The following is a 120,798-nucleotide window of genomic DNA, read 5'->3' on the forward strand; positions in this document are numbered from 1 at the left end:
GTGAAAGTGCGTGAAAAAGCCGTGGACAAAACAAAAAACGGAATATCTTTAGCTGATTTAATTATTTTTCTCACCTGATGAGTCCAATGCTGCCACAAGTAAAAGCGCCAGGAGCGCAGGCGTCGCACAAACCCGCATCCTCACAAATTTAAGATTAAACAAAATTTTTTTAAAAAGTAAAAAAGGTACAAAACAAAAGTATGAACTCGTGGATGTTAGTCTTTCAGAGGCAGAGCTGCATTTTCCTTCCCTTCCCAACAGGACACTGACAGCCACTTCCTGCTCCGCATGACTGGAGGGCGTGGAGCGCAGGTGAGATTTACCTGCCGAGACTTGACGGGAATATCAGGCCCTGCTGCTCTGCTGTCGGCCTCAAAAACACAACACAAAAGCACTAGTTCGATAAGAGTCCATGTGTGACTCTCCCCTGCAGTGTGGGACAATGGGCGCCCTATTTATAAGCGGCTAAACATGCCAAAGATTGCTGGCATGGAGCTGGGAGACCCCCAAGATGAGGCTGAGGAAGGGCGTGGAAAAGGAGGACTGAAGGCTGATTTATGGTTCCGCGTCACACCGACGCAGAGCTTACGGCGTACCGTACGCGTCGACGCGCACCGTACGATGGGCGTCGCCGCGTAACTTACGGCGTCGATTTAACGTGGAACCATAAATCCGGCATAAGCACACATTTCCATTCAATATCTTAACCCCTGTACTGTCTTTGGGTCAAAATGACCTAATTCTCCTATCCTTCTTCCCTTCCTCTTTTCTTCCTTCCTTCCTTCCTTCCTTCCTTCCTTCCTTCCTTCCTTCCTTCCTTCCTTCCTTCCTTCCTTCCTTCCTTCCTTCCTTCCTTCCTTCTTTACTACCTTTTGTCCTTCCTTCTTTTCTCCCTTCCTTTCTTCCTTCTTTTTTCCCTTCCTCCTTTCCTCCTGCTCTCTCCTTCCTCCCTTCTTTCCTTGTTTCCTCCCTTCCTTCTTTCCTTCCTTCCTTCTTTTCTCCCTTCCTTCCTTCTTTTCTCCCTTCCTTGCTTCCTTCCTTCCTTCCTTCCTTCCTTCATTCCTTCCTTCTTTACTACCTTTTTTCCTTCCTTCTTTTCTCCCTTCCTTTCTTTCTTTCTTCCTTCCTTCCTTCCTTCCTTCCTTCCTTCCTTCCTTCCTTCCTTCCTTCCCTCCTTCCTTCCTTCCTTCCTTCCTTCCTTCTTTACTACCTTTTTTCCTTCCTTCTTTTCTCCCTTCCTTTCTTTATTTCTTTCTTTCTTCCTTCCTTCCTTTCCTTCCTTCCTTCCTTCCTTCCTTCCTTCCTTCTTTACTACCTTTTTTCCTTCCTTCTTTTCTCCCTTCCTTTCTTCCTTCTTTTTTCCCTTCCTCCTTTCCTCCTGCTCTCCCCTTCCTTCCTTCTTTCCTTGTTTCCTCCCTTCCTTCTTTCCTTCCTTCCTTCTTTTCTCCCTTCCTTCCTTCTTTTCTCCCTTCCTTGCTTCCTTCCTTCCTTGCTTCCTTCCTCCCTTCCATCCTTCTTTTCTCCCTTCCTTCCTTCCTTCCTTCCTCCCTCCCTTCCTTCCTTCCTTCCTTCCTTCCTTCCTTCCTTCCTTCCTTCCTTCCTTCCTTCCTTCCTTCTTTACTAGCTTTTTTCCCTTCCTCCTTTCCTCCTGCTCTCTCCTTCCTTCCTTCTTTCCTTGTTTCCTCCCTTCCTTCTTTCCTTCCTTCCGTCTTTTCTCCCTTCCTTCCTTCTTTTCTCCCTTCCTTGCTTCCTTCCTTCCTTGCTTCCTTCTTTTCTCCCTTCCTTTTCTCCCATCTTCCCTTCCTTTTCTCCCTTCCTTCCATCCTTCTTTTCTCCGTTCCTTCTTTCCTTCTTTCTTTCCTTCTTTTCTTTCTTCCTTCCTTCCTTCTTTCCTCCGTTCTTCCTTTCCTCCTTCCTTGACCCGAAGACAGCACAAAGGTTAAACATACTTCCTTTCCTTCCTTCCTTCCTTCCTTCCTTCCTTCCTTCCTTCCTTCCTTCCTTCTTTACTACCTTTTTTCCTTCCTTCTTTTCTCCCTTCCTTTCTTCCTTCTTTTTTCCCTTCCTCCTTTCCTCCTGCTCTCCCCTTCCTTCCTTTTTTCCTTGTTTCCTCCCTTCCTTCTTTCCTTCCTTCCTTCTTTTCTCCCTTCCTTCCTTCTTTTCTCCCTTCCTTGCTTCCTTCCTTCCTTGCTTCCTTCCTCCCTTCCATCCTTCTTTTCTCCCTTCCTTCCTTCCTTCCTTCCTCCCTCCCTTCCTTCCTTCCTTCCTTCCTTCCTTCCTTCCTTCCTTCCTTCCTTCCTTCTTTACTAGCTTTTTTCCCTTCCTCCTTTCCTCCTGCTCTCTCCTTCCTTCCTTCTTTCCTTGTTTCCTCCCTTCCTTCTTTCCTTCCTTCCGTCTTTTCTCCCTTCCTTCCTTCTTTTCTCCCTTCCTTGCTTCCTTCCTTCCTTGCTTCCTTCTTTTCTCCCTTCCTTTTCTCCCATCTTCCCTTCCTTTTCTCCCTTCCTTCCATCCTTCTTTTCTCCGTTCCTTCTTTCCTTCTTTCTTTCCTTCTTTTCTTTCTTCCTTCCTTCCTTCTTTCCTCCCTTCTTCCTTTCCTCCTTCCTTGACCCGAAGACAGCACAAAGGTTAAACATACACAGTATGATTATCAATGTAATACGTGTAACCATGAGCACCAACACACTCTGATAAATTAGAAATAGATAAATCCAGACTGAGCAGCAGCCAAATTTAAAGACGCTTCAAAAAATCAGTGATGGTTTGAACATGAAAATATGTAAAACCTGGTGACATGAATAGAACATGTAATTTACTGTGCAGGTTGTGAAAAACACTAAGTGTTGCAGCGATATCCTCCTGCCAGCACACGCCTCATGACACCAACATTCCTGCTCAGAAACACACCTGAGGGCTCCACCACTTACTAATACACACACTGGTTGTACAGTTTCAATGTTACAAATGCTCACTATCTTCTTTATCTTACATTATAATGCAAACCAGATCAATCTAAAATCAACAAACAGCTTTAGTTGTAACCACTCTGCATCCTTCTTTTTTTTTTTTTCATCTGTAACTCAGTTGACACTAACTAAACAATACCGGAAGAAAAAGAAAAAAATTTCCTTTTTTTTCTTTTTTAAAAGATGTTTTCTTTTGAAATCAACCATCATACAGTTAAACATACAAAAAACACTGATGGTTTGGGGCTTGTTGTTTGGTTTTTTTTTGGTTGTTCAACCAGTCTGACAACATGCAAAGTGGGCGGTGTGATGGAAGCAGACAGCTTCACTGGTTTGTCCTCGTAACAAGGGACCTCAGTGAGGAATCAGCAGCTGTCAGATTTCTGCACCGCGCCCGTGTAACTGTAGATCCAGGACAGCCGAACATTTGCTGCAGGGACTTTCAAGGCCCGTGCTTGTTTGATAGAGCTGCTGCTGGACAATCAATGAACACACACGAGGAACTGAACGCTGCATTTGGTTCAGATCAGAGACCACACTGTAAAACCTAACAGTACTTCTTAATAACAGGAGTAAGTTGAAATAACTTAAACTTTGGAAAAAGTTGTGATCACTCATTGCCATCAGTTAAGATAACTCAAAAATGAATTAAATAAATGTTTGAAGCTGGTATAAGATGTCTGTGTTTGTATTGTGTTAAAGCAACTTAAAGTTGAGTTATTTAAGTTATGAAAACTAAAATGGTTTAAGGCAATCGGATTCCTAAAATGAATTGAGGAGCTAGAAGTTGTGACCACTAGAATGTAATCATTTAATTTAGAGGAATAAAACTGAGTAACTTGAACTTAAGTGCTAACGTTTTTGTAAAGAAGATTCAATTAAGTTAGTCTGGCTTGATGCAAATTAATACAATCAACACTTTTTAAATAATTCTGAAGGAAATACGACATATGAGTCTATAATACGTATTAGTTTTAAGTTCAGTTTACTGAATGAAATGGTACTATCAAATTTATTTAACCAAGTTACCTTAACAATAAATATTTTAGTTACTTGAACCTCAATGGAATATTTTTTTATTATATATATATAATATAATATATTTTATAATAATATATTATATATTTATAATAATTATTATATATATTATATATTATATTATAATAATATATTTTATATTTATTATTTTATTATTTTTTTACACTTGAATTGTTTGAGTTAATAAACATAAAATGGTTTTAGGCAATCGGTTTCCTCAAACAGTTTGAGTTCAACTAACTTATCAGCTTTTACAGTGCAGGAAATGTTCAGTCAGGACTTAAAAGTATGAAATTTAGCTCGTCTTTTTTTCTGTTTAGGTCTTTTTTTTTTTTACTTTTTCCTCTTAAAAAACCACAACAACTCAAGTGGTATAAATATTAACATGGGGTATCATGACAAGGAATAAGAAAGCAGGTAACAAAACATGTAAAAAAAATCTATTCAGAACAGAATAACAGCAAATACAGATGGAAGTTTTCCTTCGTTTCATTTGTTTTTAAATCAAAACCCACCCAAGTGTTCAGTTACAGTCACAACAGCTGACTTGATGCTACACTGGGACTTTAACTGCTGGGGTTTCTGGGGTGGGTGTGATTTTAGTGAATAACTCGCGTAGAGCCTGAGCGGCCCACATGGAGGCGGTAACACAACTGGAGATCACAGCAACGGTGCTGGCTCTGCTAAACATTCACAAACTGCAGCACATTCATCCCCAGCAATCGGATCAAACATTACCGTAGTTATTGATTGAATTGTATGCACTTTAAAAATAACATAAGCAGAAACTGCCTAGTTAAGGACTGTGTTGTCGCTTAGTATTGTTTAATTTATGTATGCTGTTGAAAGAAAAAAATCTGCTGTTGAAACAACATTAGGTTTTAATTAGATGGTAAGGAGTTTAACCTTTGTTAGAGACGAAATCGATGTTAATCGAAGCAGTTTTGACTTGGAACAGAACATGTGTTTGCAGCAAAATGGTATTTCATGTTAAAATAGGGAGCATTTCAAAAATGTAATTTCCTTAGTGATGCTGTGATCTATGGCGATTCCTCAGATGTGAAAAACATTCAAGACACTTGAATGTTAGGATGTTCAGAAGTGCAAAAAAAAAAAAAAGCTACATTTCAGGCCCTTACAGCTGAAAGATTCGTGTTTGTTTGTCTGGTGAACCAAAAGAAAACTAGTGGAATAGGATCAAAGGTTAATACAAGCTTTTAATATGTCAAGTACAAGGTTTTCCGGCCGGAGGTACATTTGTCTCAGGCCCCGTTTACACATAGCCGGGTATTTACAAAAACGGATATTTCCCCCTCTACGTTTTGAAACATTCCATCGTTTACACGAGATCGTTTTCAAAATCTCTTCGTTTACACGAACCCTCATAACTACGCTGTTAAGGTGCCATGAGCAGCAAAACCTGCAGGGGGCAGTGTAACGAGAAGCGTAAAGTCATGCTAGCCAATCAGAATCCTGGAAAAAAACGTCAACAAATGACACGTGTGAAGCCTGAATAATATGGTTCTGCGTTAAATCGACGGCGTAGCCTACGTAGGGTGCGCGTCGCCGCGTACCCTACGCCGTAGGCTCTGCGTTGGTGTAACGCGGAACCATAAATCAGCCTGGACTGCCAAGTTACTTCCAAGACGGAACGAGAGTCTTTCGTTTGGAGTGACAGAGAAGTGGAGTTACTTTTAAGTGTGACTTTAGAATATAAAACAGGTAAAATACAAGAAAATATTGACGGTGGCCAAACAAATTGTAAACACAGGTCGCACACACTGGTGACGTTTCTGTTGCATAATGTGATGTTCTGAAACCTAAATCTCCGTTTTCCTCTGTTTAGACGCAAACGTGAAAACAGAGTTTTTAAAAATCTCCACTTTGGCCGGAGTTTTCAGAAATGATGGTTTTTGGAGACTTTGAGCTTCGTTTTCGTGTAAACGAACGGCCAAAACGCATGAAAACACAACCGTTTTTGCTCCGTGCAAACGGGGCCTCAGACCACGGTGGGTAGGAGAGAAATGCACGCCTGGTCATCGATCCAGTTCCTTTTTATACTAAAAAGGGGGGTGTTCTTTGCAAATGAATTTCATTGGTGGAGCCTAGCTACGGGAAAGACCCCCAGAACGTGTCACTTCCTTTGTTATTTCTCTCACCTGGGGTTCCCTCCCAGAACGCTGATAAGACCCCCCAATGCTAAACCACCTATTTACCCCCAATGTTTCCTCTTCAACAATGGTATGTGTATTGTATTTAACCTCTAATCTAATCTTGTCTACCCGTATTACCAGGGGGTGGCTCCGTGTCTTAATCAATACGAGGTTACTTTGAATATGAAGAGAGAGCCCACCGGTGTTATAAATTCTTTGAGCTTTTAACAATTTCATGAAATCCTAACACAGCTCTCACTCAGCAGGTTCAATGTTAAAGTCCATGGTAGAACAATTAATGAGAGGTGATCAATTTGCCAGATTCTATATAAACTTAGCATAGAAAGTAAGGAAATATCGTGTTTGGTAGCCAATTTATTTGTTGTAAATCTGATGCTGATGGAAAGCCTGTTTATTTCCCTTTTTAAATGATGCCACATTTGTAGGGAACATGTACTTGTGGGATGAGCAGCAGAGCTGCGGGTTGTGCCCATGAAAAATATGTCACATTTTCTCTGCCAATGCCAAACAGCTTATTTTGTTGTTGCTATTGACTCTTGTTTTGAGCTTCTGATAGTTGCTGCCAATCAGGCAGTTAGTAGGTTGTCTTCTACAGATTTGCAGTCAAGGTTTGCGGGACAATATGGCCGACGGCTCCCTGCCCCGACAATCTGGAACAGACTGCACAGAGCCAATCTGCAGTATGGTAGGGCTGCCAGGAGCCCTGCTGTGACCGTTTATAAAAAGAATACAACAGAGACTCACAAAACTCCTCCGTATGCTGGTCTCTAGAAGCAGATTTTTATCAAAGACAACACACTTCCAAAATGAGGCAAAACACATGACTTAAAAACAGACACCCCATTAAATGGCCCTTCTTCGCATTTTTTTGGAACCATTTGTGTGAAATAAAAGTGACCTGCTAACCATCCTATTAGGTTCAGAAAGTGCAATCATCCATTCTCCTCATTGATGGTAAGATGCGCAGTCGGAGTACAGTCCATTCCAGTAGATTTTTATCCAAAACGGAACCAAGTAAACACTTTACTTGAGGTCTGGTGGTTCGTCTGCTTTTACCCGTGTCCTTCCTGCAGCCCAAACAGCGATTGAAATATGGCTCCAAATATTTTACTTTGTTTAATATCTGTTGGTCATCAGCATTGGCTCTGCAACACATTGGCAAGAATCTTCATCAAATCTTTGAGTTGTTTACACATGACAACCAAACTCCTGCCGATTTGCCTCTAAGTTGTTAGGAAACTCTGCAACTGGCAAATCTGGCCTCAGTCAGACCTAGTTTTGCTGAATAAAGGGACTGTTGTGTTGGGCGGGAAAAAATAAATAAATCCTCTAGCACTAGCATGGCAGCACCTGTGTCCAACTGGACTCACAGCAGTCTGACCAGCACTGATCCACCTGGATCGATCATCCATCCATCCATCCATCCATCCATCCATCCATCCATCCATCCATCCATCCATCCATCCATCCATCCATCCATCCATCCATCCATCCATCCATCCATCCATCCATCCATCCATCCATCCATCCATCCATCCATCCATCCATCCATCCATCCATCCATCCATCCATTATCTATACCCGCTTTAGCCTTTGAATTCAATTCAATTTTATTTATATAGCGTCTAATACAACAGATGTTGTCTCTAGACGCTTTCCAGAGACCCAGAACATGAACATAAACCCCCGAGCAATTATTACATAAACAATGGCAGGTAAAAACTCCCATAGTGGGAGAAAAGCCTTAAGCCAAACAGTGGCAAGAAAAACTCCCCTTTAGGAGGGAAGAAACCTGGACCAGGACCTGGATCTTAAGGGGGGGCCCTCCTGCCGAGGGCCAGACTGGGGGGTCGGGGACGTCAGCAGCACAGCAGGCAGGTGGAAGCAGCAGCGGGATGCCCAGAGGGGGGTAGGGGCAGCAGGCAGGTGGAAGCAGCAGCGGGATGATCGGGGGTGGGGACCGCAGGCCAGCATGCAGCTCCCGAAGCTCCGGCCCAATCAGCAAGTCCCAGGTTAGGTTCAGGGTCGGGGGAAGGTTGAGAAGGGGCAGGGCCAGGGAGAGGAGTCTTGACGGACAAATCTCTCCCCCGCCTGACCGGGCCGTTACCCTGCCCCTCTCACTCCCACGCTGCAGGTTCCGGTGTTGTGCATTCAGAGATGCTCTTCACCACCTTTGCAGGGTCACGGGGGTCTGCTGGAGCCTATCCCAGCTAATTTCAGGTGAGAGGCAGGATCACCCTGGACAGGTCTCCAGTCCATCGCAATCACAGGACCACATATACAGACAACCAGGCATACCCATACTCACACTCACACCTACGGGCAATTTAGAATCATCAATTAACCTAGCATGCATGTTTTTGGACTGTGGGAGGAAACCGGAGTACCCGGAGGGAATCCACACAAGCACGGGGAGAACATGCAAACTCCACACAGAAAGACCCTGCTGGGCCAGGGAGTCGAACCGGGAACCTTCTCGCTGTGAGGCAACAGTGCTAACCACTAAAGCCTGAATTATGGTTCTGCGTCAAAACGACGCCATGCCTACGGCGTAGGGTACGCATCGACGCAGACCACACGCCGTCACTGACGCCGTCACTGACGTCACCTCCCAAAAATTGTAACTACGCGTCGAGGCGACGCAGACCAAACACAGACCGAGGGGGCTGTGATTGGTTCGCTTGGTAGCAACGCATTTCCGGTTTCCGGTTTGAAGCAGTCGTTAACTTTCAGCGCTCTTTTCTTCGTGTATGTGTGTCGTTGTTTTTTGGGTGTAATTGATGTCAAGACACCCAACAAAACACAAAAAATCAAGAAAAATGTGTTTTTCATGTCACAATACCTTTAAGACATTTCTTAAGATCATTCTTAAGAACATATTGTTGAATCCAGCCCCTGCATTGTAATAGTGTTCTGACTTTGTGCCACTCGTCCTTGTCTGTTTTGACCCACATGTCGGCTCCCCATGGAGGAGTCGGGGGGTCTGGAGCCTCACTGGCCCCAAAGAAGCAACACCCATAAACCCAGAGAGCGGCTCCGCTTTCAGCTGTCTGCCCTGCATGTAAAATTAGACTCTCAGAGAGCAGAGCAAAACCTGGAGGAGATGGACCGCAGCTACAGTCCCAATCTTTACTTTGGTAAGGGTTGAAACGACCGCATATTTACGGTTTTTAGAGGCACGGTGCAGGTTTAACACAAATATTTATCTGGCATGTAAATATGAGAGAGGGTCGGGTTTCACAGTTCTCTGTGTTCTCCTCTTGATGCATTCAGGGAGTTGTACGAGATGCAGGGAAGGGGTTTACGGCACAGGAGCAGCCTGTCAGGCAATGGGACATTTATTCCACAACACTTGCTTCACCTGCAGCGTTTGCAGTGAGTCCTCACAGCATGTTCAAATATCTCTAACGCTTTCATGGTCTTTTTATTCCCTTTTCAGTCACTCTCTTAAATACGGAAGAGTGTTAGGGCCAGGCAGGAGAAAAATAAAAATGATATTTTAGAGGAGGAAGATTTTTTTTTCATTATGCACTTGGAGTGAAAAGTCGAAATGTCGAGATTAATGTTGAATTAGAATTTTGAGAAAAAAGTCGAAATGTTGAGAAAAAAGTCGAAATGTTTAGAAAAAAGTCGAAATGTTGAGAAAAAAGTCGAAATGTTTAGAAAAAAGTCGAAATGTTGAGAAAAAAGTCGAAATGTTGAGAAAAAAGTCGACATGTCAAGAAAAACGTCGAAATGTTGAGAAAAAAGTTGAAATTTTAAGAAAAAAGTCAAAATGTCGAGATTAATGTTGAAGTACAATTTCGAGAAAAAAGTCGAAATCTCAAGAATATTGTTGAAGTATAATTTCGAGAAAAAAGTCGAAATGTCAAGAAAAAAGGCGAAATGTTGAGAAAAAAGGCGAAATTTCGACTTTAGTCACGAAATGTCGACTTTTTTCTCGAAATTGTATTTCAACATTAATCTTGACATTTCGACTTTTTTCTCGACATTTCGTCTTTTTTCTCGAAGTGCACAATAAAATCTTCCACTCTCAAATTTTTTTTCTCTTGCCTGGCCCTAATACTCTTCTTACTTAAAGCATTCTTTCAGTAAAGCTTTCTTGAGCTACCCCCCCCCCCCCCCCCCACCTCCACCCCCTAGTTTTAATATTCAAGTGGCTCTTCTAGTTTAAATATAATTTACACATTTTGAGGAATTTGTTGGTACCCTTCTATTAAAAAAACATCAAATTAAAAACACAATAACCCTGAAATAACTTGAAACGTAACAATCTACTGAACATAGCTTTTTGAATTGAGGTTCAACAGAATCACTAAAAAGATAGATAATAAAACTAGCCTGGTCAAAATAAGGGGATCTTCAAATTCACATTTTTTTTCCACAATATTTTGATGCAATGGCTGCAATCATTGCATCCTTGAGCAGGAAGTCACAGGGTAACACATAAACAAACAACCCCACATGCTCACTCTCACTCCTTTGGTCAATGTGGACTTACCAGTCAACACATGTTTTTGGACTGCCGGAAAGAAAATCCATGCAAGCACAGGGAGAACATCCGAACTCCATCAAGAAACACCCCAACCAATGTTTGAACCAGGAACCTTTAGTGCTAACCACCAAGCTGTTTGAATTCTAAATTTAAAAGCAAGCCAAAACTATTGTCTAAAAGCCTATTTATCTGACATGGGACTGTGTTAATGATGTGTGTCACTATCAAACTACTGAGAAATGTTCAGGGTGGTACATAGAATAATAAGATCAACCTGCTACAAAACATTTAATGGTATTTCAGTAATTAGATTTTCTTGGCGTGGACGTCAAGGGGAGTCCATGTGGATTGGCAGACTGGGGTGGTGTTCCCCCGTTTTATGCAGTGGGACCAGAGAGTGTGTTCCAATTCTAGGGGAAACACACTCCTCAGCCTTTTTTTCCTCTTTTTTTCCTTTTTCTTCTTTTTTTTCTTTCTTCTTTTTTCCTTTCCTTTTTAATCTCAACATTTCAACTTTTTTCTCGAAATTGTACTTCAACATTAATCTCGACATTTCAACTTTTTACGCAAAATTTTGACTTTTTTCTCGACATTTCGACTTTTTTCTCGTTATTTCGACTTTTTTCTCAACATTTCGACTTTTTTCTTGACATTTCCACTTTTTTTCCTCAACATTTCCACTTTTTTCTCGAGATTGTACTTCAACATTAATTTTGACATTTCGGCTTTTTTCTCGACATTTAGACTTTTTTCTCAACATTTCGGCTTTTTTCTCAACATTTCGGCTTTTTTCTCAACATTTCTCCTTTTGCCATTTGCCTTCATTCTAAGGCTGATACAAGACTTTTCATTTTTTGCAGCTCCAGACATATCTGTTTTTTGTGTTTTTGGTCCAATATGGCTCTTTCAACATTTTGGGTTGCCGACCCCTGCTCTAGAGGAACAATGTAGGTTTAGGTGTAGGTTATGCCCTATATGTGGAACACTGGACCAGCTCTACATCCTCATTAGGGTCCTGGAGAGGGCCATGGGAGTTTGCCCAGCCAGTTCACATGTGTTTTGTGGACTTGGAGAAGGCATACGACCAGGGATGGAAGGGGTCTGGTTTGGTGGCCAAAGATTTCAATCTCTGCTTTATGCAGATGATGTGCTCTTTTTGGCTTCATCAAACCATGATGTTCAGCTTTCCTTGGAGCAACGGAGTGTGGGGATGAGAATCAGTACCTCTAAATCTGAGACCATGATTCTCAGTCAGAATTCAATTTCAATTCAATCTTATTTATATAGCGTCTAATACAACAAAAGTTGTCTCCAGACGCTTTCCAGAGACCCAGAACACAAACATAAACCCCCGAGCAATTATTACATAAACAATGGCAGGTAAAAACTCCCCTAGTGGGAGAAAAACCTTAAGCCAAACAGTGGCAAGAAAAACTCCCCTTTAGGAGGGAAGAAACCTGGACCAGGACCAGGATCGTAAGGGGGGACCCTCCTGCTGAAGGCCAGACTGGGGGGTCGTGGACGTCAACAGCACAGCAGGCAGGTGGAAGCAGCAACGGGATGACCGGGGGTGGGGACCGCAGGCAGGTGGAAGCAGCAACGGGATGACCGGGGGTGGGGACCGCAGGCAGGTGGAAGCAGCAGCGGGATGACCGGGGGTGGGGACCGCAGGCAGGTGGAAGCAGCAGCGGGATGACCGGGGGTGGGGACCGCAGGCATGTGGAAACAGCAATCCAATCAGCAAGTCCCAGGTTGGTTCAGGGTCGGGGAAAGGTTGAGAAGGGGCAGGGCCAGGGAGAGGAGTCTTGACGGACAAATCTCTCCCCCGCCTGACCGGGCCGTTACCCTGCCCCTCTCACTCCCACGCTGCAGGTTCCGGTGTTGTGCATTCAGAGATGCTCTTCGCCACCGGCAGAGGATGCTGCACCATGTACAAAAGAGAAAAAAGGGGGGCCAGCACAAGAAACTACAGGAGCGATGGACAAAAATGATAGCTATGAGATACTTATAATAAATAAAAATGGAAATGGAGAAGAGAGAAAAGGGTGGAATTCCCTCTTCAAGTGGGGGACGAGGTGCTGAGATTCTCTCAGCCGGCCTGGGACGCCCCCAGTGGAGCTGGAGGAGACGGCTGGAGAGAGGGAAGCCTAGGCCTCTCTGCTTAGGTTGCTGTCCCTGCGACCTTGGATAAACAGAAGTTAATGGATGGATGGCAATGTCTTGTGACGTATCTGGTGAGGTACACAGAATTCAGAGCTTCCATTAGGCTAAAATGGAAAACTAAAATGAAATGCCATAAAACTCAGTCAAGCCAGACTGATATCTGTTTCCAAACTGCTGAGACACTGAACATGTTGCAATGTATTGATTTTCAATATGTTACGTGGTGCAAATATTCTGTGCAGATGAGGGTTTTACTAAACATACAGGACTGTCTCAGAAAATTTGAATATTGTGATTTTCAGTAATGCAATTACAAAAACAAAAATGTCATACATTCTGGATTCATTACAAATCAACTGAAATATTGCAAGCCTTTTATTATTTTAATATTGCTGATCATGGCTTACAGTTTAAGAAAACTCAAATATCCTATCTCAAAAATTTAGAATATTCTGGGAATCTTAATCTTAAACTGTAAGCTATAATCAGCAATATTAAAATAATAAAAGGCTTGCAATATTTCAGTTGATTTGTAATGAATCCACAATGTATGACATTTTTGTTTTTTTTAAATTGCGTTACAGAAAATAAAGAACTTTATCACAATATTCAAATTTTCTAAGACAGTCCTGTAGATAGAGAAGATTTGGACTTGTTATTACATAAGCTATCAGACCCCTGTCCTATGGAATGTGGAGATGGAAAATAGCAGAAACATGTTAAAAGAACTTTTGCATGTTTTAAAACGTTTTATTATAGAAATGCCACACAGTTACTTCCATTTTTGTGCATATCTTTTCTTTATTTTTTTTTTATGTCAGACAAACAGCTCAACGGAAAGCCATTTTTTACAGTGTCAGGGCTAATCTATTGTGAGGATGACTATTTGGTGAGTATTTGATCTGTTGCTTATTTTCAACACAATAGATAAGTACATTTAATCCATATCCAAATGACTTCTCTTTTTTTCTAATTGTGTAATATTTATTTCAGTTCTCTGGAGTCCATCCACCTCAAGAAGTGTGTAACGTCTGTGGGTGTTCAATTACAGACCTGGTTTGTATTTATTTTATTACATACATGAAGATGTGTGATATCAGCTTGTGTGTAAAAGAGCTCATCAGGTCCTGCAGGCTCGCGGGAAGTCGTACCACCCGTCCTGCTTTCGCTGCGTCATCTGCAGACGGGAGCTGGAGGGTCAGGCATTCGCAGTAGACTCAGAGTCCAGGGTTTACTGTGTCAGCGACTACTACAGGTGACATTACAACAATAGCCTGTGTGAAAGGGGGAGACCCTGCCAGAGATAAACCACACCTACAACCTCATGTTTCAGTTTCACTGAGAATTATTTTTGGTTTCAGGGTCCAAGCACCGCGCTGTGCTGCCTGCAGGGAGTCAATACTTCCAACAGAGGTGAGTTTCAACAGAGACGTGACGCCTTTAACCACATGAATTTCAATTATGGAAATTAACCAAACATTTCAGCTTCATGAGAATTGCTTATAACCAGTACTGGAGTTGAGGGGGATGAGGGGGAATGGCATCCATCCTGAAATAAAAATGGTCCAAATCATCCCCCCTGAAATAAAAACGGTCCAAATCATCCCCCCTGTAAAACTTTCATCCCTCCTTTCCATCCCTTATGTCATTTCATCAATGAATGTGGTTTTACTGCTATTTCAACATTTAGAGTCATCACCAGAAAAATAACACCAGAAAAATAACTTATTTGACCATTTTCACCTGTTTCAAGTAAATTTTCACTTGAAATAAGTAGAAAAATCTGCCAGTGGGACAAGATTTATCTTCTCATTACAAGCAAAAAAATCTTGTTCCACTGGCAGATTTTTCTACTTATTTTAAGTGAAAATCTACTTGAAACAGGTGAAAATTGTTCTTTTTCCAGTGAGGAGTCTTGTTTTAAGTGTAATGAGATTTTTTTTACTAAAATGAGACATTTTAACTAGAAATAAGACAAATATTCTTGTTAAGATTGTGAGTTTTTGCAGTGATCCATTTTACTTATCCTGTGAAGGACAGAGTCATATTGATAAGTTCAGAAAAGTGTTTTTTATTGTTGTGTTTTGATGTATTTGATGTAAGCCCAGTGGATATTTAAAGCTTACAGAAGGCTGCATTTAACTGCTGCTATGTCATTCCTGCAGTATTTCTGCAGGTGTTTTGGTCACTGCTATTATTTGTAATATATTATATTATTTGTAATCAGCACAAATTATCTGTCCCCATATGATAAAATCCACCATCCCCCCTGATTCTTTTTACAACTCGAGTACTGCTTATAACCATTACTTTTTCCTTTTTGATTGACAGGGTTCTACAGAGTCTATTCGAGTCGTATCATCTGACAAATACTATCATGTGGAGTGCTACACCAGTGACGTTAACCTTCTTTAAAAACAAGTGGTTATGGACCAGTTTATTAGTACTGCAATTTTTTCAGTTCCTGTTTTAATAAAGTCACTGCAGTTGCAACTATTGGTTGTTTTTTATCTATTTTTCTGTGAGTGTTCCCCAAAAAATTGAGAAATACTGCATTGAATGATTTGCAACTAATTTTAAATTAAAATTTTACTGACAACAGAACAAAGAAAAGATGCCAAATGCTGTCAGTGAGACATTTTACCAATCATTTCAATCTGATGGTTGCAGCATATCAACAATTGTGGAAATGAATGCAATGGAAAATTCAATATTTCCTCCATGAATTCTTGTGAGTACACTCAGTTAAGACCAATATTGTGTCAATGCAGTTTGGTTTAACTGTCTTACACAGCTGCAAAGACGTTGTATCTTGTCTGAAAAGCACCCAGCTCGGTTCTGGTAAAGTATGAACATGCCAGACAGGGAATTTGTTTTGAATCGGGTTTTTTTCGCTCACTGCACCTAGATTTAAATAGTTACAAACAGTAATAGACAAATGGCTCTTATTAACATATTTACAATTTAAAAGTGAGAGGTGCATCAGTATGAGGTAGACATGAGTGAGAGAGAGAAAGAGCTGGAGTGAGTTGTTTTTGCATGTTTTGTCACATTTACACAGACTCAAACACACACAGAGTTTCTATGAGTTCATGTTTGTTCTAGTTCTGCCTGGTTAAAAAAGAACAGTACAAAGGCTTGAAAATTTGTGCTACTTGTGCTTAATTTATTTTTTTATTCTGTTATTATTTTATTTATTTTATTATTTATTAAAGTACTTGAATTTACTTTAATATTATTTTAATTTTAGTTATTTTATTTTTTTATTAATTTTAATTTATTCTATTATTTTATTGATTTAATTTACCTGAAGATGATTATTTTGTACTTTTGTCTGTTTGAATGGTTGTGTTAAAAAAATAAATCAGACGTTACTCAACAGTTACTCAGTACTTGAGTAGTTTTTTCTCCAAGTACTTTTTTACTTTTACTCAAGTAATTATTTGGATGACTACTTTTTACTTCTACTTGAGTCATATTATTCTGAAGTAACAGTACTTTTACTTGAGTACAATTTTTGGCTACTCTACCCAGCTCTGATTATAACATATAGCCTATAGGAATATCCACAGCATTTCAGTCAACAAAGGTAGTCCTATCATATTCTGAGCACATAATTGTAGTTTGTAGCCTAAGTGATTGACAGGTAGTTATTTTAAATTTCTTGTAAATCTGTCTTAAAATGTAAGATACTGGTGGTGGAAAATGTTCCCTATTTTTAAATCCCAAACTTGACAGGTATGCTCTGAACATACTCGATAATTAAACGTGCCAGAAACCCCGTCCACTGCGTGGAGGTGACAGCAGCGCCACCTCGTGTCTATACTCGGTAAAACCACAAACCCGCTCCCGGAACTGTGAAAGTCAAATGGACATAAACGGGTGATATTGAAATGGCGTCAGTCCCGGTGCGGTGCTGGTTCCTCTGCACTGTGTCTCTGCTCAACCTGCTGTTCGTCTTCATATCCGGGGCGCACTTTATTCGCTTTATATCGTTTCGAGCCATTTACCATAATATCACAGGGGAGACGACTCTCTGCCGAGGTAAGTTCTCCTAGAGCTGGTAGTGGATGGAATTCCAGGAGAGGTTGTTGTCAACTCTGGTGGAGAAGTTGATAAAGGTATCGAATACTGTAGTTAATATTTAGGTAATATTAATGTATGAAACTTCCCGGCACCTGTGGAGAGGAATGAGAGCCCGGTGAGGTTCCGGAGTGATTTTAAGCAGTAGTTGTGAAGGCTGCGTCAGTGCCCGGCTAGCTCAGTCGGTAGAGCATGAGACTCTTAATCTCAGGGTCGTGGGTTCGAGCCCCACGTTGGGCGATCAGTTTTTGACACGTCATTTTACCTGGGCGTGAACGTTTTAAATAGAAATGAAGATTCCAAAAGAAATAGAAGAGGGGAGTGTCGGGTTTCTTTTGTACTTGATACACTATTCTCTTTGTTCGTTCGTTCGTTTTTATTTATTTCGAACATGTATAAAAAAAAGATAAGAGAAACAAATACAGGTGGGCATTCCACCACATAAAGAAAAAAAACACATTAAAAAACATATTTCAGTTACATGTTCAAAAAGGAGTGGGAGGAAGTATAAACTTATTTAATCCCACATAAATTATATGCCTGTATTTACTTTTTATACTATACACTAATTTGTATAAATAAATATATATCATTTTTACAAAAATAACCTGTTTAATACCAAATTTAAGCTCTATTATAAATATAATATAACTATGATATAAATATAATATGACTATGATATAAATATAACTATGATATAAATATAATACCTATATCTATACAAACATACAAAGCAAAACACACACAGCTGCTGATTTGACTTAAACACTTCTTCACTTTTATACCTCAAATAAACTATGCCTTTATATTTCTTCATAAATTGTTTAACTCCAAATTCAAATCATTCCACAGTTTGATTCCACTAACTGATACACAAAAACGTCTTTTTGTTGTACGCACAACAAAAAGCACAAGAAACTCTTTGTTTTCATTGAGGAAGGTTGCTGATGAGAGGACTCGCCATGAAATGTTTAACACTCGAGCAGTTTCCAACAGTAGCACCATTGAAAGTGTTACACCATTCATTGTGCTTACCCTAGTTATTAATGATATTCTTCTCCAGTAACTCATACAATCTTATTAAATTTGATTACATCTACATACAGACTTGTATTTTGTAAAAATAAAAATTTAATTTAATTAACCAACAATCTATTCATAAACTCACATACTCTAAATTTCATGGCCCGGTGGATTTTAAAACCGCTCAGTTTATGTTTAAAATAAATAGTAACATGCTCCCTGACTGTGTTCAGAAGCTCTTCTAACGCAGAGTCAGTCATTATGAACTGAGAGGAATATGTATGTTTATGAAAAACAAGACAAGAACGACCGTGAAACGAGATGCTTTTCAATAAAGGAGTCAATCTGTGGAACAACCTCGATAGTGAAATGAAACTGTGTAATACACTACAAAATTTCAAAAATATGTATAAAGACAAGATCATAAATAATTATAGATCATTGGCATAGCCACGTTATGTAGATTTATTGAAAAATTATGGACAGAATTATGTGTGTATTATGTCTATGGAAGGGTGCATGTATATGGATGTATGTATATGAATGCTTATGTATGTGTAGATGAGTGTATATGTATGTATGTGTATACAGGTATAAATAAGTGCATATGTATGTATGCACAGCAATGTATATATAGGTGGGTTTGGTGTGTGTGGATGAATGAATTTGATGAATGATGAATTTCTGTCCGAAATAAACCATTCATTCATTCATTAAAAAATGTACAGTATGCACGTGTGTAAATATGAACATCTTGATGCTGTTAAGCCAGTTTGAGCAACATTTATTTCTTTTTCTTATTCATTTACTTTGATTCTTTCTTTCTCTAATATATAAATACATATATATATATTTTTTTTTTTTCATGTAGTTGTTTTTTTTTTTTTTCAAATCTTGCACTACAGGACTGTCTCAGAAAATTAGAATATTGTGATAAAGTTCTTTATTTTCTGTAATGCAATTAAAAAAAATACATACATTCTGGATTCATTACAAATCAACTGAAATATTACAAGCCTTTTATTATTTTAATATTGCTGATTATGGTTTACAGTTTAAGATTAAGATTCCCAGAATATTCTAATTTTTTGAGATATGATATTTGAGTTTTCTTAAGCTGTAAACCATGATCAGCAATATTAAAATAATAAAAGGCTTGCAATATTTCAGTTGATTTGTAATGAATCCAGAATGTATGACATTTTTGCATTACAGAAAATAAAGGACTTTATCACAATATTCTAATTTTCTGAGAGGGTTAGGGTTAGGTGGACGTTGACATTGTGTTAAAAGGGTAGACAAAATCAGCTTTGGCTTCAGTCTACACCTTTTGGTCCTTGCTTGATCTACATGCAAAAAAAACTTTGTATTGACTACTGACTTCTACAACGTGACCAAATAAACATATCAAATCAAATCAAATCAATTGAAAAATGTACTGAAATGTACTTACAACTTGTTCTGGATTTGTGGCTGCAAAGACTCCGTACCATGGTCCGTGGCCCTGAGGGACAGCTCGGTCCTGAGCTGTCTGGCTGTGGATCTCTCCCTGCTGGCTCTCTTCACCGTCCAGCACAGCCTGTTTGCCTGGTCACCCGTCAAACAGACACTACAGTCGCTGCTGGGAGTCCTCAACAGGACAGCATACTGCTTTACTACTGCGCTGGCCCTCCAGGTATAGTACCACGTACTCTCAAAGTATCTACAACATTATCTTTATTCTCAAAGAAAACCATAAGTCATCAATTTCAACCATGTATGCGCTGTACTCAGTACTCGAGTTGTAAAAAAAAATCAGTGGGGATGGTGGATTTCATCATATGGGGACAGATAATTTGTGCTGATTATAAATAATATAATATATTACAAATAATAGCAGTGACCAAAACACCTGCAGAAATACTGCAGGAATGACATAGCAGCAGTTAAATGCAGCCTTCTGTAAGCTTGAAATATCCACTGGGCTTACATCAAATACATCAAAACACAACAATAAAAAACACTTTTCTGAACTTATCAATATGACTCTGTCCTTCACAGGATAAGTAACATGGATCACTGCAAAAACTCACAATCTTAACAAGAATATGTGTCTTATTTCTAGTTAAAATGTCTCATTTTAGTAAAAAAATCTCATTACACTTAAAACAAGACTCATCACTGGAAAAAACAACAATTTTCACCTGTTTCAAGTAGATTTTCACTTGAAATAAGTAGAAAAATCTGCAGGTGGAACAAGATTTTTTTGCTTGTAATGAGAAGATAAATCTTGTCCCACTGGCAGATTTTCCTACTTATTTCAAGTGAAAATTTACTTGAAACAGGTGAAAATTGTCAAATAAGTTATTTTTCTGGTGTTATTTTTCTGGTGATGACTCTAAATGTTGAAATAGCAGTAAAACCACATTCATTGATGAAATGACATAAGGGATGGCAGTTTTACAGGGGGATGATTTGGACCGTTTTTATTTCAGGGGGGATGCCATCCCCCTCATCCCCCCTCATCCCTCCTCAACTCCAGTACTGCCTGTACTGTTAACTACATAACAAGTGAATGAACTCTTGTGTAGCAGCAAGAGAAATGACCCTTCAACCTCCAACATAGAAGCAAGACACTCAAACTTAAATAGAGTTAGTTTACCGGTTGTTTCTCTATCCAACTCCCGCAGATCCTGGTTCATTACTGGCAGCCTGTGACGGGCGCCCCGTGTCTGTGGTCCGTCCGCCACGCACCCTGGAGTATCTGGTTCCCTCTGCTCTGCTTTACGCTGCACTTCCTCTGCTGGGCCATCATTTGCAGCATCCTCATGATTTTTGATTACTCAGAACTATTGGGAATCAAGCAGGTAAGGGACATAAATGGGAGCATAATTTTCCCTGAGGAACAGTGATAAAAATACAAAAAAATGTGGAAAAACGTCTGTAGCATCCCATAATGTAATAATTTCCTGAAAATGTAATAAAATTTGCACTTAACTCAATTGAAAATGTAATAGAACCCAATAATGTAATAACTTCACCAATAATGTAATAAAATATCCTGACGGATATTGTAATAACATTTTTACTGATAATGTAATACCTTATTACGTTATGGGGAATTTATTACATGGTACTCAAAGTCTGCAATTTAATTCTGGTGTTTCAAATCCAGCGTATATAACATTCTTAGATACTTAAAACACAAAATGTAGAACTCTGGACTGAAAATGAACATATAAATTACATTATTAGTTTTGGAAGAAAAAAAAAGACCCACCTGAAAATGTAATAAATTCCCAATAATGTAATAAGGTATTACATTATCGGTAAAAATTTTATTACAATATCAGTCAGGATATTTTATTACATCATTGGATTTTATTACATTTTCAATTGAGTTAAGTGCAAATTTTATTACATTTTCAGGCGTTATTACATTTTCAGGAAATTATTACATTATAGGAAATTATTACATTATAGGGGTGCTACAACGTCTGCCAACAAAAGAAAGGAGTAATTTCAGTTCAGTTTGTCACATTAAGAATGAAAGAAATGATAAAAACGTGTCAAGCAATTCCTCTTTTTTTTTCTCAGGTATATTACGAGTGTGTGGGTTTAGAGGACCCTTTGACTCCTAAGTCAGCCGGTGCCCGGCGTCTCCTCTCCCACCTCCGCCACCCGGTGTGCCTGGAGCTGTCCGTGGTGCTGTGGCTCCTGCCGGCGTTAACCCTGGACCGGCTGCTGCTGGCGGGGACTCTGTCGGCCTACTTGGTCCTGTCACACTCTCTGGACAAACAGGATTTATCCTACCTGTACGTGCAGCTCAAAAGCAAAATGCAGCTCCTCGCTGAGCCACATGGGGGCAGTGCTGCAGCAGAATCTGAGCAGGAAGACAGCAACCACAAGGAGAAGTGAGGTCAACCTGTGTCATCCAAAACTGCTACACATTGATGTTAATCACAAATGCTGTTTCAAAGCTGACATTTGAGAGTCACCTTGGTGTCGTCTCTAAGCTTGGTATTTTTTTATGATTATTTTTGGCTGTTTTTCTCACTCTCGAGTGTGGTTTTTGAAGGGGAGAGTATCGTTACATTTATCTTAATGCTTGCAGGACTGTCTCAGAAAATTAGAATATTGTGATTTTCTGTAATGCAATTACAAAAACTAAAATGTCATACATTCTGGATTCATTACAAATCAATTGAAATATTGCAAGCCTTTTATTATTTTAATATTGCTGATCATGGCTTACAGCTTAAGAAAACTCAAATATCCTATCTCAAAAAAATGTAATATTCTGGGAATCTTAATCTTAAAGTGTAAGCCATAATCAGCAATATTAAAATAATAAAAGGCTTGCAATATTTCAGTTGATTTGTAATGAATCCAGAATGTATGACATTTTTGTTTTTTTAATTGCATTACAGAAAATAAAGAACTTTATCACAATATTCTAATTTTCTGAGACAGTCCTGTATGTCTTATTTGGTTGTCTTGAGGACAAACAAAGACACCCCTTTGTTTTTACTGCGCAGACTTGTTTTTGTACATTTTTATAATGAGTAATGTTCCATGTGCCGAGTACATTTACACTTTGTGTTCCTGTTTGCTAATTTCAGATTTACCTTTCCTTGAAAAAAAGCTGTTTGTCTTAACGAAAACAGTCAGGTTGAATTTCTGATACTATGAATGTATTTCCTCAATTTTTTTACTTGTTTTTTAATATGTTGGGAGAACATGACACTAATTATATGTGACTCGAAACTGAGTTGAGCTGGGCTGGAGTTTAATTCCTCTCCTGATGTTTCAAGTAAATAGTGTTAGTTTACCAGCCGGTTTCCAGAATCATGCCGTTAATTTTCAATTCAAAGTACTGTATCGTTGGATTTTATTAACCTTGTACACTAATGCTGAAGTTTCTAGATTGTGACCTCACTGTAATTTGCATTTTTATCCTTTAGATTTCTTTTTTTTACCATTTTAAATAAATACAATGGTCAGACTCTTCTGTTTTATTATGTGTTTACTATATGCAGCAATCTTTCTTTAAATGAACAATGTTTTATAATCCTGTAATCACACTGAGTTTGTGATACAATATTAGTTAAATCCTCAGCTCTCCAGAAGATCCTCATTTTAAGTGAATGTGATATGTCCCTGGAAGTTCCCCCAATGAATTATTATTATTATTTATTTTTTTAAAGATGAGGACTCTGTAAACACACCTTCAGTTGTAATTTATTAATCCAATTAATTTATAGAAACTCAATTTTACTCAATTTGTAATGTAACTCAATTATACAGGACTGTCTCAGAAAATTAGAATATTGTGATAAAGTTCTTTATTTTCTGTAATGCAAAAATGTCATACAATCTGGATTCATTACAAATCAACTGAAATATTGCAAGCCTTTTATTATTTTAATATTGCTGATTATGGCTTACAGTTTAAGATTAAGATTCCCAGAATATTCTAATTTTTTTAGATAGGATATTTGAGTTTTCTTAAGCTGTAAGCCATGATCAGCAATATTAAAATAATAAAAGGCTTGCAATATTTCAGTTGATTTGTAATGAATCCAGAATGTATGACATTTTTGTTTTTGTAATTGCATTACAGAAAATCACAATATTCTAATTTTCTGAGACAGTCCTGTAAATCTTCCCTGATTGAAGACCATATTGTACAATCGCTACCTTCTCTGATTTAAATTGGAAAATGCACAGTAATGGATAAAAAAAAAACTAACAATGTGACCTACATGGCAACAGCAAAAACTACAAACATGCATCAACATCAATATGTTTCTAAAAAAGGGTAACTAAATAAACCCCCAACTAAATCACCCATACCATCTAAACCAGGGGTCGGCAACCCGCGGCTCTAGAGCCGCATGCGGCTCTTTAGTGCCGTCCTAGTGGCTCCTGGAGCTTTTTCAAAAATGTTTGACCTTTTTTTTCTTCTTTTTTTTCTTTTTCTTCTTTTTTTTCTTTTTTTCTCTTTTTCTTTCTTTTTTTCTTTGTCTTCTTTTTTTTCCTTTTTTCTTCTCTTTTTCTTTTTTCCCTTTTTTCTTTTTTTCCTTTTTTTCTTTTTTTCCCTTTTTTCTCTTTTCTCTTTTTCCTTTTTCCTTTCCTTTTTAATCTTGACATTTCGACTTTTTTCTTGAAATTTTGACTTTTTTCTCGAAATTTTTACTTTTCTCAAACTTTTTACTTTTCTCTCGACATTTCGACTTTTTTCCTCAACATTTTGACTTTTTTCTCAACATTTTGACTTTTTCTCGACATTTTGACTTTTTTCTCGACATTTCGCCTGTTTTCCCAAGATTGTACTTCAACATTAATCTTGACATTTAGACTTTTTTCTCGAAATTTCGACTTTTTTCCTCAACATTTTGACTTTTTCTCAACATTTAGACTTTTTTCTCAAAGTGCATAATGAAAACAAAATCTTCCTCCAGTTCTAACTAATATAGATACATGCAGCATGTGTTGCCTTCATTTTAAGGCTTATACAAGACTTTCATTTTTTTTGCGGCTCCATATATATTGGTTTTTTGTGTTTTTCTGTCTAATATGGCTCTTTCAACATTTTGGGTTGCCGACCCCTGATCTAAACCAATGTTCTGGTGGGGAAACCTTGCATCCTGGTATCTGCACAAGTGTCATTTTGGCATTTGCCAATGTGCCCAAAAAGTTTTTCAGGCCAATCATATTACCCAGCGCGACAGCGCCGTTCCTGTTCGGTAGCTCTCTCTCCCAGCAGGTCAGCACTGAGCACATTTTTTAGAAAGTGCACAACAAGCCATCGGGTATGAAGTGTTTGTTTGTTCTCTAAACTCCCGGATACCATTCTGGTAGGACCTGATGTCATCTCTGGAGGGCAATCCAAACCACAGAGACACCACCCTAAAACTCACTACACTACTGCTCACTACACATTTGCTTCTTTGCTGGAAATCAGAAGGTTATCTGGATATTGTAGATCAAAAATGTGTGACCCACTGCAAGAAAACTGCGTTGGAAGGACCTGGATCAACACAGAATAATGATATTATGTAATAAAAACATTAAATACAGTGAAATAAAATAAAATAAATCTAAGCGCATGTAAATATAACATATTTAAATCTGTGATATTAACAATTAAAAATGAAGTTTGTTGCTTTACATGAATACATAGTTTTGAACTTAATCTGCATTTGTTCAAAAAACAAGACATTGTGCATTTTTTCCTTAACAAGCAGTATTTATGTAATCCCAGGCAATCTTTTCATTTACACACAAACAACAAGCAATGATCTTGTTGTATTTACCTTTCCTTTAACAATTTTAATCTATTGGGCAGATTGACCAACGTTTAGATAAAACATTTTTTATGTAGATCAAGTAAGACTAGTCTTTGTATAAACCAATTAATTTTTTATTATGTACAAAATTAATTTGCAAGTAAAGTCAACTTAATTTTGATAAATAAAGTAAACTTAACACAATTAAGTTGACTGTACTTGCTAAATGTATTATTTACATACAAAAAATGAAGTAGTTTATACAAAGACTAGTCTTTCTTAATCTACATAATAATCTCAAAAAAAGTTGAAAAGTAGATCAAGCACAATATTTGTATCAGTGTGTGTCACTTACTAAAAAAGTGAGTAGGCCTATGGCTCTTCTTTTTTTTTCTTTTTTTTTAAACTTTATTTAAAAGAATTATCACAAAATAGTATACAGGAACAGTATACAAATAAAATACAGAACATGTGCCAGGGGTGATGTTTGTTATTCAAGAAGATTGAACATATAACACAAGTCTACAGTTTTAATGGCCTTTTCATTCGTTGATTTAGTGATTCATTTTAAGTAAAGTTCAATTTCTTTCTGGAAAACATAAAAGCAAGGGGTTTTCCTTGAAAATGTACTCTTATGAATATGAAATTTGGCAAGAAATAGAAACAGATTTATCAAAAAGTAACATTTTCCTTCTTTCTTAGGGAAACAATGGAAACCAAAAACAACATTTTCGAAGCTAAGGTATGGCAAGGTTACGAGTCACAGAACTTCCAGCAAATACTCATCACGGAAGTCTGCTATGTAGCTAATATGTGTGGTCAAGAAAATTGGAACTTTTTTAAATGCTGTCTCGCTCACTGCAAAAACTCAAAATCTTAACAGGAATATTTGTCTTATTTCTAGTTAAAATGTCTAATTTTTAGGCAAAAAATCTCATTACACTTAAAACAAGAGTCATCACCAGAAAAATTACTTGTTATTTTACCATTTTCACCTGTTTCAAGTAAATTTTCACTTGAAATAAGTAGAAAAATCTGCCAGTGGGACAACATTTATCTTCTCATTACAAGCAAAAAAATCTTGTTCCACTGGCAGATTTTTCTACTTATTTTAAGTGAAAATCTACTTGAAACAGGTGAAAATGGTTGTTTTTGAGTCTTGTCTTAAATGAAATGAGATTTTTGACTAAAAATTAGACATTTTAACTAGAAATAAGACAAATATTCTTGTTAAGATTCTGAGTTTTTGCAGTGTATAATAACTAGTGAAATCGATCATGTTGTTCTGATTTGCATTTGTATTTATTCTATATGTATTAAGTAATAGAATAATCAATACAAATAGACACAGAGTAATTCCATAAATGTATTTAAAAAACAAACATTTACATTTTCCCTTGAAGCCGAGGTGTGGCGGCTGCCGTACCTTCATACCCAATTAACGCCCCTGCTCCACCTCCATCCTCCAGCCTCCCCTCCCATCCAGCCTGCTGGACGGGGAGATGTGCCAGGCCCAGGCCAGGGGGGTGGAGGGGGTTGGGAGCCGGGCAGACGGCTCTGCGCTTTAAATGCCTTTTCTTAGGTCCCACAATATGCCGTGTGCCACTAAACTCTCTGACGGAATTGAATGTAATTATCGGATTACAGCCCTGCAGCTCCCCAGTTGGACGTAATTACTACCACACCGGCGTCGGAGGCGTTGTAATGCCCTCAGGAACACTCAGCTTTCGGGGATTGTACGTTTTTTAAAGCTTCTTTTTACAACATCTTTGTTATTTGATGTTTTTTTTCTTCTTCTTTTTGTCTTTCGTTACCGAAGAAAGGGATATTCCGTGTTGGAGAGGAGCGCATTACGCACGAATGGAAATGTGAAGTCGAGGGTTCAGAGGGATTGTGCAGAAGATTCTTTTGGTAAGTTTGGTAAGTTTTATTTGACTGATAGGGTACACCAATGAATATAACTCTAAAACAAAATTAATTTAATTATACTTTGCTACATTTATTTGATATTCTGTGTAGAAAAAGTTCAAATTTAACAACAGCCAAACTGGACTACAGGAGGTGACAAATGTATGATGAGCTACTAGTCATTAAACTTTGCAAACATATGGACTTTTAATGTATTAGAGGACTTTCTCAGAAAATTAGAATATTGTGATAAAGTTCTTTATTTTCTGTAATGCAATTAAAAAAACAAAAATGTCATACATTCTGGATTCATTACAAATCAACTGAAATATTTCCAGCCTTTTATTATTTTAATATTGCTGATTATGGTTTACAGTTTAAGATTAAGATTCCCAGAATATTCTAATTTTTTGAGATAGATATTTGAGTTTTCTTAAGCTGTAAGCCATGATCAGCAATATTAAAATAATAAAAGGCTTGCAATATTTCAGTTGATTTGTAATGAATCCAGAATGTATGACATTTTTGTTTTTGTAATTGCATTACAGAAAATCACAATATTCTAATTTTATGAGACAGTCCTGCATGTGATAACATTTCATATTAGATTATGCCCATTTCTATTAAACATGGTTTTGAGATCCTTACTTTGACTTATTTGATTTGTATTGGGTTCTTTTGGTCATTTTTTTGTTCTTGTAGTTCCCAGACTCTCTGGAGGAACCTGACTGTGTGTCCGCAGTCGTGCACCTCTTCTTCTGTTATGTCTATCTCCTCCCTGCCGGAATGGAAGCAGCTCCTTTTAGACAAAAAGAGGAGAGAGGAGGAGGAACGGGAGAGGAGAGGGAAAGAGGAGGAGGAGAAGTTAGCCAGCATGCCCGCCTGGAAGCGAGGGATCATCCAGCGAAGGAAGGCGAGGCAGGAGAGTTTGGGGGACAGAGAGAAGGACAGAGATATCTGCCTGCTGCAGGTGGACGGCAGGTCTCCTTTTGACGGCCTGAGCGACACCGACAGTTCAGTTACAATCAATCTGGGAAGCGAATTATCGCTCAGTCCGGATCCCGGGCAGTGGCTGGACGCGGAGCCCAAACCGGCCAGCCAGGTGTCTGCGGAAACCATAGTTCCCGTCCACGAAAACCCATTTATTCGCACGCAAAAAGTGTGGAGAAAGGGAAGAGACTCAGGAGAAGCAGGGAACGATGTGGAAGTGAAGGAGAAGGAGAAACTGAGCCCCAGGGATCAAGATGTCGAGGCAAGAAGAGGACGAGATGTAGAGATGAAAATAGAGAGATTTAAAGATTTGAATGAAGGATGGGAAAAGGAGAAAACCAGAGACAGGAGTCTAGGGAGAGAAAGAGAAAACAGCAGGGAAGGATGCGAAAAGGACAAACACCAATGGAAAGATTCAGTTAAGGAGCAGGAATTCTTTAAAATGAGAAAAGACACAGATGAAAAGGAACCTCATCCTCCGTCCGGCCCATTTTCTCCCCTCGTTCCCGGTCTCCGAACCATCCGTGCCGACAACATCATCATCATTGAGCAGGACAGGAAAGGCAGCGATGAGAGGAAGGGTAAATGGAGGGAACCAGACAGGGAGAAGAGCGATGAAGACCAGCTGGGGAAGAGAGGGATGAAGATGGATCTGCGCGAGATCCTGGCCGGAGGAGGCAGCGTCACCGAGATCCGAGCCACTGAAGTTCTGATCATAAAGCCCTCGGCCAACCCTGAAGAGTTGAGCACGGGAGGGAAGGGGAGGGAGGATGGAGAGATGAAGACCGGCGTGGGTTCAAGGAGGGAGAGTCTGGGCAAGGAACTGAGAACAGACATGTCGTGGGTGAGGGGAAAAGAGAAAGAGAGGCCATGGGGTCAGGCGACGGTCATTAATAAAGACGAAAGGAAGGACAGCATTGATGATAATGTGTTTGTGGACAGGGGAGGGAGGGTAAGCCAGCTGCTGAGTAAGTTCGGGGAGCACCCCAAACCTCCGTCCCGATCCAAAAGCTCTGATAATTTCCTCCCGTCAGGAGTGAGAAAATACTCAGGAGATCAAGATGACCGACAATCTGAAGAGAGAAAGACGCATGAAAAGAATATGTTACTGAAAAATGTACCAAAACGCTCCTACAGCTTCTCAGATCGAGTGATTGGTTCGGAGGAGAACGGACTAGATAACAGAGAAAGCCGGGAGAAGATACATATAGACCCAGCGGCGCCGTGGGGAGACATGGCAGACGTGGGGAAAGACACCACAGCAAAACTCAAACCGGGTTGCTCGCGAAATTTAGATAAGGACCGCTTTGGAAAGCACAGAGAGGTCAGAGCCGAAGATGAGAGGGGAGGGGTCACAGGGAGGAGAAACGAGGCAGATACGTGGATTAAACACAGGAATGATCTTAAGAGAGCAGAGCCGGTTTACACCAAGTCTGCAGAGAAAGTAAGTGATCGAGATGAAGACAAGGGGTTCACAGTGGCATCGGTTAAAAACACAGAAGGGATATCATTTGCTAGAAGAGTGCCGATTAGGCAGGATGGGAGAGCTAGAAGTGAAAGAGAAATGAAGCTGCTGACTGGAGAGAAGAGTTGGGAACATGTGGAGAGAGATTCAGAGGCAGGTGGACATACTGACGTCCATGCTACTGACACAGTTGATGTCCAAAGAGAGGATGAATTCGAATGCACAATCCAAGTTGAAGTGAGTGATACCGTCCCTGCTTCAGAAGAGTCCCTGAGTTTAAGTCCAGCTCTGGAGAGTCAACACAGACGTGACTTCCCAGAGTCCTGTGGTCTGCTCTCCGTGGTCACGGATAGGGTTCCTCATAGAAGGCCAGAGTGGAGCGGTACCGGACCCCAGGGACCTTATCTCACACACTCTGTGCTGTCCCCACAAACTGAGGATCTTATAAGTAAAATAGAAAAATTAGGAGACACAACTATTTATGTCACCGAGAGAGGAGAGAGGGCTAACAAGGCCGGACATGAACGTCCCAAAGAGAGCAAGGACGAAGTGCAAACCAGGATGGATAGTGGCTCGGAGGGTCTGATTACCAGTATGGCCCCCCGATCTCCAGAGAGGATTCCAGCCATCGGGACCCTGCCGGCACCCCTCGACATTCAAATCCCCAGGACTGTGTTCTATGTTGCGGAAGACATGTTGGACAGAAAAAAGGCAGAGGGTCAAAGCAGCGATGGACAAGACTGGGACGGAGGGCAAGGGGTCCAGAGGAGGGATAGTTGGAGGATCGGAAAACCTCTGAGCCGCATCGAGTCTCTGCGTGAGAAGATCAGGCAGAGAGAGTTGGCCAAGCAGAGACAGAGAGAGGTGCAGGATGGAGACGAGGATGAAGCTGTCGACGTTTGCAATAGACGGGCACTCGACGACAGGTATGACGAGAGGGAGAGCGGACAAGAGCAAGAGTGGGAGTCTTTGGCCTGTATGGAGAAGAGGTTGACTGAAGCAGAGAGGGCGCAGGAAGAAGCAGCACGGCAGACATCCATCACTGCGTCTGACGTCACACGGGAAGTCACCGTGTTGAAAACCTTCCCTCAGCTTCCTGTTTCTGTTCCACACTTACAAGCTGAGAGCGGAGAGGAAGTTACAAACGAATATGCCACCGCTGCCTCCGAAATTATCTCCGCTTGCTTCCAGACAGCCGAGAATGAAGACGACTCCCGTAAACATGTAGAAGATCACCTGAGGCTTCACAAGGTTCAATCGGAAAGCAGAGAGGAGGAAGAAGAAGAAGTAGAAGAAGAAGAAGAAGAGGAGGAACAAAACGAGTTCTTTGAAGAGGAGGAGGAGGAGGAGGAGGAGGAAGAGGAGGAATTCGCATCGTCTTTCAATTCTTCTCACTGTCTCTCCCCATCGCTGCCTCATCCCAACTCCCTCGCAGCCATGAGCCGGATATACAACCTGGACACTGTGGGTTCCAGATCGGGCTTGTGTCTAAAGAACAGGACAGTAGGCATCTCATCGTCTGTGAACCTTGTTAAAGTAAAGCCACTCATTCCAAACTTGCAGCAGGGGGACAGCAAAGCAGCGAACGTCGATGACGTCTGTGGGGTTCAGACGATAAAACAGCAGATAGAGCAACTTCAACTGAAGGAGCAGGAAGTACTGAATTCTTCTGCTTCGTCAAACGCTGTTCTGAGGGACAGAGACACAAAAGGGCATCAAAGTCCCAAAGGAGTATCGAAGCAGAAGTTAAAGGACGATGAAGAAACCCCAGAAACGAACCCCAAACTGTCCCCACAGCGTATTTGCCCTCCGGCATCTCAGCTCAAGCAAACTATCACCATAACCCCGTCCTTTCTCAGGAGCCAGTCCCCGGACAACTCGTTGAAACCTACGAACTGCGCCCCGACTCCTGCCTCCTCTCCGTGCTCACCGTCTCCCACCCAGTCCCCCAGCGTCTCCCCATCTCCAAACCCATCGCCCACACTCTTCACCATCAAGAGTGCCTCTGGGGGCCGAGGGAAGAGAGGGGCCACCATCACAATCACCCCCAAAAAGCCCAAGGCCGCCGGGTCCGCGGTGCCGCCGTCGACGGCCGGGTCCACCAAGGCTCCGCCACAGCAAGCGACACCCGCTGTGGCCGGGCCCGTGAAGAAGAAATACCCAACAGCTGAGGAGATTGAGGTGATCGGTGGATATCAGAATCTAGAGAGGTCCTGTCTCGTCAAAATTAGAGGGACCCCAAAGAGGGTGAGTTGTCTTTATCTTTCACTTTTGTAGCAAATAACTTTCACTTCTAATTTTAAGATGTAGAATGCACGACTTGTGGTTTCAATAGCTTGTCAAAATGATGCTGAAACTATGTCCAAATGTGACGGGGACAGGGGGGGGGGGTGTTGTTTGTTTTCACCTACGTTGTCGTAATGGCTTTTTGCCGAGCAAAGTAGCCTTTCGCTGAGAGAACATCCTTTTTATGGAGGAGTGCGATCATAGAGAAGGAGCTAAGCTGGTTAAAGCCTTATCAAGCACGACATCTTGATTCTTAGCCGTGAAATCCTGGAGTGATCTTCTTTGCCATTTGCTCCTGTACTCTAATTGAGTTGACTTTTGACTTTAGCGTGTGATAATGACCTACAGCTTTACATTGTTAGATTCTCCATCCAAGGCCTTTTCATTTTCATAAGAAGACACAACGACAAAAAAAGAAAAATCAAACTGTTTTATAAGAATACTGTTTCGGGTGCTTGGTTAGTTTAAACTTCTCCACGAAAAGACAATAAAATGCAATTGTGCAGATTTCTGCAGAGACAGAACATTTGTATAGACAACCACAATGTAACACATGCACCTCCTTCCTCTTTCTTTCTGTGAAGTTTTTTTTCTGCCCACGTAACATCACGTGCTTGCCTGTGTGAACACACGCAAGACTACACTGATATTTACAGTAATTCAGTCGGAGCAGCCTCTGACATTGCTAATGAATCTCACTGGAGTCATGCTGGGCTTTCTGTTTCTTCTCTTTTGACTCTTTTCAAAATCCATTCGAGACGAGCTCCTCTGTAAAAGAGGAAAGACAAAGTTGCTCATTAGAGCCGTAACACACCTTCTCTCTTATTACACAATCCCAGGAAGATAAATCTGACCATGTACATAGGAAATTCACCGGCAATTCGATTATTCAAATTCCTGTCCGCTGATTCAGAGATGCTCAACTGCATTTTAAGTTCCCCTTAGTGTGCATCTATGGCAAACTGCTTCTTTGTTTCCTTGTTCCAATTATCTTGTTTTGTGTTGAGTCAGCCCTCTCCAGCTCTCGGACAAATCGCTCTTTGTGTCTTCGTGCCGCTCTCCTAGTGGGAGTTTGGGTTGTTAGACGGCAGTCTTGGCAGACCATCTTTGGCCACACTGACCTTCCACTGAACGGCTGAGTCTTGCTGACAGAAGGCTGCCAACTTTTGGTTGGACATGGGTGAGAGGGAAAGAAAGAGAGGATGGAGTGTTACAAGGGGATCAGAGAAAAGCTCCCTGGTTGCTCGGCGGTGAGGGTGGGCAGGGAAAAAAAAGAATAAATGACAGTTTGTTGATAGTCATACTGAGAAGATTAAAGGCTTGTTATTTGCTCGTACAGAAACCTGCTTTCACTGTGCATGTTTTTTTCTCACTTCCTCTTTCAAAGGAAAAAAAAAAAGCCAGAGATTGACACGAGGAAGTGACGTGGCGCCCGCTTTTAAATCCCTAAACTCTTGTCTAATCGAGGCCATCTGTTTCACAAGGCTCAACAATAACTAGAAGGAGAAACCTGTAACAGAATTCATTCAGAGCTCAGGTGGCCATTACTGGGGTTCATAATAAGAACAGAGACAGTTTCTATGAATACTTTTCTTTCCACCTCCGTGGACGCGTTCATGTTTGTGTGTTGAAGCGCGATCGTCTTTAGCTCAGCTAAAGGCTGTGAGGAGATTCCCTGACCACCTGCTGCTTTCTGCCCTTCAGACGGTCTGACGTAAACCTGACGCAAACATCCCTTTACGCAAGGAGGGGGGGAGTAACTACTGTACATGTGCTTCATCTTCCTCCTTCTCCTCCTCTCAGTTTTCTCTCATTCTCCTTGGACATTAACCCTTGTGCTGTCTTCGGGTCAAGGAAGGAGGAAGAGAAGAAGGGAGGAAGGAAGAAAGAAAGAAGGAAGGAAGGGAGAAAAGAAGGAAGGAAGGAAAGAAGGAAGGAAGGGAGAAAAGAAGGAAGGAAGGGAGAAAACAAGGAAGGAAAGAAAGAAGGGAGGAAAGAAGGAAGGAAGGAAAGAAGGAAGGAAGGGAAAAAAGTAGGAAGGAAGGAAGGGAGAAAAGAAGGAAGGAAGGGAGAAAAGAAGGAAGGAAGGAAAGAAGGAATGAAGGGAAAAAAGAAGGAAGCAAGGGAGGAAAGAAGGAAGGAAGGAAGGGAGGGAGAAAAGAAGGGAGGAAAGAAGGAAGGAAGGAAGGAAGGAAGGAAGGAAGGAAGGGAAAAAAGAAGGAAGGAAGGAAGGAAGGAAGGAAGGAAGGAAGGAAGGAAGGAAGGAAGGAAGGAAGGAAGGAAGGAAGGAAGGAAGGGAAAAAATAAGGAAGGAAGGAGGGAAGGAAGGAAGGAAGGAAGGAAGGAAGGAAGGAAGGAAGGAAGGAAGGAAGGGAAAAAAAGGAAGGAAGGAAGGAAGGAAGGAAGGAAGGAAGGGAAAAAAAGGCAGGAAGGAAGGAAGGAAGGAAGGAAGGAAGGAAGGAAGGAAGGAAGGAAGGGAAAAAAGAAGGAAGGAAGGGAGGGAAGGAAGGAAGGAAGGAAGGCAGGAAGGGAAAAAAGAAGGAAGGAAGGAAGGAAGGAAGGAAGGAAGGAAGGAAGGAAGGGAAAAAAGAAGGAATGGAAAAAAGAAGGAAGGAAGGAAAGGAGAACACAAGGAAATAATGTACGAGCGGAGAAAAGAAGGAAGGAAGGAAAGAGGAAGGGAGAAGTAAGGAGAGAGTGGAGGAAAGAAGGAACAGGAGAATTAGGTCATTTTTACCCAAAGACAGTACAAGGGTTAAAAAAAAAACAAGTAAATAGCCTTGATTTAGGCTTGGAACATCCTGGTAGATATCTTTTGAATTTAAAGTTGGGTTAATAATTTTTTATAAACGTGTCAAATTGTCATTGTTTTCATCTTCATGCAGTCCTACCTGTGATGTAAAAATTAAGATTTAAAAAAAACATTTGTTAAGGATGTGAACAAAATGACAACACAATCAAAAACATGTTCCATAACCAGAAAGGAGCAGGAAGAAGAAAATCTTATTCTACCTGCCCCTCCCTCAAAACAAAATTGAACAATAATAACAGATGGTCTGCACAATTACTTAGTTAATATCACAAACATATACATACCGGTATACATTTTATATACATTTTAACTATTTCATCCATACATTGCTATTTTTTTCTCTTTAAATTTTTTTTTTAAACTGAAATATGTTTAAACAGCCATTTAAATCATAATGTAATGAATTCCATAACTTAATTCCAACAACAGAAACACTCATCTGCTTTAAAGTTGTTCGGGCACATAGATGTTTAAATTTAATTTTCTACGACTATCTTCATTATTTGAACTAAAAGTAAACATGTATTGTAAGTTTTCTGGTAATGCTTTACATTTAGCTGTTACATGATTGTGAGTGTCTGTAACTTAACCAAATCATCGAGTTTCAGTTAATCTTGATTCAAAAAATAATCTGTTGGTGTGTTCTCTGTAATGCGTATTGTAAATAACTCTAAGTGCTCTTTTAAAAATATAAAGGATAAAAATAAAGGATCCATGTTACTGTATTTTCCGCACTATAAGCCGCACCACACTATAAGGCGCACCTTCAATGAATGATGTATTTAAAAACTTTTTCCATATATAAGGCGCACCGCATTATAGGGCGTACTAAATGGTAAAATACCGTACTATAGTGGCTGGGGTTGAGTTACGTATCTACCTGATGGAGCTGCGCTACAGGAAATAAAAACCAGCTTTGCTCCGTCTCGTCAAAGTCTCCATTATGCAAGTCAGCGTCGCTGCTGTTGTCTTGAACGTCTGTGACGATTCCTGACGTTTTTAGCGCTGTTACTTCGGTGACACCAACTACATTACCCACAATCCCCCTGACTACAGTAACAAAAATTACTGTAATGATCATATATAAGGCGCACTGCATTATAAGACGCACTGCCGGTTTTTGAGAAAATTACAGGCTTTTAGGTGTGCCTTATAGTGCGGAAAATACGGTAATCTGTTGGTGTGTTCTCTGTAATACGTATTGTAAATAACTCTAAGTGCTCTTTTCTGTAATAAAAATAAAGGATTCATATTAGTTGGATATGTGTTGCCACAGACTGCAACACAATAAGTTAAATAAGGCAAAATTAATGAACAATATAAAATTCTCATTACTGTATGATTTAACACAAACTTAGCCTTATTCAAAACAAAAATATTTTTGCACACTTTTGATTTTCTGCACCCGTGGTACGCAGGGCGGCACTTCCCTCCATGAACTTCCCTCCTCCCGTCTCTGTCTCTGTGTCTGTGTCTGACCGGGTCCTGCGCTCCTGCGGCGTTAGCCGGGGTTAATCAGGGTTGCAGTGGGAGGATAAGCCTCCCGGGCCTCAGGATGATTCTGCCAGCCTCTCTTAAGGACAGCTATTATTTCCACTCGTCTACAGACGGGCACAGGTCAGGGCGAAGCGTGGAAGTGTATTTACCAGAGGTGTCCTTAAGTAGAAATTTTGGTTATCTATACTTCACTGGAGTAATTAGACGACTTTTTACTTTTACTCCTTACATTTTCACGCAATTATCTGTACTTTTTACTCCTTACATTTTAAAAACAGCCTCGTTACTCTATTTCATTTCGGCCTTTAATAAAAACTATCCAGTTAAATTGCTCCATCTGGATAGAGTGAATTTGGTTGTGGTTGTTAGAGATGTTCTTGTCCAGTTTTGTTCTTACATCCGTTCCCTCAGATTCCTGCAACTAAACTTGGATGTACATTCCAATAAAGGTTAGGATAAATGATAACATGCCTCTGAAGTTTGACTTCGGGAACACAGGCCAGAACGCAGCTCCTGAGGCTCCAGCCTGCAAACATGCACAAAAGAGAAAAAAGGGGGGCCGGCACAAGAAACTACAGGAACGATGGACAAAAATGATAGCTATGAGATACTTATAATAAATAAAAATGGTAATGGAGAAGAGAGGCAGGGAAAAGGAGAGGAGAAGAAGGGTGAGAGGCACCGCCCAGCGGATCATGTCGGTGCCCCCCTGCAGCATAAGCCTATAGCAGCATATCTACCACCAAGCTATATTTGAGACTAACTATTATAGTCTTGTTCTATAGCTGCAACTATGACTACTGACTCTAACACACTAGAGTTTACACTACCTAGAGATTTACCAACACCAGCTAGAGGTTTACTAAACACCAGAGGTGGACAGAGTACTCGACCCCAGTACTTGAGTAAGAGTACAAATACTACTGGTCAAAATTTACTCCGTTACAAGTAAAAGTAGCTCAGTCAAAATATTACTTGAGTAAGAGTAGAAAAGTACTTGCTTTTAAAGGTACTTAAGTATCCAAAAGTAAATGCTTTTAAATTGACTTTAAGTAAAAGTAAGAGTAAGAGTAAGAGTCGATTTCAAAGCAGAGAGGTAGTTCTGCTTCGGCAGACACAATAAACATTTGAAAATAAATGTCTGTGGTTTGTCTGTGCCCTCGTTTTTTACTCGGTCGAACTCAAACATTGAGTTAAGATACGGCCAAGGATTTTGTGAAAGTCCCTGCTCCGAGTCCGGCTGATTATCAGACTCAGTCGACTCAGCGGATTGTCTTTCTTCTCCTGACGCAGGCGTAGCCATTGTTGCGGCTATGTCTTGACTTGTTGCGGCTCTGTCTTGACAAACGCAGGCTACTTTGGCGGTATCGTTTTGAGGAGGCTTGACGTATTTCCGCTTCACCTACATCCCAGTGGAGAGCGTGCACTGTGATAGGTCTCCTCCTTTGACAAAAACAGCTTGTGTCTAATAGGATTTTAGGGAAGAAGAAAAAAGAGCAGACCTGAAAGTAACGAGTACTTTTCAGCCTTCCTAGAAATTTACTCGAGTAAAAGTAAAAATATTTGTCTTGGAAATGTATTCAAGTAAGAGTAATAAGTACCAAAGAAATCTAATACTCAAGTAAAGTACAAATCCTCTGGATATGTACTTAAGTACAGTACTCAAGTAAATTTACTCCGTTACTGTCCACCACTGCTAAACACTAACTATAGGCTTTACTAAACAGAAAGGTTTTAAGTTTAGTTTTAAAGGTGGAGGTGGTGTCAGCCTCCTTAACCCAGATTGGAAGTTGGTTCCAAAGTAATGGTGCCTGATAGCAGAACGCCCGCCCTCCAAATCTACATTTAGATACTCTAGGAACTACGAGTAAACCTGCACCCTGAGAACGGAGAGCTCTGCCAGGAACATACGGCACTATCAAATCTTGTAAATACTGCGGAGCTAAGCCGTTTTGGGCTTTATACGCAAGTAATAAAATTTTAAATTGGATTCTGAATTTTACGGGTAGCCAATGGAGCGACGCTAACACTGGAGAGACGTGGTCTCTCCTGCTGATTCCTGTCAGCACTCGTGCTGCTGCATTCTGGATCAGCTGGAGCCTATTCAGCAAATTACTTGGACATCCTGCTAATAACACATTACAGTAATCTAGTCTAGAAGATACAAACGCATGAACTAGTTTTTCTGCATCACTCTGTGAGAGGATTTTCCTAATTTCTTAGGAAGGTTAGGTTTAAATTAGGTTCTTTAATATATTTGCATTATACTAAGATACATTCATTTTCAATGGCTTTTGTCCTTAATGGCTTTTTTCCCCCTTACATTACTTTTACTTTTATACTTTAAGTAGTTTTGAAACCAGTACTTTTATACTTTTACTTGAGTAAAAAACTTGAGTTGATACTTCAACTTCTACAGGAGTATTTTTAAACTCTAGTATCTATACTTCTACCTGAGTAATGAATGTGAATACTTTTGACACCTCTGGTATTTACTACCCGTACAGGCCTGCAGCAGAACAGTGTTATTATAGGACGGTGGACGTGCTGACTGCTGAGCTGAGCAAACAGCCTATTTAGGGCCTCATTCTGCTTTTTTTAAGAAAAACCAGAACTTGTTTTCAGTTTCTGCTTCTGCTTCTGAACATGCACCACATTCTCTCTAAACAATGAGCGCCTGAAGTGTTCGGTCGGTAATTACCTCTGCAAAGGGAGTATTTCTGCCCCTGTGTTAAGCCTAATGCTGTCAGTTGACAGCATTAGGATTGATTAGCATTGATTAGCATTGATTACACCGACAGCGTAATGACAGCAACGGCTCACAGAGACAGACTTAACATTCACTGATGCGTCCCAGCCCCATCTACAAGTTTTGTCATGTAACGTTTGTCAGAAGAGCTATACTGCATTTACTGTTAGAAAATCACAGCGTGTGAAACTAACTCATTATTTTTCCATGCCCTATAATCAGAGTTGGGTAGTAACGAGTTCCATTTACTCCGTTACATTTACTTGAGTAAGTTTTGGGAAATGTTGTACTTTTAGGAGTAGTTTTGAATCACTATACTTTTACTTTTACTTGAGTAGATTTGTGAAGAAGAAACTGTTCCTCTTACTCCGCTACATTAGGCTACGTTGAGCTGTTACTTTTCTTTTATCCCTTTTATCCACGTACGCGTCAATCTCATGACATCACTGGGTGATTCTTTGGGAAAAGTGTTTGTTTTTGCATGTTTTGTCACATTTACACAGACTCAAACACACACAGAGTTTCTATGAGTTCATGTTTGTTCTGGTTCTGCCTGGTTAAAAAAGAAAAGTACAAAGGCTTGAAATTTTGTGCTACTTGTGCTTAATTTATTTATTTTTATTCTGTTATTATTTTATTTATTTTATTATTTATTAAAGTACTTGAATTTACTTTAAGCTTATTTATTTAAGCTATTTTTTATTAATTTTAATTAATTTTATTATTGTATTGATTTAATTTGCCTGAAGATGATTATTTTGTACTTTTGTCTGTTTGAATGGTTGTGTTAAAAAAATAAATCAGACGTTACTCAACAGTTACTCAGTACTTGAGTAATTTCACCAAGTACTTTTTTACTTTTACTCAAGTAATTATTTTAATGACTACTTTTTACTTCTACTTGAGTCATATTATTCTAAAGTAACAGTACTTTTACTTGAGTACAATTTTAGGCTCCTCTACCCAGCTCTGCCTATAATAATACAAGCCTTTTTTTTTTTTTAAAGTAATTTCCATACAATAGAGGATTGTCAACACCTTGCTGTCCTTCCGTTTGCAGGGAAAGGTGTGCTTTGATGAGGGCCGGCTGGAGCAGGTGTGTGAGTACCCGTCAGAGACGTCCATGCTGGCGCTGAGCCCCCTCCCTCCCGACCTGCTGATGGAGAAGCTCCAGGGGGAGGAGGCCCAGGAAGAGGAGGGGGATGTGGAGGGAGGACCGGTTCTGTTCAAGAGAAGCACGGGGATCCCAACAGGACCGCGTCTGAGAGTGGGTCAGTGCCACCCCCTCCTCAGAAAACATAAAGTGTAGAAAGATGTTCTCAACAAAACAAAACCCTACAATCTATCTATCTATCTATCTATCTATCTATCTATCTATCTATCTATCTATCTATCTATCTATCTATCTATCTATCTATCTATCTATCTATCTATCTATCTATCTATCTATCTATCTATCTATCTATCTATCTATCAAGGTGATAAAGCTTGTATTTTTATAAAGTCAACCCCAGTGGAAAGAGCAGAACAACTGTGATATTATTCCAGCGTGTAAGTTACTGCCTCCTCGTGCCATTCACCTCTTCTGAATCTACCGCCAACACTCGTAAACCACATTATTAAACCTGGGGATGTATTTCTTCTCTTTGAAGAAGGTGGTAACACTGTGTCCTAACTGCATGCGACCCGAGTGAGCGTCAGCGTCAAAAACAGTTCCATTGCTTTATTTTTTATTGCACTGTCTATACTGGTTGCGAGTGATGCGGCGCGATGCGGCGCGATGCGGCGCGGCACGATGAGTCGCGGCGCGATGCGATGCGATGCAGCGCGGCGCGATGCGGCGCGGCGCGATGCGGCGCGGCGCGATGCGATGCGGCGCGGCGCGGTGCGACGCGCGTCCGTTTTGAGCTGGACTTTTGTCGCACGCCCTGGTTCTATTTTCTTCCTGTCGCTCGCGTTGAAAGCCGGTTGAAAGTTGAAAAAAAAAGTTGAAAGCGCTGTAGGAAACAGTCATTTCAATACAAGAACCTCAATAAAGTGGCAGCTGCTGGAGGGACATCGCCAGGGAGCTGGAAGGTTCTGATAAGATAATAAGATATAATAAGAATCTTATCTTAATCTTATTAGGGCTTCATTTGTGCCGGATCCTGCCGGATTTCTCGTGTCCTCTGCTTTTCCCCACATCCCAGTAATGATCTGACATGCTGACATGTTTGCTGACATTTAACACCACACGCCGCTCACTCCACGCTGTTCGCTGTTTGATTGCGTCACCGTTTGTTTTTTCCCCACTTATTCCACCGAATAATAAGCTTGTTTTCTGTTTAGAAAGTAAAAACGTAGGAAGATTACAAGTAATCACCCATCTTTTACTTGTCTTTACTTACTTGTGTATGGTTCCGCGTAAAATCGACGGCGAAGCCTACGGCGTAGGGTACGCGGCAACGCGCACCGTTCGGTGACTGCGCCGCGTACCCTACGCCGTAAGGTCTGCGTTGGTGTAACGCGGAACCATAAATAAGCCTTTTAAAAGGCGAGTCTCAGCTGTCAATCAAAAGAACGTGGTAGAACGTGGGGGCCATAGCGCGTTCAGTGTGGACAGAGCGCCTCCAATGCCACGCAGTGCAACGCGACAGTCGGACGCTCGCATGCAGTTAGGACAGGTTCAAGTGTTCATATTCCTGAGACTGTGTTGCACTAAATACTCACAGTAATTGTGTTGTGAAAGTAGTTCTCAACAACTGGCCTACATTATTCATTCTCTGTTTGACAAATATTTTCTGAAAATGAACTCTATTGGAAAACTATTCAAAATATTCATAAGCCTTTTTATATATATTTATTCTTTTTTTTATAATATTTGCAACATATTTATTTACAAACTGTTCACAGACCAGTTTACAATTAGTGTATGATTTCAGTTAGAGATGAAAAGAGGAATAAACGGCTTGGACTTGGTGCCACATGGACTGCAATGCTTTTCTTAAACGTAACGGCTCTTAAAATATTTTTAACCTACAGTTTTTTTCTTACTCTTAAGTTTTGTTAAATATAGTATGCAGTAATGTTCAGGAAGAGCCACTGAAGTGGTACTTGGCTACTTATAGCTATTTTCATATTTCTTTGTGTTTAAGCAGTTTATATTTGAACATACAGTGTTATATGAAGGTTAATAGTGTAACGCATCAAACAAATAATCTCATAGAACCAATTTTAGACATTTGGTAAGCCAGCATTGGTGGTTTCCTCCATCAAACATTACTTCATATTGTGCACACATCCAGCGGGCAAACTTTGGTAGCAATCAACCTAAGATACTGTATAAGAAAATATGAGTCTTTTTGTTTTATGACATTGAGAAAAATATCAAATAATTGTGTTATCATGCTCTAAGCCAGGGGTGTCAAATGTGCGGCCCAAGAGAGATTTTCATGCGGCCCGCGAGAAGTTTCCAACGCAAAAAACCGAAATGTTAATTTACTAAAAAGGAAGGCATAAATAATTGCCATGAATCGCAGCATATCCGATAATATATTTCTTCTACAAATCCATCGTTATTCCACAAAGAAAGCAGATTTCAAAATTTTTTTAGTTTTCTAGAATGCATTTGCCGATTTTATTTCTTTGTAGACGGTCGTTTATTTTTATTAACTGACTACTATTATATATTTTCGCAGGAAAAATATCACTGCTAAAAAAGATGGAAGAAGATATTTATTCGGAGAATTTCAGTTTTGAATACGAGGATAGTGACAAAGTAAAACAGTTAAAAGAGAAGTGCTGACTTTTTCGGCACACTGGCGTAAATATCTGCGCCAATTTAAAAAAATAAATACACTTAATTGTACTGGAAAAATCTCTAAATCACAAAGAAACACTCTCGGATGTAATAAGAAAGATTTTGCTTTTAATTAAATTTCCTATAAAAAAGCGAAATATAAAAAAAACATACTTGTTTCTGTTTATCTTTGTAAAATGATATTAAAAGTATCTTACATAATTTGAAAAAAAACGAGAAATTTCAACAAAAGATCCTGAAGAAATATATTTTACATAATTAGAGTGTAAACAAAGTGCATATTTCCTTTAAAATGAACTAAACTGATATTGGATTAGATAACAATAGTAAAAAAAAAGAATTAGAAAAAAAAATTTTGCACCGTTTTTGTTATTATGAGCGTGCGGACCGCAAGAAAAAAATTGGTCAAATCCGGCCCGCCAAGCAAAATGAGTTTGACATCCCTGCTCTAAACAAAAAAATAACCAGTGTCCAATGTTTTTTTTTTCAATTGCTGCAGTAAAGAATGTGGGCAAGCTCAGTAAAATTACAAAATTGTAATTTAAAAATGAAAGAGAAGTTGTGGAAATTATAAACATGTTGCGGTTGGAGAGCAAATGGAGAGGTATGGTTGCGTTGTGGCCGTCACAGAGCCACCACTATTACTGTTGTGGGATGAGAATCTCATTCAACAACAAATAAAACTCACATCTTCACGCTATTTACCTTCCATCTCCGTCTCTCTGTCTTCCAGATGAGTCTTGCCCTCGGTAGAAGCCAGTCACCTTCGCCAAAATTGCCCATGTGATGGGTCCACCAACATTTTATTGACATATATGATCATTTTTAATTGTGTTTTGATAAATTTTGTATTTTTAGTCACCGTGGCTTTTTATTTTCTCTAGCACCAGGAGTTCAGTTTGGATTTAAGCACTTGAATAGACAGATTTAACAGTTTTAGTGTGTAAAACCAGTTTATTTTCAGGGAAACTGGGGGAGAGCTGTGAATGTATAAGTATGGTACATATGTTGAAAAGCTCAGGCATGCGCTGCGGAGCAATGAAGGACCACTTGTCTATACAAAATAAAGAATGATATAAGATTTTATTTTTTAGTTAATATATTTTATAGTTTATGTTCCCGTGTTTCCTAATTTACATCAGCACAGAAGAAAAGAAAAGACTCAGTGAAGTGATGTTTATGTCATCTGGTTTTAATGTGCCTGCTGGATTTGCTCATACAGGTGGCATAAAGATCAGTGGGAAGCCTTTCAGATGATCCTCCTGTCGTTGGGCGTGCTGTTGCAATGGGTTTTGGTGCAATGTGTGACATGATGCAGGTTTCACTGGAGTCATGCCGTCCACAAAAGCCCTGGTAACTTCAGTGGGGAATTCTTTTTTTTTTTCTTTTTGTTTTGTTTAAGCGGTGAATAAACAGAACTCCCTGAAAATACGAATATTTTATTCAGAAAAATGAAACATCAACATGTGAGAAACCGCTGATATTGGACTTTTTGATGTTCTACATTTATAATATTATATAGAAGGGCTTTTTTTTTTCGCTTTTAAATGTTTTAATTGGTAAAACAACACAAATTCTGTGCATATATTTTTTCTATGACACTTGAAGAAGCTGGCTTCAAGATAAAAAATCTAATAAATATTTCTGAAAACAGTTTTGTGTCGTTTTGTTCTTACTGTACATACAGGACTGTCTCAGAAAATTAGAATATTGTGATTTTCTGTAATGCAATTACAAAAACAAAAATGTCATACATTCTGGATTCATTACAAATCAACTGAAATATTGCAAGCCTTTTATTATTTTAATATTGCTGATCATGGCTTACAGCTTAAGAAAACTCAAATATCCTATCTCAAAAAATTAGAATATTCTGGGAATCTTAATCTTAAACTGTAATCAGCAATATTAAAATAATAAAAGGCTTGCAATATTTCAGTTGATTTGTAATGAATCCAGAATGTATGACATTTTTGTTTTTTTAATTGCATTACAGAAAATAAAGAACTTTATCACAATATTCTAATTTTCTGAGACAGTCCTGTATAATGAGCTGCTTAGTAATCACTTCTTCGTGTGCGTGCATGTGTGTGTGTGTGTGTGTGTGTGTGTGTGTGTGTGTGTGTGTGTGTGTGTGTGTGTGTGTGTGTGTGCTTGTATCAGACAGAATCAAGTAGTAAAACACATTGAACATGGCAATCTAGCAGCTACAATAGTGAACTGGAACATATGTGTCAAAACATGGGTTTGAAGTTCAAAAATCTGAATGGGAGACTCCCTAAGCAAGTATTGGAGAATGAATGAGCCAAGATCTTGTTGGACTTCCGGATTCAGACTGAAGCCGCAGAAAGCTTTGACTGACTCAAGGTGAGTGTGGTTGCATAAACTCATCCAAATAGTTAACAGGCATGGACCAGTTCATCATTTCATCTGGGCCATGGGGCCACGCCTGGCCCTCACATCATTTACTGTATCCCATGTCAAAATTAGCTGGTTAAATTGGCTCCACATCTGGTTCATACAACACATGCCCAAATCTAAGTTTGACCCACATTACACCTCCCACCACTGTAACCAGTACTCTAGTTGTAAAAAACAATCAGGGGGGATGGTGGATTTGATCATATGGGGACAGATAATTTGTGCTGATTACAAATAATATAATATATTACAAATAATAGCAGTGACCAAAACACCTGCAGAAATACTGCAGGAATGACATAGCAGCAGTTAAATGCAGCCTTCTGTAAGCTTTAAATATCCACTGGGCTTACATCAAATACATCAAAACACAACAATAAAAAACACTTTTCTGAACTTATCAATATGACTCTGTCCTTCACAGGATAAGTAAAATGGATCACTGCAAAAACTCACAATCTTAACAAGAATATTTGTCTTATTTCTAGTTAAAATGTCTCATTTTAGTAAAAAAAATCTCATTACACTTAAAACAAGACTAATCACTGGAAAAAACAACAATTTTCACCTGTTTCAAGTAGATTTTCACTTGAAATAAGTAGAAAAATCTGCCAGTGGAACAAGATTTTATTGCTTGTAATGAGAAGATAAATCTTGTTCCACTGGCAGATTTTTCTACTTATTTCAAGTGAAAATGTACTTTAAACAGGTGAAAATTGTCAAATAAGTTATTTTTCTGGTGTTATTTTTCTGGTGATGACTCTAAATGTTGAAATAGCAGTAAAACCACATTCATTGATGAAATGACATAAGGGATGGAAAGGAGGGATGGCAGTTTTACAGGGGGGGATGATTTGGACCGTTTTTATTTCAGGGGGGGATGCCGTCCCCCCTCATCTCCCCTCATCCCCCCTCATCTCCCCTCATCCCCCCTCATCTCCCCTCATCCCCCCTCATCCCCCCTCATCCCCCTTCAACTCCAGTACTGGCTGTATGGGAAGCTGGTAACGGCTTACCAGCCAAAATTTGTGTTGGTTGACAAATGCCAGAAGAAGGAAGCAGTGGCAGACGCATCCATTCAATGCAACAGCAAAATAAGGTGGAAAGGAATATTAGAGCTGTAAAAAATACCACTACTACTGTCTAGTACTGCTAAGACTACTTGGGACATCCAACTATCATCTACACCCACAGGGATCTGCAGGAGCCTATCACAGCTCTGCTCAGGTTAAAGGCAGGGGTACGTCGTGAAAAAGGTCACCACACGAGCAGGCCTTCACATCTAAGGGTAATGTTGAATACCCAATTCAACCTGACATTAACCCAAACTCTGACTATAGGACGTAACAATTGAGATCTGCATCCTAATTATGCAGTATAGGCTTAAATACTGTGTAGAACCCTAAAGCTCTTAGTCCTTTGGAAGAAGACTTCAAGTTGGATAAATTAATCCAGAGAAAAAAAAGATCAAATAAATTAGAAGGATTTTAGCTGCTGTTGACGTTTAGCCCTAATATGAAGTATGGTCTCAATTAGGGTTGCCAACTCCCTGAAAAGTAAATAAGGACCCGGACGTCTCATCGGCAGGACCCGATTGCCTTCACCTTTCCTGGCGTGCTGAATCTTTTTAACTCCTTTTTTTGTGAGTGAAACGATTTTTTAGCTTTTTGACTCGAACCTGAATTGAATTAGATGCATATTTTTGAATGCCATGAACACATGGAAAACTAATTATTATCCGGCAATTCACTTTAATACAAAATAACAAAATGAACTGAATAAAATAAGTATCTTTCTTAAACAGAAACATGTCCTGCTTAAAGGAGCATGAGGCAAGAATAAGAAATGAGACCCATTAGCGCCACGACGACCGTCGGGGTTCCTGCAGCCAACAGTGAAGCCGGCACAGGAGTGCCGTTCAAATCAAGCTCTAAATATGATTTACAATGTTATCTTAACTGGTCAGTAGGAAATGAGCCATGATGTCAGCATCTGTTTTCAGTCCCAATTCAAGTTGAAGCTGCCTCCATGACTCAAACGTGTATCCAATGTTTACTCGTGCGCCGCCGAGAACGCGCATGCAGCGTCATGTGACGTCACATCCACAGGACAACGCGGGAAATTCCTGCCCGGAATTGCAGCACATTTTGCAGCACACAGCCTGTTAAAGGCAACGGAGAGATACACTAGAGGGCTCATTCTTTTGGCAGGATTTATGAATAAAAATTCGTATACGTTTTAAGTTTTCTAGTAATAATTTCAGATGAAGCGTTCCAAACCAAAACGAATGAGCCCTCTAGTGTATTTCTCCTTTGCCATTTTTTTTTCTTCTTTTATCTTTTTATGTCTGCTGGTTAAGTTCATGATTGTCGGACACACTTTATTGCTGCTCCCATTACCCATTCCTATCTTGAGATCCTTCTACTCCCCCCGGACTCCAAAAAGTTGATATCCAAATTTGTAAGTTGCTTTACTAATCCGGTTTCTTCCGATTTTATTAGGGAAGCTTGGGCCAAAGATTTAAACTCTGAAATATCAGCAGAACTTTGGGAGGAAGCACTGGCTCAGATACACTGTTGTTCTATTAACTCACGCTACAGGTTCATACACTATAACGTACTTCACAGATTGCATTACTCCAAAACAAAACTAAATCATATTTTCCCATCTGTGTCTCCTATGTGTGATAAGTGCATGTTGCCGAGGGCTCACTAGCGCATCTGTGTTAGTTCTGTCTTAAATTGTACAATTTTTGGTTAGCCATATTTGACCTACTGTCAGAGGTCTACTGCTCTGGACTCATTCAGCCCAACCAGGAACTGGCCATCTTTGGATGCTCCACTGAGACGTCTGTTCTACCGCAGGAAACACAGCCTGCTCTGCAACTTGGGATGGTCGTGGCTAAGAAGTGCATTTTATTGAACTGGAAGTCTGCCACCCCACCAAAGGTGTCAAGTAACGAAGTACAAATACTTTGTTACCTAACTTACTTTAAGTAGAAATTTTGGTTATCTATACTTCACTGGAGTAATTATTTTTTAGAAGACTTTTTACTTTTACTCCTTACATTTTCACTCAATTCTCTGTACTTTTTACTCCTTACATTTTAAAAACAGCCTCGTTACTCTATTTCATTATGGCCTTTTAAAAAAAAAAACTATCCAGTTTAATTGTGCCATCCGGATAGAGTGAATTTGGTTGTGGTTGTTTCAGATGTTCTTGTCCAGTTTTGTTCTTACATCCGTTCCCTCAGATTCCTGCAACTAAACTTGGATGTACATTCCAATAAAGGTTAGGATAAATGATAACATGCCTCTGAAGTTTGACTTTTTGCACCGTTACAATACTTATAGGCAACTAGTCATCATATCTCCTGCTCTCTGAAACACATGTTAATGCTCAATAGTACACATATATGCTTCTTTAATATATTTGCATTATACTAAGATGCATTCATTTTTAATGGCTTTTGTCCTTAATGGCTTTTTTCCCCCTTACATTACTTTTACTTTTATACTTTAAGTAGTTTTGAAACCAGTACTTTTATACTTTTACTTGAGTAAAAAACTTGAGTTGATACTTCAACTTCTACAGGAGTATTTTTAAACTCTAGTATCTATACTTCTACCTGAGTAATAATGTGAATACTGAAGACACCTCTGGTGGTCACTTGTCTGGCAGCCCCCTTATTATTTGGTTATTTTTATTTTATTTTTTATTTTTTTTCTTCCTGTTCTGATGTTTGTTGTTTGCTTTCATGTTGTGGGGTGTTCCTTGTGTAAAATGTAAAAACTACAAATAAAATATTAAAAAGAAAAAAAAAGTTCACGATTATTTGATCGTGAACTTCCATTTACCTCGGAAATCAGAACCGGGAACTGGGAATGGCAGCCATCTTGGAATGGTAACTCTGGGGTGGTGAAGCTTCTCCCACTTTCCCAGTAGGAAATCCCTCTTCGAGGGGCGTTCCAGTTGAAAATTCCGACTGGGAACTAGGAAATTCCGACTTCCGAGGACAAATGGAACGCGGCATATGTCTACCATGCCGTGATGAGAGCCAGCAGCGCCCTCTGCGGCCAGGCCGGGTACTGCAGCGCTACAGCGCAGCGCTACAGCGCAGCCCAGTCACGCAGCTGTTTACGGAAACCTTTTACGTCAGCACGTGTGCAGCTCCTGCTCCTGCAGCTGCAGCCAGACCAGTACGTGAGAGTCTGCATGCTCGCTGCTCCAGGACACACGTCTTCGCCCTTACAGCCTCGGAGCACAGCTGATCTCAGACTATCGTCCGTCTGGTGATGAGGACCGTGCTGTGCGTCCATCGCGGAGAAGTAGGAGAAGTAGGAGGAGGTCGGGGCTCCATTTGTGTTGATCTGAGTGTGAGCTGTTGAACTCTCCAGGACGGGAGGGCAGAAAGTGCCCTTTGTGTCTAATGCAACTAGGAGTGGATTTGTGATTAGTTTGAAGATGATTTGCAGGCACGTTCACTCGAGGACCTGTAAAGCATGGCTGTCTCGGGTGAGTTTGGTTTCCTTTGTGGGTTTTGTCCTGCTGAACAGTTGTAATGTTGTAATGTTGACCCAAGCAGTGAGGCTGCCAATTAAAGAAAAGGGAAGTGGAACTTGTTTCCACGTCCATACATTCATATATACAGGACTGTCTCAGAAAATCTAAATATTGTGATAAAGTTCTTTTATTTTCTGTAATGCAATTTAAAAAAAAAAAAAAAAAAAAACTAAAATGTCATACATTCTGGATTCATTACAAATCAACTGAAATATTACAAGCCTTTTATTATTTTAATATTGCTGATTATGGCTTACAGTTTAAGATTAAGATTCCCAGAATATTCTAATTTTTTGAGATAGGATATTTGAGTTTTCTTAAGCTGTAAGCCATGATCAGCAATATTAAAATAATAAAAGGCTTGCAATATTTCAGTTGATTTGTAATGAATCCAGAATGTATGACATTTTTGCATTACAGAAAATAAAGGACTTTATCACAATATTCTAATTTTCTGAGACAATCCTGTACACACAGTACTCGAGTTGTAAAAAAAAAATCAGGGGGGATGGTGGATTTTATCATATGGGGACAGATAATTTGTGCTGATTACAAATAATATAATATATTACAAATAATAGCAGTGACCAAAACACCTGCAGAAATACTGCAGGAATGACATAGCAGCAGTTAAATGCAGCCTTCTGTAAGCTTTAAATATCCACTGGGCTTACATCAAATACATCAAAACACAACAATAAAAAACACTTTTCTGAATTTATCAATATGACTCTGTCCTTCACAGGATAAGTAACATGGATCACTGCAAAAACTCACAATCTTAACAAGAATAGTTGTCTTATTTCTAGTTAAAATGTCTCATTTTAGTAAAAAAAATCTCATTGCACTTAAAACAAGACTCATCACTGAAAAAAAAAAAACAATTTTCACCTGTTTCAAGTAGATTTTCACTTGAAATAAGTAGAAAAATCTGCCAGTGGAACAAGATTTTTTTTGCCTATAATGAGAAGATAAATATTGTCCCACAAGATTTTCCTACTTATTTCAAGTGAAAAATTTACTTGGAACAGGTGAAAATTGTCAAATAAGTTATTTTTCTGGTGATGACTCCAAATGTTGAAATAGCAGTAATGCATACACTAAAATCCACCCAGCTCTGCAGAAAGAAGTGTGCCAGCTTCCCCCCTCTTCCCACAGATTTCCTTGAGGCAGGAGCCGTGTTTCTTCTCGTCCGTGCCCCCCCAGCCGGTGCCCCCGCTGAGCCAGACCCTGCAGGGGTACCTGCGGGCCCTGGAGCCCCTGCTGCCCCCCGGGGAGCTGCAGCACACCCGCAGGATGGTGCAGGACTTCAGCCGGCCGGGAGGGCTGGGGCAGCAGCTGCAGGACGGGCTGGAGAGGAGAGCCAGGATCAACAAGAACTGGGTGCGTGATTGATGCCACTGTGTGAAAAACCCACATGTTCAGGGTGGATATGCACACACCAGCAGTGCTGGGAAGAAGCAAGACATTTGGCCCCTGGGAGAAAATACTCTCATCTTGTAGGTAGTCGTTAGAGGTGGGTAGAGTAGCCAAAAACTGTACTCAAGTAAAAGTACTGTTACTTCAGAATAATATGACTCAAGTACAAGTAAAAAGTAGTCATCCAAATAATTACTTGAGTAAAAGTAAAAAAGTACTTGGTGAAAAAACTACTCAAGTACTGAGTAACTGTTGAGTAACGTCTGATTTATTTTTTTAACACAACCATTCAAACAGACAAAAGTACAAAATAATCATCTTCAGGCAAATTAAATCAATAAAGAAAAAAAATTAATAAACATAAAAAATAGCTTAAATTAAAATAATGAAGTAAATTCAAGTATTTTAATAAATAATAAAATATAAATTATTCATACATTATTTCAAGCCTTTGTACTTTTCTTTTTTGACAAAAGTACAAAATAATCATCTTCAGGCAAATTAAATCAATAAAATAATAACATTAATTAAAATTGATAAAAATAAAAAATAGCTTAAATTAAAATAAACTTCAAGTAAATCCAAGTACTTTAATAAATGATAAAATAAATAAAATAATAACAGAATAAAAAAATAAATTAAGCCCAAGTAGCACAAAATTTCAAGCCTTTGTACTTTTCTTTTTTAACCAGCAGAACTAGAACAAACATGAACTCATAGAAACTCTGTGTGTGTTTGAGTCTGTGTAAATGTGACAAAACATGCAAAAACAAACATTTTTCCCAAAGAATCACCCAGTGATGTCATGAGATTGACGCGTACGTGGATAAAAGGGATAAAAGAAAAGTAACAGCTCAACGTAGCCTAATGTAGCGGAGGAAGAGGAACAGTTTCTTCTTCACAAATCTACTCAAGTAAAAGTAAAAAGTATAGTGATTCAAAACTACTCCTAAAAGTACAACATTTCCCAAAACTTACTCAAGTAAATGTAATGAAGTAAATGTAACTCGTTACTACCCACCTCTGGTAGTCGACTTAAAATATGTGGAAAAGGAATGTTATCGGTTTGTTTTTAGTAAGTTAAATTAGTAAGTCACAGCCCTGTTTTTGTAAATGTAAACATTTTAGATAAAAGTCCCAGAAAATTATATCTTTCAACTTAAAAGTGGCCCAGATAAACAATACTACTACTACTACTACTACTACTACTACTACTACTACTACTAATTAAATGATCAAGTGGCAATCAAACGCTCAGGTCTGCATAGACCGTAGAGACTCACCACTCCTAGTTAGTGTTTATGTCAGATATCAGACATGGAAAAAATATTGGTTATCTGATAATGAAACTGACTTCCTTAAAATTTGTAGGGTTACAATGTAAACAATTTCGTGGCAATTTAAGTTTATTTTCTTTTGAATTTGAATGCTGATGCACAATTGTTCATTTTGTGTAACAAATAGTTCATTTACTTTTGTGTTTGTGGTTATTTGCTATGTTTTGTCGAAGAAAATTCTAGTTCAGCTTGGAAAGAATTGTTGAAATAAAGCTTGATCCGTGCAGTCTCTTATGAGTATTGAAACAGTTGGAAAAAGTTTGAATGGGTGCAGCCCCTAATGCACATGCTCTTAGTTCTCTGGTCGTCCTCCTGCAGATCACAGACTGGTGGGTGCAGTGGGCGTATCTGGAGAGCAGGCAGCCCCTGCCGGTGCACTCCAACCCCGGCATCTCTTTGCCCCGGAGAGACTTTAACGACTGGAGGAGCCAGCTGGTGTGAGTGCACACATGCTGACACGGTGACTACATTTCCATGCATCAATAAGCCTTTTAAAACCCCAATATTGGCAAAAACACGAATTTGCACGGCCATGTAAACACCAATAACCCCTTTGAATAACCAGAATTTGCTCATATTCAGGTTTTTAAAAACCCGAATATGACCCCTGGGTTCTCCTTTTAAAACCTGAATATTGGGTCATGTAAACACCAAACGGAATATCCCCATCAAACGGAACAGGAATCTGTTTTCTGCACATGTTCTGTTCACAAGGAATCCTGGTCTTTTGAGTCCAGGAAGTTCTTATAAACACGGAGAAACCAAGACCAGGAGGAGACTAATCACTTCATAAATGTAATGAAGGATATGAACATTTCTGCATTTGTAGACGGTAGAAAGTACGGGGATAGAAGATTTACAAGAAGGTGAGAGAAAAGTTGCGTGAAGCAGCATTTGTTTTGAATTTGGATACAGGAAGAAGAAGCAGAAATGACGGGAATTGTGTCATGACGTTCTCCGTGCGTCTCTGGTTTGATCCAGATATCCCGAATGATTAATTACCATGTAAACGGAATATTCCCAATGTTTCAGTAACCCTTCCTTCCATCTTTTCTCCCTTCCTTACTCCCTTTCCTACTTCCTTCCTTCTTTTCTCCTTTCTTCCTTACTTCCTTCTTTCCTCCGTTCCATCTTTTCTCCCTTCCTTACTCCCTTTCCTACTTCCTTTCTCCCTTCCTTCCATCTTTTCTCCCTTCCTTACTTCCTTTCCTACTTCCTTCCTTCTTTTCTCCTTTCTTCCTTCTTTCCTTCCTTCCATCTTTTCTCCCTTCCTTACTCCCTTTCCTACCTCCTTCCTTCTTTCCTTCTTTTCTCCTTTCTCCATTCCTTCCATCTTTTCTCCCTTCCTTACTTCCTTTCCTACTTCCTTCCTTCTTTTCTCCTTTCTTCCTTCTTTCCTTCCTTCCATCTTTTCTCCCTTCCTTACTCCCTTTCCTACTTCCTTCCTTCTTTTCTCCTTTCTTCCTTACTTCCTTCTTTCCTTCATTCCTTCTTTTCTCCCTTCACCCTCCCTTGACCCAAAGACAGCACAAGGGTTAAACATGTTTGATGTGTTTGTATTAAGGCTGTGTGCTACTTTGACCTCCTCCTCCACCCATATACCGGTTACTAGAAGATTAATCACAGTTTTTGCTTGTTTGTCAGAAAACCCACAGAACAACCTCTAACACCATAACTTTACTTCTGTTGTTTTAACCAGAGGTTGTGCTGTGTTTTGTTTTTCTTTTCTCCTTTTGATTGAAACAAACGTGTGATAATGTGGGTGTGATCCATCAGTGAAGGACATGTACGGACTCATCCCGTTATGGATGCCTTTGTCATTTACACAAGAGTGAATTCCAGTCCTGAAGTTTTCAAATTAAATTTTGGAAAATTGTGGTCGTTTGAGCGTAAAATAATAAACTGCATTTTTGTCCTGATGTTTAAAACTGGAAATGTGTTTCGTAACATTAGAGGTGTCTTCAGTATTCACATCCATTACTCAGGTAGAAGTATAGATACTAGAGTTTAAAAATACTCCTGTAGAAGTTGAAGTATCAACTCAAGTTTTTTACTCAAGTAAAAGTATAAAAGTACTGGTTTCAAAACTACTTAAAGTATAAAAGTAAAAGTAATGTAAGGGGGGAAAAAAGCCATTAAGGACAAAAGCCATTGAAAATGAATGCATCTTAGTATAATGCAAATATATTAAAGAAGCATATATGTGTACTATTGAGCATTAACATGTGTTTCAGAGAGCAGGAGATATGATGACTAGTTGCCTATAAGTATTGTAATGGTGCAAAAAGTCAAACTTCAGAGGCATGTTATCATTTATCCTAACCTTTATTGGAATGTACATCCAAGTTTAGTTGCAGGAATCTGAGGGAACGGATGTAAGAACAAAACTGGACAAGAACATCTGAAACAACCACAACCAAATTCACTCTATCCGGATGGAGCAATTTAACTGGATAGTTTTTATTAAAGGCAGAAATGAAATAGAGTAACGAGGCTGTTTTTAAAATGTAAGGAGTAAAAAGTACAGATAATTGCATGAAAATGTAAGGAGTAAAAGTAAAAAGTCGTCTGAAAAATAATTACTCCAGTGAAGTATAGACAACCAAAATTTCTACTTAAGTAAGGTAACGAAGTATTTGTACTTTGTTACTTGACACCTCTGCATAACATAAACAATATGTTTATTTCCCTCCAGGTTTGCATCCAAACTGATAGCAGCAGTCCTGGACTTTAAGGCCAAAATGCACACGTAAGTCTTGGTAAAGTCTGCAGCAGCAGCTGGTGGTCGCCCCCGGTGTTGTTTCTATTTTTGTGTGGTTGAACTTCACTCGGCTCACGCCGCCTTGTTTTTGTCTGCCGGATGAAGACGATCTGCTTCTAAATTTATTCAGTGTAACACTATCTTCATTTTACTACGGCGGTCTCATCAGGGATGCTGGTGGATCCTGTTCATGTGAACTCACATCCAAACAGCAACGTAGGGGCGTTTTACCACGTCAGAGACTAATCTGAAATTATAATTTTCTCAGCTTTATATCTTTCTCAAGAAACTTCTTTATCTGCATCTGCTCATAATTTTGCTATTTATTTATTTATTTTTCTTATTTTATTTTTTAATCAGAAAATTTGAATATTGTGATAAAGTTCTTTATTTTCTGTAATGCAATTTAAAAAAAAAAAAAAAAAAAAAAAAACTAAAATGTCCTACATTCTGGATTCATTACAAATCAACTGAAATATTGCAAGCCTTTTATTATTTTAATATTGCTGATTATGCTTTACATCTTAAGATTAAGATTCCCAGAATATTCTAATTTTTTGAGATGGGATATTTGAGTTTTCTTAAGATGTAAGCCATGATCAGCAATATTAAAATAATGAAAGGCTTGCAATATTTCAGTTTATTTGTAATGAATCCAGAATGGATGACATTATTGCATTACAGAAAATAAAGGACTTTATCACAATATTCTAATTTTCTGAGACAGTCCTGTATATGCAGGATTACAAATTGATATAAATGTTTTTTTTTTTTTACTTATTTATGTTTTGAGGCTATTTTTTCACCACATACAGCAGACCCTGATGACCACGGATGATTTAAATCAGCAGACAGATCTATATTTAACAGAAGCAGCAAAAAAGATCAATATGCATTTTGATTATTGTTGTAATTATATTGTATTTTATATAACAACCCATCAGGGGTTAAATGTACCAACTTTTAGGGCCAGTCTCAATCCCCCCCTAGTCCTACTTTTCAGTCCTACCCCTTTTTTTTGCGCGTTTCCGTGAGGGTAGTGGTGTCCCAATTCCTCTTTGCATGTAGGGGTAATGGACATAACGAGGGCTAGTGTGTATGAATCTAGCCCTTCACAGCGAGGGATTTCAGATTCTGACTCACCGACGAGGGCTAGAGAAAATTTCCCAGAATGCTTTATGTCATCATTTGCAGACTGAATCAAAAAAAAAAACATGGCGGACATTTGTCATTTTTAGTGAAAAAAATCAATATTTTGAGTTAGTTTCTGCATAAAAATGCATTTTTGATTACATTTCTAGCGAGAAATATATATTTTACTTTTATAATATTCACTCAGTGAATGTACATAATCACTCGCTTGCTCGTTGTTGCGAAGTCTTTTCAGATCTCGCCAGAATAAAGGCTGATTTATGGTTCCGCGTTACACCAACGCAGAGCCTACGGCGTAGGCGCGCGTCGCCGTGTAACCTACGCCGTAGGCTCTGCATCGATTTAACGCGGAACCATAAATCAGCTTCCCGAGCCGCGGCTCTTCTCATCCCGAAAACATCGGAGCAAATTTCTTAACAGGCGTTATTACCTGCATGGTATCAATCATTAATATGTGTGCAGACAAGGAGGAGAAAAAAACAAAAAAAAATTTGGATAAACTGAGCCCAGGTTGGGGATCTTAATGGTTACTTTTACGCCTGGAAAAAATATTAAAACTTAAAGGAGCATGAGGCAGGATTGAGGCAGAATTTATGAAAAAAATTTGTATACATTTTAAGTTTTCTAGTAATAATGTCAGATGAAGCGTTCCAAACCAAAAAGAATGAGCCCTCTACCGTATCTCTCCTTTGCCTTGAACAGGCTGTGTGCTGCAAAATCTGCTGCAATTCTGAGCCGGAATTTCCCGCGCTGTCCTGTGGATGTGACGTCACATGACGCTGCATGCACATTCTCCCCGTTCTCCTGTGCCGGCTTCACTGTTGGCTGCAGTACCCCCGACGGCCGTCGTGGTGAAGGTGGCGCTAGAGAGTCTCATTTCTTAAAAGGAGCCTCAAGCTCCTTTTAATAAAGTGTCATATTAACAGCGCTACAGCTGAAATTAAAACAGTTTTTAGCTCTGGGCTTCCTGATATGGTGTGACGTTTGTGCAAACGTAACTACGCAGTCGCTTACGTACCCGAACGTAAACCACGCAGTGATGTAGCAAGTGGTGTCCCAATCCCTAGGGAAGATTACAAGGGCCCTAAAGTTTGTGGCTTCATTTTCAGGGCTAGTGGTAGAAAGTAGGGTGAACATTGGCATTGGCCCTAAATGTCTTTGGTATGTCCTGTTCACTGTCCGTGGTGTTCTGGCTGGGATTAAATCAGCGTTCCTGAGGACCGTGAGAGTATTAACGGAGGCTCCTGTGTGTCTGTCTCTCATCCGTCAGCGGGCAGCTGCCGGTGGAGTACATGCGGGGGAAGCCGCTCTGCATGGAGCTGTATCCACTCCTCTTCTCCTCCTGCAGGATCCCCGGCCCCAAACACGACTACGTGGCCCACCACGGCAGTGGTCGCCGTTCACCCACGCACATCACCGTGGTCAGGAACTACCAGGTGGGTGGGTCAGAGAACACCGGCTCTTTCCCGCCTTATTAAACCTTATTTTGGTTTAATGAGGCCTAGATGAATATTGGATGAACCAGACTTGGGAAGCAGAGGGAATATAGCTGCACAGGTAATGTCGTTTATTGGAGATTTTAACATGAAAAATAGTCCCATGTGATACTTCATGTTTTTAATATCGACATTTCAATACCTTTTTTCTGTCTGATACAGATTCTGATATTTAGACTTCGGCTTCGGCCGATACCAAGTACTTTAACCCTTGTGCTGTCTTTGGGTCAAGGGAGGGTGAAGGGAGAAAAGAAGGAAGAAAGGAAGGGAGAAAAGATGGAAGTAAGGAAGGAAAGAAGGAAGTAAGGTAGAAGGGAGAAAAGAAGGAAGGAAGTAGGGAAGGGAGTAAGGAAGGGAGAAAAGATGGAAGGAAGGAAATAAAGGAAGAAGGGAGTAAGGAAGGGAGGAAAGAAGGAAGTAAGGAAGAAATGAGAAAAGAAGGAAGGAAGTAGGAAAGGGAGTAAGGAAGGGAGAAAAGATGGAAGGAAGGAAATAAAGGAAGAAAGGAGAAAAGAAGGAAATAGGAAAGGGAGTAAGGAAGGGAGGAAAGAAGGAAGTAAGGAAGAAAGGAGAAAAGAAGGAAGGGAGAAAAGATGGAGGGAGGAAGGAAGTAAGGAAGAAAGAAGGGAGGGAGGAAGGAATGGAGAACAGGAAAGAAGGGAGGGAAGAAGGAAGGAATGGATAAAATAAGGGAGGAAAAGCAAAGAAGGTAATGAAGGAAGGAATGACGGAAGGGAGGTAGGAAAAAAAGGAGTAAAGGAGGAAAAGAGGATAGAAGAATTGGGTCATTTTTACCCAAAGACAGCATAAGGGTTAAAAAATAACAGTGTTATTTTTAATTATTTTTTCTTTTTAAACCAGTCTTTTTTTTCAGACAAAGAATATCCATTAAATACAGAGCAGTAGTAGAGTTGTATTTCCCACCTGGGAAACTCCCACAGTTCCAGATGTTCAGTTACACATTGAGGGGCCGGTCATGAACTCTCCAGCTGTTCCATTGTTGTACCGGTTTGAGTCTTAGAACCACAGCCTTGCAGGAGAAACAGGTCAGTTTTCCTGGTAGGATTTTCCATCCTAAAATACATGATATTGGATGGTGCATAGATGCAAATAATCACTGATATTCTGATATTTTTGGCAGAATCTGACAGTATTTCCGATACTGGTTTTGGTATCTGAACAACTCTAGTTTTTGATGCAGATGAGCTTCATATACTTGTCACATGTCTTGACTCCTGGGGCTCCTTTTTTTTTTTTGTTCACAATTTCTGCAAATATCCTAAAACCATATACAGGACTGTATCAGAAAAATAGAATGTTGTGATAAAGTCCTTCATTTTCTGTAATGCAATTTATAAAAAAAAAAAAAAAAAAAAGTCATACATTCTGGATTCATTACAAATCAACTGAAATATTTACATTTTCATATTCCCAGAATATTCTAATTTTTTTAGATAGGATATTTGAGTTTTCTTAAGCTGTAAGCCATGATCAGCAATATTAAAATAATAAAAGGCTTGCAACATTTCAGTTGATTTGTAATGAATCCAGAATGTATGACATTTTTAGGGCCTTCGTACTTGCAGTGCGAAGGCCCTATTGTAACTGTAGGAATTGTTATTCTTTATTCTTCTGACAAAAGGAGGGCCTTTTTGCCCCCCTAAACGTGCCCCAAAGGTCACCAAATTTTGCACGCAAGCCAAGCCTGGCGAAAAATTTGATATTTAATGGTTTACATTAATGGGCGTGGCCTAATGTCTCAACAGCGCTCCCCGGAAAACTTTGTGTCTCAAGCCCCACAATACGGTTTGACGTACATGCACGAAAATCGGTACACACCTGTATCATGTCACAACTTAAAGAAAAGTCTCTTGGCGCCATGGCCGAAACTGAACAGGAAGTTGGCCTTTTTGAACATGCTGAATTAATCGCGTAATTTTGGAGCAATATGAGCCATTCCTTCGACAGTTAATACGGCCCGAACTGTAACGTGCACCCAGGTGTTATACATGAAAATGTGTGTCTCCATCCTGCGACTACGCGCGTTACTTTTCTCTTTCAAAAGTGTTACTGTGGCGACGCTAGACGCCAAAAAGCGCGCCCCCCCTTCATCTGATTGGTCCATATTTGATAGTTCCCCAAAAGTCACCAAATTTTGCATGCAAGCCAGGCCTGGCGATAAATTTGATATTTCATAGTTTGCATGAATGGGCGCGGCCTAACGGCTCAACAGCGCCCCCTAGAATACTATTATCTGCCATAACTTTTGAATGGTTTGACATAAAGAGTCGTGGGTGGTGTCATCGGACTCAGTATTGAGTCCTTGACCATAATTGGTGATGCCCCTTCTTCTGATTGGTTGTCCCTATTTTCTGCTATAACTTTTGTATGGTTTGCCATAAAGAGTCGTGGGTGGTGTCATTTCTGATATGCTTATGGGGGATGGTGGCCATGAGTGCGAGGGCCCGTTCATCGCTGCTTGCAGCTTTAATTGTTTTTGTAATTGCATTACAGAAAATCACAATATTCTAATTTTCTGAGACAGTCCTGTATGTGAGTTTAAAACACTGATTGATTCCAGCTGGGAGAACACGTGTAGGACGGAAACAGAGGGATCTCCCTTGTTACCAGTGTTTTAACAACTCCACTCTTAGTGAATATTTTCTAGCTTTCACAAATACAAAACATTCTTGACCCAGTGAGGGGAAAAAATAACAGACCGTGTTTCTGTTTTAGCGGGATCTCAGGTCTTTCCCGGGGTGTAATAAACTCTGACAGTTCATGAGTTATCTGCTGAGGGAGAACAGGAGTGCTGTGATGGTAAACAGGAAAGGTTACAGGGTCAGATCAGATTCCAGACGTCTCTCTGAAGGCTGTAAAGAGAACTAATGGAGAAGGTGGGCGGTCTCAGGCAGAGCCAGGACATTTAGGCCCCGTTTACACGTAGCAAAAACGGTGGTGTTTTCATGCGTTTTGGCCGTTGGTTTACACGGAATGAAGCGCAAAGTCTCCAAAAACCATCATTTCTGAAAACTCCGGCCAAAGTGGAGATTTGCAAAAAACTCCGTCTTCACGTTTGCTTGTAAACGGAGAGAAAAGGACATTTAGGCTTCAGAACGTCACATTATGAGACAGAAACGTCACCAGCATCATGTGTGCGACCTGTGTTTACAATTTATTTGGCCACCGTCAATATTTTCTTGTATTTTACCTGTTTTATATTCTAAAGTCACACTTAAAATTAACTCCACTTCTCTGTCACTCCAAACGAAATACTCTCGTTCATCTTGGAAGTAACTGGAAGTTACTCGTGTCATTTGTTGATGTTTTTTTTTTCTGGCTCTTCTTTTTTTTTAATAAACTTTATTTAAAAGAATTAGTATACAGGAACAGTGTACAAATAAAAATACAGAACATGTGCCAGGGGTAATGTTTGTTATTCAAGAAGATTGAACATATAACACAAGTCTACAGTTTTAATAGCCTTTGCATTCGTTGATTTAGTGATTAATTTTAAGTAAAGTTCAATTTCTTTCTGGAAAACATAAAAGCAAGGGGTTTTCCTTGAAAATGTACTCTTATGAATATGAAATTTGACAAGAAATAGAAACAGATTTATCAAAAAGTAACATTTTCCTTCTTTCTTAGGGAAACAATGGAAACCAAAAACAACATAATATCTGCCCATAGGTTACTCGTGTCATTTGTGGATGTTTTTTTCCAGGATTCTGATTGGCTAGCATGACTTTATCTTCTCGTTACACTGCCCCCTGCAGGTTTGGCTGCTCATAGCACCTTAACAGCATATTTATGCAGGTTCGTGGAAATGAAGAGATTTTTCAAAACGTAGATATCCGTTTTTGTAAATACCCGGCTATGTGTAAACGTGGCCTCAGTGTCTCGTCTGGCCTCTGCGCTCGGCGGATTGTTGATCAACAATCACATTGACCTTTGGTCATCTGGCAATAGTTTAGTGAACTGTGTCCACAACTGTCGTCCGTTGTGCATGTTAGGTTACCGTTGGAGGACATGGATGTATATCGTGTTTACGGAGTCACTTTCAGCTAAAAACACATGACAACTTGGGAGGGTCATTTTTTCTGCGCTCATATTAAATCATTAAGACGTGACAATCAGCAATTTCATCTTTGAGAACACCTGTCTGTTTCATGGTGCCACACATTATTATTATTATTGTTATTATTTTTTTAAATAATTGAAGCATGTTATTCCTAGATCAAAATTTAAAAAAAAATCTCCCTTTAGATAAATTAATATGTTTACCGGCAGTGTTGGAGTAACACGTTACAGTAATTTTATTACATTTAGCCCCCACACACGCTAACACTACAGGACTGTCTCAGAAAATTAGAATATTGTGATTTTCTGTAATGCAATTACAAAAACAAATAAGTCATACATTCTGGATTAATTACAAATCAACTGAAATATTGCAAGCCTTTTATTATTTTAATATTGCTGATCATGGCTTACAGCTTAAGAAAACTCAAATATCCTATCTCAAAAAATTAGAATATTCTGGGAATCTTAAACTGTAAACCATAATCAGCAATATTAAAATAATAAAAGGCTTGCAATATTTCAGTTGATTTGTAATGAATCCAGAATGTATGACATTTTTGTTTTTTTAATTGTATTACAGAAAATATCACAATCTTCTACAATTATCACAATATTCTAATTTTCTGAGACAGTCCTGTATATTTCTGAGGCACTACAGTTAACTGAAAACAAATGTATTACTCTACACAGAAGGTAATATTGTAAAGAAACATATAACTTTTAAATGCAGGTAACTAGTGATATGACATTTCCAGAAGCACAGCTTGCTTTGAGAGCGCTTGTATCTTTGACAGACAAAAAGCTTCTCCCTTCCATCCTCTCTCTCCTCAGCTGCTCTCCTTATTTCTCATCCTTACGCCATCTTCCTCCTGCTCTTAGTTCTTCCAGCTGGAGGTTTACAACAGCGACGGCTCTCGGATGACGGAGAGTCAGATTCACAGTCAGCTGCTGAGGATCAGGTCTCAGTCCTGGAAGACGGACAAGGAGCCGATGGGCATCCTGACCAGCGAGCACCGGCACACCTGGGGCCAGGCCTACAACCGCCTGCTGAGAGGTACCACACACACATTTATTTACTTACTTTAAGATGTACTTAGTTTAGATCAGGGGTCGGCAACCCAAAATGTTGAAAGAGCCATATTGGACCAAAAACGCAAAAAACATATATGTCTGGAGCCGCAAAAAATGAAAAGTCTTGTATCAGCCTTAGAATGAAGACAACACGTGCCGCATGTTTCTATATTAGATATAACTGGGTCCTCGGCTGCAAATGTAGCTGCTAATGTCTTTCCACGTGACTCTTTTTGTTACGCAAATCTATGGAAGAGTTTAGAGGAGGAAGATTTTTTTTTTCATTATGCACTTCGAGAAAAAAGTCAAAACGTTGAGAAAAAAATCGAAATGTCAAGATTAATGTTGAAGTACAATCTCGAGAAAAAAGTCGAAATGTCGAGGAAAAAAGTCAATTTTGAGGAAATAGTCAAAATTTCATGAAAAAAGTTGAAATGTCAACATTAATGTTGAAGTACAATCTCGAGAAAAAAGTCGAAATGTTGAGAAAAAAGTTGAAATGTCGAGGAAATAGTAAAAATTTAATGAAAAAAGTCGAAATGTCAAGAAAAAAGTCGAAATGTCACGGAAAAAGTCGAAATGTCAAGATTAATGTTGAAGTACAATCTCGAGAAAAAAGTCGAAATGTCGAGGAAAAAAGTCAATTTTGAGGAAATAGTCAAAATTTCATGAAAAAAGTTGAAATGTCAACATTAATGTTGAAGTACAATCTCGAGAAAAAAGTCGAAATGTTGAGAAAAAAGTTGAAATGTCGAGGAAATAGTAAAAATTTAATGAAAAAAGTCGAAATGTCAAGAAAAAAGTCGAAATGTCACGGAAAAAGTCGAAATGTCAAGATTAATGTTGAAGTACAATCTCGAGAAAAAAGTCGAAATGTCGAGGAAAAAAGTCAATTTTGAGGAAATAGTCAAAATTTCATGAAAAAAGTCAAAATGTTGAGAAAAACGTCGAAATGTCAAGATTAATGTTGAAGTACAATCAAGAAAAAAAGTCGAAATGTTGAGAAAAAAGTCGAAATGTCGAGGAAAAAGTCGAAATGTCAAGATTATAAGGGAAAGGAAAAGGGAAGAAAAAAAAGAAAAGAAAAAAATAAGAAAAAAGAAAAAAATAAGAAAGAAAAAAAAAGGTCAAACATTTTTTAAAAGCTCCAGGGAGCCACTGGGGCGGCGCTAAAGAGCCGCGGGTTGCCGACCCCTCGTTTAGATGTACTAGTTTAGTCCTGCTGTCCAGGTTTAAAAAGGCTACGTTTTGATTTCACTGCTTGGTTTCTGCAGTAAAGCTGACTTGAAAAACAACGTCATTGTAAAAACATACAGAGTGTACTTGTGGTTTTCTTTTCCAACATTTAAAACATTTTGGTTGTGTAAGAGCATCCCCATGTCCATGTGGACTGGCAGGTTATCTTAATGTTTTGATATTTCCAGCAGTGCAGCATGTAAGTGGAGGAGCGTCCCAGCCTTTGGATTGATGCAGTTCACTTGTGTTGAAGGTTTCAGTTTCCAGATCCAAATATATTTCTCAGCTCTGCGATAACAACCCGGAGCTGTGTGAGCGCGTTTGCCCGGGGATACGGTGTCACTTCTTCTAGCAGTTGTCCTGGTTTGAAATGAACACGTGAGCTGTGTTGCTCTTCCAGTTGGGGGAGATTTAATGTGAAACCTGATTCTGGGAGAGACTCGGAGGTCGTGATCATGATGTTCGGTGCGTTTATCAAGCGCGTGTTTCAGTGTTAGTTTCAGATACCGGGAAAGAAAAGAAAAAAGTCAAAACACGTTTAACATAAAGCCGAGAATGTTGCATAGTTGGAGCTATGCCATTTTATGTAGATATTGTGACTTAAACGTTAAATTCAGATTAATGACAATCAAATTAAATGTAGATTCGCTGACAAAAACATGACAAAACAAATTCAACACATAAGATATATTAAAGTTAAAGGGGACCTATTATGGCATCTAATACCTATTTTAAACAGGCCTTGGATGTCTTAAAAACAAGCTTTTGATTGTTTTTGCTAAATAAATTAGAAATTCAGCCTCTGATCCATGTCTTTATCTTCCCATTCTCTAACCTCATTATCTATGCAGGATTCTGAGTGGGCGGGGCTATGATAATGAGGCTCTGTGCTGATTGGCTGCCTGAAGGACGCAATACACCGCTATGAAAAAATGGCGGAAGGTCCGGCCGGTGGAGTTGCACCGTGTCATAACTGCATGCGATGCGAGCGTCAGCTACAAAATCAATTCCATCCATCCATTTGCTTTATTTTCAATTGGACTGTCCTAACTGGACGCAGCGACGCAGCGCGGCACGCCGTTTTGAGCTGAACATTTGTCGGACGCCCTGCTTCTATTATCTTCCTGTCTCTCGCATTGAAAGCCGGTTGAAAGCGCTGTAGGAAACAGTCATGATGAGGAACGGCTGATCCAGTTAGTTGAAATGAGAAGTTATCTCTATGATTCCTCCTCATTTCACTACAAAACCTCAATAAAGTGGCAGCTGCTGGAGGGAGATGGACAGAGAGACGATGTCACGCAGTGCTACGATAGTCGGACGCTCGCCAGCAGTTACACGGTTTTATAGTTGTGGGCGTGGTTTGCATTTTGGTTACGTAACGAAAAAGCACAGAATCTTATTGGCTCGTAGATTCACATCACACTGGACGGCTCATCCGGGCGGCTGTACAGACACTGCAGAATTTGGTTGCTTTCCTCCTTCTCTGAGTTGGCAGGCTGAGGGGAGACCACTTTATATATGTTAAAGCAAGAGAAAACCTGGTAGGGACAAAATTAACTATATATTGATCGCAATTCACAATAAAATTAACCTCAAGTTCAATTAAGGGCAAGTTATAGTCCAAGTCACTGTAATTCAGTTAATTTCATTGAAATCCATAAACAAACTTCATATAACGCATACTCATAAAAAAACAACACCGTACCGACAGATTGCAAAGTGCAGAGCAGCTTTTCAGACGTTCACTTCTGTGCAACCCCCCATCCTGATCAAGCACCAGGCAAACGCGGGGCAGGAAACGACCCTGATTAGCAGAGCTAAATGAAATCCCCAGGCAGAACCAGACCCGGGGACGGGGGGGGCGGGACCATCTGCCTCTGGTCGGGGGTCTGAGAGGACAGGGAAGTTGAACCAGCACACCCAGAGAGAGATTAGTGGGAGATCTGCCTATGAGACGCCACAGAAAGATAAGTGCAACAACAAAAAGACATTCAGAAAACGATAAGTGTCAAATCAATTTAGGAAAGTACGACGGAGTATTAGGGCCAAACTAAGACAAAAAAAAAAAGAAATTACGAGAATAAAGTCGTAAAATTACGAGAAAAAAATCGTAATATTACGAGAATAAAGTCGTAATATTAAATATATTATAAATATATAAATATAACTTCACAAGATGCTCAATATTCCTCATTTTAACACGGGGAGAAGATGCTCTTCCTGTTAGAGTTCTCATAAATTATGTTCTCATAATATTACGACTTTATTCTCGTAATATTACGACTTTATTCTCGAAATGTTACGACTTTATTCTCGTAATGTTACGACTTTTTTCTCGTAATGTTACGGCTTTATTCTCATTGTATTATGACTTTATTCTCGTAATTTCCATTTTTTTTTTATCTTAGTTTGGCCCTAATACGTCGTAGGAAAGAGCCAAGTTAGAAGAAGAATTTAAAATTCCATTCTGAATTTAACGGGAAGCCAAAATTCCCGTCAATCCTCAGCAGAACTCTCGCTCCAGCATTTTGGATCAGCTGGATCGTGTTTAGAATAATTTCAGGACCTCCTTTTTAAAATGAATCGCAACAAAACAATCCAATCTTGGAGTTACATGTACGAAGTAGGATTTGGGTTTCTTTGTATTACTGTGAGATTAGATTTTCCTCATTTTAACAATCACTGTGTTTCCAGCATCAATAACCCTTTTTAAACCCGAATATTAGCAATAACCCGGTTTTGCACGGCCATGTAAACACCAATAACCCCTTTTGAATAACCAGAATTTGCTCATATTCGGGTTTTTAAAAACCCCAATATGAGCCCTGGTTTACTCCTTTTAAAACCTGAATATTGGGTCATGTAAACGCCAAACAGAATTTCCCCATCAAACGGAACAGGAATTTGTTTTCTGCTCATGTTCTGTTCACAAGGAATCCTGGTCTTTTGAGTCCAGGAAGTTCTTATAAACACGGAGAAACCAAGACCAGGAGGAGACTAATCACTTCATAAATGTAATGAAGGATATGAACATTTCTGCATTTGTAGACGCTAGAAAGTACCGGGATAGAAGATTTACAAGAAGGTGAGAGAAAAGTTGCGTGAAGCAGCATTTGTTTTGAATTTGGATACAGGAAGAAGAAGCAGAAATGAGGGGAATTGCGTCATGACGTTCTCCGTGCGTCGCTGGTTTATCCAGATATCCTGAATGATTAATTACCATGTAAACGGAATATTCTGAATGTTTCAGTAACCGGAATATTAGCAATAACCTGAATTTTGCATGTAAACGTAGTCAATGTTACAAAGGTGAAAGAAGTAGTCCTGGAAACTTGTTGAACTCTGATTTTAAAGGACAAGTCCAGGTCAGAAGTAACCGGAGATTCCTCCCAGCAGCGCCAGATGAATAACTAATGCCAGCACTTGTGATTCTGCTAAATGACTGTAATGATTACAGTTTAGGGCATTAACCCAGCAACATCAAACATGGCAGAGTTTTAGTCTCCTATCATGTAAATGGTTGTAGCAGCGAGGTCCAGTCAGACAGAGCCTGTGGTGTCTCTGCCGTTTCCACAAGTCTCCACTGTAACGATTAGAAACTGAGCTTTCAGTGTCCATGAAGTGTTTTCAGAAGGCTTGAACGTGCCAAATGACTAAAAGCTTCATCATCTACATCAGGGGTCTTCAGCTAGATCAGGTCGGGGGCCACATCTGCAAAAACACTGTATGGAGAAGGCCGCACTGGAAAATTTGGGCGTTTTCAAAATGTATTTTGCACTCAAAGACCAAGAATTATGTACCGGTATATATAATACCTTTGTGCTCAGGAATGAGCAGGAGTTTATATCTGTCTAGTTTACATAATAATTATGTATTAATTGTCTCCAGATTTAGTCATTGTGAATGTTAAATATAATATTATAAGAAGAAATGTTATTTTAAATGCAAGTTCATTTTGAAACCATGCATTGTGCAAACTTAATGAAGTTATTATTGACCTACTTTTAATAAAACACGCCATAATGACAAAGCACCACTTTCCACCAAGATTTCCTTATTTGAATATTATATTAAGCATTGAGCACAAGCATTTCAGTCAATAGTAGCCAGTTTGATGTTATAAATAAGGAAAATATTAACCATAAGCTCCTATATTTATGACACATCTGTGCATTATATCAGCTAAACAAAACAATCGCATGAAATTATAGGAGGACTTGCAAAGTCCTCATTTAGAGATTCAAAATGTATAATGAATGTATAATGTGCCTTGTTTTTTTTGTAAATTCAATGAGGAAAATTAAAGGAGCTTGAGGCAGGATTTATGAAAAAAATTTGTATACGGTTTAAGTTTTCTAGTAATAATGTCAGATGAAGCGTTCCAAATCAAAAAGAATGAGTCCTCTAGTGTATCTCTCCGTTGCCTTGAACAGGCTGTGTGCTGCAAAATGTGCTGCAATTCGGGCCTAAATTTCCTGCGCTGTCCTGCAGATGTGACGTCACATGACGCTGCATGCACGTTCTCCCCGTTCTCCCGTGCCGGCTTCTCTGTTGGCTGCAGTACCCCCGACGGCCGTCGTGGTGGAGGGTGGCGCTAGAGAGTCTCATTTCTTAAAAGGAGCCTCAAGCTCCTTTTTTAAAAAAAAAAAAAAAAAAAACTCCCCCCCTTTTTTGAAATATGACCAGGGGCCACATAAAAGCTCCCGGCGGGGGGGCAAGTGGCCCGCGGGCCGCCAGTTGAATATCCCTGATCTAGATAGAAAGAAAAGACATGTAAAGGTGATTTCCAGATCTGTTTGAAACAAAAACTAATGTAGACATGCAGGTATGACAGATCGTCTTATTGGTCTGATTCAAAAGATCTGATTATTGTGATGTCTTTGTGTTGTTTTTATTCATTTTTTTTTTTTTACTCTTGATTAAAATCTCCTTTTTCTTTTCAGACAAGTTGAACCAGGAGTCGGTGCACCTGATTGAGACGGGGCTTTTCTCCGTGTGTCTGGATTCCCCGGTCATGAGGATATCAGATGAGAAGTATGTGCAAACACACACACATTGTCAGGCCGCTCTGTGTTTGCCAGATTTCTTGAGTAACCCTCTCAGTGCAGATATCATTGTGTGTATTGAATCTGTTAAAATTTGGCAACAGTTAACATTTGTCACTTCCTGGATTCCAACTGTTTTAGCTGTATCTCAATGTTGTGAAACACTTAAAGGAGACCTATTATGGCATCTAATACCTATTTTAAACAGGCCTTGAATGTCTGAAAAACAAGCTTTTGATTGTTTTTGCTAAATAAATTAGAAATTCAGCCTCTGAGCCATGTCTTTATCTTCCCATTCTCTAACCTCATTATCTATGCAGGATTCTGAGTGGGCAGGGAGGCTATGATTTAGATTTTTTTGATTTATTTTATTCAGCACAGTATAAAAAAACAGAACAAGTAACATACAAATGTAAAAGAGAGATTGGTAATGTGCTAGGCTGAGGCAAAAGCCCAAGGGGCTTATACGAGGCCTCTACCTGTAAAATACAGCAAAAGATTGTACAAAGATTTAAAATATGCAGAATACATGATTGCAGTCTAAAAACAAAAACAAAGCAAATAAACAGCAGCATGAATAGAATACGTGGTATCTACATGATTAAATAAAACAAACAAATCTAGAAATATCATTAGGTAATCTGATCAATTAAATGTGTCCTGAGCTTATGTTTAAAATTTTTGAATGAAGTAGAGGTAGACGAGATTGCTGTAGGTGTTCCATAACCGGGCTCCTGTATCTGATGGAGAACTGACACAAACCAGTACGGAACTTCGGGAGATTTAAATGATTAGCCTGTCTTGTATTAAAATGGTGCATATCACTGTTGAACTGAAAAAAAATCTTTACAGTGCAAAGAAAATGAAACTGGCAGGAACAATACTCTGAAAATAAAATGATAATGAGGCTCTGTGCTGATTGGCTGACTGAATGACGTGATACACCGCTACGAAAAAATGGTGGAAGCTCCGGCCGGCGGAGTTAGTTGTGGGCGTGGTTTCACGCATCGGAGGCCAATTGATGCGATCAATGCAAATTGCCTTTTGGTTACATAACGAAAGGGAGCAGAACACTGCAAAAACTCAAAATCTTAACAAGAATATTTGTCTTATTTCTAGATAGAATGTCTCATTTTTATTAAAAAAAAAATCTCATTACACTTAAAACAAGACAAACAAAACAACTCATCACTGGAAAAAACAACAATTTTCACCTGTTTCAAGTAGATTTTCACTTGAAATAAGTAGAAAAATCTGCCAGTGGAACAAGATATTTTTGCTTGTAATGAGAAGATAAATCTTGTTCCACTGGCAGATTTTTCTACTTATTTCAAGTGAAAATTTACTTGAAACAGGTGAAAATTGTCAAATAACAAATAATTTTTTTGGTAATGACTCCTGTTTTAAGTGTAATGAGATTTTTTTGACTAAAAAATGAGACATTTTAGCTAGAAATAAGACAAATATTCCTGGTAAGATTTTGAGTTTTTGCAGTGAATCTTATTGGCTCGTAGATCCACATCACACTGGATGGCTCATCCGGGCGGCTGTACAGACACTGCAGAATTTGGTTGCTTTCCTCCTTCTCTGTGCTGGCAGGCTGAGGGGAGACCACGTTATATATGTTAAAGCAAAAGAAAACCTGTTTTTCATAATAGGTCCCCTTTAAATGAGGAATCTTGTTTTGAAATGCTTAGTTTTTGTCTCTCTGTTATCGTCCAATGCACTTGTAACTTCCAGACTTGATTGGCAGGTATGCCAGCCGCAAGGCAGCGCAGGTTCTGCACGGGGGCGGGACGTTCTCCAACAGCGGCAACCGTTGGTTTGACAAGACGCTGCAGGTGCCAATAATCCCATGACAAAGTTTGACTGGATGCGTTGCTGCAGCGTGCACCACAGTCTGAATCTGGTCTGTGTTTCCTCCAACAGTTCGTGGTGGGCGAGGACGGCTCCTGGGGTCTGGTGTACGAGCAGGCCACGGCCGAGGGCCCGCCCATAGCAAACCTGCTGCATCACATCCTGGAGTACTGGTGAGATCAGGCGGCAATGATCATCCCACTAGTCCACCGTACATGCATCCATACAGAAAAGCAGGGTGCGATTTGTGAAAAAACCAGAGGGGGGGATAATTTTGAGAAATATTTTTATTCCGAAAAATTACCACACAACAGCGGGCCAACAGTATATGCTATATGAAAACTTGTTTCTTGTGTAAACCTAACACTTAAGCCACATAACGTAGGCAGTAGGCCTATTTTGAACATAAACTGAACCACTGCATTTGCAGAAATATTTTCTCCTAATATTGTTTTTAAATGTGCCAAATAAAAATAAATAAACAAAATTAATCCTCAGCCGGGGAGATGCTGCTGTCCTCCATCCGATCAGCAATGTCAGATCTGGTTTCATCTTCTGTCGCATTTTTTCTCGGGATTTTTTGGTTGTGATCCTGTAAAATATGAGGATATGCTGCTCTGGATTCTTTTAATTTTTTAATTAATTTGACTGACTGTATCTTTTATTTTGGCGGGCCGGAAGTCGGACTTTTGGAATGCAAGAAAAACCGGTTGGTTTTCAAAATAAAACTGCTTTCTGTGGGCGCGACTCGTTCCCGGTATCAAAATCACAGCACAAGCAGAATGAACACGGACTCTGTGTATTTTGGTTTGTTATTACTTCTTAATAATTACGACGTAATGGTGAAAATACTTTGGATGGGGGGGATACATTTTGTCCCCACCGAGGACAAAAATAATTCAGCAGAGGGTAGGAAGTGTAAACCAGAGGGGGGGGAAATCCCCAACATCCCCACCGGCAAATCGCACCCTGCATAAAAGCATCATCAAATAGTCAAACATCAAAATGTGCTATTGTGTATTTAAGATAGGGGTGTAACAATATATCGTGCCACGAAATTTCGCGATACAAAAACGTCACGATACGTGTCGTGGAGGTGACAAACTGTATCGCGATATTAGGTTATTAATATTAATCTATTGTGTTGACTAGTAACGACCGCACCTCAACCCGCGGACCAAAATCTTCCTCCACTCAGAAGAAACTAGTACCGTTTTGGTCCCGATCACGGGACTCTTGCAGGGTTTTGAGCTCTGAACTTTTACTTATGTAAGTCTGGTGTAGAGTTAAGCCTTACCTTATTAAATTAAACCTTTTTGGGGTGGTGAGTAGGATAAACACGGGTCAACTTCTGCTGAGTTCCAGTGTACTTTACTGTCCCTCAACAGTGTTGGATTTTAGAACATCAACACAGCAGCTAGTGCCGTACTGTGGCGTATCACTCCGCCCAATCTAAAACACACTAATCACTACAGATAAACTGACTAGTGTCATTATAGTCCCTGATTTACATCACAATATAAAGAATAGATTTATAAAATAATCAACCCTGAATTACCAAAATAACCTTCTTAACAAAAATAAATCTCTTACACTTATAAGGTGAGCATGAATCAATCTTTTTATGATGTAAAATTTTATGTATTTACTCACTCACTCACTCACTCACTCATCTTCTCCCGCTTTTCCGTTACCGGGTCGCGGGGGCAGCAGCCTCAGCAGGGATGCCCAGACTTCCCTCACCCCAGACACCTCCTCCAGCTCTTCCGGGGGGAGTCCGAGGCGTTCCCAGGCCAGCCGAGAGACATAGTCTCTCCAGCGTGTCCTGGGTCTTCCCCGGGGTCTCCTCCCGGTGGGACATGCCTGGAACACCTCCCTAGGGAGGCGTCCAGGAGGCATCCGGTACAGATGCCCAAGCCACCTCAGCTGACTCCTCTCAATGTGGAGGAGTAGCGGCTCGACTCCGAGCTCCTCCCGGGTGACCGAACTCCTCACCCTATCTCTAAGGGAGCGTCCAGCCACCCTGCGGAGGAAACTCATCTCGGCCGCTTGTATCCGCGATCTTGTCCTTTCGGTCACTACCCAAAGTTCATGACCATAGGTGAGGGTAGGGGCGTAGATTGACCGGTAAATCGAGAGCTTCGCCTTTCGACTCAGCTCCCTCTTTACCACGACGGTCCAGTACATCGACCGCATTACTGCGGACGCTGCACCGATCCGCCTGTCAATCTCTCATACAATCTATGTATTTATTTACTTTTATTTATTTATTTAATTTTAGTTGTTACATTTCTGGAAAAGAAAAAAGTCAAATCATACATGAGAGAAACTATTCAGTTTGTGGCTAAATATTTGTACTTGTATGAAACTGAAGATCATAATGCAAACCTGACATCTACTTTTAGTTCAGTTTGTGGAAAATGGTTGGCCTGGCTTTCTCTTTAAAACTTAAACAGTTATAAAGCATTACAAACTGTAACAATAGGGCAAACGCACAGTATTGTTTTGTATTTTGTGTGTTTCAAATAAAAGACCATTTTTTCCAGTCATATGTTCCTCATTCAAGGTTGTTAAAAAAAATACTGCTATCGTATCGTTATCGTGACCTCAATATCGTGTACCGTATCGTGAGATTAGTGTATCGTTACACCCTTATTACTGGGTGACAGCACGTTTACGTTGTACCAGGGTGAAGGATGGATCCCAACATAAGAAACGTATTGCATATTTAGAACCTGAAACACGTTAAAAATGGGATAATGGACCATTTATTTTTCAATTTCAATGTATGATTCCGTTTCTCTTCTTGTTCTTTCTGAAGTGAGAAGCCCGACCCGAAGCGAGCGCCCCTGGTCCCCCTGCCGATGCCGAAGAAGCTCTACTTCCACATCGACCGAGAGATCAAGTGGGACATCGAGCAGGCCAAGCAGAACCTGGACATGTAAGCCCCGCCTAGGGCTGGGGATCCATTCAAATGTCAAGAATCGATCCGATTCTTAAGATTCAGAATCGATTATCACCATTTGATCCGATTCGATATTGATTTGGGTTAGTGTTGCCTGGATTATATGACTGTAAAATAACTATTGAAATAATAATTTCACAATAATTATTGTGAAATAACTAAGAAATAAATAACTCAAATAGGCCTTTCAATATCCATTTAAAGTGCAAAAAAAGAAAGAAATTGCAACAGCTCAAGCAGTAAACAGATTATTTTAGCTTGTCTGATTTATTCTGTCACCAGACACACAGCTTGCCATGAAGCACCCGGCATTTTTCAGGTATTTCATGACAAACCGTGTCCGATAACAGAGAAACCAAACAAGCTATAGTCAATATAGATAATATGAACTTCATTGAACTAATATAACATTTAGAAATTTAAGCTGAAATGTCCAGCATTTTCTCTAAAGAATAGTTCATTTAGTTCAGGAGTTTTCAAAACTACTGGGACTACTGGGATTAAAGTTCACCAGACAAAAATGTAATGATGAGGGGAAAAAAAAAAAAAAAAGAATTCTTTTTTTAATCAAAAAAAAAATCGATTTTTAGACATACAAATCGATTTTTAGGAATTAATATGAGAATCGATTTAGAATCAGAAAATCGATTTTTTTCAACACAGGCTTAGCCCCGCCGACTCCTGTGGAGCCAGCGAGCCGACCCCGCTCTGCTGCAGCTGGATGTTTGCTTTGGTTTTGAAATGTAAAGGAATCGTTCTGAGCTGAAACCACAGGAGTGTAAACACGTCTGTCTTCTCTGTGTTTACTGTAGCCTTGAAGGGGGAAAAAAAGTGTTCTGTGTATTTAGTAAGGTCCTTCATGACCATAAAGTAAACACCAAGCCTTCATACTGTGCTGTCTGACTCCAGAGCAGTCGTTTATCTTTCAGCTTCCCTCATTTGAGTCAGGGATACGGTCCGTTGTTCTGAACAGGGAACAGGACAGAAGTTCCACCCGTAACCCAAATAAAGTTGTGGTGAGTCATCGTAGGTCAGTAGCAGGAGTTTAGGAAATACTTACTTAATTACATCAAATACATCAAAACACAACAATAAAAAACACTTTTCTGAACTTATCAATATGACTCTGTCCTTCACAGGATAAGTAACATGGATCACTGCAAAAACTCACAATCTTAACAAGAATATTTGTCTTATTTCTAGTTAAAATGTCTAATTTTAGTAAAAAAAAAATCTCATTACACTTAAAACAAGACTCATCACTGGAAAAAACAACAATTTTCACCTGTTTCAAGTAGATTTTCACTTGAAATAAGTAGAAAAATCTGCCATTGGAACAAATTTTTTTGCTTGTAATAAGAAGATAAATCTTGTCCCACTGGCAGATTTTCCTACTTATTTCAAGTGAAAATTTACTTGAAACAGGTGAAAATTGTCAAATAAATTATTTTTCTGGTGTTATTTTTCTGGTGATGACTCTAAATGTAGAAATAGCAGTAAAAACACATTCATTGATGAAATGACATAAGGGATGGAAAGGAGGGATGGCAGTTTTACAGGGGGGATGATTTGGACCGTTTTTATTTCATCCCCCCTCATCCCCCCTCAACTCGAGTACTGGTTATGACTAGCATAAAATCAGTGGTGTAAAGTAACGAAGTACTAGTACTTCGTTATTGTACTTAAGTAAGATTTTTGAGAATTTGTACTTTTATTGATACTTTCATTTTTCTGTACTTTTACTTTTACTTCGTTACATTTTCAAGGAAATAATCGTACTTTTAATCCGCTACATTTAAAATTGGACACGTCGTTACTCGCTACAAATTAAAGAACAGCACAGCGGGGGCTGATTTATGGTTCCGCGTTACACCGGCGCAGAGCTACGGCGTAGGGTACGCGGCGACGCTCACCCTACGCCGTAGCCTACGGCGTAAGGTGTGCGTCGATTTAACGCGGACCATGAGGCGGACGGGAAGGAAGGGGGGCGCGTGAATATACCGAGAAGGAGCCGCAGCTCCCGGGAGAGTTCATAGGAGAGTTGCGCCGCAGAGGCGGGCCGGAAGGCCGGAGGAACCGCCGTCGCGTCGAGTACCGATGAGGACTGAAGCCTGAATTATGGTTCCGCGTTAAATCGACGCAGAGCCTCGCCGTAGGGTACGGGCCCTGCGTGGGTGTAACGCGGAACCATAAATCATCCTTGAGCGGCAGCCGACGCGTGTCCATGCGCACCATTCTTTGATTCCACCCCTTCTAAGCTGGTTTTGGCATTTAAAAGTTCAAAAGTCTCATCCTTTATCAGCTGGGGTTGCTTAATGTTGTCACTGCATACTACAGGCTGGGGGTGGACCTGTCAGCGGGGCCAATGGGGTACAGCAGCAGTGATGAGCAAAGGGAGAAATTAAAATGGGGTAATGGAAACAAACGCTAAAGGGGTCAGAATAATATCACCATTATTTAGAGTTGTAAGCAAATTCTTGGATTCTTCATTTCTTTGCAATCCTTTTGAAAATAATTTTGTACTTTGTACTTTTTACTTTTGTACTTTTTACTTTTGTACTTAAGTACATTTTACACCATGTACTTTTGGTACTTTATTATATTTAAGTTGAGGTACTTTTATACTTTTACTTAAGTAATGTTCTTAATGGGTACTTTTTACTTTTACTTAAGTAATTTTCAAGCAGAAAATTTTTACTTTTACTTAAGTACAATATTTTTGTACTTTTTCCACCTCTGCATAAAATGAATGGCAAAACCATCGTTCAGGTCCATATTTAGGTATCAACCAGAGAAATCACTAAAAGGTCCAAAAAGACTAAGATAGCAATAGGTTGATGACTTAAAATCATTATCATCGAATCGATTTAAAAGCTTTGTACAAGCTCCTATGATTATAATAGGCTGATGTTTTGACATTTTCTTTTCAGATTGATCAATGACCTCGACGTCAACGTGTTCAACTTCAAAAAGTTCGGCAAAGAGCTTCCCAAGCAGCACCACATGAGTCCAAACTCCTTCATCCAGGTGGCTCTGCAGCTCGCCTACTACAGGTACAACCAAATCTGTCAACTTTGTGATTATCAGCATTGATGAGGTTTAATCTGAACAGAAACACTCGCTGTTGTTTCTTTGTGAGGTATTAGGAGCAGTAGCACAATTAGGATGCTCTTCAGCAATGTCTTCCATCTGGTCCAGATGATAAACTGTATAATTATCAGAGGTGGTAGAGGAGCCAAAAATTGTACTCAAGTAAAAGTACTGTTACTTCAGAATAATATGACTCAAGTAGAAGTAAAAAGTAGTCATCCAAATAATTACTTGAGTAAAAGTAAAAAAGTACTTGGTGAAAAAACTACTCAAGTACTGAGTAACTGTTTATTTTTTTAACACAACCATTCAAACAGACAAAAGTACAAAATAATCATCTTCAGGCAAATTAAATCAATAAAATAAATTAAAATTGGTAAAAAAAAATTGCTTAAATTGAAATAAGCTTAAAGTAAATTCAAGTACTTTAATAAATAATAAAATAAATACAATAATAACAGAATAAAAAAAATGTATTAAGCACAATGAGAACAAAATTTCAAGCCTTTGTACTTTTCTTTTTTGACAAAAGTACAAAATAATCATCTTCAGGCAAATTAAATCAATAAAATAATAAAATTAATTAAAATTGATAAAAATAAAAAATGACTTAAATTAAAATAATCTTAAAGTAAATCCAAGTACTTGGATTTACTTGGTGTGTTTGGAATAAAACTAAATGTTTTTTATGTTTTGTTTCTGCAGAGTTCATGATGAGGTGGTTCCCTCCTGTGATATCGCCTCTCAGAGGATGTTTCGAGGAGGAAGGACGGAGTTTATCCGCTCGCCTACGAATCAGACGCTGAAATTCATTCAGGCCTTTGCTGATTCATCCGTGTCGGTGAGAAATGCAAACGATGTCGACAGGAAACTCTTGCAATTTTGGCTTATTTTAGTTTTTAGATGTGCCATGTTTTTGTAGGTTGGAATTGCATGTCTTTTATCCATTTAAATTTTTTCGTACTGCAGAGAGAAGCAAAGCTGGAACTGTTCAGAGAAGCCGTGGATGCCTATACCGCTCTGACCGCACAGGTAAACGTCTGAATAGACTGATCCTCCTAGCTGTTTTTTACGGTGGCCGACAAGGGCCAAACGCACTGCAACGGCCTAATGCGTCTCAGTTAAGGAAAACGGCTTCAAGTACAGAAACGATTCAAATTCACAAACCACCACATTCCTCTTTTTGTACCTCGTTTTGAGTTTGTGAATTTGAATGGTTTCTGTACTTGAAGCCGTTTTCCTTAACTGAGACGGATTAGGCCGTTGCAGTGTGTTTGGCCCTCGTCGGCCACCGTAGTTTTTACGTGATAAATACTCTTTTCGTCTCTTCTTCTGCTGCTCAGGCGCTTAAAGGACACGGCATCGACCGCCACCTGCTGGGGCTCAAGATACAGGCCATCGAGAAGGGACTAAGCATTCCCAAGATGTTCATGGACACGGCTTACGGCCTGGCGACGCACTGGAAGCTGCGGACGGGACAGGTGCGTTTTCATTCGTCAGGAACAAATGAATGTTAGAAAGAAACTGGAGCTGGCAGGAGTTTCCCCTCTTGTTCGGTCATATGATGGTCTTTCAGTGCAGTTTGTGTTTATTCCTACTAACTGACTCATTCTGGGGATTTCAAGGTGTGTGTGTGTGTGGTACAATGTTTGTGACAGCATGTGGTTTTTATGACTAGCTGGAATATCCCTGTTTATTATAAGTCACATTTTGTGTAAAAACTCTTGAGTGTAAAGGCCAATCCCAATGTTCACCCTACTTTCTACCACTGGCCCTAAAAATGAAGCCACAGGCGTAGGGCCCTTGTAATGTTCTCTAGGGATTGGGACACCACTTGCTCCGTCACTGCGTGGTTTACGTTCGGGTACGTAAGCGACTGCGTAGTTACGTTTGCACAAACATCACACCATATCAGGAAGCCCAGAGCTAAAAGCTGTTTTAATTTCAGCTGTAGCGCTGTTAATATGCCACTTTATTAAGTTTTAATATTTTTTCAGACGTAAAAGTAACCGTTAAGATCCCCAACCTGGGCTCAGTTTATCCAAATAACGCCTGTTAAGAAATTTGCTCCGATGTTTTTGGGGATGAGAAGAGCCGCCGCGTCAGGAGCTGATTTATGGTTCCACGTTAAATCGCTGCGTAACTTACGGCGTAGGGTCTGCGTTGGTGTAACGCAGAACCATAAATCAGCCTTGATTCTGGCGAGATCTGAAGATACAACGCAACAACGAGCAAGCGAGTGATTATGTACATTCACTGAGTGAATATTATAAAAGTAAAATATATATTTCTCGCTAGAAATGTAATCAAAACGCATTTTTATGCCCAAACTAACTCAAAATATTGATTTTATTCACTAAAAATTAGAAATTTCCGGCATATTTTTTTGTTTTTGATTCAGACTGCAAATGATGACGTAAAGCATTCTGGGAAATTTTCTCTAGCCCTCGGTCAGCTAGTCAGTATCTGAAATCCCTCACTATGAAGGGTTAGATTGATACACACTAGCCCTCGTTATGTCCACTAGCCCTAGATGAAAAGAGGAATTGGGACACCACTACCCTCACAGGAACGCGCAAAAATTAGGGTTAGGACTGAAAAGTAGGACTAGGGGGGGATTGGGACTGACCCTAAACCTACTGTGTCGTAGTTGAGCAGAAGGAAATGTGACCAGAATAGGTGAAGAAATAATCTAAAGCCTGATTTTTGAAAGGTTTTTATACAGCAGGCACAAACATGGTGGAGAAGGAGCACTGGAGTTTGTCTGCTGTCATTAAAGGTGGAAGATCTAAAACGAAAACTGCAACTTGACAGCTTTTCAACTGATTATTTGTTTAATCTGTATCAAAAAGGAAAATGTGACTCCAGTCTTGTTCTTACACGTCAGGTTGTGTATTTAGTAGGAATGGGTGATATTTTACCGTTCACGATATACCGTCAAAAAAATTCCCTGCGGTAAAAATGTGTCATCTCGCGGTAAAAATGATAAATTCCCCATATTATTATATATAACAGCTGCTGCTGAGGTCTCCACCAGAGTGGTGTAATAATTGGTGTAGTTTAGTAGTATTTAGTATTCTTTTAGAGCAGTGTTTTGGCTCCAGAGACTGAATGTGGTGATAGATTTATAGTTACAAAGGTGGAGTTGAATTGGTATTTTTTTTATCGTCATTTTTATCGTTATCGGGATAAATGCCAGAAATTATCGTGATACATTTTTTAGTCCATACCGCCCATCCCTAGTATTTAACTTTAATTTCTCTTCCCTTCAGGTGCCTGCCAACACTGACAGCGTGATGTCTTTTGGGCCGCTCGTCCCCGATGGCTATGCCGTTTGTTACAACCCCCAGGCGGACCACGTCCACTTCTCCATCACCGCCTTCAACTGCTGCGAGGAGACGAACGCAGAGACGTTGGCTCTCACCCTGAAGGACACGCTGTGTGAGCTGCAGGAGCTGCTGCAGCCCGGCCCGTAGAGAGATCAACCCGCTCTGCACAGCAAAGAACAAGACAGTCTCTCATAGGATTCCTGTTCAAATCACATAAGAGTCCTGTTACTGTCATGTATACCTTATGGTACACTTCATTGTACTTTTTGATTCTGAGAGAGCCTGAAGACTAAACCCAATACTCAAATGTGCTTTTGATACTTTTTTAAGAAGCTTTCCTGCATGATGAAGTTGCCTGAAAGCTGCTCTGGTGGAAATGACACTCCAGCAAGCCAAAGTTTGAACTCACAGCACCTCAGTAATCCTCCACGGAGAATAAACGATTGATATTTCACTTTGCAAACAGAGCTCATTCTCACATTTTTTGAATTTTTTGATTTTTGTAGATTCACACAGGTGTTTTGAAAAGGACCAAAGGAAATTAAGAAGGTTATTAAGGGTGATGGCACAAAGAAATATCAGGCATTTTTGCCTCCTGAGCTCAAAGCAGGTAATATTTGAAGTGTGAAGATGTTTGGCTTCTCAGAGCTGCATGTAGTCTTCTTTCAACCTGCAGGACCGGTTAATAAAACGTGTGATCGCATGAGTCCTCTGAGTGCTATGTGTTGATGGAAGTGTGTGTTTTCTACCGATGGCACTTTTTTTTTTCTCAGGCATTTTTGCAAATAAGTGTGAATGACTTGTTGGTTTTGCAGTAAAAGATTCTGCAGCCGTCTTGGTTATTTTTGAAGAGTTTTGCATTTCTGTATTAGTCATCACAAAAAGCCCACCAAGTTGGTACTTTCTGTACCGGTGGAAATGGGTGTGAAAAGCGCCATTTGGCCAGAGAATGTTCCTGAGGTTAGTGGGTAGTAGGTACTGCCCATCGGGCTACAAGTGCCGGTGTTAAGGACGGGAGTTGGGACTGGGCCAGATGCTGCATCCAGTTGTACTGGAAACTCTGGTAAAGATGACATCCACCGTGTAAAAGTGCAAAATAACAGCCACAGAAGTTGGGATTTTAGCTCAGAAACTCAGGGGAGATCCAGGGCACGGTGGAGCAGCTGGTAGTGCAGCCGTCTCTCAGCAAGAAGGTCCTGGGTTTGATTCCTGCCGGGGACGCTGTGGGTGCTGAAGTGCGTGTTAGTTCCCCCATGACTTCAGCTCCACACCTTGGGTGGGGTTGGCGAAAGGATCTTCTGTGTGGAGTTTGCATGTTCTCCTCGTGTTCCCTTGGGTAGCTAATGTGAGCTACCCTCACAAAAACATGCAGCAGTCCTGGGCTCTACTGCCCCCTCTGGCCAACCGGGGGACAGATGGGGTGGGGAGGATCTGGACGGAATAACGTGATCCTTCCACGCGCTACGTCCGGCCAGAGAAGCCCCACCCTGTCTGGTGAAAAGAAGCTGCTGCTCACTCCTCAGGTTCAGGAGGAGACCTGAGCTCAGTGCAGGAAATCCCGGGGTTGGTAGAGGGAGAAATGCCCAGGACTGTAGCTTAGGTAGGAGCACTGGGTGATAAAATGGGGGGAAAAAACCGGGATAAAAATATTTAAGAAAAAAAAAAAGAAACTCAGGGATTGAGATCACGACAACATTGTGTTTACATGTTCAAATGCTGTTTAAAGCTGTAAATCAGTTGAAAAAGCATTGACTGAAATCACAACAAGGCTTTTATTATTTGGAACCATGAGCATCCACATATTCAATCAATTACTTTATTTGTCCCCAAGGGGGCGATTAGTTTTGCGACAGGAGAAGCACACAATGGTAAATATACATAAAATATACATAATAAATTACAATAAGTTACACATCATAGTATAGACCTAAGCTATAGTTAAGAGGGAAGGCTTTTTCACCCACTACCTTTTCCTTCCGGCATTTAAAAGAACAATAGTGGAGGAAACAAAGGAGTGTTTGTATCTGTTTGTCTTTGCTAAAGGGAGTGTAAGCAGTAACTGATGGTAGAAACTGAAACTGTTTATTAAGGGATGAGAGAATCAGACAATATGGAGTTCTTGATCAGCTGTTTGTTATAAAGTTCTTGTAAAGTTTGTTGAGCCGACCCAATGATTTTACAGCTTAGACTGACAACCTTATTGAGCATTTATTTGCTTTATTTGCTTTCCACAAAAGGTGTGTCTCCTCTGTATTGGCACTGTGGTATTAATATAAGCTTCTGCTCTGCAAAGGCAGGACAGTTACTTTACTGCAGGAGTCCATTCTTCAGTCGACTCCTGACTTGTACTTAAAATGTACTGAAATATTCTCAAATTGTAATTCTTTTCCTGCTTTAGTTGATTCTGAGTTCTATTTATAGTTTTTTTTCTGCTATTTTTACACAGCCCGCTACCATTTACCATAACAGAGACGGCTTTTCAGCGTCTGACATCGAAAGAAATTGGAAAATAAACGGTTGTGATGAAATGAATAAACTGAAGCTTCAAATCAAATTTTCTCATTTAACTGATTATCCAATTTAACGGAGCGTGTCATCGAGTTAAGATCAGGACTCTGCTGTTTCCATTGCGAACCACTTCAACCTACTGCTGGTTTTATGTAAATGCCTAGTCTTCTGCACTTTTGTGGCACCTCTTTTTAAACATTGTACAATGTGTTTCTCATCCATGAAAGTCACACAAACACTGAGTGCTGCGTATTATAAATGCCATATACAGGACTGTCTCAGAAAATTAGAATATTGTGATAGTCCTTTATTTTCTGTAATGCAAAAACGTCATACATTCTGGATTCATTACAAATCAACTGAAATATTGCAAGCCTTTTATTATTTTAATATTGCTGATCATGGCTTACAGTTTAAGAAAACTCAAATATCCTATCTCAAAAAATGTGAATATTCTGGGAATCTTAATCTTAAACTGTAAACCATAATCAGCAATATTAAAATAATAAAAGGCTTGCAATATTTCAGTTGATTTGTAATGAATCCAGAATGTATGACATTTTTGTTTTTTTAATTGCATTACAGAAAATAAAGAACTTTATCACAATATTCTAATTTTCTGAGACAGTCCTGTATATCAAATGTGTACTTAATGTCCCCCAAAAAAGGAACAAACAAAATCCATAGACCCATAGACCCTGATAAGAGGTGTGATATGCTGTTTACACGGAGTTTACACCGAGTTCAGTACTCGAGTTAAAACTGCAATCCCCCCTTTCCATCCCTTATGTCATTTCATCAATGAATGTGGTTTTACTGCTATTTCAACATTTAGAGTCATCACCAGAAAAATAACTTATTTGACAATTTTCACCTGTTTCAAGTAAATTTTCACTTGAAATATGTAGGAAAATCTGCCAGTGAAGATTTATCTTCTTATTACAAGCAAAACAATCTTGTTCCACATGCAGATTTTTCTACTTATTTCAAGTGAAAATCTACTTGAAACAGGTGAAAATTGTTGTTTTTTCCAGTGATGAGTCTTGTTTTAAGTGTAATGAGATTTTTTTTCATTAAAATGAGACATTTTAACTAGAAATAAGACAAATATTCTTGTTAAAGGTATTGTGACATGAAAAACACATTTTTCTTGATTTTTTGTGTTTTGTTGGGTGTCTTGACATCAATTACACCCAAAAAACAACGAACTTTTAACATTCAGTGTATTGTGTGCTTTCTGGGATTTTCCGCATAACTGCAAAAACGGCGCACCTGGTTTGGTGGCGGGCCGTGACGTCAGGGCCCGCTAAATCACCGCCCCCTCCACCCAGCTCCCTGCCTCCTCTCCTCTCCAGCGCACCATAAAGGCTGATTTATGGTTCCGCGTTACACCGACGCAGAGCCTACGGCGTACTACGCGGCGACGCGCACCGTACGCTGAACCCTACGGCGTAAGCTCTGCGTCAATTTAACGCGGAACCATAAATCAGGCTTAACACGGAGCGGTTTAGAGCCTCTTCTGTTCTAATCACCGGAGGAGAACTGCTAAGAAGACCCGCGGCCACTGACTGGACTTAAGATAAGGAGACACTGCTGCTTGCATGCCTTTATTTTTATGATTGTTTGCTGTGGACTGTCTGCTTCGCCGTGCTGCTTTTCCGTGCATGCTTCGCCTGTCGCTCCCCCGACGCCGCTGTGAGCGTATTGCTGGCGGGGAGCTGCGGTCCCGGTCCTCTGGTCCCGGTTGGACTTCATCACCGGGCTGTAGTCGCCCTGTCTGGGCTGTGTGTCGGTGTTTGTGATTCGGTGTGCGCGCGTGTGTGCGGAGACGCCGGCAGAAGTGTGTAGCGGTTGGTTGGAGGAGGTTTGGAGGAGGAGCGGGGCAATGATTGACAGGAAAGGGGAAAAAGGAAGCGTTTTTCACGGGGCAAAAAAACACTGTAATAAAAAGCCGGGAAAAGAGTATTAGAGTGAAGTTTTTCTTGTTACACTCTTTTAGACACATTTGAGGGATGTTGGCCAAGACTTTTAATAGTGTTAAAAGCATGTTAAAAATGATGTCACAATACCTTTAAGATTTTGAGTTTTTGCAGTGATCCATGTTACTTATCCTGTGAAGGACAGAGTCATATTGATAAGTTCAGAAAAGTGTTTTTATTGTTGTGTTTTGATGTATTTGATGTAAGCCCAGTGGATATTTAAAGCTTACAGAAGGCTGCATTTAACTGCTGCTATGTCATTCCTGCAGTATTTCTGCAGGTGTTTTGGTCACTGCTATTATTTGTAATATATTATATTATTTGTTATCAGCACAAATTATCTGTCCCCATATGATAAAATCCACCATCCCCCCTGATTCTTTTTTACAACTCGATAACTGGTTGTATGTTTTTATTATGGACCTCAAGTCTGACCAATAAACGATGATGATGATTGACTGGTGCCAAGTGATCTGGATAGACAATTCTTATCTGTACCCTTAATTATATCAAATGTGTCATCCCCCACCCCTTTTTGCTTGTTTTCTTGAACTCATACAATCTATTGATCCCTAATTCCAGGATTAATCACTTTCAGATGTGAAGTTTCTCATGTGTGGTTGTTTTTTGTCCCAAAAAAAATGAACAAACAAAATCCATAGACCCATAGACCGTGATAAGAGGTGTGATATGCTGTTTACGCGGAGTTCACACGGAGTTTCCACCGCAGCTCCACGCTGTGCATCATAAAAGGCGTAAGTGCGCTCCTGCGCGCTGATTGGTCGAGCGTAAGTGCGCTCCTGCGTGCTGATTGGTCGAGCGGACACCGGAAGTGGCGGCCGCTTCACCTTTTAATTTGAAACCGGAACAAACAAAGGTAGAAAGTGCAGCTGTTCTCATCATAAGCAGTATTATTGAGCGGTAAACACACGGGGACCAGTGCGTTTAAAACAGGTTTCCGAGGGGACGCTGACGCTCAGCTTATCTGGACAAGACTGAAGTTCAACATGATAACTCAACATTAGCAAAACACCCATATTTATTTTTATATATGTAGTTTTTTTTTTTTTTAAATATATTTTAAGTGAGCCTGGCCACGTGTGGGTGTATTTATAAGGGTTGTGTTGAGGTTTTTGACTACTTTGCGGTAGAATGCAGGGCTGTGGTTCCCCCCGGAGGACCGGCGGCAGCAGCGGGGCGGCGGCGCTGCTGTGGCCGCTGCTCGGTGCGTGTCTCTGGGCTGCGGGGACCGGCTACAAGCCGGTCATCATCGTCCACGGCTTGTTCGACAGCTCCGCGGCTTTTAAGAACTTACAGCGGTTCATCAACGAGGTGAGTGTCCCGGCAGAAGAACACTGTTTCCTTGAGGGTTATTTAACCAAATATCCTGCAGGCCGTAAATGTTTATATCACCATGTGGAGCCAGCCAAGGAACATGCAGTACCATTATGTACTATCCTGCATTTGTCCTTTGTTTTCATGAAAGTATGGATCTGCAACCCTGGTAATGTGACTGGAACTAGTTTTCCCTTTAAGTCCTCAGACAAACCTCCTTAATACATTTGCAGGTATGATTACTGATCTATGACTGTGGTCTGGGCTCTTTGCAACATAACATGTTTTTTTTTTTGTTTTTTTTTAATTTTATTTTTGTACATGTAAAAAAAAAAAACAACACTTCATGAGAAGTTTAAGAAAACAAAACAAAAAAGAATTTCATCCTTTAAAACTTGCTATCTTGATTTACATGTGCCAAAAAAGGAGTAGGAAGAAGTGCAAACTTATTTAATCCTACCCCCATTCACTGATCATTTAACCTGTATTTATAAATATTCACACACTGTACTCACACTGCTAAATAACAGTATTATTATTATTATTATTATTATTATTATTATTATTATTATTATTATTATTATTATATACTGTAATTATACTCACACATACATACATGCATACATACATACACATAGTTGAATATTTCTATATATTTGTACACACATGCCCATATAAATATACTTATTTACACTATACTGTATCTGCTCTATATCTATGTATATATTTATTTTTTTTAATTATTTTATTAGTTTGCACACAATAAAAGTAACACTTACAATCAAAATAGTAAAACAAATGTGACAGGAGAGGTCAAAAAGCCAACAGGCTTATGCAGCGAAACCTCCCCTCAATTTAGGAAGTAAAACAGTAATTACAAAAAAAAAACACAACAAGACGAAAACTATAAAAAAAAAAACAAAGAATGTTAGACTACATACAGTAGTTATCTACTTATACACATAATCACACCACACATACATAACATGTATCTATGTACTGTGGCGCTTTGCATCATTTACATCACAAAGCAGAACTTATGGAGACACTCTGGATGAGCAGGTTTGAAACAGGTCGTGCACAAGATTATGTTTGTTTTCTCTCATCAATGAAGCCAGCTCTACTATCAGTGACAACACAGTTGTTACACTTTTATGTTATAACAGTGAAATGTGCTGGTTGTCCTCTTATGTTTATGCCACAAAACGGAAGTTTTTGTCATCCTTTTGAGAGGGTCGATGGGTTTAAGGAAACTTTATGTTCCTCTTTTTCACTTCTGCTGTATTAGAGAGCGTTAGATTAAAACCAGCCTTGCATCATTGTGGAACAAGCAATAACTGAAACCCAGACCGCTCTCTTTCTGCTTCACTTAGCCTGAGCTCCTCCAAGCCTAATAAAGCATGAATATTTTAAAGCATGCACATTATTATTATTATTACACCATTAGAAGCCAGATATCCATAAAGACCCTTTAGGAGCACTCTTAACTCTCGATTGCGGTGCATTTTAAGGTTTCATGGAACAGTATTAACTCCTTCCCGGCTGGCACTTCTTTAATGAAGTGAAACCGTGTTCTTGCTCTCACTTGCAGTCTCATCCGGGGACGAATGTGACCATCATCGACCTGTTTGACCGAAGCGCCAGCCTAGAACCCTTGTGGAAACAGGTGGACGGATTCAAGGACGCCATTTACCCAATAATTCAAAACGCAGCAGACGGGGTCAACTTTATCTGCTACTCTCAAGGTCACCGAGTTCAGTCCTACAAGTTAGATATTCTAGACATAAATGTGGTATTTGCTTGAGCTTGAAGTATGCATGGTATGTGTCTTAAGCAGGAGAATCATGCTCACATGAAATCACCCTCTACGTGACACACCTTATTGTAAATTTTAAATGCTACTGGAAGAGTCAGCAGTTCCTGATTTATTCAGTCTGGGAAAATGCTTTATGATGTTTGGGATGTTTACTTCAGTCTGCGGCGGGGATCTCCTAACATTGGACAATTTGAGTGCAGATTAAGTTTTCCCAGTCTGTTTCTCTGATGAACTTTAGACTCAAGATTATATTTGTATCTTGTATCTGTATTTGACTTTTTATAGAGTAAATTCCAGAGAAGCTGATGTTCTAAAACCAGTTTCTAGGAAGTTTAACTGGCTAATTGATTTCTTCCTGATTAGAAACAGTTTTTATAGTTTGTTTTTTTTAATGCAGAAATGCAAAACGGCTTCTTGTACGACGGAGTATTAGGGCCAAACTAAGACAAAAAAAATTGGAAATTACAAAAATGAAGTCGTAAAATTGCGAGAATAAAGTCATAGCCTAATGTTACGAGAATAAAGTCGTAATACTACGACTTTATTCTCGCAACAATATGACTTTAATCTTGTTATTTTACGACTTTATTCTCGTAATATTACGACTTTATTCTAGTAATATTACGACTTTATTCTCGCAACATTAGGCTATGACTTTATTCTCGTAATTTTACGACTTTATTCTCGTAATTTCCCATTTTTTTTTGTCTTAGTTTGGCCCTAATACTCCATCGTATCCTTGTGACTCATTTAACCCAGGAAGATTTGTGTGTGCGTGCGTTGTATTTATTTATTTGTTTTTCCCAAACTACTCAAAGCACGTGAGCACTTACCTTTTTGAGTCATGGTATTTATGATGGACAGTTCTTACAATTTTACTGGCCAAACAATGAATCAGTAGTTGAAATGATGTAATGTAATTGCTGCACAGTGTTGTTGCTTGTTTGTGTACTTGAAGCATTGAAACGGTGCATGTTTCTGGTTAAAAAAAACACTTACATCACTTCAAAAAAGGGTTTAAACTCCTTATTCTGACTTTTTATTCCTGTTGTTTTTACAGGTGGACTAGTTTGTCGAGGGATCCTCTCCACTCTGCCCGATCACAACGTGCACTCGTTCATCTCTCTGTCCTCCCCTCAGGCAGGCCAGTATGGAGGTGCGTCCGGGTTACAAAGGCTTAAAAACAGAGACGCTCCTTAGTCAACGTTTGATAGTAACAGCAGATCAAATGAAAGTGAAAATGTCGCTGGTAGAGAAGCGTCACCTGACTCTGCTGCTCTCGGCTTTAAGCGGCTTTGCCGGGGGTTTTAGGGTGTTGCTCAGCCGCGTGGTTTCGTGTCACATTTACTGCCTGGTTTCAATAGAAGCGGGCGGCAACAAAAGTTAATATCATCAGTCTAGTGACGGTAGATCAGTTAACACATTTTCAGTGATTAGCAGAGATGCGTGGAAGAGCTAAAATAGATGGGATATCGCTGGTGGGATCAAACACTTCTCCAAATGAACACCAAGTGTGCATGTACATGACTGTCTCAGAAAATTTGAATATTGTGATAAAGTCCTTTATTTTCTGTAATGCAATTTAAAAAAAAAAAAAAAAAAAAAAAAAAAAAAACAAATGTCATACATTCTGGATGCATTACAAATCAACTGAAATATTGCAAGCCTTTTATTATTTTAATATTGCTGATTATGGTTTACAGTTTAAGATTAAGATTCCCAGAATATTCTAATTTTTTGAGATATGATATTTTAGTTTTCTTAAGCTGTAAACCATGATCAGCAATATTAAAATAATAAAAGGCTTGCAATATTTCAGTTGATTTGTAATGAATCCAGAATGTATGACATTTTTGCATTACAGAAAATAAAGGACTTTATCACAATATTCTAATTTTCTGAGACAGTCCTGTATGTTGCAGGTCTTTCGTTGTGTAAATGTACTATTTACTTTTCTCTGGCTCACATTTTATCTCGGATCTCTTGTCTCCTCTCAGACACAGACTACTTAAAATACGTCTTCCCCAAGTTTATGAAGTCAAACCTCTTTCACATCTGTTACACTGCTCTTGGTCAGAAGATATCCATCTGCAACTACTGGAACGGTGAGTCTTGGGCAATAATGACCCCCCCACCTCAAAAGGGCTTTGTTGACCTCTGTTAGGGTCTCTGGTGAAACTGGTGGTCCAGCGTGAGCAGTACTCGAGTTGTAAAATCAAATCAGGGGGGATGGTGGATTTGATCATATGGGGACAGATAATTTGTGCTGATTACAAATAATATAATATATTACAAATAATAGCATTGACCAAAACACCTGCAGAAATACTGCAGGAATGACATAGCAGCAGTTAAATGCAGCCTTCTGTAAGCTTTAAATATCCACTGGGCTTACATCAAATACATAAAACACAACAATAAAAAACACTTTTCTGAACTTATCAATATGACTCTGTCCTTCACAGGATAAGTAAAATGGATCACTGCAAAAACTCAAAATCTCAACAAGAATATTTGTCTTATTTCTAGTTAAAATGTCTCAGTTTAGTAAAAAAAATCTCATTACACTTAAAACAAGACTCATCACTGGAAAAAACAAAATTTTTCTACCTGTTTCAAGTAGATTTTCACTTGAAATAAGTAGAAAAATCTGCCAGTGGAACAATATTTTTTTTCTTGTAATAAGAAGATAAATCTTGTCCCACTGGCAGATTTTCCTACTAATTTCAAGGGAAAATTTACTTGAAACAGATGAAAATTGTCAAATAAGTTATTTTTCTGGTGTTATTTTTCTGGTGATGACTCTAAATGTTGAAATAGCAGTAAAACCACATTCATTGATGAAATGACATAAGGGATGGAAAGGAGGGATGACCGTTTTACAGGGGGGATGATTTGGACCCTTTTTATTTCAGGGGGGGGGGGGGGCGACTTGGAGATTTATTCCTAGATGGCTGTTTTTCATAAAGACGACTCCCAACTTCTCAGCTCATTTGTATCGTATTTTCTGAAACTAGAGAGAATATCCGTAAACAAATGTTTTATCTTTGGGGTTTCTTGTGTGCAGATCCCCACCACAGAGACCTGTACGTGAACAGCAGCGACTATTTGGCTTTGCTCAACAGCGAGAAGCCAAATCCAAATGCAACAGGTCAGTAAGGTCCTTTTGGGGTTAAACTCGGCATCTGTTTGTCTTTGCAGCGTGATCAATATGGATCTCTCCACTTCTTCTAAAAACTTTAAAAATAGTTCTGAGAAGAATCTATAAATCATCTAAGTGTTTGCGACTGCAGCTCACAATATCTTGAGTAAAGATTTAGTCCTGAAAAGATCAAATAGTGCTGACTTTTATTGGCTCAAAGTAAACTTATTACAGAGTTTCAGGAAAATGAAAAATCTTTCTTCTACTGCACAAACATATCAAAATAAGATAAAAGCTTGAACATAACTGCAATCTTCACCTGCAGAGTGGAAGAAGAACTTCCTCAAAATCCAGAAGCTGGTGTTGATTGGTGGACCGGATGACGGAGTCATCACTCCCTGGCAGTCGAGGTGAGTCCGTCCTCCTGAGCTCCGGCATGGTCTCGCTTTCATTTCCCAAAATCTCACACACCTTTTGACTTGTCTGGGTGTGAAACAGGTACCGTGCATGGTTCATTTTTCGACCATTTCTTCTTTCGCAGCGAAAGCAGAAATGTTTTGAACATCTGTGACTGATTCCGGTGTAAAAATGACAAACCAGTTCTGCTTTTAGAACTGGGAAAAGCCAAAACAAGTCAGCTCACTTTGATTTACAGCAAATTACTTCTTCTTTTCATCAGTTGACACTGTTTTTAGATTATCTTTTCACTACCGTATTCTGTTCTGTTTTTATCATGAAGATGAGAATCTCTCCAGAATCTTTCCAAATTGATATTTTTGCCTGTAGATGATGTGATGACTCTCGTAAGACGTTGACACATTTTATCCTCTTTGTTTTGCTTATGTTACAGTCAGTTTGGGTTTTATGACGACAATGAGACGGTTGTTGAGATGCAGCACCAAGATGTAAGTAGAAGCCCGACACGAAACAGTAACGACGTTTGGTTTATTTCAGGTCGACTTGTTGTCTGTTAGGGTTAGTTATTATTACGCCATAAATATACTTAGATAGCATTTTCACCATAAAATTATTCTAAAGTTTCAGAGGTGATGAGTTGCACTACAATTATGTACTAACCTAAGACTAAAAATATACAGGACTGTCTCAGAAAATTAGAATATTGTGATAAAGTCCTTTTTATTTTCTGTAATGCAAAAATGTCATACATTCTGGATTCATTACAAATCAACTGAAATATTGCAAGCCTTTTATTATTTTAATATTGCTGATCATGGCTTACAGCTTAAGAAAACTCAAATATCCTATCTAAAAAAATTAGAATATTCTGGGAATCTTAATCTTAAACTGTAAGCCATAATCAGCAATATTAAAATAATAAAAGACTTGCAATATTTCAGTTGATTTGTAATGAATCCAGAATGTATGACATTTTAATTTTTTTAATTGCATTACAGATAATAAAGAACTTTATCACAATATTCTAACTTTCTGAGACAGTCCTGTAGACAGATGTGACAAAATCCTGTTAAGTGAACATTTCTTGTTATTCTTAGAAGCTTATTATTATAATTAGAATTATAATACAAGGAAACTTTGAGCTTTTTTTTTTCTTTCTTTCTCTTCAGTCTGTGTCACAGAAACACCTACATCCGATTAAGAGCTAATGTGTGCCTGGTTTTTCTCCCCCAGCTGTTCTTGAGAGATGTTTTCGGTCTGAAGACGCTGGCAGCTCGTGGAGATCTGATCCTGTGCTCCGTTCCGGGCGTCCCTCACACGCAGTGGCACTCCAACGAGACCGTGTTCCACACATGCTTGGAGAAGTGGCTGGTGTAGAACCAGCAACTCCACACACACACCCTTTGCAGTTTATTAAGCTCTCAGCTTCTTATATTTAGGAATCATCACTTCCACAATCCTTGAATACTCACAAGCATCTGTGAGAGTATTCTTGAGGATGAAATCTAGTTTTACTTTTTTTCTTGTTGCTTTTCTCCAGAGATCAAACAGTTATTTTAGGATTTTTTTTTCAGTAATCTCTGAGATTGTTTGGCTTTTTTGTTAGATAAATACAGATTATTTATGCTCATCTAATAAGCTACCAGCTTATATTTAAAGGACTAGTTTGGTGATTTCAGGGGTTGAGGCTTGGAGAAGGAGGTGGATATCTCTCTAAGTCTGTTCTCTGAATAAGAAAGAGCAGTCATCAACTTTTATTTTCAGTAACTGAATCTTCCTACCATCAACTCAGAACTACTGTACTTGTTTATTTGTGTAGGTTTAGTTGCAATTTGCCCAAACTGTAAAACTTCAGAGGATGAGCTTAAAAGTGGTCATAAGCATTCATTTTATATCATTATTATATATATTTTTTCATAGCCAGGGTCATTACCTTCCCCCTTGTTTCCATCCGTACGCTGTCTGAGCCAGCTGGAGCTTCTGTTTTCAGACTTTGACTAAAGTCGGAGTTTGCAACATAAATACCCCACTTCTTCTTTTAAAGTTTTTCCTATCAGGAAAAAATAAATAAAAATCTAGCAAGGCCCTGAGAACTAGCAGAAAACTAAATGTATATAGTGATTAAGGCGTGCTGCCGCAGATGTGAGAAATGGCTGGAGACAAGTAGTTGTGCATTTAGTGTTGTTACATTCAGAATTCCTCGACGCCTTCAGGTCACATCTGTAGGTTTTTAAGGGTTTTAACCCGTATAGGTTGTTATTTTGCTTTGATAAAACAACCCAAGTTTTAAGAAGCACCCCAGCAATTCTCTGCTGGTCGTGGAAAATACTTTTGTATTTTCAAAACTGGTAAGAAACAGATTAATAATCAAAAAAGATTTCAGCAAACAATGATATGTCTAGCTCTTGCAAATAAATTGGGGTTGAGCCACCCCTAATTAGGATAATAGGAAACATTTGATGTTTTATATTATTTTATTTTATTATTTTTTTTACTGTTTGTGATCACAAGACTAAATCCTTAAATATTACCCATGGTAAGCAGTAACGCCAAATGCAGACCGTCTACTGTTATTGTAGCTGCTCACAATGAGAGGAGATAATCTCATTGTAAAAAAAACTAAATTTTGACTCATATTTTTAGACCGATTGAGAGCAAAAAGTGATTACCGTAATTCCCAGACTATTGAGCGCTATATAAGCCGCACCCACTAAATTTTAAAACAAAACAGATTTTGTACTTGTATAATTATTAAATAATTATCATTATAAAATATTGTCTATAAGCCGCAGGTGTCCACGAGGCTAAATGTATTGACTGCATGAAGCTCGTCACTCCCTTAAAATTCATAAATTAGCCACATTGTTGCCGCAGGGTTCAAAGCGCGTAACTAAAGTAGCGATTCATAGTTGGGAAATTACAGTACTTACTAAGTTTACACTTACTTTTCTAAACTAGGTGTGAACTTGAATGTGTCCAACCTTTCAACTTTAATATTCCCACTCAAGCCTTTTTGTTTAAAAGCCAGACGAACCTCATTTTATTCACTGTTACTAAAACGTGGCCCCACAAATTTTACGGGCTGAGTGTGAGTTTGGGAACCACTCCAAAGTTAAAAACAATTCAGTGACTGCAACCTTTTGCAGAACCAACCTTTAAACCAGGGGTGTCAAACTAATTTTGCTTGGCGGGCCGGATTTGACCAATTGTTTTCTCGCGGGCCGCACGCTCAAAATAACAAAAACGGTATGGAAAATTTTTTCTCTAATTTTTTTTTTTTTTTTTTTACTATTATTATCTAATCCAATATAAGTTTAGTTAATTTTAAAGGAAATATGCACTTTGTTTACACTCTAATTATGTAAAATATATTTCTTCAGGATCTTTTCTTGAAATTTCTCGTTTTTTTTTTCAAATTATGTAAGATACTTTTAATATCATTTTACAAAGATAAACAGAAACATGTTTTTTTTTATATTTCGCTTTTTTATAGGAAATTTAATTAAAAGCAAAATATTTCATATTACATCTGAGAGTGATTCTTTGTGATTTAGAGATTTTTCCAGTACAATTAAGTGTATTTATTTTTAAAAATTGGCGCGAATATTAACGCCAGTGTGCCGAAAAAGTCAGCACTTCTCTTTTAACTGTTTTACTTTGTCACTATCCTCGTATTCAAAATTGAAATTCTCCGAATAAATATCTTCTATCATCTTTTTTAGCAGTGATATTTTTCCTGTGAAAATATATAATAGTAGTCAGTTAATAAAAATAAACAACCGTCTACAAAGAAATAAAATCGGCAAATGCATTCTAGAAAACAAAACAAAATGTCGAAAACTGCTCTATTTGTGGAATAACGATGGATTTGTAGAAGAAATATATTATCGGATATGCTGCGATTCATGGCAATTATTTATGCCTTCCTTTTTAGTAAATTAACATTTTGTTTTTTTGCGTTGGAAACTTCTCGTGGCTCCGCATGAAAACCTCTCTCGCGCCGCACATTTGACACCCCTGCTTTAAATCAATGAAAAAGATTTAGTTTAGTTTTTGTTTCACTAAAGCTAAATAACCTTCTGCAAAACCCAGGTTTTATGTGCAAGTCACCATTCTGTATAGGAGGCTGAATGTGTTTGAGGCACATAACCCGCATAGATGGAGAGAACAACAGACGAAGTGAAACGATGGCGAAGATTATATAGTCCTGACATCTGCAGTCCTCTGATTAGAAAATACACCACTTGGAGTGAGTTATAAAAATGCCTGGTGTTGCTTTTGTAGAAGTCTTTGTTTCAGGAATATCTTTCCGAGTCTTCCTTTCACAAAATTAGGAGCACATGGTGTGATGACCCTTATGAGATCGCCCGTGATGTTACAGATGACACTTTAAGTACCCTTCATGTGTCCCTTTAATTTATAAAGATGTCAGTTTATTTATACTGACATCAATCCATATAGTATATTTGTTGTGTGTCTACATATGTCACACTTGACCGTGCCTGAACGACGTTTCGTCGTCTTGTCTTGTACAAACTTACTGCCCTGCTCAAATTGTGATGCAGCAGCCATTTGTATGTTTTTATCTTTCCATTTTGAACAAGAAGATGCCCATATTTTTTTTTTTTTTTTTAAAGTAGTGTGCATGCCTGAGTTGATCGTCCGCCTTGTGTTTATTATCGGTATCATGCAGTGCTCTGGAGCTATATTCTTTTGCTTTTGTAGATCAAGCCTTAACTTTTCCCCTCATGCCTCAGTGTTTCATGTTCATTCCCAAGGTGCTGAGACACGCTGCCTTTAGTGATGGTGCTAAAAAATAATGATAGGATGATGAGGAGGAGTGGATTCTAGTGCAGAACAAGTCCGGCAGTGTTATATTAATGTTTACTGGTCCTCCAAACTGTTGTACACGGCACTCTTTACCTCCCATCACATTTGGAAATCTCAGGCGTTTTAGCAACCTTCATGTTTGTAGAAAAGGGATCTTTTTCTTTAACGGTGTGTATTTTTCCCCTGCCTGTTCTTACATATACTTTTAAAAGAAGAGAAAAGTAAATGTCATGTGTTTTGTGATAAACCTTTGAGTGAGATATGTATGGATTGCACAATTTATTAAGAAGGGATTTTTTAAGGATAGTAAGATTTATTTTCTTATAATTGTTTTCCTAGTTTATTTATGCATGTGCAAATGCTTAAATTAGAAGTGTATAACATGTCCTGCTCCGTTCGGTTTTCTTGTTGTGAAAAACAATGTGGATGAGGAACCTTTTTTAAAAGTTAAAAAAAGAATACAATATTTTGACGATTTCTACAGTGTTTGTCTTGCAAATTGAAAGTTGTCAAAAAAAATAATTGAATCAATAAAAGAGTATTTAAACATCAGGGTTCGTTTGTTTTTTTAAGTGATTTTGTTTGTTTGTTTCGGTCAGTCCAGGGCACATCTACAATCTCTGTAGTTCCATTATTTGTTATAGTTGCTTATGTGACCTTTAAAGTTTCAGTATTTATCCTAGTTGCATATAAACCTATATGACTATGTTCAAATCAATTCAATTCAATTCAATTTTATTTATATAGCGTCTAATACAACAGATGTTGTCTCTAGACGCTTTCCAGAGATCCAGAACATGAACATAAACATAAACATAAACCCCCGAGCAATTATTACATAAACAATGGCAGGTAAAAACTCCCCTAGTGGGAGAAAAGCTTTAAGGCAAACAGTGGCAAGGAAAAACTCCCCTTTAGGAGGGAAGAAACCTTGAGCAGGACCAGGCTCATAAGGGGGGACCCTCCTGCCGAGGACCAGACTGGGGGAATGTGACCTCATTGCAGTGTTAGTATTGTTATATACAATGCTTGTGTCAAATTCAAGACAAATATATAGTTATAGTTGCTTATTCTTATTTTCATCAGCTCCAGAGTAAATGTAAGGTTAATTGGTAGTTTATCAAAATTGAAAACAAATTGTTTAGTATTATGAAAACCAAATATTACTATTAACTTGCATTTTCCAAGACCCCAAGTTGTATTGTCAAATCTATATATAGTTGTTCACCTAGTGGTAATCTAGGTGTGTGTGCATATGCATATATATATATATATATATATATATATACATATACATACAGTCCTCGAGATGAGGGGGGATGGCATCCCCCCTGAAATAAAAACGGTCCAAATCATCCCCCCTGTAAAACCCTTTTCCATCCCTTATGTCATTTCATCAATGAATGTGGTTTTACTGCTATTTCAACATTTAGAGTCATCACCAGAAAAATAACTTATTTGACCATTTTCACCTGTTTCAAGTAAATTTTCACTTTAAATAAGTAGGAAAATCTGCCAGTGGGACAAGATTTATCTACTTATTACAAGCAAAACAATCTTGTTCCACTGGCAGATTTTTCTACTTATTTCAAGTGAAAATCTACTTGAAACAGGTGAAAATTGTTGTTTTTTCCAGTGATGAGTCTTGTTTTAAGTGTAATGAGATGTTTTTACTAAAATGAGACATTTTAACTAGAAATAAGACAAATATTCTTGTTAAGATTTTGAGTTTTTGCAGTGATCCATGTTACTTATCCTGTGAAGGACAGAGTCATATTGATAAGTTCAGAAAAGTGTTTTTTATTGTTGTGTTTTGATGTATTTGATGTAAGCCCAGTGGATATTTAAAGCTTACAGAAGGCTGCATTTAACTGCTGCTATGTCATTCCTGCAGTATTTCTGCAGTGTTTTGGTCACTGCTATTATTTGTAATATATTATATTATTTGTAATCAGCACAAATTATCTGTCCCCATATGATCAAATCCACCATCCCCCCTGATTTTATTTTTACACCTCGAGTAGGGGGGCCCCGAGGACTGTAATTGAGAAACACACTGATGTATTTGTGTACTTATTTTTTACTTATTTCGCTGTTTATTTTAGTTTGTTCTCATTATTGTTAGGTATTGTCGTTCAATTATACGCGATGTACTACTCTGGAAGCTTTACAACTTGACTTGTTACCTTTTTATATAAAAAAGGAGAAGAAGAGGGAAAGACAGCATTTCCCATCATGCTTTGCTCCTCCGGAAGACACCGGCCCGCTCACCGGATATCCGGTCGCGGCGCCTGGAAAAGGCCCTTTTCCGTCTCAGAGAAGAAGGAGCACGACGGCAGACACAAGTGAGTGGAAAAATCTCCTTTTATTCGCCTTTTACGCAACCGAAATAAGTAAAGTTGGACATTTTGAAACGCATTGGATTCCCACAGTTCGCTAAATGAAGTCAGAACGTCAGATTTTTCCCGAACGGGTAGTTTTATTCCTCCCCGTTGTGGCTGCAGCAGCGCGGGGCTGAGCGTTAGCATGTGGCTAACTGGTTAGCACATGTGGCACGGAGACGAGCAACGACATTTCAGTAAAAGTCGGGGACCAATCCCTTCAAAACAGGTTTTTGTATCACAAACTAACTATATGAAATAAAAGTATCCCGTCAGATCAAGTTGGAGTATTTGGTTACAATGTTAGCTGTTGTAGACACACGTGCTTCTGCAATGGCCTTTTACCATAAACTTTTACTTGACATTCAGTCAGTACTCGAGTTGTAAAAGAAAATCAGGGGGGATGGTGGATTTTATCATATGGGGACAGATAATTTGTGCTGATTACAAATAATATAATACAAATAATAGCAGTGACCAAAACACCTGCAGAAATACTGCAGGAATGACATAGCAGCAGTTAAATGCAGCCTTCTGTAAGCTTTAAATATCCACTGGGCTTACATCAAATACATCAAAACACAACAATAAAAAACACTTTTCTGAACTTATCAATATGACTCTGTCCTTCACAGGATAAGTAACATGGATCACTGCAAAAACTCAAAATCTTAACAAGAATATTTGTCTTATTTCTAGTTAAAATGTCTCATTTTAGTAAAAAAAATCTCATTACACCTAAAACAAGACTCATCACTGGAAAAAGCAACAATTTTCACCTGTTTCAAGTAAATTTTCACTTGAAATAAGTAGAAAAATCTGCCAGTGGAACAAGATTTTTTTTTTGCTTGTAATGAGAAGATAAATCTTGTTCCACTGGCAGATTTTCCTACTTATTTCAAGTGAAAATTGACAAATAAGTTATTTTTCTGGTGATGACTAAATGTTGAAATAGCAGTAAAACCACATTCATTGATGAAATGACATAAGGGATGGAAAGGGGGGATGGCAGTTTTACAGGGGGGATGATTTGGACCGATTTTATTCCATCCCCCCTCAACTCCAGTACTGCATTCAGTTAAATAAACTCGGTTTCCAGGTGATGGATGTAAAGTAACTTCACAGAGGGATGTGGAATCTTAGCATATCTGCAATTCTCACTGGAAAAGTGATGTACGGTTTTGTGAAATGGTAAAGTGTGTAATTCAGGGGTGTCCAAAGTCGGTCCTCGAGGGCCAGTGGTCTGCATGTTTTAGATGTCTCCTTGCATCAACACACCTGTTTCAAATGAATGGTCGTCACCAGCTTGCCATCAAGGTCTGGACAACTCTGTTGATGACACAGCTACTTTTATCACGGTGTGCTGAAGCAGGGAAACATCTAAAACCTGCAGGACTCCGGCCCTCGAGGGCCGACTTTGGACACCCCTGGTGTAATTGGATGTAAAGACATTGAGACTACTTTTGAATTATTGTTGCCTTAATAATGTTTTGTCTAACACGTGTTCTTGCCTCCTCAGTGACTGAGTGGGAGACTGCCCCCGCAGTGGCCGAGACCCCTGAGATCAAGCTCTTTGGCAAGTGGAGTACCGACGATGTCCAGATCAATGACATCTCCCTGCAGGTGCTGAGCACATGAGGAACTTTATACTTATTATTGTCACTGTAAGCGAGGCTAGAGTCACGCCTGGACATGACCTGTTGTCTTGGTGTGCTAGAGTGCTCGCAGAGGAAAACATCTTTGCTTATTCATTGGCTGTAGTCTTAATGTGGCCCAGTCAATCACCAGCTCAGATACATCACCTACCTGAATGATGCTTTTTTGTAGATGTGTGTTTAAGCTGTGATGTTTAAAAGGTACCTCTCCTCCCCACTACAGGATTACATTGCTGTGAAAGAGAAGTACGCCAAGTACCTGCCCCACTCTGGAGGACGTTATGCCGCCAAGCGTTTCAGGAAGGCCCAGTGCCCCATCGTGGAGCGTCTGACCAACTCCATGATGATGCACGGCCGCAACAACGGCAAGAAGCTGATGACCGTGCGGATCGTCAAGCACGCCTTTGAGATCATCCACTTGCTGACTGGAGAGGTAGCATTTCTTAGAGCATCACTCAGTACATTTACACGCACTGGCAGAAAGTCCAATTGTTGCCTTAATCTGACCCATATTTAATTTTTAAAAGCCATGTAAACCCTAGACCAGGGGTCACCAATCCTGGTCCTCGAGGGCCGTATTTGGCTGTATTTGAACTGAAGCTCTTGATATCGAGCTTGCAGTCCTAATTCGCTTACCCGAGCTAGTGACTGCCCCAGACTCCCCCTTCTGGAAGTGACGACACAGCAAAAGCCAGAATATTAACACAGTAGGATAAGACAAATGACGAAGAATGTAGAAGCAAAAGTGTGTACGGCGCCACCAAGCATCGGAGTCAAATGCACCTCGCTCAGTTGTCTTCTCTTCTATGTATACTTGGATTTCTTGGAAACTCCAGTTTATTCCTCGGCTATGTTGTTGCTAAAAGTTTGATTTAAATGCAACTGCACTGACTCTTGAGACGTGAGTGTGTCGGGACCAGTTTTTACTCACTCAGTTTGCAGCAGTTAATCAGCAGATATTTTTGTCCCCTCAGATTCAAGAACTTTGTCCTTTCACTACAACCAAAAGGCCCTCAGGTTTAGCAACATGAACCATCAAATAAGCTGCCACGTGTGGCCAAAACACAGATGGTTGACAGTGCAGAGTGCTTTGTACCATAAGTCTGTTCTACACGGTAAGAGTAGATGGTGGTTCATGTTTAAAGGCTATATGCTGATCTTATTAGTGGGTTTCACATCTGTGATCTTACGCTGTGAAACTCGTCTTATAGTTTGTTTCTGATTCCTGAAGTGACATTTGATTAAAATTTTGAAAATCACTGGGATACTGTTTTGGTATGTTCAGTAAGTCAAGTATATTTATGAACCATATTTCTCTTTAATGTCTTTAGTTTTGAATAAAAAATTAACTCAGTCGTCTGCTTTAAAATTCTTGAGGTAGTTTTTAACGAATTTGCCAAATTTAGATGGTAACAAGATGCTTTTTTGTTTTCAGAGAATTGGTAATGTGATGCTTCATTCGTTGGCTGACAAATGTTTAATTCAAGTTTTTTTTTTTTCCATCTCTGGGTGATGAGCTCCAGTATTAAATAAGTTAGAATCTAGTTTGCCCCAACACTAGCCTTCACTGAGGACCAGCTATACAGGACTGTCTCAGAAAATTAGAATATTGTGATAAAGTTCTTTATTTTCTGTAATGCAATAAAACAAAAACAAAAATTCATACATTCTGGATTCATTACAAATCAACTAATATATTGCAAGCCTTTTATTATTTTAATATAGCTCATTATGGCTTACAGTTTAAGATTAAGATTCCCGGAATATTCTAATTTTTTGAGATAGAATATTTGAGTTTTCTTAAACTGTTAACCATAATCAGCAATATTAAAATAATAAAAGGCTTGCAATATTTCAGTTGATTTGTAATGAATCCAGAATGTATAACATTTTTGTTTTTGTAATTGCATTACAGAAAATCACAATATTCTAATTTTCTGAGACAGTCCTGTATGTCCTGCTAAACTTCTCGATGCTTCCATATTGATTACAAATCTGAAATATAATTGAACACGCCTAAGAGCATAAAAGCCTAGCGGTATGTCAGTTGCCAGGATTCATTTGGTGGTGTTTTAAGGATCTCAACTGAAGTTGTTTCTACTCGTGGTGCATTGATTCTCTATTTTGTTCCCAGAATCCCCTCCAGGTCTTGGTCAACGCCATCATCAACAGTGGACCCCGTGAGGACTCCACCCGTATCGGCCGCGCCGGTACCGTCAGGAGGCAGGCCGTGGACGTGTCTCCCCTCCGCAGAGTCAACCAGGTACACTGACCTGTTTCTTTTTATCTTTAAACTCTCTGAGTCTGTCTTGGTCAGCATTTCTTAAATATGTAAGAACAAACAAGATAACGGAACACTAATCAGTCTATATAAGACATGAACATATTGATCTGTTGTTACTTGGAAAAGTTTTATTTTTATAACAACAGTAGATTTTGCTCCAGTAAATGTGTTGCATGTGAAGCGAGGCTAGAGTCACGCCTGGACATAACCCGTTGTCTTGGTGTGCTAGAGTGCTCGCAGAGGAAATGTCTTTGTTTATTCATTGGCTGTAGCCTCCTGTGGCCCAGTCAATCACCAACTCAGATACATTACAAACACCAGTCTGATTGTATTTGGTTGGTCTGTTTCACCCCGCTAATGTTCTGCTCTGTGTTGTAGGCCATCTGGCTGCTGTGCACCGGAGCAAGAGAAGCTGCTTTTAGGAACATCAAGACCATTGCAGAGTGTCTGGCTGATGAACTGATCAATGCAGCCAAGGTAACGCTCTGCCCTTGTGAATGGATTACACATCTGTCCGGATTCAGTTTCCTGTGTCTTATTCTTTTTTTTTTTTCCTTTGCAGGGTTCATCTAACTCTTACGCCATCAAGAAGAAGGACGAGTTGGAGAGAGTCGCCAAGTCCAACCGTTAAACATGTTTGCTTTCCCATAAAAATAAATTTGAAGACATTTCTGACTTGGAGTGTTTTAATATACAGACTGGTAGAATCCCATCTTCGGGAAAATGTACAGGACTCTCAGAAAATTTGAATATTGTGATGAGTTCTTTATTTTCTGTTATTTAATTAAAAAAAGTCATACATTCTGGATTCATTACAAAACAGATATTGCAAGCCTTTTATTTTAATATGGCTGATTATGGCTTACATTAAGATTCCCAGAATATTCTGAAAGGATATGAATTTTCTTAAACTGTAAACCATGATCAGCAATATTTCAGTTGATTTGTAATGAATCCAGAATGTGACATTTTTGTAATTGCATTACAGAAAATCACAATATTCAAATTTTCTGAGACAGTCCTGTAATTGTAGTGCAACTCATCACCTCTGAAACTTCAAAATAATTATAATATAAGACAAGGATGAGTGGCACAAAGCCAGAACACTATTACAATGCAGGTGCTTTTTTCTGTAAAACAGTGAATTTTCAAAGAATGTTTCCAATAATCAATGGTATTAATAAAAATGAGTCAAAGACTCAACGGTGAAAACTGTATCCCAAATGTTCCACTTTAAGAGAATAGGTAAGGGGTAGAGCCTTTGAATATAGAAAATTAGAATATTGTGATAGTTTATTTTCTGTAATGCAATTTAAAAAGTCATACATTCTGGATTCATTACAAATCAACTGAAATATTGCAAGCCTTTTATTTTAATATTGCTGATTATGGTTTAAGATTAACATTCCCAGAATATTCTAAATTTTTTAGATAGGATATTTGAGTTTTCTTAAGCTGTAAACCATGATCAGCTATATTTCAGTTGATTTATAATGAATCCAAAATGTATGACATTTGTTTTCGTAATTGCATTACAGAAAATCACTATTCTAATTTTCTGAGACAGTCCTGTAAACGACTGGCAATTTTAAAATTAGGCCTACCATATTTTCCACACTAAGGTGGACTTAAAATCCTTAATCTTTCTCAAACCAGCATTGGGCCCCTATAATCAGGTGTGGTTTGTATGAATTGTGATAGTGCAGTTGTAGTGATGAAGCCGCTCCGCTTGCAAGTTGCAAGGTGGCAAGCATCCAACATCTAGTCCATGTTACCTTACTATAATTATACATAAACTTATTTGGAAGCATTGTTTCCAGCAACCTTAAATATACCAGTACCTGAGTGTTTGGGACTGTAGTTTGATCCTGGCACAAGTCACACAGAAGCAGAAAGTACTTTGAAAAGCTGTCAGCTGGATTTTTATTACCTCGGATTCATACAGTGGAAAACTCAGATGTAATTGTACATTTAGCAGCTAGGTGTCCTTGTAACTCGTCAAGTGATCACATGTTATTATATAAAGGGCTGAAAGCATTTTAGCAGTTTAACCTGGCTATGGATCCAGTTTCCGTTAGTGGCTTTTCTTCAACTCCCAGTAGGTACAAGTTATTACTGTTACTGATTTGACAAAAACTGACACTTATGTTAAGAGTGCAACATGCTGAAATTTAAAAACTAAAGCTTTCACAATTTAAACTGACACCGGCTGCATGTAGTGGTTTCAGAAAGGGTTTGGGGGTGGGCAGCTGTGTCAAAGTCAGTTGGATCATACAAATACTGCGTACTGGCATTTCACAGCTTTATTTGGTGGACGGGGACTGGAGGCCCACCGTGTTAGCACGTTGTTCAGAAATAGGTGTGTTTTCTGTTGACGAGTAAGCAGAGCGAGGACAGGGATGCTCCCAGCTTGGAGGCCTCGCTGCAGGCTGTCGGCAGGAGGGTGTAGTCCTGCAGCTTCTGGAAGGCCTGCAGAGAGTGGAGAAACGCTTTACTCATCCAGACGCAAAACCGCCACAGGCTGCACTGGACCAAGGCCCAATAAAGGAAAGGGGGGAACCTGTTTCATTGCTTGGAAACCGGACCCACTGATTAACTGTCATTGGCCAATGATTATAAATACTGAACCAACCAGGATTATTCTTTTGCTTTGGATATAAAATAACTCAAATATACTATAACATGGGTTGGCAACCCAAAATGTTGAAAGAGCCGTATTGGACCAAAAACAAATATGTCTGGAGCCGCAAAAAATTAAGTCCTTAGAATGAAGACAACACATGCTGCATATATCTATATTAGTTATAACTGGGGGTAGAAGAAAAAAAGTCAAATTTTAGAGAAAAAAGTCAAACTGTTGAGGAAAAAAAGTCAAAATGTTGAGAAAGTCAATATTTTGGAGAAAAAAGTCAAACTGTTGAGGAAAAAAAGTCAAAATGACGAGGTCAAAATTTAGTGAAAAAAGTCAAAATTGAGAAATAAGAAAAAGGAGGAAAAAAAAAAGAACAAAAAAAAAGGTCAAACATTTTTGAAAAAGCTGCAGGGAGCCACTAGTGAGCGGCGCTAACGAGCCGCATACGGCTCTAGAGCCGTGGGTTGCCGACCCCTGTACTATACATTCTTAGAGTAAAAAAACTACACCTTATGCTGCCATCCAGGGGTGCAGATCCGATGTCAGGATTGGGGGACCAACGGGATTTTAATTTTAAATTTTTTGTCAATATGCAACTCATACCATGCCATAAATTGGTAAAGGCTCGCCAAAAAATACTGCACAAGGAATCATTTATTGTGCTTACCTTTCTTGTTTATTTGTCCTAAACAGCCAACAGTGTGTTTACTGCTTACTTAACTGTTATATTAGTAAATCATAATTTTAAGGGTTTTGGGCATGTAGTGTCTACTCCAGTGTTTCCTCTACATTCATTCAGCAGTGGCGGCCCGCCACTGCTAAATCATAGTTTAGCTAGTCATAGTTTAAGTGTTGCAAATCCAGATTACAAAGCATGTTTTAATAGCAAAAAAAAGACCGCATTTCCACGTATGGTGCGGGTCGCTGCGTACCCTACGCCGTAGGTCTGCGTTGGTGTAACGCGGAACCCTAAATCAGCCTTTAGTGTGTGCGCTGTCTGCTGTTCGGAACACTTCCCGCCGAGACAACTTTTGCTGTATGCGTTCTTTGTTGTTTCTAAAAATGATGCGCAGTGCCCACCCAATCAGAAACGGTACAGATATTTTGGGATTTTAATTTATTTATTTATTTTTTTTTAAATTTCATTTTAAAAATTGAGAGAAACAATCTCATTATTGTTTCTATTTGTAGGTGAAGACTGACTTGAGAAACAGGCTGCAGGGGGATCATCTTGCAGCATGTATGCTGCTAAGCATCAATGGGCCACCTCTGGGAGAATTTCCCTACAACAGAGCCTTAGAGCTCTTCTTTAAAAAGCCAAGGAAAATTAAGTGCTCTGATCCTGGGTGCAAACTTTGTCATTGAGTCTACACAGCCTCATCTAGCTGATGTTTACACGTTATTTATTTAATGTTATTTTTTACATTTTCAACTGGTTAGAGTTGAAGTTGAAGTAACATTTATTTATTGTTCAGGGATAAAAGCCAATAAATAGGTTTTTAAAGTTACATTTGCTGTCAAGTGGTCACTTTACGCCGCCACCCCCCCGGGAAGCATGCCCCCACTGCTGAAAAAATTCCTAGAGGAAACACTGTACTCATCTCAAATTCTTCTCACCATCTTCCTTTTATCCTATGGGACTACTTTATGCACGATCAATTGATATATGGATGAAATATAACTGATCATGTTTTAAAACAGTTATGGTGGTAAACAGTTCTAAAAAAAAAAAAAGGACCCATTGCTTTCATTCTGTACACCTCAAAACGCACCGTGGATGTATTATTTTTTTAGAAATATATTTTTAATAAATATTCTACATATTCATCCTTTAAGTCTGAAAATACATTTGTTCAATTTTGAATAATTTAGGGTATTTTTATTGGGGGGGGACAATTAATGTTTTTCAGAAATTGGGGGGGGGGGGGGGGGGGGGGGGGGGGGGACATGTCCCCCCTGTCCCCCCCGGGATCTGCACCCATGCTGCCATCAACACCTTATAACTTTTCAATAATGACACAAATACTTCCATTCTTACAAATTAAAGTCTCAGACCACCGGTATAATGTGTCCAGTTTACTCACAGAGATGCTGTCGGGGCATTCGTCTGCAGGTCTGTGCAGCAGGAAATCCCGTTTGGACGGGCCTTTAATGTAGATGCAGTTTGCTCCAGATTCCTCTGGGATGGTGAGCACTTCGTAGTGGTGATCAGTCAACTGCTCCATCATCTGAATGAACACACCCACGCTTAGACAGACGCCAAGGCAACGCTAATGCAGTCAATATGTCACAGATGTGTAATGATGTGCAGGTCATCCTCACAAACAAGGGAGGGCTTATAAATTACAAATGAAGTCATGGATAGTATTCCAAGTTTGGCTAATTTTGTAAGAATTTTATCGACAGCAGGGAAGTCCCCTCGAATGAAGAGCCAACAGTGAGCAAAACAGCTGCTACAAGCATCTCATTTTATCATTCCCTTTGGTAGTAATTGAAAACACATTTTAAGGCATTTCCATACAAGTCAAACGTCTCAGAAAGCACGAGGTATTGTTTCCACTAAACTTTGTAATAGAGGGCGAAAGCAGAAAGTCAACAGAACCCTTAGAGCCTTGATACCATCATGTTATGAATAAACTTGAATTGTCCTTGATAAAAAACGACAGTGTCCACATACTTGTCACTCTTACCCGCAGTGTCTTCTTGGCCCCGTCACTGCTGCTGATGATGATGGTGTCGGCTCCTCCCATGGAGCAGATGTGCTTCAGACGAGCTCCGCCGCAGACGGGAACCGTGGACACGGCAAAGTCCTAGACAGATGGAGGTTGAAAAGAAAAAAAGGACGACAGATTTAACTGATGACTAATGCTGGCTGGAAGCACAGTTAGTCTGAGTCTATTGTGGCCTAACAATAACATTTTTTTTTTCTTATTTTGTCCTTTTTTTCTCTTCCTTTTTCCTTTCCTTTTTAATCTCGACATTTTTCTCGACATTTCAACTTTTTTCTTGGGATTGGACTTCAACATTAATCTCGACATTTCGACTTTTTTCTCGACATTTCAGCTTTTTTCTCAAAATTTCGACTTTTCAACTTTTTTCTTGGGATTGGACTTCAATATTATTCACGACATTTCGACTTTTTTCTCGACATTGACTTTTTTCTCGACATTTCGACTTTTTTCTTGGGATTGGACTTCAACATTAATCTCGACATTTCAACTTTTTTCTCGACATTTCAACTCTTTTCTCAAAATTTCTACTCGACATTTCGACTTTTTTCTCGACATTTCAACTCTTTTCTTAAAATTTCAACTTTTTTTCTTGACATTTCAACTTTTTTCTCGACATTTCGACCTTTTTCTCAACATTTCGACTTTTTTCTTGGGATTGGACTTCAACATTAATCTCGACATTTCAACTTTTTCCTCGACATTTCAACTTTTTTCTTAAAGTGCATAATGAAAAAAAAATCTTCCCCCAGTTATAACTAATATACATACATGCAGCACGTGTTGTCTTCATTCTAAGGCTGATACAAGACTTTTCATTTTTTGCGGCTATAGACATATTAGTTTTTTGTGTTTTTGGTCCAATACGGCTCTTTCAACATTTTGGGTTGCAGACCCCTGACTTAAACCATGATACTAAACTTAATGTTTAAAAAAAAAAACATTTAAAACATCCCTGATCAAGGTGTTTTAGATTTAATTGAACAAAATGAAAAAGGCTGAATGCTAGATTATTTTACTCTTAAAACACAAAACAGACGAGCATGTGTGGGGAGCAAAAAGAAAATAAGGTATGCTGATTTTCCACTGCTCTGACCCCACCTTTCCACTCACACACAAATCATTCCGTGTGTGCGCGTGTTTAAGATGCACTTAAGAGACGTCGATACTAATGGACGAGCAGCCGAGCTGCAGAGTGTGTGCTCGTCATTATTTAGAGAATTAACCGGTCTCATTCATCTTCGTTTACAGCCAAGTATCCTGAAAATGAATCACAGCAGAGGAACACCTGCACACTTTGGCAGCTGGATTCTTTTCTTTTTCTGATGACAATCTTACCACAAACACCATCTTTGTTACACTATAATAAAAACATTACATACACACCACACAAGAACACCTTAACACTAGTGCTGTGTTCAGGTCAAGGGAGGAGGAAGAGAAGAAGGGAGGAAAGGAAGGAAGGAAGGGAAAAAACAAGGACGGAAGGAAGGGAAAAAACAAACAAGGAAGGAAGGAAGGAAGGAAGGGAAAAAACAAGGAAGGAAGGAAGGAAGGAAGGGAAAAAACAAGGAAGGAAGGAAGGAAGGAAGGAAGGAAGGGAAAAAACAAGGAAGGAAGGAAGGAAGGAAGGAAGGAAGGAAGGAAGGGAAAAAAAAGAAAGGAAGGAACAGGAGAATGAGGTCATTTTGACCCAAAGACAGTACCAGGGTTAACACTAGAATTGTGTGTGTCTGACTTCAAAAAGCAAATCCCATTTATCCCTCTGTTAGAAACAAAAACATTTTGGAATAACTTTGTTAATTGCGTCTCACCCTGAAAGTGTCAGCCAGCACCTCGGCCCCCCCGCGGTTGGTGTGGGAGGAGAGGCCGACGAAGAACTCTTTCCCGGTGAAGAGAACGTCGCTGCCCTCCAGTGTGGCCCCTCCAGACTCCCCGTGCTCCCCGCCCATCTCCACCACGTTCAGGCTGAGCTCCGACACCACCCGCCTCACCGCATCCACCTGGGGGAGACCACAGGCACAGGAACATACTTTAATACAAACTCTCAGTTTCATTCTTACTCAACACGGCAGGCCCTCGCCTACATCCGCCTAAATGTCTGGAATCTAGAAGACCATTTTTGTTTAGGTTTAGAGGTGTCAATGTCTGGAATAGTTGGTACCAGATTGCAAACAACTGTAGGTCCCTATCCATCTTCAAAAGCTCAAGCTCAAGAGAACATTTAATTCATCAGTGTAGCCAAGAAAGCTCTTGCTTTTCCCACTGTTAATGTTTCTTTTGTACTTCATATTCTGTGTTGCCACTTGTTCAGCATAATATTCATATTTTCATGATCATGTCTTTATACGTCAACATAGGGCTGGGGATCGATTCAAATGTCAAGAATCGATTCGATTCCGATTCTTAATATTCAGAATCGATTATCATGATTCGATATTGATTTGGCCTAGTGTTATTTAAAATGTTTTTGAGCTTTTGCCTGAATTATATGACTGTAAAATAACTAGTGAAATAATAATTTCACAATAATTATTGTGAAATAACTAAGAAATAAATAACTCAAACAGGCCTTTCAATATCCATTTAAAGTGCAAAAAAGAAAGAAATTGCAACAGTTCATGCAGTGAACAAATCATTTTAGCTTATCTAATTTATTCTGTCACCACGCACACATATTGCCATGAAGCACCTGGCATTTTTCAGAAGTGTCATGACAAACTGTGTGTCCGACTACTGGGATTAAAGTTCACCTGGCGAAAATGATGGGGGAAAAAAATAAATAAATAAATAAATAACTAAAAAAATTTTTAAAAAATCGAAAAAAAAAGATCTTTAGACATAAGAATCGATTTTTAGGAATTAATATGAGAATCGATTTAGAATCGTAAAATCGCTTTTTTCAACACAGGCCTAGTCAACAGTAATTTTTATTTTCATTCATGTTCTGCATGCAATTTTTATGATGTATTATTTCTTTTTTTTATTTTATGATTTTGTATCCTCATAACTATATTGTTAAATGTTATTAGGTGGGGGCTCCTCATAAGCCTACTGGTTTGCTCGCTCCTCCCTACACAGTTTCTTTTAACTGCACTTATTTGTGTGATGTTATTTTTATTGTATGTGCTAAATAAAACTAAACACATGTTTTAGGATTTATGTTTAAAATGGCTCCACACTACGATATTCACAACAATGTTGAACTTAATTTGTGAAGAACTGTTGTACATCAGCAGGTTTGTCTTATTCTAGTCCACTGTTAGAAAACTGGCTCTGTAGAGAAGATGTTTACACATATAAGCAGTTGTCATAGCAACTAGGTACTAGGTGCCACTAATTTAGGGTCAAATGACAATACAGCTAAAACTAAAGCCTTACATGTGCACTTAAACATCTATGACCACAACATTTAAAATGCCCTGGTGAGGGTTAAATATACTTATGTGTCTGAAGTTACTATCAAATCAAAAACCTTCAACCCTGTCCTGTTACTTAATTTGGGTCATCCAAGTCTGAAAATGTTACATGTTGATGGATTTTCAGACACTAACATCATAGACCCACACCAGAGCACAATTAACCAGCTCCTTATCTTTATTTCCATCTCGGCAAAATGCGGGAAAAAGAAGGTGAAGTGAGGAGACATGACTGGAACTAATTAGAGAGAGACTGTCTGACTGTCTGAACATCAAAGAAGGGGTTCAGCCTAATACCGGTATGTGAAAATGAAAGTTGTCAGTAGGACAGAAAACAATTCGGCATCTGTGAGCAATTATTGTCCAAATAAAACAAATAGAAGAGCAAAGGACTATTTTCTTGTGTTTTAAAGCAGCACAACGTAACTTCCAGCTTTTGTTGAGTTTGGCGGCATCTTTTGGACGAAAGCGGTAGTGCTTTACCAGAAAGAACACTACGTTTCTCATGAGCACCAGCGCGTACTGCCGGAAAGATCCTGTCCCCTTCGCTGCATTTGTTTTGAGAGAAGACGGGACGCTTTTCTGTTTCACCAAGTGAACAGACGGAAGGCAAAAAAAAAAGATGTTAAACTGAAAGGAACTGGAATTAACCGGGATACCTTAAACAAGGAAGCCAGGGAGCGGTATATGGAGAACATAATGATTATTAACGGTTTGGGTTCATATGAAATCCCTATCAAAGAGTGGAGCTCCAATGAGGATTTACTGCCGCAGTTCTGCACAACCCACGTCTTACTACCTTGTTTAGGAGTGTTTGGCAGCTGCTTTGGTAAATGTTTGACTCGCCATGTATTTCAGTAAATTATTATAATAATACAACATACAGTACATGTTTTGTATCACTCTTACTTCTCTTTTCTTTTTTTTTGACTGCTATATTATGTTGAAGAGGCTCCGAGGCGTGAGCAATATTTTTGTTTTCCTCGTGAGATTATTTTTTTCCTCTGCAGCTACAAATAGAGTTAATATCTTTTCCTCAACAAACTAGTTTTATCTGAAGATTGGGGTTAATTGCACCGCAAAGAGCTGGCCAGCAACTGCGTTTAGCTGGAGAAGTGGGGAATAAAACCCGTGTTTTGATCCGACCCGGTTTGTGTGCGTGTTAGTTTGTTTACTGTGGAACGTTATGTTTGGTCGTTACAGCCGCGATCCAAGCGAGCCGACGACTCTTTCACTCTTTTACTCTGTTATATCAGATACTTGGCCTGCGTGGTTCTGCCTCCGAGCAGGAAACCGTTGAAAAGTTAAACCATTAGCGATCTTTTGCCCACATCTGTTGTGTGGAGCTGCTGCAGCTACAACGCAGCAATGGGTTACCAGCTTCTCCTGAGCTCTGCGCTCCAAGCCCCGCCCATTTTCATCTCGACTGCGAATCAGGAAGGAGGGGGAAGTGACGTATGCCGTAAAGCAGTCAAAGTCGTAAAGATTTGTAGTTTTTTTAGTGTGGCAGGGTTCCTACCATGCTCCTCAAAGTTACATAGTGCCAGTGAAGGCAATACAGACCCCTCAGACCATGACAGAGGTTCATTAAACCTGTTGGAAGTTGATGTACCATCACAATGATGATGATGAAATATTAGATTAATGTGGAAAAGTTACATTGTGCTGCTTTAATGGAGCTGTTTATATACTTTTACATATTACTAACTGACTCCACAAGGAAACACCAGCACATTTAAGAGCTGTAAAACAATGTTGACAAAATTCACATGCACATAGATGAGCAGTTTGCATCCTGCACATTCAATTATCTATTATTTGAACCGTCTTAATATTATTCCAATACAAGAGACTACAGACCAGTGGAGTTGAAGGAAAAATGGATGAGATAGTGAGATAAAAGTACTCTATTGAAGGATTAGGAGTGCAAACATAAAGTCCAGAGCCCGTGTGCTGCTCTCCCTCGTTACCTCGCTGCGTCTCTGGTGCTTGAAAGGCCTGGTGATGAGCGCCGTGTCTCCTTGGATGATTGCCACATCCTCTATCCTCCAGCTCTCTGGCAGCTCAGTGTCAGGGGGGATTTCAATGAGCTGCAGGCCAACCTTCTGCCTCAACGCCCCCGTCAGGCAGCCGAACTGCCGCTGAGCCTTGGCCAGGTCCACGGAGACCTCGCCGTTCTTGCGAGCGTCTCCCGCAGCGCTCCCAAAGTTCTCCGGGATGCCCCGCACCACGGCGTGGGTGAAGCGGCCGTAAGGGCACATGTTTGCCATGACTTCACTAACCTAGTCAACACTGGGGCTCTGCCAAAATGTCTTCACAACACAAACAAAAGATGAGGGGGGAAAAAAAATGTATAGTCGTGGAAAAAATACCAAAAAAAAAAAGAAAAAGCTAGTGATGTGACTTAAAGATCCAGGAGGAAAACAGAAAGCATTTTCATCCCAGCTCTGACGATTCTTCACTGACCAGAGGGCACCATCATCAATTCTTCCATCTGAAGATGCAAAGATGAGGAAGCAGGTGATCCAAGCCTGAAACAGAGGATTATGGAGATGTAAAACTACCAAAATATACATTTATATACATATTATATACATTTTATAACTACCATCAGGTAAATCATCTACATGATACAAAGATTTCAGGGTCATATCCCATGCCCCTACATTTGTATTTGAGACAGATTTAAGAGATGTACTTGCAAGTTTGTAAGAATTTACTTTAGATACATAGCACCAGTACTCGAGTTGTAAAAAAAAAAAAAAATCAGGGGGGATGGTGGATTTTATCATATGGGGACAGATAATTTGTGCTGATTACAAATAATATAATATATTACAAATAATAGCACTGACCAAAAATAGAAAGCTGCTATGTCATTCCTGCAGAAATACTGCAGGAATGACATAGCAGCAGTTAAATGCAGCCTTCTGTAAGCTTTAAATATCCACTTTCTGAACTTATCAATATGACTCTGTCCTTCACAGGATAAGTAACATGGATCACTACAAAAACCCAAAATCTTAACAAGAATATTTGTCTTATTTCTAGTTAAAATGTCTCATTTTAGTAAAAAAATCTAATTACACTTAAAACAAGACTTATCACTGGAAAAAACAACAATTTTCACCTGTTTCAAGTAGATTTTCACTTGAAATAAGTAGAAAAATCTGCCAGTGGAACAAGATTTTTTTGCTTGTAATAAGAAGATAAACCTTTTCCCACTGGCAGATTTTCCTACTTATTTCAAGTGTAAATTTACTTGAAACAGGTGAAAATTGTCATATTTGTCTGATGTTATTCTCCTGGTGATGACTCTAAATGTTGAGATAGCAGTAAAACCACATTCATTGATGAAATGACATAAGGGATGGAAAGGAGGGATGGCAGTTTTACAGGGGGGATGATTTGGACCGTTTTTATTTCAGGGGGAATGCCACCCCCCCTCAACTCCAGTACTGCATAGCACACCTATGATAATTTAATATAAAATACAAAAGATAGCCCAGCCAGAATCAGACAAAGTATATTGTTCAGTATTAGATGGTATTTGAGTATTCAGCAATCCTGCTGCAGTCAGATTTGGGAAGTGGGGTGGAACTGGGACAATTGTCCTTTTATAATCTTCCCACAGTGAGGCTGCAGAGAGGGACTTGGTTTCCATCCAGACAGGACGTTTGCTTCACAACTTGAGCAACAAGTGCTCGGCTTTGACATTCACTTCATATTGATATACAGGACTGTCTCAGAAAATTAGAATATTGTGATAAAGTCCTTTATTTTCTGTAATGCAAAAATGTCATACATTCTGGATTCATTACAAATCAACTGAAATATTGCAAGCCTTTTATTATTTTAATATTGCTGATCATGGCTTATATGGGTTCAAATTAAAGCCATAAATATGTTGTATCTGTAAATACACTTTGTACTTGTAGAAATATTTTGTGCATGGAAAACATTTTTTTTGTACTTGTCGAAATATTTTGTGCATGTGCAAAAAATATTTGTACTTGTCGAAATATTTTGTGCATGTGCAAAAAATATTTGTACTTGTAGAAATATTTTGTGCCCATAGGCTTTTTTTCCCAGGCTTACAGCTTAAGAAAACTCAAATATACTATCTCAAAAAATTTGAATATTCTGGGAATCTTAATCTTAAACTGTAAACCATAATCAGCAATATTAAAATAATAAAAGGCTTGCAATATTTCAGTTGATTTGTAATGAATCCAGAATGTATGACATTTTAGTTTTTTTTTTTTTTTAAATTGCATTACAGAAAATAAAGAACTTTATCACAATATTCTAGTTTTCTGAGACAGTCCTGTACTGTGGAGCAGCACGTGAAGCACAACAGGAATATACACATTTCAAGTTTTTGGGAAAGTTATTACTCTTTACGTGAAGTAGTTTATTTTAAACAATACATATCTAAAAAAAAAAAACTAAAAAAAACTAAAACTGCAGGTTTTTTTTCCTCGTGTCCTTTTGTTGAAGTTTATCCAGCTGCAGTAATCACATAAACCTCACCGCCCCAAACATACTTAATGATGTTACACATCTTTCCAACGTGGAAACTGTCAAAAATACACCCGCAAGTAGCACAAATAGTATTAAAAGTGCACATTCTTATTTTCATACCTGTTTAAAGGGTCGTTTATCCACGCTAGAAGTGTTTTCCACTGTTAATTTAATTTCCAGCAGCTCGGTTACCGTTACTGTCCTGCTCTCTTTTCTCGGCCGGGGGAGTTTGAGTCAGACAGTGAAGGTTGAACACTAGTTTCCGGTTAGGGATTTCAAAATAAGACAAAGAGACTTATTCGAGCTCAAACGTGCCACGTAAACGTCACATGATCGCTGTATGACATAGGAATTTGCTCAAGGGGTAAGGTCTTATCTAAACACTGTGGGAAATACTTCAGGAGGCTGAAACCGCAAGGTGAATAAACCGACTCTGATATGAATGATAATTAATATGTTTATTGGAAACTGAATTGCTTTTATTTTTTAAGTAACTTCCGCTTGTTCAGTGTGTTTGTGTGTAAATTGATGGAGTTGCTTTTCCCAGACTTTCATCCCAGTGGCCCCATCCCCCATAGGTCCAGACAGGACTCAATCACAGCTCATTATTACCCACTTTATTGTGGGGAATTTCAGGATTTTAAAGTTATCATTAATTACTGGTAAAAAAATAAAAAATGAATAATAATAATTAAAAAAATTACAACAATAATAATAATAATAATAATAATTATTATTATTAGTAGTAGTAGTAGTATCACTAGAAGAAGAAGAAGAAAAAGAGAAATGACAGAGATAGGAAAAGAAAAAAAACTACATTAAGATGAAGAAGAGGAAACAAATGAAAAAGTATTATTGCATAGAGATGCAAAAATAAACAACAAAAAAAGACCACAATGACACATAAAACAACTATAACTAGGAACAAAATGGCCTAAAGAGAAATTAAGTTGCAAAAACTTCTAAAATGACTAAAAGTGAAATGGAAATCAAAACACAGAATTGCTAAAATGACAAGTGAACATACAAACGCACACAAAAATAAGAATTGTACATTAAAATATATGCCAACGCAACAATGAGACCCGGTTGTGATTCAATAACTAGAAAAATATAAATATAATAACAAGACTTGAATAGTGACCCAAACAAGATATCAATAAACCGTGAGGGGATGTTGAAATGATCTACGAGTCAAAACAGAACAAAATAGGTGCAAAAATATAAGTTTAAGATGTAAAAATACCATAAAGACACTAACCTGAGTGACTAATGGTACAATCAAATAATTAGAATTTACTTTTAGTCATGTTAGTCTCTTTTTTTCTCACATCTTTTTTTCTCACATCTTTTTTTTCTCTTTTTTGTTTCACGTGTTTAATTATTAAACAATGTGAAACAAAAAACGTGACAAAATCAGGCAAAGTAAGAAAATAAAATAGACCAAATAAGCATAAAATGTGTCCTTCAGTAAGTGAGCTGGGTCTATTCTGTGAAGTGTTAACAGAAGGCGTATATACAGTCAGAAAATCCACACGTTTAGCCAGCAATGCCCCTCCTTTCTTCTAAGAAACTGCCAAATTTGGGTTTTTCTAGGATTAAAGGACTCCTCTTTTTCCCCACTCCCACCCCAGTTCTAAGCCTGATGAAGCGTTTCTGTTTAGAATAAACTCCTCATAAATGTGGGCTGCCTGCAGTCCAGTCCTGACAGATTAAAGGACGCACCCTGATTTGCAGAGCCATCTTTGTTATTATGTGTGTGGCGTGACAAGAAATACAAAAATAAAAAATAATCTGGCTTTTCCTGAAAAGTAGGTCAAATCATGCTTTAATAGATGGATAAACAGGTTTCGTCATCCGATACCAGGGAAAAAAAAACTGATTGCTTTTCACTTACACTGTTCAGTGTTGCTACATTTTGGGGTTTTTTCCCCCTTAGTGATATTTGTATACTTGGTGTAGAGTGATGTAAACACGCACTTACTGTACTTGAGTCTGCAGTGTAAAGCTGCACTTTGTTACCTTCTAGTGACTAGACTGAGTTACTGCAACAGAAAAAGATGCCGGTAATGTATAAATTCAAATCACAACTTTGACATGAGAAGAGAATCAGACGTCATTTGTGAGGTGGATGTAGAAGCAGAGGAATATGTGGAGGGATGGAGGATGGAAGGCCAAGGGCACAGACAGGATTACAGAACACCATCTGTCCCCTGGGATCCTTCAGCCTGTTCACAAAACATCCATTCAACGCAGCATCTGTCAGTCTACCTCCGTTTAAGTCATTCTAACGCAGAGGCACTTGTGTGCTGGAGTTTGAGTGATGTTTTATCAGCTTTGTGGTTTTTACTCTCCAAAATAAAGATGCAAACCAGTTTTATTGTAACTTTGAGTGTACAGGACTGTCTCTGAATATTGTGATTTTCTGTAATGCAATTACAAAAACAAAAATGTCATACATTCTGGATTCATTACAAATCAGCTGAAATATTGCAAGCCTTTTATTATTTTAATATTGCTGATCATGGCTTACATCTTTCTTTTTTTTTTTTAAAGATTTGTTTATTCAAAGAGAAATCCTGTATCATTGCTCACAATAGAGTACAATAGAAATGTCTTTTTTCTTTTTTATAACCCCCCAAAACACAAAACACCAAAAACACAAATAGATATACATATATAAAATAGTAACATATCACACTAATATATTATAAAGGTAAAAAAAACAACAAAAAACTGCAAAATCATGGCTTACATCTTAAGAAAACTCAAATATCCTATCTCAAAAAATTAGAATATTCTGGGAATCTTAATCTTAAACTGTAAGCCATAATCAGCAATATTAAAATAATAAAAGGCTTGCAATATTTCAGTTGATTTGTAATGAATTACAGAATGTATGACATTTTTGTTTTTTTAATTGGCTTAGAGAAAATAAAGAACTTAACCTAATTTTCTGAGACAGTCCTGTATATTTTTCAAAACTAAGTTAAAATATGGGTAGTTTTAGATTTCATTTTACACAAAGCAGCAAGGGCACACACAAAACTCTAAGATGATCAAATAAATAAATATAAATATAAACACAGGAATAGTTATACATTCCTCAGGAAATGTTACTTGATGAAATCCAGCCATCATATCTTTATGCAGCATTTAATCCTGAGTGATGACAGACCTGTGCTGCAGATGGGTAAGAGATAACCTTAGGGAAGTCGGACACCAGACTCAGGGAGTTGTTTTGGGCGGGGAGGGGGGGGGGGTTTAGCTGTGGTGTGCATTTAATCATCTGGCAAACAGCTTATTTGGTCTTAGCTTGCTCGATTCACTCCATCACAAGACTGCTGTCAGCAGACCGCCGTGCCTGCTGCCCTCACGTCTTCCATTACGCCCTGCAGGATAATTCAGTTAACCCGCCTCACTAACCCTCTGTCCCTGACAGGCCCAGTTTCTCTCTGGTCATCTGCTGAGTCTTCCTGCACCGTGCTGACACTGGTGGTGTCCAGCTCTTCTCACTCCTATTTTTGCACTCCACTACTTTAGCAAATATCCCTTGCAAATGTAGTTAAAAAAATATATATATATTCTGACTCAAGCAGGGCGATATTTCTAATTCTGAATTTTGATGTTTGCAGTTTCAGACTCTAGTACAAACTGAGTTGACCCCAAATGAACTCTACACAATTACAACCATTCCCTGTATAATTATGCTTTTTTAAAGTTAAATGTGTGTTTCTATTGTAGATTTTGACTCTATTTCAATTCTTGATTCGTCTACAGTCATTTTCATGATATTTGGGATTTTTTTTATCTTTTATATTTGGCACATATGTTATCATCCTTCTGCTGAATTGACTGCTACATAAGAAAATGTGATTTTGTTTGCTGTTAGAGTAACTGATTTCCAAGTAGCCTTGTGTTTAACTTAAGGATGGAAGCAGAAACATTTCAAATGTGAAGCATATCCTTATTTTTGCATTATAAATATTACAACTTGAAATTGGCCCTGCCCCTTCTCAACCTTTCCCCAACCCTGCACCCCAACCTGGGACTTGCTGATTGGGCCGGAGCTTCGGGAGCTGCGTGCTGGCCTGCGGTCCCCACCCCTGGTCATCCCACTGCTGCTTCCACCTGCCTGCGGTCCCCTCCCCTCTGGTCATCCCGCTGCTGCTTCCACCTGCCTGCTGTGCTGTTGACGTCCCCGACCCCCCAGTCTGGCCCTCGGCAGGAGGATCCCCCCTTATGATCCAGGTCCTGGTCCAGGTTTTTTCCCTCCTAAAGGGGAGTTTTTCTTGCCCCTGTTTGGCTTAAGGTTTTTCTCCCACTAGGGGAGTTTTTACCTGCCATTGTTTATGTAATAATTGCTCAGGGGTTTATGTTCATGTTCTGGGTCTCTGGAAAGCATCTGGAGACAACTTTTGTTGTATTAGATGCTATATAAATAAAATTGAATTGAATTGAATTGAAATTCAGTAGTATTGTTTCACGATTAACACAAACTAATACTGTGTATACACAACCACGTCTTTAAATACGGTAAAGTTGCTGAGCTAAAAAATGTGGATAAACTGTGGCAAAATAACACAAGAGAATGAATGTCACAGAC

General features: G+C 39.1%; 8 protein-coding genes, 1 long non-coding RNA gene and 3 other non-coding genes across 13 annotated transcripts in view; 9 read left to right on the forward strand and 3 right to left on the reverse strand.

Annotated features, from left to right (window-relative positions):
* Positions 1-383, reverse strand: part of cdcp1b (CUB domain containing protein 1b) — a 38,695-nt gene extending 38,312 nt beyond the window's left edge. Inside the window, exon 1 of the mRNA XM_061742167.1 lies at positions 75-383. Coding sequence (XP_061598151.1) covers positions 75-138 — 64 coding nt within the window. The 5' untranslated portion in view covers positions 139-383. The remainder of the gene's footprint in view (positions 1-74) is intronic.
* An 8,826-nt stretch (positions 384-9,209) lies between these two features.
* Positions 9,210-15,331, forward strand: limd1b (LIM domains containing 1b). 2 transcript variants are annotated; one of them, XM_061741756.1, is made up of 7 exons: positions 9,210-9,312; positions 9,449-9,550; positions 13,655-13,722; positions 13,827-13,889; positions 13,948-14,088; positions 14,195-14,246; positions 15,165-15,331. In XM_061741756.1, exons 1-7 carry the CDS (start codon positions 9,279-9,281, stop codon positions 15,197-15,199), a joined length of 495 nt encoding a protein of 164 aa, XP_061597740.1. In that variant the 5' UTR covers positions 9,210-9,278; the 3' UTR covers positions 15,200-15,331. The 2 variants fall into 2 exon arrangements, with proteins under 2 accessions (XP_061597740.1, XP_061597739.1); XM_061741755.1 differs by having other exon boundaries at positions 13,967-14,088.
* A 1,366-nt stretch (positions 15,332-16,697) lies between these two features.
* nrm (nurim) lies at positions 16,698-22,133 on the forward strand. The gene is made up of 4 exons (XM_061741757.1): positions 16,698-16,877; positions 19,421-19,614; positions 20,609-20,785; positions 21,516-22,133. The coding sequence occupies exons 1-4, from the start codon at positions 16,727-16,729 to the stop codon at positions 21,834-21,836; spliced, it is 843 nt and encodes a 280-aa protein (XP_061597741.1). The 5' UTR covers positions 16,698-16,726; the 3' UTR covers positions 21,837-22,133.
* trnak-cuu (transfer RNA lysine (anticodon CUU)) lies at positions 17,084-17,156 on the forward strand. The gene has a single exon. It is a non-coding gene; the product is annotated as a tRNA-Lys (tRNA).
* A 4,865-nt stretch (positions 22,134-26,998) lies between the features above and the next one.
* On the forward strand, positions 26,999-44,363 carry ppp1r18 (protein phosphatase 1, regulatory subunit 18). The gene is made up of 4 exons (XM_061742172.1): positions 26,999-27,121; positions 27,821-31,820; positions 39,978-40,188; positions 43,450-44,363. The coding sequence occupies exons 2-4, from the start codon at positions 27,882-27,884 to the stop codon at positions 43,467-43,469; spliced, it is 4,170 nt and encodes a 1,389-aa protein (XP_061598156.1). The 5' UTR covers positions 26,999-27,121; positions 27,821-27,881; the 3' UTR covers positions 43,470-44,363.
* A 4,952-nt stretch (positions 44,364-49,315) lies between these two features.
* On the forward strand, positions 49,316-81,349 carry cratb (carnitine O-acetyltransferase b). Its single transcript, XM_061742173.1, has 15 exons — positions 49,316-49,652; positions 50,859-51,083; positions 52,775-52,893; positions 55,152-55,205; positions 57,640-57,805; positions 62,828-63,002; positions 69,199-69,289; positions 71,054-71,141; positions 71,230-71,330; positions 73,979-74,098; positions 77,053-77,175; positions 77,918-78,053; positions 78,182-78,244; positions 78,556-78,693; positions 80,485-81,349. The coding sequence occupies exons 1-15, from the start codon at positions 49,602-49,604 to the stop codon at positions 80,686-80,688; spliced, it is 1,854 nt and encodes a 617-aa protein (XP_061598157.1). The 5' UTR covers positions 49,316-49,601; the 3' UTR covers positions 80,689-81,349.
* A 4,555-nt stretch (positions 81,350-85,904) lies between these two features.
* On the forward strand, positions 85,905-94,901 carry ppt2b (palmitoyl-protein thioesterase 2b). The gene is made up of 8 exons (XM_061742174.1): positions 85,905-86,360; positions 87,955-88,108; positions 89,240-89,335; positions 90,177-90,284; positions 91,247-91,330; positions 91,647-91,731; positions 92,172-92,226; positions 92,972-94,901. The coding sequence occupies exons 1-8, from the start codon at positions 86,181-86,183 to the stop codon at positions 93,113-93,115; spliced, it is 906 nt and encodes a 301-aa protein (XP_061598158.1). The 5' UTR covers positions 85,905-86,180; the 3' UTR covers positions 93,116-94,901.
* On the reverse strand, positions 89,287-91,664 carry LOC133461314 (uncharacterized). The gene is made up of 3 exons (XR_009784181.1): positions 91,641-91,664; positions 89,444-89,530; positions 89,287-89,355 (listed from the first exon to the last, which is right to left on the reverse strand). It is a non-coding gene; the product is annotated as an uncharacterized LOC133461314 (long non-coding RNA).
* A 3,919-nt stretch (positions 94,902-98,820) lies between the features above and the next one.
* On the forward strand, positions 98,821-103,563 carry rps5 (ribosomal protein S5). Its single transcript, XM_061742175.1, has 6 exons — positions 98,821-98,913; positions 100,469-100,572; positions 100,828-101,037; positions 102,739-102,867; positions 103,267-103,365; positions 103,451-103,563. Coding segments are annotated over exons 1-6 (612 nt in total). The 5' UTR covers positions 98,821-98,912; the 3' UTR covers positions 103,520-103,563.
* On the forward strand, positions 100,617-100,750 carry LOC133461652 (small nucleolar RNA SNORA3/SNORA45 family). Its single transcript, XR_009784210.1, has one exon. It is a non-coding gene; the product is annotated as a small nucleolar RNA SNORA3/SNORA45 family (small nucleolar RNA).
* LOC133461651 (small nucleolar RNA SNORA3/SNORA45 family) lies at positions 103,068-103,199 on the forward strand. The gene has a single exon (XR_009784209.1). It is a non-coding gene; the product is annotated as a small nucleolar RNA SNORA3/SNORA45 family (small nucleolar RNA).
* Positions 103,564-104,778: 1,215 nt separating the features above from the next.
* ddah2 (DDAH family member 2, ADMA-independent) lies at positions 104,779-116,414 on the reverse strand. The gene is made up of 6 exons (XM_061741758.1): positions 116,313-116,414; positions 113,639-114,199; positions 110,064-110,252; positions 108,211-108,330; positions 107,605-107,748; positions 104,779-105,357 (listed from the first exon to the last, which is right to left on the reverse strand). Exons 2-6 carry the CDS (start codon positions 113,936-113,938, stop codon positions 105,238-105,240), a joined length of 873 nt encoding a protein of 290 aa, XP_061597742.1. The 5' UTR covers positions 113,939-114,199; positions 116,313-116,414; the 3' UTR covers positions 104,779-105,237.
* Positions 116,415-120,798: the final 4,384 nt, after the last annotated feature.

Source organism: Cololabis saira, chromosome 15, assembly GCF_033807715.1.
Source record: "Cololabis saira isolate AMF1-May2022 chromosome 15, fColSai1.1, whole genome shotgun sequence".
Classification (NCBI taxonomy): domain Eukaryota; kingdom Metazoa; phylum Chordata; class Actinopteri; order Beloniformes; family Belonidae; genus Cololabis; species Cololabis saira.

Bases quoted from the DNA above. Each gene is read 5' to 3' on its own strand.
- limd1b (XM_061741755.1), top strand. From the start codon at position 9,279: ATGGACCGCAGCTACAGTCCCAATCTTTACTTTG. The intron at 9,313-9,448 runs GTAAGGGTTGAA...TGATGCATTCAG, and splicing joins CAGTCCCAATCTTTACTTTG to GGAGTTGTACGAGATGCAGG. The intron at 14,089-14,194 runs GTGACATTACAA...TTTTGGTTTCAG, and splicing joins TGTGTCAGCGACTACTACAG to GGTCCAAGCACCGCGCTGTG.
- nrm (XM_061741757.1), top strand. From the start codon at position 16,727: ATGGCGTCAGTCCCGGTGCGGTGCTGGTTCCTCTGCACTGTGTCTCTG. The intron at 16,878-19,420 runs GTAAGTTCTCCT...GTGGCTGCAAAG, and splicing joins GGAGACGACTCTCTGCCGAG to ACTCCGTACCATGGTCCGTG. The intron at 20,786-21,515 runs GTAAGGGACATA...TTTTTTTCTCAG, and splicing joins AACTATTGGGAATCAAGCAG to GTATATTACGAGTGTGTGGG.
- ppp1r18 (XM_061742172.1), top strand. From the start codon at position 27,882: ATGTCTATCTCCTCCCTGCCGGAATGGAAGCAGCTCCTTTTAGACAAA. The intron at 31,821-39,977 runs GTGAGTTGTCTT...TTCCGTTTGCAG, and splicing joins TTAGAGGGACCCCAAAGAGG to GGAAAGGTGTGCTTTGATGA. The intron at 40,189-43,449 runs GTCAGTGCCACC...TCTGTCTTCCAG, and splicing joins AGGACCGCGTCTGAGAGTGG to ATGAGTCTTGCCCTCGGTAG.
- cratb (XM_061742173.1), top strand. From the start codon at position 49,602: ATGATTTGCAGGCACGTTCACTCGAGGACCTGTAAAGCATGGCTGTCT. The intron at 51,084-52,774 runs GTGCGTGATTGA...GTCCTCCTGCAG, and splicing joins CCAGGATCAACAAGAACTGG to ATCACAGACTGGTGGGTGCA. The intron at 52,894-55,151 runs GTGAGTGCACAC...ATTTCCCTCCAG, and splicing joins GACTGGAGGAGCCAGCTGGT to GTTTGCATCCAAACTGATAG.
- ppt2b (XM_061742174.1), top strand. From the start codon at position 86,181: ATGCAGGGCTGTGGTTCCCCCCGGAGGACCGGCGGCAGCAGCGGGGCG. The intron at 86,361-87,954 runs GTGAGTGTCCCG...TCTCACTTGCAG, and splicing joins TACAGCGGTTCATCAACGAG to TCTCATCCGGGGACGAATGT. The intron at 92,227-92,971 runs GTAAGTAGAAGC...TTTCTCCCCCAG, and splicing joins TTGAGATGCAGCACCAAGAT to CTGTTCTTGAGAGATGTTTT.
- rps5 (XM_061742175.1), top strand. The intron at 100,573-100,827 runs GTGCTGAGCACA...TCCCCACTACAG, and splicing joins TCAATGACATCTCCCTGCAG to GATTACATTGCTGTGAAAGA. The intron at 103,366-103,450 runs GTAACGCTCTGC...TTTCCTTTGCAG, and splicing joins AACTGATCAATGCAGCCAAG to GGTTCATCTAACTCTTACGC.
- ddah2 (XM_061741758.1), bottom strand. From the start codon at position 113,938: ATGGCAAACATGTGCCCTTACGGCCGCTTCACCCACGCCGTGGTGCGG. The intron at 108,331-110,063 runs GTGAGACGCAAT...CCATCTGTCTAG, and splicing joins TGCTGGCTGACACTTTCAGG to GACTTTGCCGTGTCCACGGT. The intron at 105,358-107,604 runs GTGAGTAAACTG...CACTCTCTGCAG, and splicing joins AATGCCCCGACAGCATCTCT to GCCTTCCAGAAGCTGCAGGA.